The sequence below is a fragment of the Salmo trutta genome, chromosome 32 (assembly GCF_901001165.1).
Source record: "Salmo trutta chromosome 32, fSalTru1.1, whole genome shotgun sequence".
Lineage (NCBI taxonomy): Eukaryota > Metazoa > Chordata > Actinopteri > Salmoniformes > Salmonidae > Salmo > Salmo trutta.
Window position 1 is genome coordinate 17,720,080 of NC_042988.1, and position 142,330 is coordinate 17,862,409.

Sequence of the window (142,330 nt, forward strand, 5' to 3'; positions counted from 1 at the left end):
TATGGAAAACAATCATGTGCCAAAAATAGGACAGAAGTTCCTCAATAGTATTTAAAGAAAACAACCCATAAAACGCATGTAAGAGTTTATAGAATAACACTCATATTCTTGAAATATTGTGTTTTGCAATAGTGAAAGACCCGGGCGTACCAGAGAGGATCTATTATATTGACAAGATAGTCGAGTGACCACTCTAACAATGGAAATACACGTCCTCAAAGATGGAAGGCAGCGGGAGGAGGCGCGATCAGGTGGGACCATTCTAGCCAATGAGAGGGCAGATACGCGTGTGACCAAGAAGCACGGCTACATTACTTACCTTTCTGACTCTCTTCTTGGTTATTGATTCAACTGCAAACATTTGTTCGCCTATAGATGACAGTTCCATCGCTCAAAACAGGGAACGCGAAATGTTTCTCGTTTCTCGCACAACTCCAATTTAAAGTCGTTTTTTTTAGTTTACGAAATACCACTTATATCAGTGCATTCGCAACAACCTAACCATTACGAAAGTTAGATTATATCAAATAATCCTCACGTAGCAAAAAATACTCACTTCGTGGTCTGATTTTCGATGGGACAGGTTTTGGGCGAAGTAAACCCTCTCGCTTAGCCTCTTCTTCTCTGTCCATTATTGGGGGCTCGGCGCATCGTACGAGTCAGAGGGAGCGCGCTTGACTGAAGCACGCGCCAGTCAATGATGTGTCGCAGATTTTTAAAACTCAGAAAGAGAACCTAAAATACCGCTCAACTATCTAATACTTGCATGTGAGTAAGTGATAAAGACTCCGAGAATAGAAAATGGTTGTAGAGTAGGCAAAAAGCTTGTTTTAGCCGCTGCAGTGAGTTTTGGGGATTTGGGGGGGATTTGTCTTGGAAAGAACGAGAAACATTTCGCGTTCCCTGTTTTGAGCGTGCAACCAGCAGCCTAGGAGCGATGGAACTGTCATCTATAGGCGAACAAGTGTTTGCAGTTGAATCAATAACCAAGAAGAGAGTCAGAAAGGTAAGTAATGTAGCCGTGCTTCCGAATAGAAATGTAGTCTACCTACCATTGGTGTCTTATGGTTTTAACAGCCAATGTTCTACCTGTACTCTTACAGTCTATATCAGCCATTACACAAAAGTATTGCTACGCACTTTCCGTAGTTTACGCAAGATATTAATATTGTCATTCTGCTGCGTGAAAGCTGCTAATTCTAACACGCAAAAAGTTGAAAATAGATTTTTTCTGTACAGCATGTTGCCTATAGGCTACATAATTTTGAATAAAGAGATTGTGGAATCTTTTCGTTTTCCTTGGTTTGTGTATGTTGTATGTTCTGAATATATACTACTACCTCAAGTAGTAAAATGTAGAAGGGGTGTGTTTACCAACATCGGGTCTCCATCGTGGGGTATCACTGGTGGGATTGTCCGTGCGGCCAATGTGTGTGAGCTACGCAGTTTATTTGTACGTTACGCCAACAGGAGGAGAACAGAGGACGGGATGATGGATTGGGGTATCTGGGTGAAAAAAAACTGCTGCGTAATGTTACACCTCGCATGATCCATTCAATATAGTCCTATTATGTTGTTGTAGTATGCTAATCACAATGAGCCTATGTTTTTGTTTTGTATGGTATGAATCTTACTATGCATTTACTTATGCTTTAATTTGGTAAAGTTGGTTTGAAAATTGAAGATTATAATGCAGTAATGTTTCATTCTATGTATTGAGTATTCTATACACGCACGCCGTACAATTATATTTTTTCAATGGGTGGTCCAAAGCGGAGACCTTCGCTGTGCAGCACGTTGCGCAATACGAGTTGTTTACATGTAAAGTCCTACCTATTTCCATCGTTTTTTGACGTTCAAGAAAACTATTTTACATAAAACCCATCCATGTGCGATCACGTCATCACAATAGTAGAGTTCGAGACCTTTACACTGACGTCATCTCGTACAATCTCCATTTGAAAATTAAAAATTACCTCAATGATCTCGACACCGACCCTTTAAAGCGACAGTAATCTTTTTATGCTCCATGAACTACGGTACAAAGAGTACTAATTGTGTTATTTGCTCTCTTGCTCAATGTGCCTTACTCTTTTGCTTCTTAGGGTAATGTGGAATACTTATTGAAGTGGCAGGGATGGCCACCAAAGTAAGTACTCTTCTTATTAATTAGTGAATGCATTACAAATGTGTATGAGTCATGTATGTATGACTGATGTTTTATCCTCCCACTGACCTGGGTACATATAGTGCCTTCAGAAATTATTTACACCCATTGACTTTTTCCATATTTTGTTGTGTTACAGCCTGAATTTAAAATTGATTACATTTAGATTTTTTTTGTCACAATACCCCATAATGTCAAAGTAGAATTATATTTTTAGAAAAGTTTACAAATTAATTAAAAATGAAAAGCAGAAATGTCTTGTGCCAATAAGTATTCAACCCTTTTGTTATGGCAAGCCTAAATAAGTAAACATTTGCTTAACAAGTCACATAATGAGTTGGGTGGACTCACTCTGTGTGCAATAATAGTGTTGAACATAATTTTTTTTATTACTACCTCATCTTTGTACTGTAAGCATACAATTATCTGTAAGGTCCCTCAGTTGAGCAGTGAATGTCAAACACAGATTAAACCACAAAGACCAGGAAAGTTTTCCAATGCCTCGCCAAGAAGGGCACCTATTGGTAGATGGATAAAAAAAATGTAAGTGTCCTTCCTAACTCAGTTGTTGGAGAGGAAGGAAACCACTCAGGGATTTCACCATGATGCCAATGGTGTCTTTAAAACATTTTAATGGCTGTGAAAGGAGAAAACTAAGGATGGATCCACAACATTGTAGTTACTCCACAATACTAACCTAATTGACAGAGTGAAAAGAAGGAAGCCTGTACAGAATAAAAATATTCCAAAACATGCATCCTGTTTGTAACAAGGCACTAAAGTAATACTGCAAAAAATGTGGCAAAGCAATTAACTTTTTGTCCGGAATACAAAGTATTATGTTTGGGGAAAATCCAATACAACACATTAATGAGTACAACTCTCCATATTTTCAAGCATAGTAGTGGCTGCATCATGTTATGCGTATGCTTGTAATCGTTAAGGACTGGGGAGTTTTTCAGGATAAAAAAAAAAACGGAATGGAGCTAAGGACATGCAAAATCCTAGAGGAAAACCTGGTTCAGTCTGCATTCCACCAGACACTGGGAGATGAATTCACCTTTAAGCAAGACAATAACCTAAAACACAAGGCCAAATCTACACTGGAGTTGCTTACCAAGAAGACGGTGAGTGGCCAAGTTACAGTTTTGACTTAAATCTATAGCAAGATCTGAAAATGGTTGTCTAGCAATGATCAACAACCAATTTAACAGAACTTGAAGAAGAATTTTGAAAACAATAATGGGCAAATTTTGCACAATCCTGGTGTGGAAAGCTCTTAGAGACTTACCCAGAAAGAATCACAGCTCAAATCGCTGCCAAAGGTGATTCTAACATGTATTGACTCAGGGGGTTGAGTACTTATGTAAATTAGATATTTCTATATTTAATTTTCAATAAATTGGCAAAAATGTCTAAAAACATGTTTTCGCTTTGTTTGAGAAAATATATTTAATCCATTTTGAATTCAGGCTGTAACACAACAAAATGTGGAATAAGTCAAGGGGTGTGAATACTTTCCGAAGGCACTGTAATGTTCCCTCTGCTTCTGATGTCTTAGTAAAAACCTCATATCATTGGTTAAAGTGCAGCTTATATTTAACACCCCTAATTCCGATTTCCTTAATCAAGGAAGTACACTGACAGGAGAACTGGCAACCACCGTACGCCATTTGGTGCATTTTCGTAATGTGAAGAGTCCGTCCAGATCCAGCGTTAATCCGATTCCGCACGCATCTAAAACTGAAGGGTACCCTTGTTTACCAACACTTTCAATAGAAATAGAGGGGTATACTACGACGCTAGCTAGATCTACTCAGGATTTTCCAAAGCTAGCTAACTTCACTAAGCTTCACATTCCAGCTCAGGTTTCATCCATGTTACGACCATGCATTTAGATTCTTCAGCTGCCGCTATCTCCAGCCAGGTTTGTAACGGCGCTTGCATGTCGCACGTGGCTAGTCGAACGCCGAAATCTTCATTGATAAAATGCTGAAACAGGAATCCATCAGCAAGTCTGTGCCACATTTGAGGTTTTTGCTGAAATGAAAGAACTTATCCTGCAAATTCAGCAGGCTATGGTGTGAAATAGGTTATTAGAAGTGGTGTCTTTTATTACACAATTGTTAATGCTGTCTTTGTGTGCACGAGCACCTTTTTTCCCCCCACACTTATCGATAAAATTATTGTATTAAGTCATACGGAAATTGTACTGTGTGTGACGTTTCAAATTCTCACTACACATTACTAAATGTGTAATGAGATACTATTTTAATATTATTAACACAATTAAATTAAATATTTAATCAGTCGTCTTAAATGGTTTCGGAGAATGAAGGGGATGCCTCTTTGCGAGAGGGAGGGAATCTGATTTGATTGGTCCTCAACTCTCAGCTCAAGCACTTCATTTAGGATAAAGTGAAGTTAGCCTGCCCCAGAGCAGGTTAGAGCTAAAGTATTCAATGCCATATAAATTTACCTGGCTAAAAGGTGAGCCACCTTAGTGTCAACAGTTATCCAGAGTTGAGCTCAGAATTGACCAAAGTTAGCTCGCTAACTCCTCTATCCCGCTTCGCAGTATACCCCTCAGGAGTCAAGACAAGTGGGGAAAACATAACAAATTCCAGAACGACTCACTTGCGCATAGAGGTTGACATTTAAATGTGTCTGGTGATTGATTTGGTGTATTTGTAATGATATCTATTTACAATCTGCCAGGGTTTTTAAAGGTAAGGTATAACCGCTAGCAGTCTCTATACATAAATTAATTGAAAGTTCACATATGATTCTATAACAACTCCTGTCATTGTACCTCCTTGCCTTATTCAAAGGTATCGTGCCATGATGATCCTGCATAAACAGTGCTTATAGAGCGTGATTGTTTTACAGGTACAGCACCTGGGAACCAGAGGACCACATACTGGACCCACGCCTGGTGGTAGCTTATGAAGAGAAGTGAGTAGTACTGAGAAAGTGCCGTTAGTATGAATACTGCATACTACTTTTGCTCCAGCCATTGCAATTTCATATTCTCTGTGTCTTATCAGGGAGGAGAAGGACCGAGCCCTGGCCTACCGCAGGAAAGGACTCAGACCACGGAGACTCGTCTTGCGGGTACAGTGCTTACCTTTCTCCTTGTCCAGAACATCCACTTTCTTAATCAATTGTTATGTCCCTTACATTAACATAGCAATTACACAAATGACAAAACTTAACTTAATATACTATTATCTTAAGCCTGCATCACACGAAGCAATTTATGTGTCATCTCAAGCAACTTTGCTGATACATGAAGCAATTCAAACGCAATTGAAATTGCATGCAACGTCCAATCTTATCATACATCACATCATGGTTGGATAAATGATTTGATAATCCAAATGTTTACTAATTGTAACAACATCGATATACAGTGGATTCGGAAAGTATTCAGATCCCTTGACTTTTTCAACATTTTGTTACGTTACAGCCTTATTGTAAAATGGATTAAATAAAAATATTTCCTAATCAATCTACACACATACCCCATAATGACAAAGCGAAAACAGGTTTTTAGAAATGTTTGCAAATATATTAAAAATAAAAAACAGATACCTTATTTACTTAAGTATTCAGACCCTTTGCTATGAGACTAGACATTTTGCTCAGGTGCATCCTGTTTCCATTGATCATCCGTGAGATGTTTCTACAACTTGATTGGAGTCCACTTGTGGTAAATTGAATTGATTGGATATGATTTGGAAAGGCACACACCTGTCTATATAAGGTCCCACAGTTGACAGTGCATGTCAGAGTAAAAACCAAGCCTTGAGGTCAAAGGAATTGTCCATAGAGCTCTGAGACAGGATTGTGTCGAGGCACAGTTCTGGGGAAGGGTACACAAAAAAATGTCTGCAGCATTGAAGGTCCCCAAGAACACAGTGGCCTCCATCATTCTTAAATGGAAGAAGTTTGAAACCACCAAGACTCTTCCTAGAGCTGGCCACCCGGCCAAACTGAGCAATCGGGGGAGAAGGGCCTTGGTCAGGGAGGTGACCAAGAAGCCGATGGTCACTCTGACAGAGCTCCAGAGTTCCTCTGTGGAGATGGGAGAACCTTCCAGAAGGACAACCATCTCTGCAGCACTCCATCAATCAGGCCTTTATGGTAGAGTGTTAAGATGGAAGCCACTCCTCAGTAAAAGGCATGACAGCCCACTTGGAGTTTGCCAAAAGGCACCTAAAGGACTTTCAGACCATGAGAAACAAAATTCTCTGGTCTGATGAAACCAAGATTGAACTCTTTGGCCTGATTGCCAAGCGTCACGTCTGGAGGAAATCTGGTACCATCCCTAAGGTGAAGCATGGATGTGGCAGCATCATGCTATGGGGATGTTTTTCAGTGGCAGAGACTGGGAGACTAGTCAGGATTGAGGGAAAGATGAACGGAGCAAAGTACAGAGAGATCCTTGATGAAAACCTGCTCCAGAGCGCTCAGGACCTCAGACTGGGGTGAAGGTTCACCTTCCAACAGGACAACGACCCTAAGCATACCGCCAAGACAATGCAGGAGTGGCTTTGTTACAAGTCTCTGAATGTCCTTGAGTGGCCCAGCCAGAGCCCAGAGTTGAACCCGGTCAAACATCTCCGGAGAGACCTGAAAATAGCTGTGTAGCGACGCTCCCCATCCAACCTGACAGAGCTTGAGAGGATCTGCAGAGAAGAATGGGAGAAACTCCCCAAATACAAGTGTGCCAAGCTTGTAGTGTCATACCCAAGAAGACTCAAGGCTGTAATCGCTGCCAAAGCTGCTTCAACGAAGTACTGAGTAAAGGGTCTGAATACTTATGTAAATGTGATATTTCAGTTTTTGCTTTGTCCTTATGGGGTATTGTGTGTAGATTGATGAGGGGGAAAAAACGATTTAATCAATTTTCGAATAAAGCTGTAACGTAACAAAATGTGGAAAAGGTGAAGAGGTCTGAATACTTTCTGAATGCACTGTATATTTACAGCCCTCTTTTCCCCAATAAAACAAAATTTGCAACGTTGATTCAAAGTCTCTGAGGTGACCAGGACATGCGTGTGTCCTAACAGGGTGAGGAGACAAAGTAGCCAGTGGTGGATGTAGTTCTGGGGCCTGACCAGCTTGCATAATATCCTCCTGTATGACTGGCGGGGTATTGGGGCAATGGGGGGCATCAGTTTCCATTTCTACAGTTCAGTATAGGCAGTCAGTAAATGCAGCTTGCATGCCAATGAGACCCATTGACTAACTGGACATAGCACAGCTCCAGACACATATACATTTGATCCATGGTCATTGATGGACAGTTGATGGGTTGCAGAGGAAGTGGAGCTGATCAAGCATGGTGCACAAAGACCACTATCTCAGTCAATCCCCAGCCACCATAAACAATCACATACAGCAAGTTTTACTATCCTGAGGTGCCTCTTGTTTGCCATAAATTACATATTTTCTTTATAGGTATGTTGGAATTACTGCACAGTTTTCCAGACCAATGCATATGTCACCCCAGCATGAGAGCTCATTCTTTACAACGCAGCCCATTTCAGGTGTCACATGGGCTGGCCAGCCATGGTTGGTAGCTAAATAGGTATGAGGGCAATGCACGCCATCAATTTCCAGACAGCATGTTGGCTGTTGAATGGCCTCCTGACATGTGGCAGTCCAGTTCCATGGTGTCTCTGTCTCTAGTAACTGCCTGAGGAGAGGACTGATGGTGGAGTGAGCCTATCGGTGCAATTCCTATGACATGCCCACTAAGTTGATGGCATTTCTTGTCAATGAGTGTTGTGTTGGTTCATTGTAGTGAACGCATGCCTTATGCGCTTGTGACGTGTGGTTGCATCTTCCCCATACACCATAATGTCAAAAAGTCAACATATACGGCAACTCCAGGGCAGACAGCCAGGATGGTGGACATGGTTGTCTGGAAGAAGCAATGTGCCAGCTCAACCTGAACAGTATAAGAGTGCACTGGAACATCCCAATGTGCATCACAAATGCAGTGAGCCAGAGGAAGGTCATGTTTGATTCAGGCAGACGTATTGTACTAGCAATGAATCAAAGCTCACTTCTAAATGATAAGGAGGTGACTTAAGAGCCCAATCCTGGAGGTGCAAGTTATAGTACAGTGAGGGCAAGTTGTAGAACTAGGGAGAGGGTGCCAGGAGTCCAGGGTTGGATGATTCTCTTTACTTTCATTGGAGCCTCCCAGTTGCCTCATTGACACTCATAGGCTTATGGTGTTGCCATCCCAACAGTCTGCTGCCTTTTTATACAGTGCCTTCAGAAAGTATTCATATCCCTTGACTTTATTCAACATTTTGTTGTGTTACAACCTGAATTCAAAATTGATTAAATATATTATTTTTTTCTCTCACATATCTACACACACTACCCCATAATGACAATGTGAAAACATGTTTTTAGAAATTATTGCAAATATATTGAAAATAAAGTACAGAAATATCTCATTTACATAAGTATTGACAGAATCTCTTTTGGCAGTGATTACAGCTGTGAGTCTCTAAGAGCTTTGCACACCTGGATTAGCACATTATTTATTGGTTTATTCTTCAAGCTCTGTCAAGTTGGTTGTTGAATTTTGCTAGACAGCCATTTTCAAGTCTTGCTATAGACTTTCAAGCCGATTTAAGCCAAAACTGTAACTAGGCCAATGAGGAACATTCAATGTTTTCTTGGTAAGGCTTGTCCAAACTGGCATCAAATCACCTCTATTGCCTGTGGCTGGATACGCCACTCCGCAGACTGAGGCTATCCCCTCGACAATAGGTCTGCACCTAGATTCAACTGGCCTGGAATGTGCGCCGCTGACAGTGAGCGCAGGTGTGTGTGCCCACAGATGTATCCGTGATGCCACTTGGTGCATGGCCAGTGAGCGGACTCCACCCTGGTGATTGACGTACGAGATCGAGGTTGAGTTGTTGGAGTGAATCAGAACGCGATTCATTCCGACAACGAATTTTGCCTCTATCCTGGGGGCAAAATGTAATAGAGCCAGCCGTATCGCTTCCAGCTCCAAAACATTTATATGAAGATTTGTGTTCTTCCCACTGACAGTTTGTTATGCGTCCGTCGTAAACTGCCCCCCATCCCTTCAGGGAGGTGTCGATCTTTATGACAACCTGCAAGACTACTGGACCCAGCTGGACCCCAGCTGAGAGTATCCTTGGGCTTTGCCAGAAGGATAGGCTGTGGTGACATTGCCACGTAATGGTTATCATTCGATAACGGTCTCTGTTTTGATGAATGTGTTGGCTTATAAACCATTGTTGGATAGGTCTCATGCGTAATAGGCCAAGTGTTAAGACTGCTGATGCCACAACCATCAGCCCCTGTAAAACCATATCCCGGCGAGCCCTGAAAGTACGGCTCCGGTGGAGTGCGCATGCTACAGTCAGAATGTATCACTGTCTGGTGACTGTTAGACGTGAGTGCATAGAGTTCAGTTCCAAGCCTAAGAAGCTTGTCTGTTGGTGAAGAGTGAGACAACTCTTTTCACAGTTTATCAGGAAAAACAGATTGTGGATATGATTTATCACTATCCTGGTGTGTGTCTCGACCAATTCTCTCGACTTCGCTATTATAAGACAGTCACAATATCTGTATCCTGTCTGTCTGACTACTTTGAATAGACGGCGTTGTGTTAACATGTGAAAAGGTAGTTTCTGTAATGATTTGTTCAACACCCTCAAATCTAAGATCAGTATCACGCCACTGTCTTTCTTGGCACTCGAAAATATCTCTGATAATGACCCGTATTTTTGTCTGCTTCCATCACTGGACGAATAGCTCCTTTTCCTACAAGGAAGGTTATTTCCTGTTCTAGAATAGGGGCCGTTTGAGCTGAAAATGTCGTGGGTGTGACACCAGCGAACTACAACGCGTAACCCTTCCAAATTGTATTCAGTACCCAAGCGGGAGCTGCGCTTGCGTGTTTCCATACACTCAGTCTGCTGGACAGGTCTGCTCTTTCTATTAGAGAGGGCAGGGCTGTCATTTGATTTGGAACAGCTAACTGGGCTACAGGCAGAGGCTGCTGTGTAGTTTGACGATTTATATTTTTGACTGTTTAGCCAAGTCACAGGCAGGGGCTGCTGCATGACTGGAATTAAACTGTGTGTCTCGGTGAAACCTAACTGTCACAGCCTTATGTTTTACCTTGTGCTCATGGAATCTTTGTCTAAGGCCATGACGCTCATAAGAACGAGTGGCCAGGAGAATGGGTGGGAGACACAGGAGTGTGGACACTTAGTGTGCGCTGGAAGGATGTGTGGAGGTGTGTGTCTTGTGTGCACATATACCGGGCGGCCTTTGCTGGATATGGGCAATGTGTAGCTAGTCTTCTCTTTCGTGTTGCTACCAGGCGTGGAGCAGGATTCTCTGACTGTAGGATACAACACAAAGTCCCTCACAGGAAGGCTCACAGGCCCTCAGCGGTCTCTTCACTCTGTACGCCTGGGCAGCATGCTGTTGCTGAGGGCGGAAAGGGTTGCGATTCCAGCCTCTCGCACCAGCGTGGGACACCTCAGGCGTCTGAGTGGGTCTGTCCTGGGCCTGGGAAGCACTCGCAGAGCAATGGCGAGCCTCCCCTGTCTTGGTCGAGGCTGTTTGGGATGGGGCAGGGAAAGGAGCCCCGGGCCTGAGTGGCATGATAGCCTTGAAGGCTGCAGAGCCCTTCTGTTGCTGCTCAAACTTGTGTGTGATGGTCTCCACGATAGGCCTGAATAGCCCAGATACTGTGACAGGAGCATTCAGCAGCACGTTCTTCTCCCTTTCTGACATTTGGGTGAGGTTGAGCCACAAGTGACGGTGTATCACGACCAAGAATCCTATGATTCTGCCCGCGTCCTGGGCAGCACACCTCGTCATGTGTAGAGTGAAGTCTGTCGCCTTCCCGAGCTCAACATACATCTCTGGAGTAGCCTGCCGTTCCATGTCCCGGAGGAGCTGGGCCTGGTAGGCCTGGAGGATGGCCATGGTGTTCAACATGGCTGCTGACTTGGCCGGCTGCCTTGTAAGACTTCTCCGCCAGGGAAGCGGTTATACATCATACTCTGATGATAGCTTCACTGCCGCAGAGGCTGCTGAGAGGTGTGAGGCTATGGTTTCTTCGGGCAGGGGCATGGACAGATACCCCAGCTCGGGCTCTGTGTTGATCCTGGACCATGAGTTGAAGCTCTGGATGGGAGAGCGTGTCTGTTGTGGCTTCTCCCAGGATCGCCTCACCTCATACCTGAACAGGGGAGGGGTCTAGGGCGGGGCTGGCTATCTGGGCTGAGACTGGGTGACTGACGGTGGGAAGTAAGCCCCTGCCAGCATGGTTTCAGGGGCTGGTTGTGGATCTGGCCAAGACAGGCCTAGCTTAGTCACAGCCCTGCCCAGGACCTCCATGAACTCCTTGTTGTAAGGGTCCTTGTCAGAGATTGGAGGGGCAGCCGGCGTCTCCTCATTGTCCTCTTCCTCTATGTCACCCTCACCCTGAGCCCTTTCATCTGAGCAAGGATCTCCATAGGCCTCCCACTGGCTGGCATGGAAGTCTCTCAGCTCCCAGTGTGCTGCATCCTCGAAATAAGCAGCAGGTTGGAGAAGGGCAGAGGTGTGGAGACTCTGTCGAGTATTGGAGAGCTGCACCTCACCCCCTCGTCTGTAGGCTCCCGGGACCTATACGGGAGGAGCTGGGTGGTGGAGAGATAGAGACCAGCTGCACTCGATGACGGAGGGAAGGCAGAGGAACCCCGGAGCAGTGGATACAGAAGAAGGGGTCCGTAAGAGCCACCTCCGTGCTCTGGTCCAAGCCATCGGGCGCAGTCTCTGTGACGACATGTGTGCCTTGCACTTGAAGCACTATTTTATCCCGGCAGGGAACGACATCTCAGCCAGAGGAGAAAAATCATTAAAAAACAGAAAAACCTGATGGAATCTGTCTGGTACTTTCACTCAAAGCTTACGAACACTCTTTGAGTGTGATTGGGAAGGTGATTATTTAATAATGACCTCAGAATCTTTGGTCTCCTGCAAGTGCGACGCATTAGCAAGCTAGCTAGAAGGACCACTAGCAAAGAGTGGCTAGCAAGCTAGCTGACTCAGGCTACTAAACGGACCGATGTTGAAGGAATCTAAAGAAAATTTAAAATATACAGTACCAGTCAAAAGTTTGGACATACCTACATATTCAAGGGTTTTTCTTTATTTTGACTATTTTCTACATTGTAGAATAATATTGAAGATATCAAAACTATGACATAACACATATGGAATCATGTAGCAACCAAAAAACTGTTAAACAAATCAAAATATATTTTTGATTCTTCAAAGTAGCCACCCTTTGCCTTAATGAAAGCTTTGCACACTCTTGGCATTCTCTCCACCAGCTTCACCTGGAATGCTTTTCCAACAGTCTTGAAGGAGTTCCCACATATGCTGAGCACTTGTTGGCTGCTTTTCCGTCACTCTGCAGTCCAACTCATCCCAAACCATCTCAAGTGGGTTGAAGTCGGTTGATTGTGGAGGCCAGGTCATCTGATGCAGCTCTCCATCACTCTCCTTCTTGGTCAAATAGCCCTTACACAGCCTGGAGGTGTGTTGGGTCATTGTCCTGTTGAAAAACAAATCATAGTCCCACTAAGCACAAACCAGATGGGATAAGGTATCGCTGCAGAATGCTGTGGTTGCCATGCTAGTTAAGTGTGCTTTGAATTCTAAATAAATCACAGACAGTGTCACCAGCAAAGCACCATCACACCACCTCCTCCATGCTTCACGGTGGGCACCACACATGTGGAGATCATCCGTTCACCTAATCTGCGTCTCACAAAGCCCCTGCGGTTGGAACAAAAAATCTCAAATTTGTACTCATCAGGCCGAAGGACAGATTTCCACTGGTCTAATGTCCATTGCCCGTGTTTCTTGACCCAAGCAAGTCTCTTCTTCTTATTGGTGTCCTTTAGTAGTGGTTTCTTTGCAGCAATTCACCGATGAAGGCCTGATTCACGCAGTCTCTTCTGAACAGTTGATGTTGAGATGTGTCTGTTACTTGAAACATTTATTTGGGCTGCAATCTGAGGTGCAGTTAACTCTAATGAACTTATCCTCTGCAGCAGGGGTAACTTTGAGTCTTCCTTTCCTGTGGCGGTCCTCATGAGAGCCAGTTTCATCATAGCGCTTGATGGTTTTTGCAATTGCACTTGAAGAAATTTTCAAAGTTCTTGAAATTTTCCTCATTGACTGACCTTCATGTCTTAAAGCAATGATGCTTGCTTATTTGAGCTGTTCTTTACATAAAATGGACTTGGTCTTTTAGCAAATAGGTCTATCTTATGTATACCACCCCTACCTTGTCACAACGCAACTGATTGGAAAGAAATTCCATAAATGAACTTTTAACAAGGCACACCTGTTAATTGAAATGCATTCCAGGTGACTACCCCATGAAGCTGGTTGAGAGAATGCCAAGAGTGTGCAAAACTGTCATCAAGGCAAAGGGTGGCTACTTTGAAGAATCTCAAATATAAAATATATTTAAATTTGTTTAACACTTTTTTGTTTACTATATGATTCCATATGTGTTATTTCATAGTTGTGATGTCTTCACTATTATTCTACAAAAATAGTAAAAATAAAGAAAAATCCTTGAATGAGTAGGTGTGTCCAAACTTTTGACTGGTACTGTATGTTCTTCGCCGTTTGATCAGTGTTATAGGCCGTCTGAAATTGCGCAGTTTAGATGGAAAATAAGTATAGATGAATTTACAGATGATAAGAATGGTGGGTTTGATAAACAGCAATGGCTGAATAAAGCAAGAGTGACACTCTCCGGCAGGGCAGTGCACATTATACCCTCGTGGGAGGGGCCAATCACTGCCTGCCGTGGCAAAGACAGGACTACGGTGGTTTCATAGTTGAACATGATTCAGTGGTGCTGTCTTACTACTTATAGCATAGTAAGAACTCGATTTCAAGATTAAGTAAAACTCAAACTGTTTTACAGTCACCATTGGCCTCATGGTCAAATCTCTGAGCGGTTTCCTTCCTCTCTGGCAACTGAGTTAGGAAGGACTACTCTATCTTTGTGGTGACTGGGTGTGTTGATACACCACCCACAATTTTTACCCATCTACCAATAGGTGCCCTTCTTTGTGAGGCATTGGAAAACCTCAATGGTCTTTGTGGTTGAATCGTTGTTTGAAATTGGATTTGGAGTCAAATCTAGGGGGCCCCTCTAACGTAATTTCAAGAGTAGGGTCTGCACATGACAGTTTTCTGTGTCTGAGCCCACTTGCCTTAGAGCCGATATACAATAGCCACAACATCAATTAAAGTGTAACTGTATGCCTTTTTGTCAGGCATAACCATACAGTACTGAATGAGAGCAAATTTGACTTGGAAAGTTGTCAGGTTTCATTCCTCATTCATAGTTGATATTTCCGCCTATTGTATCTGTGATATTTCCTAAATGCTTTAAGATGTCCTAATGTTTTTTTTTTGTATGTAGGGCAGACAATTGACTGCTCATATTCCAAATTTTAGCAATATCAGAGCTTGCAATATTGGATTAAAAGAGTTTATGTGGCCCACCACCCCTCCAACCAGGCATTATTCTGTACTGTTTGAGTTTAGGGGGTGTGTCCCAAAATCTATACATTTAACTACTTTTGCAGTAAAATATTTTTACACAACCATCCATTTCACATACAGTGCCTTCAAAAAGTATTCAGACCCCTTGACTTTTTCCACATTTTGTTAGGTTACAATTTTATTCTAAAATTGATTAAATCGTTTTTCCCCCCTCATCAATCTACACACATTTCCCAATAATGACAAAGCAAAAATAAATGTTTAGACATTTTTGCTAATAAAATTTTTTTATTCAGACCCTTTACTCAGTACTTTGTTGAAGCACCTTTGGCAGAGATTACAGCCTCGAGTCTTCTTGGGTATGACACTACAAGCTTGGCACACCTGTATTTCTAAGTCACCAACTACTTCTCAGACAGAGTTCAGTGTGTCAAATCGGAGGGCCTGTTGTCCGGACCTCTGGCAGTCTCTATGGGGGTGCCACGGGGTTCAATTCTCGGGTCGACTCTTTTCTCTGTATACATCAATGATGTCGCTCTTGCTGCTGGTAATTCTCTGATCCACCTCTACGCAGACGACACCATTCTGTATACTTATGGCCCTTCTTTGGACACTGTGTTAACAAACCTCCAGACAAGCTTCAATGCCATACAACTCTCCTCCCGCGGCCTCCAACTGCTCTTAAATGCTAGTAAAACTAAATGCACGCTCTTCAACCGATTGCTGCCCGCACCTGCCCATCCATCTGCCATCACTACTCTGGACGGTTCTGACTTAGAATATGTGGACAATTACAAATACCTAGGTGTCTGGTTAGACTGTAAACTCTCCTTCCAGACTCATATTAAACATCTCCAATCCAAAATTAAATCTAGAATCGGCTTCCTATTTCGCAACAAAGCATCCTTCACTCATGCTGCCAAACATACCCTCGTAAAACTGACTATCCTACCGATCCTTGACTTCGGCGATGTCATTTACAAAATAGCCTCCAACACTCTACTCAGCAAATTGGATGCAGTCTATCACAGTGCCATCCGTTTTGTCACCAAAGCCCCATATACTACCCACCACGGCGACCTGTATGCTCTCGTTGACTGGCCCTCGCTTCATATTCGTCGCCAAACCCACTGGCTCCAGGTAATCGATAAGTCTTTGCTAGGTAAAGCCCCGCCTTATCTCAGCTCATTGGTCACCATAGCAGCACACACCCGTAGCACGCACTCCAACAGGTATATCTCACTGGTCACCCCCAAAGCCAACTCCTCCTTTGGCTGCCTTTTCTTCCAGTTCTCTGCTGCCAACGAGTGGAATGAATTGCGAAAATCACTGAAGCTGGAGACTCATATCCTCCTCAATATCTTTAAGCATCAGATGTCAGAGCAGCTTGCAGATCATTGCACCTGTACATAGCCCATCTGTAAATAGCCCAACTACCTCATCCCCCATATTGTTATTTATTTTTTGCTCCTTTGCACCCAGTATCTCTACTTGCACATTCATCTTCTGCACATCTATCACTCCAGTGTTTAATTGCTAAATTGTAATTATTTCGCCACTGTGGCCTATTTATTGCCTTACCTCCCTCATCTTACTTAATGTGCATACACTGTATATAGACTTCTATTGTGTTATTGACTGTACGTTTGTTTATTCCATGTATGACTCTTTGTTGTTTGTGTCGCACTGCTTTGCTTTATCTTGGCCAGGTCGCAGTTGTAAATGAGAACTTGTTCTCAACTGGCCTACCTGGTTAAATAAAAGTGAAATGAAAAAATTTATAAAAGATTTTGGGGAGTTTCTCCCATTCTTCTCTGCAGATCCTCTCAAGCTCTGTCAGGTTGGATGGGGAGCATCGCTACACAGCTATTTTCAGGTCTCTCCAGAGATGTTCGATCGGGTTCAAGTCCGGGCTCTGGCTGAGACATTGAGACTTGTCACGAAGCCAATCCTGGGTTGTCTTGGCTGTGTGTTTAAGGTCGTTGTCCTGTTGGAAGATGAACCTTCGCCCAAGTCTGAGGTCCTGACCGCTCTGATTTCGTCAAGGATATCTCTGTGCTCCATTAATCTTTCCCTTGATCCCAACTAGTCTCCCAGTCCCTGCCGCTGAAAAACATTGCCACAGCATGATTCTACCACCATGCTTCACCGTAGCATGGTGGCCATGCACCATGCTTCAAGACGTGACGCTTGGCATTCAGGCCAAAGAGTTCAATCTTGGTTTCATCAGACCAGAGAATCTTGTTTCCCATGGTCTGAGAGTCTTTAGGTTCCTTTTGGCAAACTTCAAGTGGGCTGTCATGTGCCTTTTACTGAGGATGGTTGTCCTTCCGAAAGGTTCTCCCATCTCCACAGAGGAACTCTAGAGCTCTGTCAGAGTAACCATCTGGTTCTTGGTCACCTCCCTGACCAAGGCCCTTCTCCCCCGATTGCTCAGTTTGGCCGGGCGGCAAGCTCTAGAAAGAGTCTTGGTGGTTCTAAACTTCTTCCATTTAAGAATGATGGAGGCCACTGTGTTCTTGGGGAGATTCAATTTTGGTACCCTTCCCAGATCTGTTACTCGACACAACCCTGTCTCAGAGCTCTACGGACAATTCCTTCGACCTCATGGCTTGGTTTTTGCTCTGACATGCACTGTCAACTGTGGGACCTTTATATAGACAGGTGTGTGCCTTTCCAAATCATGTCCAATCAATTGAATTTACCACAGGTGGACTCCAATGACGTTGTAGAAACATCTCATGGATGATCAATGGAAACAGGATGCACCTGAGCGTAATATCAAGTCTGATAGAAAAGGGTCTGAATACTAATGTAAATATGGTATTTGCAAAAATGAGCTAACACCTGTTTTTTCGCTTTGTCATTATTGGGTATTGTGTGTAGATTGCTGAGGATTTTTTTTCTTTAATCCATTTTAGAATAAGGCTGTAACAAAATGTGGAAGAAGTCAAGGGGTCTGAATACTTATCGAAGGCACTGTATGGGAGACCTTAGAGATATGGAAAAACATGGTTGTGCTTTATTATACCTCGGGTAGCAGTATCTCAAAGACTAAAGCCCTTTTTGAAGATTGGCCATTAGTGTACTGGGTCGGAGTTCCGAACGGAACGATATGACCACTCATGTAAACTTTTTTCTGCGCCCTGATTGGACATTGCATACAGTCAGTTGCGTGACATAGGATTGATTTCTATCTCTTGCGTTGCAACTAAGTTGCTGGCAATTTTGGGGTGACACACTGAGCATCACAGATGCCACTTTGTTGCAATCAACAGAAATTGCGTCCAGATTGCTATGTGTGACATCGGCTTTAGTCTTCTCTTCTCCTACAGAATATCTATGCCATGGACCTCCGTAGTGCACACAAAGTCCCAGATACCCCTCGTCTGCGCCTCTCCCTTACCCGCTCCATGGGCTCCGAGCTGGACCAGGGCAGTCTGCCATACAGGGCGGGGGAGGGAGGGAGCGTCTACCGCCGCCTGGCAAGACGCAAGAACAAGCAGAGGGTGTCCAAACCTGTGTCTGACAACAATTCCCTCCAACCACTGACCCGCATACAGGACCCCATGGAGCATGAATGGCAAGGCGCAGAGGAGAGACCGGAATCAGAGTTAACAACAGACACACGTGAAAACAGTCTATTCAGTTTGTTTTCTATCAAACATTTAATGAAATATTTGATCATCTATTTTTTATCTCGGTTTGAAGGTCAGGATTGGTCCTATTTGTGGTATATTGATCTCATGTCCTGTCTCTTTCTCTCTTAAGGGCATAGCCGGTCAGAGTGCAGCTCTCCCATGATGGAGCAGGAGGTGGAGGAGTCGACTGACAGAGTGGAGAGTTGTGGTTCCGCACTGGGCTCTGGAGATGAGACATTGGGGGGTGGGGCCTTGTTGAGGGTGACAGGGGCAGGGTACAGGTCAGAGGGTGGGACCTCTGAAGCTGGACAGGAACAAATGGATAGGACTGACCAATCAGAGAGCTGTGTTTCTGCACAGGGACCAAAAGACAACATTAGCAATAGGTTAGTGGACAGTGCCACAGAAGTGGAATTGGGGACAGATACCTTGATTGACAAGGTAGAAAGGTTAGGCACAGTTAATGTTATTGAGAGGGTAGAGGGGTTGGGGACAGATTATTTTATTGACAGGGTAGAGGAGATGGGGACACATATTCTGATTGACAGGGATAGCACTTCAGTGGTGGATGTTGGAGATGAAACCGTGGCTGATGGTTCTGTGGTCTGTACCGATGTTGAGGTTGCAGAGGAAGTGGTGGAGAATGACACAAAACAGCAAGGTGAAGAGGTTGTGACACAGTGTCCAGACAGTAGTGGCGCAGAAGTGAATCCTGGCAAAGTGATTGTGACCGATGTAACTATCAACTCTTTGACCGTAACTTTCAAAGAGGCCTTGGCAGCTGAAGGGTTTTTTAAGGGCTGAAGGACAGAGTTCTGAGAGAGGATTAGAGAACATGTGAGGTTATACATGAAATGCAGCCCATATGTTGAATTTACCACTTAGGAACATGTTTAGATAAACAACCACAATATAATTTGTCATTAAAGATGTTTACAAAGCCTATGAGAGTAAATTGCTACCAATTACTAGGGTTTTGGTGAGGTATTGTACCTTGGAGAATTGGGTGGTAATTTTCACATTGTTTGGTTCTGGAAAGATGATTAGTAAGAGAGGATGAGGAAAGATGGATGAGGGAGAGAGCAGTTGACTCCTGAATGTCATATTTATAACATTACTACTTCTCCAACGTCTCTTATTCCAGGAGGCTCATTTCGGTTGCTCTTTTTTCCTAACGCTTTTGTATTAAGTCGTCTGTCTTCCTCAGTATTAACAGTAAGTTCTGCATGTCCTGTATGCACACCCTTGTCCTCCATTTGATTTGTTAGTTTGATTTCTATAACAAAGAAATAGAAAGGAGAGAAGGAATGCCTGGAGGGATAGAAGTTTAGCATTTCAAGATGAAGGCTGGCTGCGTTAAGTATTGTTTTTCTTAATTTTATTTCTCAAATTAAAAGAGCCTACCTGATTCTATTTTTGTATTACCATTTGATAGTCAAACCCTCTCGCTAAGCCTTTGTGCATTTCTAAAGAGGGGATATCAGTTTACACCACTCATTCCTAAATGTGTTTTAGGTCTCATTTCATTTACTCCTTTTTCTAACGCTTTTGTATAAAGTCGACTGTCTTCCTCAGTATTTACAGTAAGTTCTGCATGTCCTGTCAATCACGCACAGCCTTGTCCTTCATTTCATTTAATATGTTTATTTCTATGACAAAAATAGAAAGGAAAGAAGGAATTCCTGAAAGGATAGAAGTTCAGCATTTCAAGATGAAGGCTGACTACGTTGAAGTATTGTTTTTACTTCCAGGTAAAAAAATAAAAGGCATTCTTGTATTACCAATTGATAGTCCACCCCTCTCACTAAGCCTTTGTGCATTTCTAAAGAGGAGATATCAGTTTACACCATTGTTGCAGTAAGAAATGTGCAAATTGAAGCAAATGTTCTCGGTTGTATTTATCGCATGTCACATGTAAAAGCTAAATTAAATGTCACGTGATGAAAAATGTATCTTTGGTCACAATGACATGTCAAATGTCTTCTCTATACCATATGCCTAGAAATATATAGTGTAAAATCTACTTGTGTTTGAGATTCATATAACAGGATGGATATTACCTCAACATTTTAGCATGGAATAAAACATGTTAGCAGTAACAGAAGTGTCCTCACTGGTCCATTTTAGTAGCCGTTTTGGAAATGCATTTGCAGCAACTTGTGCCTCCTTTTATCACCACTAGGGGGTCAGTCTCCTCAGAGAACCATGTATTTAGGTCGATCCCCCTACCCCACCAAATTAACATGCACTCTAATTTGACTAGCTACAAGAAAAAATATTCAGCACATCTTTCATTTTCATTTTATTATAAAAAACAGTATTTGAGTCCACAGTTCTTTGTACAGTAAAAAATATTAAATTAAACTCTCAAAGTTATGAGCAGAAAGATAAATTGGGGTTGGGAGGAGGGACAGCATTTATTCTGGGGCAGGAGAAGGGGACCAGTGCAATGGGCTCTTGAGCTGCTGGGGTTTAGTCCAGAGGGAAAAGTAAGGGTGAGGCAGAGAGCGACTGGTCACATCTCTCAGTTCTATGCAGCACAGTTCATTTGGATCCATTCCCTCTGTTTTACAAGAACCGTAATGTCCGATGCACTGGCGGACCCCCCCCATACCTCACGTACTCTAAACTTTACAGGCATATAGGTATGTGCCCCCCCCACCTCCAATACTAAGTGTCTTACAGGAGTGCTCACACATTCGAGGGTGAGGGAGGGCATGTGTGTTCAGTGAGAGGGATGGCCCTTCCAGTATTGATGTCCAATGGTTAGGCATTTCAAATGTAGTCTCCATTGGCCACTGAAACTTGCAGCAGGCCCTCAACCACAAACACTCATTTTATTCCAGATTGAAAGCCCAACCCAGACATCAGTGAAATGAAATAACCCCACCCCCATTTCAATAACAAAAATATATTCTATGTGAATTGTAGCAGTCTTCGGGTATATGCCAATAAACCGTCAAAAACTAAAATAAATAAAGTAAACCCAAAGTTTTAAAAGAAAGATATGCATGATGTTTGGATTTATAATAATATTAATCCAAATCACTCTGCTAAACTGATTTATGGAGAAATTACAATAAGTCCATTGCATTAAATCATTTGCTCTTACATTTAAAAAAAAAAAAACTTAAACATTTCTTAAAAAGGCAAATAGTCCCAAAACCCAAAAATATTACCTGTGTCGTATTCTCTAAGGGAGATACCATCCCCCTATTTGTACACAATTGGCAAAAAATATATTAACAGCAATAACTTACCATTCATTTATTAATCGACGTGTTGGTTTATAGTTGCATCTCCCATAGGAAGTTCACTTCAATGTATTTTTTATTGAAAACATTAAATAATATTAATAGTAAAAAAAAAAAAAAAAACGGCTAACACTGTCCCAGGTGCAGTCCCGGCGAGGCTACATGTCTAAAGTGTTATGATTAATGTTCTGCCCAAGGTCCTGGCTGTTCCCAGACAGCATGTCAGGTCCTCCAGGCCCATGGAGACCACCCATCCCACTGAGTTGAGACAGCATGGCATTCTGGTCTGACCCAAAGTGGTCCATTGAGTTCTGCTGCTGAGGCGGCTGTTGAGAGGGGACCACCATACCAGGGTGGTGCTGGGGTAGCTGGCCTGGGTGCGGGGAGCCCGTCTGGGTCTGTGGGGAGATATGGTGAGGGGAAGGCTGGGGCTGCATGCGCGGGGAGGGGCTAGAGTGTGGTGGCTGGGACTGGGGTCGAGGGGAGGGCTGGGGCGAGCGCACTTGGTTGCTGAGGGACGTAGACAGCGTCTGGCCCTGCAGGTGAGGGGACTGGGCCATCTGCTGCTGGGGGCTCATGGGGCTGCTGTGCTGGGCCGGAGAGCCCCCACCCAGGTGCTGCTGCTGTTGAAGCAGCCTCTGGTGCAGTGCCTGCTGGAGCAGAGCCTGGGAGGACTGCGGCTGGGGGGCACCTTGCGGGGGCTGGGGCTGCTGAGGGGGGCCGCCTACTCCAGTACCCGGACCCCCCTCAGCCCCCTGGTGGCCCGACATGGCATTCTGGTGTTGTTGCTGCTGCATCTGGAGTTGGTGCTGATGCTGGAGCCTCTGCTGGAGCACTGCAGCAGCCTGCTGCTGGGCCACCGTGCTGGGGTAACCCTGCTGCTGCTGCCCTGGCTGGGCTCCAGGCTGCTGCTGCTGCTGCAGTCCAGACTGGCCCTGACCAGGCTGCTGGGGGGCCATGCCCGGCTGGCCCATGTAGCCCTGCTGCTGGAACTGGGCATGGTTCCCAATCTGTTGCTGCTGCTGTTGCTGTTGTAGTTGGAGATGCCTCCTCATAAGGAGCTCTCTGAACTGGGGGTTAATGTTGGCCATGTTAGGTGCCTGCTGGCCTGGCATCCCTCCTTGCTGATGCTGTTGATGCTGCTGAAGTGCTGCCACCTGTTGCTGCTGCAAACTACTAAGCATAGGACGCTGCGGTTGTTGCTGTTGTTGTTGTAGCTGCTGTACTTGCTGTAGCTGGGTCATGGTGGGCATGTTGACTCCCTGACCCATGTGCATACCTGGCTGACCAGCCACAGCATTCACATTGACCTGTTGGCCACCCATACCTCCTGAAACTCTGCCTGGACCTGGCCCGCCAGGGGCTCCCGGGGGTCCTGGGCCCCCCTTATACTTGGAGGCTCTCTGCTTGATAAAGGCAGCCATTAGCTGAGGGTTTGAGCGGAGGATGTTGAGCACCTGTTGTTGCTGCTCGGGTGAGCTGGGGGAGCGAAGGGTACGCAGCAGTTCCTGAAGGGCAGCCTGCGGGAGGTTCCCACCCCCAGCTGCACCACCTTGCTGCACCATACCAATCAACCCACCAGGTCCCTGAGCCTGCTGCCGCTGTTGCATTTGCTGCGGTTGTTGCTGCTGAGGGGCCACCATGCCTGGATGTCCCATCATGGCTTGTCTCTGCTGGGGTGGCATTCCCTGACCAGCCCACTGTTGCTGGGGGTTCTGAAGCGGGGGACCAACCCTTTGCTGCTGCACCTGTGGAGGCAGCTGACCCTGGGGATTAGGCTGCTGGGCCTGCTGCTGCATGGGGCCAGGGCCCACCATCATACCTGGAGGACCCTGCTGCTGCTGCTGTTGCTGCTGCTGCTGCTCCATGTGAGCCCTGGCAGCAGCCTGAGCCTGGGGAGGCAGCCCCTGGGCCCCCACCATGCCCACCCCCGGATGGGCCATGCCCATCTGGCCCTGGGGCTGTTGGTGGTGAGGGTGCGGAGGCATCATGCCAGCTGCCTGCGCCGCCTGCCTCTGCAGGGACATCTTCCTTTGGGCGTCTGCCACTTGTTGAATCTTCATGGCGATCTCCACAGCCGCTGGAGGAGGCCCTGAAGGAGGTTGCTGCTGCTGCTGGGGCATAGAAGGCTGGCCAGGGTTGGGCTGCTGTTGAGGTGGTTGCTGCTGAGGTGGTGTGGCTGGTCCCAGGCCCGGTTTGCCTTGGGACTGAGGGTGCGGTGAGGAGCCTGGAGGCCTGTTGGTGTAAGGGGACAGGCTGTTGGGGTGTTGCTGGAGCTGTTGAGGGTTTGAGGCTTGGGACTGCTGCTGGACCTGAGGAACCATCTGCTGTTGCTGGGGGGAGTTCATCATCCCCCCTCCAGGCATCTGCTGAAACTGGTGGTGAAGCTGGTGGTGCTGCTGAGGCATCCCACCTTGCTGCTGCTGCAAAGTTCCTCCACCACCCATCCCTGGCTGGGGCCCAGGAGGCAGGTTGGGCTGGGTGGGTGTCTGTGGTGTTGGGGGCTGGGTGCCTCCTGATGTGGGTGTACTGGGGGCTGTGGTGCCATTGTTACCTGGTGATGGCAGCCCCCCAGGAGGTCCTCCTCCACCGCAGGCAGGCTGGCCCACCCTCTGCATGCTGGCCATCCTTCTCCGAAGCATCTGAGCCTGCTGGAGGCGGTGCTGGAGTTGCTGCTGGCGGAGCTTGTGCTTGATGTTGAGACAGAAGGGTACGGGGCACTTGTTCTCCTGGCAGTGCTTGGCGTGGTAGCAGCACAGGGCAATGAGTTGCTTGCAGATGGGGCAGCCACCATTGGTCTTGCGCTTGCATCCCTTGGTGTGCTGCACCACACGCTTCATCTTCTGGCAGGACGGCAGGGAGCAGTTGGCATTGCGGCATTGGCAGGCGTGGACCAGGGACTGGATGCAGCGCTGAATGCTGAGGCGGCGGGAGTCCCCGGGGCTCTGAGTGGCAGCGGCCGCGGCGTTGTTGCTCTCGTCATCCAGGCCCAGGCCCAGCTTCTCCATCTTGTGTTCATGGCCCTTAGTGTTATAGCAGGTGATACACAGGTCGTAGTCCTCGCAGACGGTGCAGTGGAAGCGTGTCTCCACGCTTGCCTTGCACTCGTTGCAGGTGTAGACGAAGCGGTCCTGGCTCTGATTGTGTAGCTCCACCAGCATGCACATGGAGCTCCACTTGGCTCTCCTCAGGGAGGAGAACTCCAGGTGCTTGTCCCGGGCCAGCGTCAGGAAGGCGTCACGCCCATCCATCAGGTCGCAAGCCATTAGGGGGTCCGGGTCCGTGATGGGGGGCAGGGAGTTGGCAGTGGGGCCGGCGATGAGACGGATCACAAAGAACACCTGTAGAGGGCAGAAGAAAGGATGAGCACTGGGACAGAGTATGTGTGTGTGGCTTTACTTAGAAGATGGCGACAGCATCAAATACCTCCTTGTGTTTCTCCATACAAGCGTAGAGCTTCTGGGAGAGGTCATTGGACACATTGGGCATCCCTGGTTTCTTCTTATTGGCTCGGATCAGGCTGCTGTTCTTGTTCTTGCTCGTCTTCTTACTGTTCTTCTTTTTGGCATTCTTGCTGTCACTTTTCGGGGCCTGTGTGTGGAGAACACCAGATTAAAATCGACTCCAATACATTCCATTAAAGCACTGAATCAGCCTCGAAATTGACCCAATTAGCAATGGTTCAATATCTATCCTCTAAGCAATACTTTTTATTGTAACCAACCCTATCATGTTATTATTGAAGACCAACAACCAATATCCCACACCCCTGTAACATTCACAAAAACACTCCTCTCTCCTGTTGTATTGAAGTCCTTACACTCACATCTACGCTCTCGCAGGAGGTGCTGTTCTCCTCCCTCTTCCTCTCCTCCTCCTCCTGCTCCAGCTCCTTGATGCTCTCCTCCAGCACGTTGGGCCAGAAGTCCCCCTCAAAGTATGGTAGCTCGTTGGCACTGGTGAGACGGTCCTCTGTGGCCTGCTTGAAGACATCCTGACACAGAGCATGAATAAGATGTGTCAAGAGGGGGGGGGGGACTCCATACATACAATTACCTCAAAGAAAAAAGCAGTTGGATTTCTGCCTGGCACAGCCTGTGCTATGTCTGACAAAACAAAACTTGATTGTAGTCACCTTGTAGTCATGCACAATGCGCTCAGCTACAGCCTTGTCCAGCATCTTCTTGTACCACTCCTGTAGGCGCTTGGGCTTGGGGATCTTCTGGTCCACAGGATGACAGTGGAAGATGTAGTCGTCCCCTTCACTTGGGGGACAAGCCCAGATGTGCCCTGTTGTAAACCTGCCATGGGAGAGGAAGGGTTGAAGAATCAGACCAGCAACTGGAAAGAGTGAATCTTACTAGAACAGTAAAGTAGAATGAAATCTGCAACCAACCCTTTAGACATTTAGTACATATCATTACACTATGTTTAGAGTGATGAGGTCAAGTCGTGTTCTCAGGAATCTATGCCCACTAATAGGTTGAGCTTAGTAAAAAAAAAAAAAGGGCCTTGTCTCTTACCCCAACTTCTTGACGTACTCCAGGTACCCTATGAGTATCTCATGGTAGACGCCTGTGCGGAGGTGTCGAGGTTGGAAGAAGTGCACGCTGTCCAGGTAAGAGATATACACGCGTCTCTGGTTGGGCGGAGGGCTGTCTGAACCGTACTCCTGCACATGCATGCCGAAGAAGCAGACGTCAGCCCCGTCTATGTCCTCGAACGCAAACAGCGCCTTCGTCCTGTAGGGAAAGGACTCGGACATCTCCCCGGTGTCCACAAACCTGTATCAGTTAAAAGGAGAGCGTAAGTAGACACACCCACACAAACACTGTATAGGCGCTGTCCCACGAGAACAGATTACGTTGTTAGGATAAGTCTCAACTCTCCAGTCTACAATGGGACTAATTGAAAGCCCACATGAACCTTGAGTCCATTGACGCTAGGATCAATTTGACATCTTCCTTGGTAGTCTATATTTGACTCCGTATTAAAGAAACACTACCCCTCAAAACTCTCACCTGGACTTCATGCCTGGCTTGACCTCCACCACCTTGTCGGAGACATGGACCACACGGATAGTGACGTCACCAGACTCTGGGTGGTTCTGCCGCCTGAGGTAGTCATTCACTCGCCCCTCTAGGAAGCTGCCCAACTTAGTTTGGGGGAGCCCTGTGAAAATGAAGTATGGAAAGAATGGGAGAGGGAGGGAGGGAGGGAGAAATGATGGAGGACGGAAGGAAGAGAGGAAATGGGTGATAGCGATTAGAGGAAAGGTCACATGGTTACGGTAAAAGCCAACCCAGTCTGGGGTGGTAGGTGGGTGTATGGGGGTTATGTCTGTTAAGTAGCTCAGAGCAGAGAACTTCACTAGTGACATTAAAGACCACTGGAAGAGAAGAACACACAGAAGAACCACTGGGCTCTAATCTGACAGTTAGAAAAATGTTTTTATAAAAGGGCAAGTCAGAAGCATACAAACTCAACCACTGACTGCTCCTAGTGTGTTTCAGAGTACTCTGGAGTCAGTCTAAGGCACTTGGTCAATTAATATCTAAAATGCCCTGATACCGTTGTCAATTTGGCAACTAACAATATATCTGTGACTTGGACTAATCCTCTGCTCTGAACACTCAATAAATCAGAAGAGATGACAAGGTGTAAACTGGATCTGACACCATATAAGGACATCTCCCCCTCTTCCATTCAAGACATATTTCATTGAGATCCTTGTATGAGTCTAGGCCAGTTGGTCCTTTTAATTTGCACGCCCGCTCGCCTACCTGTGGCTCCCTAAAAACTCTGCCTTCATTGAGGGTGTGGAGAATGGGATGGGGGAGGTAAGAATTTCCACACGTGGAAGGATTGTAGGCACGCAAAAACAGGACAACTGTCAAAAAGTTGGGGAAAAAAGCGTGAGTATCGATGCCATTGCAAACTGAAAAGAATTCACCCAAAATATGATGATTTCAAGTAGATTTCTGGACAGTGGACACCCACTGAGGAAAAAAAGATGAGGATGACATAAATAAGGCTCCAACAAGATTTTTTTTTTTAAAGAAAAAAAAAGTCCATGACTGCCTCGGTGACACACAAACCTTAAAAACAGCAAACTGTAAACCAGGAAACCCTAAATGACAATGTTTTGCCATGGCCTTCAGTGTGTACAGGCCTGGGATAAGAGTGAAATCGAACCAGAAAAAGCTGCAGCGGACTGGCAACTAGTGTCTGAGGACTGGCTTCTGAAATAAAAAAATAGGGTTGGTTACATATAGCATTTTCATTGGGGAGGGAGGGGGAGATACGAAAGGGTTGGGTCATGGAAAAAAGTAGAATGGAAAAAGGTAGAATGTGTGTTAACTGGAACACTCCTCCTCTCGAGTAGTGTATCAGGGTGTAGGGAATTAAACCAGACTGCCTCGGAGGAAAGAAGAAAATGATTTGGAAAACAGTCCACCAAATCATAAATTTAAACAGATTTGAAGGCGGGAAAAAGTCAATTGTGTGTTTGCTCTTCCCATGAAAGTATGGTGTTATACTTGTGGGATGTGCGTTTAGGAAATGAGTATGTGTCAGTAACAGCGCCAAAGGAGAAGAGGGATAAAGAGAACACCGAAAAGAAACAGCTGAGTGACTGGAGAGGGTAGGGGAGACAGACTGACACCCCGATGAAGATGACGGTAGATGAGCGCCCCCCGTTTGTCACTTACTCCACTTACTTCTGGCCGCGTATTTGTTCTCTTTCCGCGTCTTATTGGCCTTCTTAAGACAGCTGTCACATACAAAGCTGTGGAGATGAGAGGAAAAGGAACACGCTTTATTTCATTACTTCAAATACATCATACATGCATTTGTTATTTACCATATCTCAGTGGCCTTCAGCTTCACTTCTTTGTCCTACTGTATAAGTTGGCAGCAATGAATGATGTAAGGTATTGCTGAGGGTCATGATGGCAAACGGGCAACACAACCACGGTAAGATTGAACCTGGAACTGCACCTTGGAATAAAGTGGGCAGTTTCACAGTTCTAACAGTCGCATTAACGTAAGATGTACAGAATGTGTATGCAAGGTGACTCACCCTGCCGGCCATATGGTGTCATTATGCAGGACACAGATTTGGTGCATTTTACGCCCGCAGTCGGTACATTCCACAAGCCTACAGAAAAGAGAGAGGTGGACAGAGAGAGTCACGGGTTATTGATACCATGTGTCACACACGGAAATAGTCATTATTTTCTCAACAGGAGTTTCAACTAGCAGAACATTTCAAACACAAAAGCCATGACGATAACCTAAACAGACCCTGGAGTAACTGACTAAAACACAGTAAAGATTAAATATTACAGTTAACAAATATTTAATATTTAAATATTACAGTTAACAAATAGTTTATGCAAATGTACCACATGGAAAACATATGGTTTGACACCAAGTACAGATCAAATGTAAAGGGAAAAAAAGAGTATGGTACCATTCAGGGTCGAGCGTGTCATTCTTCTTCCTCTGAAACTGATCTTTGCTGATGGACCTGTGAAGAGGAGGGAGAGGGGCCCAGGAGTGTGGGAGGTAAGAACAGACTCAATCCAATCACTGGGCCAGAAATGCAATGTACTATATTACAGCCATAAAGAAAAGTCACAAGCAATAAGAGCAGGCTCTGGCTGTATACAGGCTAGGATTCAGCCATTTTGAAAACATCATCTAACACTTCTGGAACATTAGGAGCCCTCAGTATGTTGGGGTTTTAGCTGAAGAGAGAAGAGGCAGAAATCAAGTAAAAGGATGGAGACAGCAATTGAGGTAAACTGCTGCCTTAAGAGGTAGAGGAGAGAGAAATACTTTTTTATTTTTATTTTAAGTTGACCATTTCACTAAGGGAGAGACTGAGAAGGTATTCAGTGATGGGGAGAAAGAGAAGTCCCATTGAAGAGATTTAACATTTCTCAATCACATTGATAGAAAGCATTTATAAATCAAAGGAACCAAACAATATTTACATGTCATCAAAATGAGCAATAGAAGAACCATGTCAGTATTTAGGAGGGGTGGGGAGGCTGGTACTCACGTCTGAGGCTGAGAAGGATCATCCCCCAGGGACACGCACTCGCCCTGGATTTCGTTGAAACACTTCTCACAGAAGTGGTACCTGTCAGCAAGAAGCCCAAATTGTGGTGAACTACACCGTTCGCCAACCGCACAGCCAATCACAGAGAAGGCACGAGGAAGCAGTCACCAATCAGGGCAGGGCAGGCCAGGAGAAGAGCAGAGGGCAAGGTCGTCGCCAGGTAGCAGCCAATCATGATGCAGGGTTTTTGTGTGGGCAGGTGTTTTGATTTTGCAGTTACATTTTGGAGTGGATGATTGGTCACACCAAAGCAGGCCAATGCAGACATCACAAGCGTTAAAAAAGGAGGGAGAGAAGGGAAGAGATGGGGGAAGGGAGGGCAAAATGAATATTAAAAAAGCGTGAAATAAATCGTTACAGGTCAGACGAGGACGATGGAGGGATGAATAGGATGGGAAGAGTGAGGGACATGGAGAACATAACATCAATGAGGACAGAGATCCAATGCAAAGCACAGATTAGTGTCAGTCAGTGCGTGGACAAAAACTTAATTAAAGGGATACTCCGAGATTTTGGGAGCGAGGCCCTTTATCTACTTCCCCAGAATCTGATGAACTCGTCGATAACATTTTTATACCTCAGTGCTGGTTTAAGGACGTTAACTAGCGCAATTGCTAACTAGCGTTAGCACAATGACTGGAAGACTATGGGTATATGCTAGTTAGCATTGCCTCATGAAACAACCTCTATCTTCCTTCATACTCGACAGACATAAAATGGTATCCACAAGTTCATCTGCCAAAATCCCAAAGTATACCTTTAAGTTAACACAGTAACAAGGGAGGGGGGGGGGGCTAAAAAAAAAAACTGTGGATGAGGAAAAGCAAGTGGTAGTGCAACAGCGACCCATCATCCCTTTGCTCCATTTATAAAGAGAGTCCCTTTCTTGTGTTGGAGAGGAATTATCATACATGTAGTGAGGTTGTTAATATTATGTTGCTCTAACGTAACTACACTATAGTGATTCTGTCTTGACGGTGAAATGAATCAAGCCAATCATCTCCACAGCTTTGTTCAATGAAATGTTCTGCAAATCAAAGTGTTCACTGCAGCTGTGCAGCAATATCACCCTGAGTCTTATTTGAAGTATTGTGTCCAAAAGCAATTATCTATCCATTTGCCAATTATCAGTTTGATTCAATTACTTACCTGTAATTGATCAATACATTTCTTTATGCATTCTAAGTAGACTAGTGGAAAAGTGTAGATTTCAAAATAATCTCAAGACAGGGAACCCACTTTGTAAATGTCAAAAGTGAAAATTAAATGGGTGAAGGATGAAGATGAAAATGGTGGCAGAGTGTAACCATTTAAAGCCAAATTAAAACTTAACTCATCGGTGATTGAACAATGCTATATTGCAGAGAATATCAGCATGCACAATAACATCAAAATAAGACAATCACTCAAGTAGATTTGTGAAATGTGGATTTATATAAAATATGCAGAAAACATGACTTGAGTACGTGGGTGTGTGTGAGAGAGAGAACCCTTGAGGGTATGAATGACCCTACTCCTTTCAGTGTCTGAGTATGTGAGTTTGTTTGTGCTTCTGTCCGCCCCTTACCTGTTCTGGTAGCTAAAATAAGCAGCGTCGCGCGGGATGGTGCATAACTGTTTCCCATAGCAGCATAGAGTTTGGGGGGAAAACTCAAGCTGCAAACATAAGAGAGGACATAGTAAGAGATAGATAGTCTATGTACTGAAAAAGATTTATCCAGGAAGCCAATTATTTTGTACGATAGTATGTTTAACACGCAGTGGTAAGGAGAGAAGGTAAAAGCTGTGCTGACTTCAATGACTGATGTTACACACATCCATTTACACACACTTCCACTCACCTTCCTCCCGCAGCAGTAGCCCAGGACCTGCATGACAGGGTCGATTTCAGCTTCGAACACCTCGGCCAGCTTGGAGCAGTACTTGTAGACGCGGGACGTCTTGCGGTTGTACAGCCAGGCGTTGTTAAACATGAGCCAGATGTCATCCACGTATTGCCAGGGCTCCTGGTACTGTCCCGTGTCCAGCTTACGCTTTATCGTCGACAGGTCTATGGGGTTCTTTACAATGTCAAAGTAGTCCTGGGGGGGACCAAGTCCAAGTGTCAGCGAGGGTACGGTTCAGCCCGGAAAGGAAGGTGGGGAGAAAAGGGATTGGTGTGGTCATCGATGCAGGAGGGGGGGGGAGGTAGAGAAGACCATGGTCGTCGTCATCATCATCATCATAGTTGTTGAAGTAGCAGAAGTTGTGGTGGACATCCAGGTGGAACCAGAGCAGGGGAGAGAAGAGGGTGCAGGGGACAATGTTGATGGCTGCAGAGGTTCACGTGAAGACAGAGAGACAAGACAGCTTCTCCCCTTCACCACTCAAACTTTGCACCATTTCTACATTAATGGGGAACAGGCCAAGGAAGGACACTGGGGTGGCCAGGCTTGTCCCCTCCCATTCTGCCCAAATTAAAACTTCTCCTCAAATCAAGGCTAGATTAGTACACTAAAGGCAGACCAACTTTTACATCCAACAGTTATCAGAAATGACAGGAAAAGAACCTGCTGTGCACTGTAAATTTGTGTTTGTTTTTCAAGCAGACGGTTCCAGTGCAACCGCCTCTACAGACTCTCCTGAAGGAGAGCATTTTCAGGGCACGAGTCAGGGTGCAAAGCTGAGGTGAACAGAGCAGTAACAACAGTCAGGCAGTAACACACGCTGGTAAACTGGCAGCATGAACGTTGGCAACACGGCACAGTCAAAGCCAAGAGCACTGAGACAAAGGGGCAAAGCCAAGGATCTCTCTCCGTCTCCAGGGAAACACAAACAGGAAATGAGACCCTTCTCTTTGACAAACAGAGGACACAACAGCCTGTGATGCATGAACACATGGCACATAGTATGCTGCATTCCATTCATCTGAGCTCAATTACAACAACTATGAGTGCTGTTTCTATGAGTGTATTGGAAATTGAGGTGTGATAATCCCATTGTGGATAGATAAATCCTTGCACTCATAAAAGTGTGGTATTGCTGGTTATTTGAGCAGTTTCTGAGCCTGGTTGTGTGTCCATGTTGAATACCCAGGTGGTGTTCTGGGGTCAGGTGCATCACTGGGGCTATTGAGGGTTACTGAGGAGAGGTGTGCCAATGACCTCATAGAATGGAAAAAGTGTGCCCTAGCACTGCTTCAGGAGAGTTAAAACTATGGTGAGGACCATACAATATCAAGTCCCCCTCTCAGGCTGCATTTACAGTCAGCCTAGAGTTCTGATCTTTTTCTACTAATTGGTCTTTTGACCAATCAGATCAGCTCCTCTGCCAATAATTGGGCAAAAAGATCAGAATTGGGCTGCCTGTGTACATGCAGCCTCAATGGCGTACAAACAATTATTGTAATTAGTGCCAGACATCATTGCCTAGGTATCTCTTCACGAGTGTTCAAGAAGAGGTCTGAGATATTTGATTTGCTAGCTATTAGCATTATCGGAGACACACTACTGTTGCATACAGGCATTGGCACAACTCTTCACATAACTCACAATCAACTTCAACAATACTTATTACTGGCGAGGAACTGTCTAGAAAGCTTCTACTATGAATAGGCATATGTGGGAGAAAAAAATTAATTGCTAAATCATATCCAAATTGGAATTGTAAAAAAAATGCAATTAAAAGAAAGCAGTTTAAAGAATAAAAAAAGTAATGGGCTATGAACATTTTTGGCTAGTAAATTTCCCCTTTAGGGCATGTTACTTTAAATGCAGAACGGTGATGTGCCACTGATAAAATGGCTGCTTATTTTAGGCCTTTTGAAGTCTGATGAAAGGCAGAAACACAAGCCGCCATTAACAAGGCCCAGGGGTCTAACATTCACGGCCAGGGCCAAACCACCTCAAGTGTTGATCTTAATCAAAATTGACCAGTAGAAACCAATCCAAAAATATTTTTGTTAAATTCTAACAGAATTTAAGGTTTAAATTTGCATCTCTTAAATGTCACTGACAGACTTATTGATTTCTGTTGACTTGGTTTACAAGCAAAACAAGTAAAAAAAAAAATGTACATAGCATTGCTGTGTTTTTTTTTGTGGTGTAAGAGAATTAGAGAGAAGCAAGCATGAGCTGACACGCACACACACGCACCTACCCAAGAACCTACAGTAAAAACCAACCGACCTACGTTTGATGTATAGTATACTCTACCTGAGCAGAGATAACACTCAAATTCAGGATTGAGACAGCTTTTTCCTCACTAACACAGTATCGCTACAACTCCCCTAGCCAACAGTCACTCCCTCACCCCACTCTTGCACACATGTGGCAGTGGTAAGGAAGAAGAGAGAGATGAAAGAAAAAGGAAAATGAAAAAGGAATGTGAGAAAAATGAACGAAAAATAACAGTAAGAACGTTTTTAGAGGGAAGCAAAATGGAAGCCAGCGCAGTCCCTTACCAGGTTAGTTTTGTTACTAGTTCGAATACGTACGGGTATTCCCAGTAACTGGGGGTCCACCGGTTGGCGGAAGGGCAGAGACTCAGGGTCTTGGCGGTACAAGGCCTCCAGGGTGGGCATCAGAGCTTGACGCAGCTCCTCAGGCTTAAAGACTGGGGTAGTGGAAAGAGGAGGAGAGAGGGAGCGACAGAGGAGAGGAAGGGGGATATAGGCAGTGCAAGTAATGGAAAAGGAAGAGCAAGAAAGATGTGAAAAATTGTTTTTGATCAGGCTGTTTACCGGTGAATATACACTTAGCTTCAAAGATTCATAGCCTAGATCTATACACCATGTCTGACTTAGGTCCGAAACAAATGTTGAAGAATGCTTGCATATGAAGATAAGGACAGGTACATTACTCCTATGAAGAAGATAGGAAAGAGTAAGGGGTGGGGGTCTTACTTTTCCTCTTGTTTTGAGCGCTGGCGGGGGAGCTGTGCGTGCCCAATGCCCCCGACCTCTCCTCTTCTTCTTTGGGCTCAGTCTTCACCTCTGGCTTCCTGTCTCTGTCCTCCATCTTCGGCGTTGCTGCCGATGACGACGTGTCCATAGGCTCGCCCTTGCAGCCATCGCCTGAAGGCTTCTCCTTCTTAATCTGAGAGGGAACATCATGTTCAATATCCTATACACATTTCCAGACATCATCCTGAATGTAATAAAATATGTTAGCTGTGTGTAAAATAATCTTCACCACACCAGCTAGCTAGCACTGTCTTTTGCTTTTTGACCCCTGCCTTAGAAAAACTGGAAGACTCACCTCAGGTTTCTCCTCTGACTTGATGTCTGCCTGTCCCTTGCCCATCTTCCCAGAGGCCTTCCCCTCTCCCTGGTCCTCGGCATCCTCATCGTCCTGCTGTTTCACCTCCATCTTGGGCTCAGCTGGGGCAGGGGCGTCAGACGAGGTCAGCTGGGAGCTAGGGTCCACGCTGCTCACCGAGGCCGGAGTGGAAGCCTGGCCGTCTGCCGTCAGTGAAGACTTCTGAGACAGCTGGGAGGACAGAGAGAGAAAAGTTAATGGAAAGGAAATGAATAACAGAACCAGCCAAAAAAGATAGTGAAAAGAGTGAACAGCCAAAGACGTAGACCAACAAGGAACGGAGGGCAAGAGAATGACTACGGTGTCGGTCCAGGCAACGAGGGAAATCTCAGAGACGTGACGTATGGAGGTATAGCCAGAGATCAGGGATCAGCTTAGAAATCCAAAGAACAGCACTTCTGACAACCACGAGGAGTTGAGTTAGTGAGACTATGGGGAAACTACTCACTGGAGTTCGCGGAAGCTGGGTTGGCACATGGGCATTCTGGGTAGGCACAGACTGAGCCTGCCCCGTCTGGAGGGCTCCAGAAGCTCCACCACCGTTTGTCTGCTGCTGGAGCTGACTGGGCTTCTCCGAGTTCATTCCTTGCCCCATTGGCTGTGACGACGCTAGCTGCTGCTGCGGGAGCGGAGCGGCAACCTGGGGCGGGTTGGGTGTGTGAGGCTGGGGGGTTTGCGAGCCTGGCAGACCAGGCGGCGTATGATGAGGGGTTGGCGTGAGGCTGCGTGCCGGGGAGGGGGAGTTCTGTCGGATGGGGGGGCAGTGCGGGTGCGAGTTGGCCTGAGAGGAGTTGGGCAGTTGCAGGTTGGAAGGAGGGCCTCCACCAACACTGCCTGGCCCCATAGAGCCCTGGGAGGGCCCTGATCCTGCCACTGAGCCTGGCTGGGCTGCAGGGCTGCTGACCGGGAGCGAGGGCGGCGTGGGCATCTGGGCCTGCTGGAAAACACCACGGAGGAGACGGTTAGAGTCTATACCCAACATCAACTATAACAACTACTTTACTGTCACCCTTTACTTATAGCATTGGTTCCAGTATCCATTTACCTGTACCACGCCTCCTTGTGGCCCTGGATGGTTCATGCCGACTGGGCCAGCCCCGAGGCCAGGACTGGACCCAGGGAACTGACCAGGAGGGAGGTACTGGTTCTGGAGCTGGGCCACGTTGGGCTGCCCCATCCGCGTTGGCCCCATACCCATCTGAGTGAGACCAAACAAGATTAATTACTCAATTTTGTTCTAATGAGACCATGGTTATTTTCTATAGTTGCTGTGATTGGAATGTTGAAATATAAATAATTTCTATTAATATTGAATGCAGTTATTTTCCAACTTAATTTGGACATTTGGAATGAGAGAGGGCTACTAACCTGATTTAGAGGTCCACCAAGTGGGAGGGGAGGCGTTGACCTCTGACCTAATGACTGCATACCCATTTGTCCAAACTGATTCATCCCTGAGACAGACGAGAGAGCAAACCAGTAACACACATTAGCCACCATTATATGTCCACCCTTCAGACTGGTTTTGTTTGTGCCAAGCAGCAAACTGAGCTGAGCATATACAGTTGAAGTCATTAAAACTTGTTTTTCAACCACTCCACAAATTTCTTGTTAAACTAGTTTTGGCAAGTCGGTTAGGACATCTACTTTGTGCATTACACAAGTAATTTTTCCAACAATTGTTTACAGACAGATTATTTCACTTATAATTCACTGTATCACAATTCCAGTGGGTCAGAAGTTTACATACACTAAGTTGACTGTGCCTTTAAACAGCTTGTAAAATTCCAGAAAATGATGTCATGGCTTTAGAAGCCTCTGATAGGCTAATTGACATAATTTGAGTCAATTGGAGGTGTGTCTGTGGATGTATTTTAAGGCCTACCTTCAAACTCAGTGTCTCTTTGCTTGACATCATGTGAAAATCAAAAGAAATCAGCCAAGACCTCAGAAAAAAAATTGTAGACCTCCACAAGACTGGTTCATCCTTGGGAGCAATTTCCAAATGCCTGAAGGTACCACGTTCATCTTTACAAACAATGGTACGCAAGTATAAACACCACGGGACCACGCAGTCGTCATACCGCTCAGGAAGGAGACGCGTTCTTTCTCCTAGAGATGAACGTACTTTGGTGCGGAAAGTGCAAATCAATCCCAGAACAACAGCAAAGGACCTTGTGAAGATGTTGGAGGAAACAGGTACAAAACTTGAAAGGCTGCTCAGCAAGGAAGAAGCCACTGCTCCAAAACAGCCATAAGAAAGCCAGACTACAGTTTGCAACTGCACATGGGGACAAAGATTGTACTTTTTGGAGAAATGTCCTCTGGTCTGATGAAACAAAAAGTAATGACCATCATGTTTGGAGTAAAAAGGGGGAGGCTTGCAAGCCGAAGAACACCATGCCAACCGTGAAGGACGGGGTGGCGACATCATGTTGTGGGAGTGCTTTGCTGCATGAGGGACTGGTGCACTTCACAAAATAGATGGCATCATGAGGAAAGTCAGGAAGTTAACTTCTTGGTGACAGCGGGCAGTATTCGGAAATTCAGATGAATAATGTGCCCAAAATAAACTGCCTGCTACTCGGGCCCAGAAGGTAGGATATGCATATTATTATTTGGATAGAGAACACTCTGAAGTTTCTAAAACTGTTTGAATGATGTCTGAGTATAACAGAACTCATATGGCAGGCAAAAACCTGAGAACAAACCACTTCCTGGTTGGATTTTTAGTTTTTCAAGTGATTCTCTATCCAGTATACAGTGTCTGTGGGGTCATTTTTCACTTCCTATGGATTCCACTAGATGTCAGTCTTTAGAACGTTGTTTCATGCTTCTACTGTGACTGGGGAGAGAATAAGAGCTCCTGGAGTCAGATGACAGAGAATGACATGAGTTCAGTGGCGCACGCTCCCATGAGAGTTAGCTGTGTTCCTTTTCTTTTTTGAAGATAAAGGAATCGTCCGGTTGGAATATTACTGAAGATTTATGACACAAACATCCTAAAGATTGATGCTATACATCGTTTGACATGTTTCTACGAACGTAAATATAACTTTTTTTAAACTTTTCGTCGTGACATTTTGCGCACGCTTTCTGCATTTGGAGTAGTGGACTAAACGCACGAACAAAAAGGAGGTATTTGGACATAAATTATGGACTTTATCGAACAAAACAAACATTTATTGTGGAACTGGGATTCCTGGGAGTGCATTCTGATGAAGATCAAAGGTAAGTGAATATTTATAATGCTATTTCTGATTTTAGTTGACTCCAAAATGGCGGGTATCTGTATTGCTTGTTGTTGTTGTCTGAGTGCTGTACTCAGATTATTGCAAAGTGTGCTTTCGCTGTAAAGGTTTTTTGAAATCTGACACAGCGGTTGCATTAAGGAGAAGTGTATCTATAATTCTTTGAATAACAGTTAAATATTTTATCAACGTTTATGATGAGTATTTCTGTAAATTTATGTGCTCATTCAATGGAAGTTTTGGGAGGCAAAACATTTCTGAACATTACACGCCAATGTAAAATGGAGTTTTTGGATATAAATATGAACTTTATCGAGCAAAACATACATGTATTGTTTAACATGAAGTCCTATGAGTGCCATCTGATGAAGATCATCAAAGGTTAGTGATTAATTTTAGCTGTATTTCTGTTTTTTGTGACGCCTCTCCTTGCTTGGAAAATGGCTGTGTGGTTTTTCTTGTCTCGGCGCTGTCCTAACATAATCTAATTTTATGCTTTCGCCGTAAAGCCTTTGAAATCGGACAATGTGGTTGGATTAACGAGAAGTGCATCTTTAAAATGGGATATAATAGTTGTATGTTTGAGAAATTTGAATTATGAGATTTTTGTTGTTTTGAATTTGCCGCCCTGCTATTTCACTGGCTGTTGAAATGTTCCCAGAGAGGTTAAAGCTTGGTTGCAAATGGGTCTTCCAAGTGGACAATGACCCCAAGCATACTTCCAAAGTTGTGGCAAAATGGCTTAAGGACAACAAAGTCAAGGTATTAGTGGCCATTACAAAGCCCTGACCTCAACCCTATAGAAAACTTGTGGGCAGAACTGAAAAAGCGTGTGTGAGCAAGGACGCTTACAAACCTGACTCAGTTCCACCAGCTCTGTCAGGAGGAATGGGCCAAAATTCACCCAACTTATTGTGGGAAGCTTGTGGAAGGCTACCCGAAACATTTGACCCAAGCTAAAAAATGTAAAGGCAATGCTACCAAATACTAATTGAGTGTATGTACATTTCTGACCCACTGTGAATGTGATGAAAGAAATAAAAGCTGAAATAAATCACTGTACTATTATTCTGACATTTCACATTCTTAAAATAAAGTGGTGATCCTAACTGACCTAAGACAGGGAATTTTTACTAGGATTAAATGCCAGGAATTGTGAAAAACTGAGTTTAAATGTTCTTGGCTAAGGTGTATGTAAACTTCCAACTTCAACTGTATGACTGTAGGTAGGAACAACTTACCTGCAGGGTTCTGCATCCTGTTCACCATCTGATTGTGTCCGGTGGGTCGAACCATGGAGGGGTCAGCATGAGAACCATCTGAGAGTGAAGAGAAACCCATTCATTAGCTTTGCATCTATGGCTACAGTAACCAGGTTTCCATCCAACCATTGCATGCGGATGAATTAACTGACTGCCTGATGGAAACAGGAAATGTGTCGGTAAATTGTCCTCATTTCCAAAAACAAAATACACTAGACAAGGGTGGATAACTGATTAAGTGACAATTCTGGTAGAAATATTGATATAATAACCATCATATTGAAGTAAACTTGGAGTCACGCAATGATATGTTACATTGTAGGCCTACCACCACGATATGACATGGGAAAGCATGAAAAGTTTATATGCAGACTAAACAAGCTATGATCAACTTCACATGGTGGTTAAGTGCACGGTGATCTTGCAAATTTCCCAAAAATATTGACGGTAGGCCATTATTTGAATGTTGGTGACATGATGATTGGTGCTTGGCTGCCAATTATCAAATAAAAGGATCTCGTTCTTATTCATATCATATAACCCACCCTGTCCACTTTACCAGCACACTTGTCTAATTAACAGTTTCTGTGACAAAACCATCAGTAGAGTTGAAAATGTAATTGAAACACATTGAACTTCTGTTATTAGTTACCGTACCTGCGAATTAACCGCAAAAGTAATTTTTATATGCACTCTGTCATTACACATAGCTTTTAAGCCACATGAAATTCTATTTGTCACATTCGCTGAATACAACGGGTGTAGACTTTACAGTGAAATGATTGCTTTCAAGCCCTTCCCAATGATGCAGAGTTTTAAAAAAGTGAATACAACAACAAAAAACACAAGAGGAATAAAATAAAATATTGATGGACACACCCCTCTGCTGGGAGAATGCTCATTTTTTTTTATGCTGATTTTTGAATAGTCTTAAATCTGTTGCCCATTGGATGGAAATCTAGCTATTGAAGTAAATAGAGCCATGCAATTGGGATCAAGCAGTGCTAATCACACCTATGTTGAAAGAGAGTAGCTACAGTTGAAGTAGGAAGTTTACATACACTTAGGTTGGAGTCATTAAAACTCATTTTTCAACCACTCCACAAACTTCTTGTTAACAAACTATAGTTTTGGCAAGTCGGTTAGGACATCTACTTTGTGCATTACACAAGTAATTTTTTTCAATAATTGTTTACAGACAGATTATTTCACTGTATCACAATTCCAGTGGGTCAGAAGTTTACATACACTAAGTTGACTGTGCCTTTAAACAGCTTGTAAAATTCCAGAAAATGATGTCATGGCTTTAGAAGCCTCTGATAGGCTAATTGACATAATTTGAGTCAATTGGAGGTGTACCTGTGGATGTATTTTAAGGCCTACCTTCAAACTCAGTGCCTCTTTGCTTGACATCATGGGAAAATGAAAAGAAATCAGCCCAAAAAAACTGTAGACCTCCACAAGTCTGGTTCATCCTTGGGAGCAATTTCCAAACGCCTGAAGGTACCACGTTCATCTGTACAAACAATAGTACGCAAGTATAAACACCATGGGACCATGCAGCCATCATACCGCTCAGGAAGGAGACGCGTTCTGTCTCCTAGAGACGAACGTACTTTGGTGCAAAAAGTGCAAATCAATCCCAGAACAACAGCAAAGGACCTTGTGAAGATGCTGAAGGAAACAGGTACAAAAGTATCTATATCCACAGTAAAACGATTCCTATATCGACATAACCTGAAAGGCCGCTTTGCAAGGAAGAAGCCACTGCTCTAAAACCACCATAAAAAAGCCAGACTACAGTTTGCAACTGCACATGGGGACAAAGATTGTACTTTTTGGAGAAATGTCCTCTGTTCTGATGAAACAAAAATAGAACTGTTTGGCCATAATGACCATCGTTATGTTTGGAGGAAAAAGGGGGAGGCTTGCAAGCCAAAGAACAGCATGCCAACCGTGAAGGACGGCGGTGGCAGCATCGTGTTGTGGGGGTGCTTTGCTGCAGGAGGGACTGGTGCACTTCACAAAATAGATGGCATCATGAGGAAAGAAAATGATGTGGATATATTGAAGCAACATCTCAATACATCAGTCAGGAAGTTGAAGCTTGGTCGCAAATGGGTATTCCAAATGGACAATGACCCCATGCAAACTTCCAAAGTTGTGGCAAAATGGCTTAAGGACAACAAGTCAAGGTATTGGAGTGGCCATCACAAAGCCCTGACCTCAATCCTATAGAAAATTTGTGGGCAGAACTGAAAAAGCATGTACGAGCAAGGAGGCCTACAAAACTGACTCAGTTACACCAGCTCTGTCAGGAGGAATGGGCCAAAATTCACCCAACTTATTGTGGGAAGCTTGTGGAAGGCTACCTGAAACGTTTGACCCAAGTTAAACAATTTAAAGGCGATGCTACCAAATACTAATTGAGTGTATGGAAACTTCTGACCCACTGGGAATGTGATGAAAGAAATAAAAGCTTAAATAAATCACTCTTTACTATTATTCTGACATTTCACATTCTTAAAATAAAGTGGTGATCCTAACTGACCTAAGACAGGGAATGTTTACTAGGATTAAATGTCAGGAATTGTGAAAAACTGAGTTTAAATGCATTTGGCTAAGGTGTATGTAAACTTCTGACTTCAACTGTATGTTGTCAAATGTGTGTGTGTTTTTAAAGTGTCTACTCACTGGACGGCGGTCCGGGGGCCAGAGGCGACTGGCCCATGCTTAGGGGTGCCTGTGGCAGGCCTGAGGGGGGCATGTCGGGTTGCGTGGGCATCATGCCCTGCTTCTGTAACCGCGTCCGCCGCTTCTCCTCCAGTTCCTTCTGGATTTTATAGATCTTCTCAGCCAGGAGGTGGTAGTACTCCGCCTGGTAGCGATTTAGGAAATTCAATAAATGTATAACCCTCTAGTCCGCCATTACTTGTTGTGGTCAGTTATTGAATACGGTGATTTAAACTTTCTGGTATACTACTGTAATAGCAGTCTTCACCCACAACATTGAGGAGTTAGTTCTCACCCTGCTGTTGGCCGACTCGTACATGTCCCCCTCTACTTTACGCGCATAAGCCACCAGGTTCTCCATCCGCCGGTCCTTCAGCGCAGCCGGGTCCGGGGTGGGGAAGATGGCCTGCACACTGCTCACCCAGCAGACGGATAAAGAGATACAGAGAGATAAGCCAAAAGACACTGACAGCCTGCAATGAACCATAATTGTGTAGTGTGGGTGCAGTCCAGAGTCACATATACAGAGTACTCGTCTAATAGCAACAGCAGAAGAACACTTTTTCGTTAAAACTGCAATGGCCTACGTGTCCCCCTCTGTGACTCTGGTGCAGTCAGGGCAGACTCACAGCTTGTGGACGAGGTGGTTGCGCAGGTCCTGGGTGATGTCCTCGTGCCAGTTCTTCCTCATGCCTGCGGCTGAGGGAGGGGTCGCCATGGGCATGGTGCCCAGACTGCCCACCCCGCTGCCGTCGTTCATCAAACTGAGAGTTGAAGAGAGTGGGACAGAAACGACAGGCTGGAAGCCATAATTTTGCTCAAGGTAGTCAATGAAGTAACTTTGAACTTGTGAGTGTATTGCTGTGTAGAATAATGTTAAGTCTTTAGAGCTGGCAGGACCATAAAAATCAGTATTGAATTCCAAGGATAGTGAGTTCTTACATCGATTAATCTCCCCTGCACATTAACTCAGTACCGGTACCCCTTGTATATAGCCTCATTATTGTTATGTACATTTCTTGTGTTACTTTTTGATTGATTCGATTTCAATTTTTTTCAACTTTAGTTTATTTAGTAAATATTTTCTTAACTTAAGGTACAGGGGGCAGTATTTTCATTTTCAGATGAAAAGCATGACTAGAGTAAACTGCCTAATACTCGGGCCCAGAGTCAAATATTTGCATATTATTAGTAGATTTGGATAGAAAACACTGACGTTTCTAAAACTGTTTGAATGATGTCTGTGAGTATAACAGAACTCATATGGCAGGCAAAAACCTGAGAAAAATCCAACCAGGAAGTGGGAAATCTGAGAATTGTAGTTTTTCTTTTGAATCCCTATCGAAACTACAGCGTCTGTGGGGTCACGTTGCACTTCCTAAGGCTTCCATTGGCTGTCAACAGCCTTTAGAAACATGTTCCATCCTTCTCCTGTTACTGGGCAGAAAATAGGAGCTCAGTCAATGAGTGGACTGCCTGGAACCAGTGAGTTGTTTACTGCGCAGGCATGTTTGGCGCGCCGCTTATTCTTTTTCCTCTGTAATGAATACACTATTGTCCGGTTGGAATATTATCGACTTTTTATGTTAAAAAGACCCTAAGGATTGATTGTAAACAACGTTTGACATGTTTCTACGAACGGTAATGGAACTATTTGACTTTGTGTCTGGATTTACACTCGTATGTTATGCCTTTGGATAGTGATCTGAACGCACAAACAAAACGGAGGTATTTGGACATAAATATGGAGTGTTTCGAACAAAAATAACATTTCTTGTGGAAGTAGGAGTCCTGGGAGTGCATTCTGACGAAGATCAGCAAAGGTAAGAGAATATTTATAATACTAATTCTGAGTTTAGTTGACCCCAGAACTTGGCAGGTATCTGTATAGCTTGCTTTGATGGTTGAGCTACGTACTTAGAATATTGAAAAATGTGCTTTCTCCGTAAAGCTATTTTAAAATCTGACACAGCGGTTGCATTAAGGAGAAGTATATCTATAATTCTTTCAATAACTGTTGTAAATTTTATCAACGTTTATGATGAGTATTTATGTAAATTGATGTGCTCATTCACCGGTAGTTTTGGAGGGAATACATTTTCTGAACCTCACGTGCCAATGTAAAATGGGGTTTTTGGATATAAATATGAACTTTATCGAGCAGAACATACATGTATTGTGTAACATGAAGTCCTATGAGTGCCATCTGATGAAGATCAAAGGTTAGTGAATATTTTAGCTGTATGTTTGGTTTTTGTGATGCATGTCCTTGCTTGGAAAATGGCTGTGTGGTTTTTCTTGTGAAGTTTATGTCCTAATCTAATTTTATGCTTTCGCCATAAAGCCTTTTTGAAATCGGACAATGTGGTTAGATTAACGAGAAGTTTCTTTAAAATGGTGTAAAATAGTTGATTGTTTGAGAAAATGAAATTATGAGATTTTTGCTGTTTTGTATTTCGCGCCATGCTATTTCACTGGCTGTTGATAGTGTGTACCGTGGGTGGGACGCTAGCGCATGTGACAAATAAAATTAGATTTGATTTCAGGGGGAGGGTATGAGTGTGTTGTTGTACCTTTGCACATTCATACTGTTGTGAAGCATGGCGTCTGGTAGCAGGTTGGACTGATTGGGGGGCTGCACCCCCACCCCTCCATTCATCCCCATGGGGTTCCCTCCTACAGGGGCAGATAAAGAGAGGACAGGTTCAAAGCAGTTCCTTTCCTCAGAATCACAACCATTCACTTTAAAAATGTTCTCCTGCTCAATCAATGACTAAACTAAGAAGTCTGCTACACTGCCCCTGGTCGTTGTTCATTTTTCTAGATTGTTCAACACTGTTGTTGACGAGCCAATGCACACTCACCCATGGCGTTTAACGACCGCATGCCAGGCTGGTTGGATTGAGGCGGTTGCTGGGGCATCTGGTTTCCCTGGTAGGTGAGGCCCAGGGCGGCGTAGGCCCTCTCAATGGAGCTGGGGTCGATCTGGCTGGGCGGGGTGAGGTTAGGGGTGCTGGGCTGACCCCCTGGCACGGCCCCTAATGAGTTGCCCAGGCCAATGGCAGCACTGCTTAGTAGAGCTGTGGAGATGGAGGGAGAGGAGAGGGAAAAGAAGTGAGAGATAATCAACTTGCCATGAACAATGACGGGAACCGATGTTGAACAGGTTGCCATCTTGGTTCAAACACACGTAGTACATCACAATGCAGAGGACGGACACATAGCTCAATACAAACCACACTCACACTGCTGGTTCCTTTTGTCTCCAGCGTTTTTGAGCGGCAGGCAGACAGGACAGTCGTGCCGAGTGCAGTTCTTCCAGTGAGAGATGATCTGTCGCGACGAGGCACAATGTGCCACTGAGGGGGAAGAGAGAGAAAGTGAGACATCTGACAGCGCAACACAATGACAGTGTTCCAGTAGAGACCTAATGTCAGCAGTAAGGCGGGAAATCTAACTGTAAAAACAAGGGAAACCCCAGAGCATGATTGGCCTGATTGTTGAAAAGCAACCTACAGAAACATGAATGAAGTGAAGCTCAAACCAAGAGGAAGAATGCATCTCAATAGTCTAAAGTAGCTTCCTCTAGGAGAGAGTGGAAGCCACTTCAAAATATTAACAAACCAAAAATAACAGTATTGAAAAGGACCAACTCACCCTGGCAGGACTTGCCAGCCTGGCAGTGGGTCATGTGGTTGAGGACGTTCTTCATGGTGCGGCAGTGGGGCAGGCTGCACTGGCGCACCTCCCCGTTGGCCTGCTCCCGCCGCTGGCACTTGTGGGCGTGGAGCAGGAGCACCAGCTGCTGCTGAATCAGCTTGCGCTTCTCCGGGTCGGCAGTGGGAGGCGCTGCCCCCGGACCTGTTGCCACAGTACCAAGGCCAGCCTGGGCCCCGGCTCCAACCGCCGTTCCACCCACCGACACTGGCCCTACCGCCGAGGCCTGCTGTGAGGCCTGATGACACAGAGCGAAAAGAGAGCGAGTTAACCAGAGGGGATAGGGGGATGTAGAAGGAAGATGGCTGGGATAGAGGGGCTGTATGGAGGATTAAAGACAAGGGAGATCAAAGTTGACAAGGTGGGATGGGCCGAACTAAGAGCAGTGGGTTGTGAGTTGATTACCACTTAAGTCCAGAGGGTCTTTAATCTAGTATTTTAGTGGGACTGACGATACCAGTATCGCAATGTTTTTTCCATGGCAAAAATGAAACCACGAAGCAGACCAAACTCTTTAGTTCTTTAAAAACCTGCTATATGTAAAATAGTCTGCTATAGCTTGGAAAACAAATAAATGTGACTCTGGATGACAACATAATGACACTTGTTTCCACCACTAGGGCTGTTTTCCTAAAGAAGTTAAATCCACTTCATGTTTTGTTTCCTTGCCACGACACTAACAAGTATCACAATACTGGTATTGTCCAGGCCCTATATTTTTCACAAAAAATAAGAGGAACAGAAAAAGAGAAGACTGAAGGAGCATGCCCTCACCATCCCAGCCATGCCCTGTATAGGCGGTGTCTTCTTGTCCAGGTTGAACTGGGCCAGGCTGTTGGCCAGACCAGCCTTGTTCTGGTGCTGTGGGCCCAGCCCAGCACCACCCAGACCCTGGCCTGCTAACTGACCGTAAGGACCACCATAGGGGCCCGCATTAGCCATCATATTCATCTGAGAGAGAGACGGTGGGCAGAGGAAGAGATGGGGAGAAATTAAGGGAATGTTAGGTGAGTGAGATCGAGTTTACACTCATGTTCCTGGTTTTCTTTATTAGACAAAAATACATAATTGCCAGATTTTTTTAGAGCAGATTAAACGACACTAATGAAGCTTCATTAACTTTAAAATCACTAGCAACCTGAGATAAGTTGTTGACAGATAATATTAGAGTTCAATCTCTAGACCATCAGGCATTACACTGCTTTGAGCAGTAATCAGTCTGGTCTTATTCACAGAGGTTGTTAAGAAAGCATTAACGCTGACATACTTACAAAAACATAATTCAACAAAAAGCTTGATCTTTCCTAGCATTTTCACACAAACATCAAGCTCTGTTGAAGACAATAGTGATCTAGGGGTGACAATGATGAGAACAGCTGCTTACTAAGGGGGAGAAAGACCAAATCAGCTCTTGCGCCATCAGCTTTCATCATCTGTTAACCCTTATCCTTACAAAATATCATCAGCCTAAAGGAATGTAATCAACTACTTCCAACAAAAGACAGATACGGCCAACAGATAAATAAGCTGGTCACTGCTCAGCTGGGTCCCATCAGGATCGTTTTGGATGGAACTTTATGGCTGTAAGTCTGCACCCTTCTTACTCCCCACTGTTTTAGACACCTTATGGAAACGCATGTAGACACTGCCCAACTGACAATGAACATCTATGCTCTTAGCTGCCCAAACACTAAAAGAGAACATGCACTGATGGTTTCTGCTCTTAGCGTCAGACAGTCTACAGCTATGGAGGTGTTAAGCAAGGCAACATCAGCCTGAACATGACAGCATCCACTGCACCCAGCCCTCGTGAAAACAGCTCTGACAACTGATTGGATTGTCATATTTACAGCACCAACAAACAAGCATTTAAACTGAAAACACCGACATACTGATCCAATTATTTTCATAGCAATGTGAAGTGCGTATTTAAAATTTGCCTATGGCAACATGATAGCTGGGATACACAATAACAGGGTAAAGGTTGATGAATCTGCACTGCTGCCGTCAGACATACTTGATCAGTTCCGAAAGGGGCACTTCACAGTTCACACACTAAATACTCTTCTCGATTCTGGTCAATTAATGTTCATTCAGAGAAATCTTGAAACCATCTAATGACATATTAAACATAGCATCTCACTGTTGTCTGGTGTCAAGACAGCTAGCGTAGCCAGATGTACTGAACACCAAGACCAGCACAGAGCAAAAGTGCAATAATGTCAATATGTGTAAAAGAGGATCCTGCTCCTGTAGACATTTATGAACACAAGTCCATCTACAAAACAATTAACAGGTCTTACCTTGTTCAGTGCTCCAGGTTGCTGTGGCCTCATCCCAGCCTGACCCCCTGACCCCATTTGCTGCCCCCCCTGCTGCTGCAGGGTTTCTGCCAGCAGGTTACTGTTACTTCCCATGCCTGGGTTGACCTGGTAACCCATTCGGGGCGAGCCATTCATCACCTGACCTCCCATCATGCCCTGGGGCGTGGGCCCTTGCTGCTGTCCGTTGCCCTTCTGGGCCCCCATCATGGCCCTGTTCAGTCCACCCACCATGCCCACCTGCTGCATCATGCTAGCCTGCTGGGGTGAGGGGTGCTGCCCCTGGGGACCCATACTCTGGGGCCCAGGGGAGGCATTTATGCTGCCCAGGAGTCCCATGGAGGCACCGGGGCTGTTGGTGGCTCCCTGTTGACCCAAGGGTGGCAGCGCTCCAGCCCGGAGAAGCTCCGAGAGCTGTTTGTGTTTGGCCGCAGCGTCCTGGCCTCCTCCCATTCCTCCTCCCAGGGTGGTGTGCAGCTGGCTGAGGTCGCCTCCGTTGACCAGCCCCAGCTCCGACGAGTTGATGAGCTCATCGGGTAGGTCATGCTCCAGGTCAAAGAGTGAACCGAAATCTGGGAGGGGGTAAGAGGAGGAAAGAGAGGGCAGGGTAAGTGGGATATCCTGAGGTGTACATTGAGAGCAGTAGCAAATAAATGCACTTGTGCCCCTTGACATTGCAAGCTCACTAACAAAGCTCTAACCTCCTTCAAATGTATGTGCAGCAATAATTCATTCTGGAAAGAGAAATAACTCCATCTAAAAAGAACTAACTAAATGAATCCCTCCTCTTTCTGGACCCTAACGGCGTCTGCATACTATGTTGCGTTTGCGCCTAGCAAAACTTGGCTAGGCGAGGTGAACGTCTGTGCCTCGCATACTCCCTTAAAAGACCTTTGCTTAAAAGACCTTAGCCATTATACACTTCCTCAAAAGGGCCTGAATTAATTTAACTCAAGAAATCTGTAATTCACTTTGATGTTTTTGCTGAGGTGGTCTTAGTCATGCAATTTTACATCTAACTAAGATGTTTGTTGCAGTATTTCACAAGTGAAAAAATGTACATGAAAACAAGTCATCTCACGTTTAACGACAAACACTTTATTGAATAATCCGTACGGTTGACCAATCACCGACAAAAGGGCTAGACTTCGGTTACTGGATTTCAGCTTGCCTCATGAAAAAATGTGGTGTGCACAAACTGCCACAGAAAAACTTGCAGAACACAAAAACGTCACAAAATGTCATAATATATGCACAAACTGTTTCAGATGGGAAGCATGCAGACACCCTAAGTCAGTGCAGCGGCTGGCTGAAGCCTCCTACCAAAGAGTTTCCTCTCCTGGGCCAGTTTGTGGTTTGATGGGGTGCCAAACAGAGTGGACAGGGTAGGGTCAGAATGCGAAGCCACAGAAGTAAACACTGACTGAGCAGCAGGTGGATGTGTGTGTATAGAGGACATTTCTCTGCCCCTTCATAGGGAAAGGGAAATAGCAAGTGCACAGACATACCTGCTAAGTTGCAAGATCTACTTGGATTGCCCGTCTGAGACGCATGCATTCACTTACAGTGCATGGTGGATACCAAACAATGGCAAACCTTTGTGTCCTTTATGACTATCATCTGGATATAGAACTTCGGAAACGGGGAGGCAAGTGGTCTATTTATGACACCAGGTTGAGGATGTGCTTGGCAGAGACTTGAAACGCCTATGGCGCCAGAAGCATCTCACAGTCTCACCTCTTGCCATCTCTGGCTTAGAGCAGCAGCAGACTGCAGCCATCTTAGAGGGGGAAAAACAATCTAACATGAAACACATAAGAGCTGATCCGCTCAAATATGCAAGCATTCATCCTCAGTCAAGCTCGAGTCTCTTTTAGAGAAACAGGTGGGTGTGTTAATATTTCTACACTACCCTCCAAGTTGCAGTGACTATAGCACAGGGAACACTCAAATTGTTCTTCTGCACGGCATGGATACAACATCCGTACCTTTAGTTTAAGACAAAGGAGTTACATACAGACGTTGAACCCCGTCAGTCTCATAAACAAGAAAGAGAGCCATCTCAATTTACCTCCTATATCCCCTGACTCTTACCAAAATGAAGATCTAGGCTAATACCCCACCCCCACCACCATGACCAATGAAACACATGGTAAGTTGTGTACACTTGTGTCTGGGGGATGATGACAGAAACTACCTCTAAAGCAGTGATTTTGCAAATGCTTGGTTGTGCAAATGCTACTGTGGGCTACACCTGGTCCACAAGATTCAGTCCAGCACCGATGCCTCAGACTCCCATCACAATGGGAGGCAACAGACAGCAGAATCAACTTTACTGGACTGACATCCACCATTTTCACAGCCCAACCGATTGATCCTTCACAGGGTGAAAAGTCTTGTTTTTTTTAGGAAAGGAGGAAGGGTTGCATTTGCTTTTCCCTTCCAAACAGAATCAACTTTTCACCACAGAGTGGTTTGTTAGACCTGTACAGAGCCTTTCTTAGAATTCCAGTAATGACTCGCTTGGTACTACAGAACTTGGATGACACTTAAATCAGAGCTGTATGTTAAGTGAGGACATGCTTGTACAAGGCATATGCTTCAAGTGTAATGGCGACTTGGTTGAGCTAGTACAGTACAGATTCTGAAGCTTTGCCGAATTGTAGCCATAGTGCTCCAAAAAAGTTACATCTAGACTTCGTGTCATGTGAGAAATTGCATTGAAACGAAAGCTAAAACTCAATGGTAGGAATAACGTCCAACACCTTATTTTTATTTATTTTACCTTTATTTAACTAGGCAGGTCAGTTAAGAACAAATTCTTATTTTCAATGACGGCCGAACGGGGGCAGAACCGAACGGGGGCAGAACGACAGATTTGTACCTTGTCAGCTCGGGGATTCGAACTTGGAACCTTTCGATTACTAGTCCAACGCCACACAGTCTACAGTCCAAACAATTCAGACGTTAAAACAAAGGGTATGAATAATCTATACAAACGCATAAAATAACATCACGCTGCGACATTGTAGCGACGAAAGGCACTACAACTTTCGTCTGCTCACGAGCAACTTGACTCGCGCTAGCAAGTGTAGCCACTAGACAATGCAGCAGTGCACAACACACAGAAGCGGTGATGGCTCGGTCACAACGCTAACTAACTGCCGTAAATATAACACTTCAGATACCATGTTACAGCAAAGTTGTCTTAACAGGTTGAAATAAATGAACAACTACACCAATCCCATACTGAATAATGTGCATTGTGTCACCTCTAATAATCTAGCTATGCCACCTTACCTTGATAAGAGCTAAGGTTCAGTTAGCTAGCTACCCAAACATAAAAGCATGCATCTTTATTGCTTGCAACGCTCAAGTTAAATATCTAACGTTAACTAGCTGACTATCCATAAATGGTAGCAAGCTGCAGCTAGTTAAATAGGAGAAGTAACGCTAGCTAGCTACCTAATACATTCCAATACTGTGAGTTCACAACTTACTATACGTGATCTATCCCATTGTTTCAAGCGGGCAGATAACTTCAAACTTTCATTTCAGACCATAACACTGGGAGGGCAATTAGCCAGTCTACTTTGACCAGTTGGGTATCAAGCAAACCTTTACTACTACCACCACCACATACATAATTGTTGGCTAACGTTGGCATCACAACTTGGCTGATGATGGATGTGGCTCATTCATGTGAACTTAGTAAAACAAGCTGGTTAACTTGCTAGGTAATATAACATCCCTGAACAGCTAGGCAAGACTGGTATAGCGTTTTAAATGTTTACCGTTTCCATCACTGGCGGAGACTGAGAGAGCAGGGGATGATAGTTTAGGCCTCTTGGCTGAAGGCGGGCCGGACTCCAGAACATTATCGGCCATATTTTTTCACGAATTAAAAAATAGCTATATATCCACAAAGGATTGGCTTATTCCCTTGTTTGCGTCTGAGTTCTTTCAAACTTCCCTTCTGTAAATGTTTGATTCTTCCCCCACCGTTTAGGGACGGTAGGGGGAAAGGAGGCAATTGCGATACACTCTTCCTTTCAGGGTTCCCACTCTCGATCTATGCTTAGCCGTCGCTATCAATCCCCCTCCCCTGTCGGAGATGTTGTTCCTTTATAGATTTCTCCGAGTTTAGAAGGAGGAGGGAAGGTGGAGTCGATGAAAAAGACAAGAAAGTAGGCCTTCGACAATCTCATTTAGCCTCTTTGGCGTCGGAAAAATTGTCCCAAGACCTGTCCTCCATGGCAGCATCAGTCTTTTCCGCCATAGTCGCCGGCGAAATCGAGTGTTTAATTCTAGAGCACTCCACTGAGGGGTCGTGTCCAGGGAAGCAAAATGGGAAACGCGATAAAGAACGCAAGCAAACCGTACCCCAGTGGTAGCTAGCTACCTTTGGGGGCCTCGTCTCATGCAACAGTTATGAGGGACCCGAAAACGGATAAATCTTCCACTTTGTCTGAATTGCCATTGCAGTCAATGCAATTTGATCCCAACATTACCACAAAGTAATGAGTTGTCAAATAATACAATTATGGCGTTAGGTCCTTAGTCTAATAAAAAAAACACGAATGAATGTGTCCGACAGTGACAGAATATCAAAATAATTCCCATACGTAAATTGGGATCGTCAAGAAACAAGAACTTGATAGGCTTATCTATATTTGGGGCTATGAAACCGGGATACCCAGTCCCAATGAGTGATAGTGGTTTAAGATGCATTTAAAGCATGGGTTAAAAACCTCATTCAACACTGAAAACAATTCGCATTGTCTTTTAGATAAATACAATTGTATAGGGGTGCAATTCAGATCTGAAAAAAATAATACAGTAAAGCTGACGGATCAAGTTCCGTTCTCCAATTGACTGTACTACACCTATGGGCTCCTATTCGATAAATTAATTCCATGCATGTAATACATTTCCCTTAGCATCTACTTGTAGTCTACATCGTGTCATTAGTTTGTCAATGCAAGGCACTGAATTGGAAAAAATAACGGACACTGAATGCACATTTGGATGTTGCACCCTTTGCGCGATTATGCCAATTACATGCAATGAGGTTAAATTGAAGCAATATAATTTTGAGCAAATAGTTTGTGTTATGACAAATAATTTAGACCAAATCCTAAGATTTAATGTTGCAAAAAATCGCTTGAGTTATAGCCCAGAATGTGCCAATTAATGTCCAATCAGATTGATTCAATTAGTCCTAGTTTTATTTTGCAGAGGACGTTTGGTTTACTTGCCCAAGTGTTTGAGATTTAAAGCTTACCCAAGAAAGGTCTTCAAGGGTAATCATATAACTTAGTGCAATAAGATCACCATTGATTAGAAAGATGAAATTGGTTGATAAATATTGCAAGAAATCATCGATCACTGCGTATGCTGATTTAGGTTGCAATGCATGTGAAGAAAAAAATCCCGACCAAGAACAAGAGAATACGGCGATGAGCGAAAATCTGATAAAGCGAGGGGGTCGCTACAATATTATGGCTATTTTAGAAAAGTGTCAAGCTTCGTCCATAAAATAATGATAGCAACACCCCCAAACATATTTGTGGTCCACAAAATCCTTTGAGTCTTTGTGGTGGTAAATGCCCCCTTCACGATTATCCTAATTTATATTTTCCTTTAAACCTGCCTTTTACTCCCGTCAAATAATATACAATTATCGGTATATTTGTCTATGCGGGCATTTTTTCATCTGTGGCGATGAGTAAATTATGATTTTTATTTCATGTTCTATTTTTTCTTTCGCTCGCAGGTTTTTTTTTCTTCGTTAAATATATTGCCTTCTTCCGCCTCTCCACTCCGTAAAAACACCCCTTCCTTGGATTTTCAGAGATTTTCCTTTTTTCACTCCCTCATTCTTCTTTTGCCTTATCTTTTATTTGTACTTTCTTCCCTCTTTTCGCACCGACACGACATCGCCATTCTTTCACCGGCGGGTCTCGGAGTCGCTATTATCGGCGCTGAAGTCGCTTTCTTTCTCGGTATCTCCTGCCTCTCTCGGTCTGTCCGCACAAACAAAATGGCGGCTTGTTGTTTCTACTCCTCTGATACGGGGGAGGGTTGAGGTACAGCAACATTAGGCGTGAAGGGGGTTGGTACTCGGGTTTTCCCGGAAAATCCTTTCGTATTTTTCCGGAGCGGCAATACTAGTGCTATCATCTGTAGGGGGCAGTCGTGTTCCACCAACATATCAGAATATATTTAAGAGGGCGCTTCGCTTCTATCGATACAAATAAGATTATCATTGCGGCAAACGATGCTCATATAGGCTATATCAGGTGTCTCATTTAGGTAGATTTATGACCAACTGTTACAAATAATAGAACTGAATATTCTGTTATAACAGCATTTTCAATTAGACATGACTAAGTATAAAAACTAACACACACACAAATATACATTTTGTCTTCATCAATAAACTCATATCTCAATATTCCTAATAAATGAGACAATTCTTGCACAATAGAGCCACCATCTAATGCTCTCCTGTCCTGCAATGAACCTGTGAAATGTATTAGTTTGTGAGAACAGACATTTTCTATTTTTATAATAGAAAAGACAATGAAAACATTACCACATTCAGCTCCATGAGGAATAATCAAGCAGTCCTCCAGAAACCCATAGAAATAATTGGGAAAACAAGTGATGCTAGTGAATACATGGTAGTGGATGTACCACAGGCTGTAGTAAATGTTTGCTGCCAGTCAAAAGATACCCTGTGTTAAAAAGGTGGATTTTGTGGTGTTCATTGCCAGTTATAAACTGGACATTATTGTGGCTGCAGCAGAAACGTTTTTGGGACTTAAGGATTTTATACTGAACAAAAAATATAAACGCAACATGCAACAATTGCAAAGATTTCACTGAGTTACAGTTCATAGAATGAAATCAGTCAATTGAAATAAATTCATTAGGCCCTAATCTATGGATTTCACATGACCCGGCAAGGGCACAGCTATGGGTGGGCATAAGCCCACTGGAGAGCCAGGCCAGCCAATCAGAATGAGTTTTCCCTCACAAAAGGGCTTTATTACAGACAGAAATACAACCTCCCCCTTCTCAAACAATCCCCCGGCGAGAAGAAGCCAGATGTCGATGTCCTGGTCTGGCATTGTTAAACGTGGTCTGTGGTTGTGAGGCCGGTCAGATGTGCTGTCAAATTCTCTAGAACGATGTCGGAGGCGGCTTATGGTAGAGAAATTAACAGTACATTTTCTGGCAACAGCTGTTTGGACATTCCTGCAGTCAGCATGCCAATTGCACGCTCCCTCAAAACTTGAGACATCTGTGGCATTGTGTTGTGTGACAAAACTGCACATTTTAGAGTGGCCTTTTATTGTTCTCAGCACAAAGTGCACCAGTTTAATGATCAAGCTGTTTAATCAGCTTCTTGATATGCCACACCTGTCAGGTGGATTGATTATCTTTGCAAAGGAGAAACGCTCACTAACAGAGACGTAAACACATTTGTGCACAAAATTTGAGAGCAATAAGCTTTGTGTCTATGGAACATTTCAGGGATCTTTTATTTCAGCTCATGAAACATGGGACCAACACTTTACATGTTGCGTTTATATTTTTGTTTAGTATACATCTGAAGCACTTGGAAGACAGCCCGCCCTCCCAGGTTCCCCCTGAGCATGTGTAGGGATCGGATTAGTTTATTTTTTAACAGTGAAGTTGTTTGATATATTTTATTTTTGGTAGTTTGTTAGTAGTTCCGTTTTTTGGGGAAACTCTGTTTCCATCCCGCACAGTAGGATGGCGGGATGCACATTAAATTGTGCAATCGCCAATATACCGAAGAAGAACCCACTGAAATGTGACCCGTCACTCTTGAGAGGGATGAACACTCACTCTTGCTCACACTCAGCATTTTGAGGAGTGTATACGGTCACACTCCAGTTGGGAGCAAGGTATATACCCTCCCCATGTCTAGTCTCTCTCAGCCCTAACTCTGTGCACAGGCTCTTTCAACATCAGCAATGGTTTTGGGTGTGTCAGAGGACAGGATCAAGGGGTTTATCTCGTCTTGAATCACAACGTCGTCCTCTATTCTCACCCCAAGTCCACGGAATCGCTCTGGAACCTCGTCATCGTCCTCACATATGTACAGCCCTGAAAGAGAGAGATGGACTGGAGTGTAGTCACTTGATGCATTCATGCACACACATGCATTAAACACTGGAACAGTAGTGCTTCAGTGTTTGTATAGGAATCTCTGGCTGTTTCACTGGGAAGGCTGGGTTTACAGTACACAAAACATTCTCCTTAGCAAAACATAAATGATGCTTGTGTAAAGTTACAAATTCTACCATGTAAACTATGTGGAGCCCACCGTGCGTGCGGTGAGTGGTGCAGTAATAAAGTGTTGTCTCTAAGGCAGAATACCCCTAGTGGAGTGTTAATCCAGCCTAAAAAGTGCACCGTTTTTCAAAGTTTGTCAATCAGTTGAATATGCCTAATATGAAGAACTGAACTGTGTGAGAGAGAGATTGTACCCAGGCTCATGGATACAGTACCTGGCTCTATTGTGATTGCCATTCCAGGCTGGAGGGGCTGAGAGCGGGAAAGCTCAGGGGTATCGTGCACATCCATGCCCAGGTAGTGACCAACATGGTGGGGGCAGTAGCGCCGCGCCGCCTGGAAGCAGCAATACAGGTCACCGAATCAACAAAGTACACTGCATGCTCAAGCTCTGAACTCAATGTTCCAATATCTCACGTAAAACTCCTCATTCTATGTGGTGATAAAGTTACCTTCCATTACAAATCTAAGTTAATCTATGGTCAAGTTTCAGTTTAAGAAATTTAAGTTAATTTATTACTGCTGGCATTAATCTACTTTTATCTATCAATGACATCTAATATTTGCATTTCAGGAGGGAAGGACGAGTGTTGGTCCGATAAGTGCAAATAAAAATGTATCTACCATAATTACCACAGCTAGACTATTGCTTTCTTATTAAACCCCTACAACCATTAAACCCCTACAACTCATCCAGAACGCCGCAGCCCGTCTGGTGTTCAACCTTCCCAAGTTCTCTCCCGTCACCCCGCTCCTCCGCACACTCCACTGGCTTCCAGTTGAAGCTCGCATCTGCTACAAGACCATGGTGCTTGCCTACGGAGCTGTGAGGGGAACGGCACCTCCGCACCTTCAGGCTCTGATCAGGCCCTACACCCAAACAAGGGCACTGCGTTCATCCACCTCTGGCCTGCTGGCCCCCCTACCTCTGCGGAAGCACAGTTCCCGCTCAGCCCAGTCAAAACTGTTCGCTGCTCTGGCACCCCAATGGTGGAACAAGCTCCCTCACGACGCCAGGACAGCGGAGTCAATCACCACCTTCCGTAGACACCTGAAACCTCACCTCTTTAAGGAATACCTGGGATAGGATATAGTAAATCCTTCTAACCCCCCCCCCCCAAAAAAAAAGATATAGATGTACTATTGTAAAGTGGTTGTTCCACTGGATATCATAAGGTGAATGAACCAATTTGTAAGTCGCTCTGGATAAGAGCGTCTGCTAAATGACGTAAATGTAAATGTTATTCAATGAGCATATCTGCTAAATAAACCTGCTCAACTGGACAACATTTGGATTGGAGTTCACTATTAATCTTCATATTGAGGCATTTTCTAGTCAGGATTGTTAGAAAATATTTCAGTAATTGATTACACTCCAATAAACAATCCAAAACTTTTGAAAGAGCAAAGCTGCTCAATCAAATGTATATTAAACTTTGGTTTGGCTTGATTTCTTTCCTTTTCCCTGAGTTGAATTGCTACAGGAAAGTGATGCCTCGATTATAGGTAGTACACAGGGATATTGTGCTTTACGAAGGGTGTAATTAGGTCACTAATTTACAGTTTAAATTGGCCAGAAGACATTATGGTGATTTCCTGACCACAGACCATTGGAGAGAGCAAAGTAAACACAAAATATCCAAAGTGCCAGGATTCTTTGCCCAGAAAATATTTTAACTGTGACTGTTTGATAGGGTCCCTTCTTTCAGTTCTGTGTCTGCCTTTTATTTTCACATATTTGTCACATACACCGGATAGGTGCAGTGAAATGTGTTGTTTTACAGGGTCAGCCATAGTAGTACAGCACCCCAGGAGTAAATTAGGGTTAAGAGCCTTGCACAAGAGCACAGTCTCAGGTATCTGAAATAGCGACCTTTCAGTTACTGGACTAACGATCTGATCGCTAGGCTAACTGCCATCATGGTAGGCCTAACACTTTATAATAACAGCCAGTAATAAACAATTTATAAAGCATTTACAAACAGTTCAACATTTATTAATCATTACTCCAATATTAGTACATCACACTACTACAACAGTGTGATTGTTTTGGAATAAAATGTTCCAATAGATTTCCTTAAACATCCTGTGTTGTGTTCTTATTCTTTTAACATTGACATGTTCTAGGCCAGATTTTCCCAAACTAGGGGTCACGACCCCATGTGTGGTCACCTGATTTGTAGTGGGGTCGTGAGAGAATTTTAATTTAGTTAATAAAACCGGGGTTACATCAGTAACCACCGGTAGCCACTAAATGCAGTTGTAATGAACAGAGCGGTTTCTGTTTTCTTCCTACAACCGAGTGGACAAGATTAGGCACTAAATCAGACTTGGGGTGATGTTCTTTTCTACACAGAAGGTCATTCAACATTATTGCCTGATAATCTTCAGACTTTCCTAATACCTTTCTGATGCATTTCAGTCATTTCAAACCATACCGATTGAAATACTGTCAGACTGATTTGTAATAGACTGTCATAGCCCAAATCAAAAAAGTTTACATTGGCCGTTGATTACATCATATTTATTTTGTTTTTACATGGTGGGGTCACTATTTATTTATTTTTTATCAAAATGGGGTCGCAGGCCAAAAAAGTTTGAGAACCCCTATTCTAGGCCTGGTACTGCTAGAATGCCTAACATGGCAATGGCATGTCCATCTTTTGGTGAGAAATTACACTGGTCACTCTAAACATTTATAAAGAACTATAAATTGAGAAAGCAAACCGATATCAATCACTCCGGTGCCATTGCTGAAAGCTCCTCCACCACGCACCAGTCTTGCTGAATGCCTTCTCTCCTACCAGCCTCCCAACACAAGCGTTACCCAAGCAGGTGTGATACCTAGGCTACTCCTGTGGCGTGCTGCAATCCTTGGCCCCCACCTTTTGGTCTTCTCCCGACTACCACCCAGGCCTGATTATTGTGCAACCTCATAGGCCTAATATTTGAAATCGGAGTCTTAGAAAACGTATGGCTATTTCTCACGTTGATCGTTAGGCTACAAATGAACATGTTGCTATTGTCTACCCTAGACTTACACTGAGGATGATGAATTTAGGGCCCGATGCCCCATAAACACAGAGATTTTAGTGTTTTTACCATGTTGCATCCTGGGAGAAACGATACGCTTGCCCGGGTATTGCACTAGAGAACTCTGCGTGTTTTTCACATTCGACACGGAAAAAACTGCACGCTTGCGTTTACATGTCTAGATTGTTCTGTCGGTAATTAACCATGTCTCTGGAACGTATGCACCTTTTGAAATCAGTGGTGTTAAAGACTGATTCTAGTACCGTCTGAATCAAAATGTAAAATCCTATCTAGACTTGCCATTATTTTTGCTGCTTTTAAAAATGTTTATTTAACCTTTATTTAACTAGGCAAGTCAGTTAAGAACAAATTCTTATTTAAAATGACGGCCTACACCAGCCAAACCCTAACCCAGACGACGCTGGGCAAATTGTGCGCCACCCTATGGGACTCCCAATCACGGCCAGTTGTGATACAGCCGGAAATCAAACCAGGGTCTGTAGTGACACCTCTTGCACTGAGATTCAGTGACTTAGACCGCTGCGCCACTCAGGAGCCCATTTACTGTCAGGAAATGTGCAATCAAACTCAGGTCCTGACATTTCTTACCCATCTGAATTAAAAAGGTCAATGGTCTGAAGTTTCAGCACATAAATGTAAGAATTAAGGATTATAAAGGACCTATATGATTTATTACTGAACGTTATTAATATTAAAGTGTTTGTTATATAATAGGGTTTTTGATAAACAGCATTAACCTCTAATACCCTTTCCTAGCCATTGAGTCTACGTGGTTAAGTCCCCTTAAGCCACAAAATATAACCTATTACTTTCAATTAAATATTACTATTAAAACATTTGAGTTAACTTCAGTTATCTATGCATGCATTTGATACCATTATCAGTTAACCTGGACATGGAGTTATTTTCTTCAACCATGGAACTACTTTGAGCAGAAGGACACAGCGACACTGAGCATACCTTAAGTGCATCAGCATCACTGGTGGAGCAGTTCACGATGCCCAGCTGTCTGAGTTGGCGTCCCAGCAGAGCCAACATGGTGCTGTAGATGTGGTCCAGACTGACCCCTGGGGAGCACAGAGACAGACAGGCCTTCTGCACCTCCAACACCGCCTCATACAACTCTGCCTGGGCAGGGCTGAACCTGGGCTCACCATGCAAGAGAGGGGTAGAAAAGGAGACTTCATTAAAAGGAGGGCGAGAAGGAGCGAACATCCAAAATGGTATCTCTGTTGATGCAACTTACTTTCCGTTCACCGGCCAGGTGCGAGTAATATCACTGACATAACAAAAGTATTCACACCCTCCATCAAGTAGCACCATCTCCCCATTCTGAGAGAAAGAAAAGACAAGGAATTGGGCAAAGTCTTGTTTGTCTGGACACAGAGAGTTACTGGTATAGATGTAGTACTGACCATCGTGGCAAAGCTGGGGTGTTAATAATTCTAAAACTTCTGACCTCAGAATTGTGGGCCCACATTCAGCAGCAACATTACATATGTCCCTTCACCTTGACAATCTGGTTGTTGTTTATGTAATGAAGTGTATTGGCTCGGTTTCCACCAGCAACCACAGGAGGATAGGCCAAGAAATTGGCTCCATGGGCACGGCACTCAAAATCAAACTGGGATTGAGAAAGAGATTCACATTAACATTTCATCATTATCGTTGCTACCATAGGTGTTAAACCATATTTTCAATGACAACACACCATAATTATATAGTGTCTAAAGACCTGTAACTCACCTTAGCATACAGTAGAGCTTCATCAATGTCCCCTTGAGACATACCCATAGTCTTCTTGAATGCCTGAAAGAGGGGATGACGAGGGTTTACATGAACAGTTGAGAGAGCTTCACTCATGGCGTGTGTGAGGTGACTCACCTGTGCTGTGATGCGACCAGCCTCCTTCATGAGAGCCACCTCGGCTGGGCTCTTGAGGGCCCTGAGGGAGTGTGTAAGGGGTCTGAGAGAGCGCACCATGGGCCCCCCTTCCAACAGGGGCCGAACATGGGTCTGGTGGAGCCCAGGGTGGCAGGGCTTGGAGCCATCATACCACACAGTGCTACCTGAGAGAGAACAATCAAAGTAAAATTCTTAGTGATATAGTTTGTCTAATTTCTTTACATCACTTTGAAATGGTTCAAACAGTTGCATTTGTTCAGAATGAAAATTTGATCCACAATTTGGAACTACGTTCCTCAGGCTTCTAATCCCTAATCTTTCATCCCAAGAGTAACATTTACTCTAAAATGTGTATGTTCAAATGACTTTCCCCTAGTTACCCCCTACCTTTAAGGCTTTTGAGTACAAGTCCCAACTCTTCTGTGCAGTGGACCCTCTCCACCCCCGTCAAAGCTGCCGCCCCGTCCTTCCCTGACCTGGGCCCGTCCCACAGCTCCCTGGCCGGGTCCCTGCGCGGTACAAAGAGGATGGCTTGGTCCGGGCGGCCGGTACCACACAGAACCAGGGCGCTGTCTGGCTCAAGGATGCCTGTGAGGTAGAGGAAGTCCTGGTTCTGGTGGAAGGGGTAGGGGATGTCATTGGTCATGTAGCGGATTGGGTGGGAGAGTACAATGACGAGGTGTTTGTTGGACGAAGCAGTGGGTCCTAGCCGATCTGCCTGAACCTCGATGAGAGAGGCCAGTCTTTGCCGACGGAGATCAAACTCTGTTTGGGTTAAGCCAGGGGTCACCTCACCTGTGACAGAGAGCAGGAAGGGGAAGAAGTTATAAACCCACCATTCAAAACTCCCTGAAGCGACTGCACTGTACTACACAACAGTATTCATACCCATAGTTTGTGGTTGTGAATAAGATAACAATGAGCTTTGATTTCGGGTAAATGCTGTAGAGTAACCGATTGGCAGAAATGGAACATAGCTGTATGCCCATGAGTACATAAACCATTTTTTATGAAGTGTGGATGAGTGAAGGGGCTTAGCTGGCCGAGGTATCTTGGTGGAACCTTCCGCGGTTTCCACCCTCCTGGTTTAACGGAGACATTCCGGCATGGGCACCACAGATGACCTGCAGAGAGGTTACCAGTGAGGGAAACGTTTGCTAATAAATTCACAGTTCTTTTTCACCTAGGTCTTAAAGAATCTTCCACAATCTGCTGGCCATACAAATGTACATTATTTAAGACTTATACATGACATTATAAGTTGATCCTATAATAAAAGTATGACATATCATTGGGGAATAACATGCATTATGCCCTCTATCTTGCTGAGGCAAGCATTTGTGTTATACAAACATACAATGTGAAATTAGCTTGCATAAATCATGGGGAAGATCTCAATTGCATACTCCACGCGTCCTCTCTTAAAACCCATTGGATGAGAAAGCAAGAGGTCCCTCCCCTCGGACCTTCTCCCTCAATAGGATTTGAGAAAAGGACGCCAGGAGTACACAATTGTGATCTTGACCCTGACTACAGTAGTTAAATAAGCTAATTTGTCTGGACAGTGGCAAGATATAAAAATGACCTTCTACCATTGTAATAAATTAAATACATATAACCAAATATTTCACCACTCACCTTGACTCCAAAACTTTGAGAGTGACACCAATTGGGTAGCGGATCTGGTCAAAATGTTAGGTGAGGGCAACATTGTTGCAAGTCGGTCAGACTATCAGCGACAGTTAACTCCCATTATAATGATGTCCACAAGTAATGGCGCTAAATTGTATTGAGGTATACACAATTACATCAAATATAAATAATTTAGCAGACAAAAAAATCCAACATAAACTATATAAAACGACTACCTCTTCATAAGACAGCCAACATGTTGGAATTTGTGACTATATCATGTCGATTAATGCGTCTGTCCGTCTGCCGTGCTTGTGAGGTGACAAGTTTCAGCCTCCCCTGTAAGACAATCGTTACCATTGGTGGAAGTACAATATCAGGTTTTTTGATTGGATCGCAATTATATGACCTCTTTTGTTTGCGACTTGATCCATTCACGCAGGACCTCATCGCTTGTTTTGTTTGTCATATGTTTCTATCTAATTAATGCCTGCGTTAAAAAAATCTACGGAACAACATACACCATCGACTAGTATTTTAAAGCGATTGTTGTGGAGGCTTGGTTGCACCCCTCTATTCGAAGCTACCCGTCGTTGAAGAGCTGTCTGGTCATACAGGTAGCTAATCTAACTCTCATATACTGTGTTTTATTGGAAATAATTGGCCTTTCTGGTTTGTTTTCTCTGATTTTAATCATGCATTCAAATAATCCCCACGGCATGACTAACTCGACAGAATTCCAGAATATTCTATCCTCACAATCCATGCTACATTTCTGCACGTGCCCTGGGACAAACTATGTTTTCTGAGATAAAGGAGTTAGCTAGTTTACTAATAATACTAAATGAGGCTGTGCAGCACATGTGTATGCTATCAATGCTCATATTTTACTAGATACCTAGCTAGCAGTTTCCTTTTTACTTCCTCGCAATTTGTTGTTGTGTAGCGTGTGCTGGACCTGTGAAGTGAGAATGGACCCGCGGAAAGTGCATGAGTTGAAGGCCTTCGTGAAGTTGTGCGACGAAAATCCCTCCATATTGCACCTTCCCGAGCTCGGATTCCTCCGGGCCTGGTTGCAAGGGTCAGTTGATAATCCTTCTGTTTATCGCATAGCGTCAAGCGTGCACTTTCTCATAATCGTCAAAAGTAGCGGGCCACTATCTGTTAGGACTCGGATCAACCCATGTCAATACCCGGTTTATTCCCCGTATATCAAGAGTATTAGAGTTAAATGAATGAAGTCATTGTTAATGCATTTTCGTGTGATTTTTGTTGTTGCCAATTCTCCAACTACCCTGAACGGGAATGCCGCAGTCACACCCACTCGCTGCTGCTAAGTGTCAGGCATATTTCTCTCTGTCTGATATAAATCAGTACAACGTACTTTATTAATTGAATAAAAAAATATATAAATTCCTACTGTACTAAGTAATACACCAACGTACTGGCAGCAGTTGGCAAAATTGAAAGGCTCATATAGGAGAGAATGAAAATTTAAATTAGATTCTTTTTTTCAGAATGGGAGCTACAATTCCACAAGCCCCCCAAAATGACTCTTCGTGCAAGGTATAAGTATGACTTGTTTCATATATCCATCCAGTTGCTATATTTGACAGCCTACCAGTACAGTTCAGCCAATAAAACTAATGAATTTCAGGGTGGGTGTCCATGTGCTGGAGCTCCTCCCCCTGCCTCTGCTCCTGAGCCCCATGCCCCCTCTGAGAGTGAGGAGAGTGAACTAGGTAAGTCCATGGCAGCTTTCTGACACCTGGCCCACACATTTTCCCACAGTCACCCATTGAGTTCGTAAAGAAAATGGGTACACAGGCCAAAGGGTTATTGTCCTCTGAAAAGGAAATGATAGACTCGCACACCATACCAATAAATCATCACCCAGACACTTACAGTTCCATCTAATACATTCAGTGAAGACTGCAGATCAACAAACAATACGTTGCATGACCAGACAGTTTGTAACGCTGCCTTATAAACTGATTGCCAAGCTCTTGAGCAGTGCTTATACAACCAGTGGCGATTATAGCATGGAAATCTTGGTGGGGCAAATGTTTTTATTTTGCACCACTAAACGATACATGAATTGCACTATAATGGTGCCAAACAGTGCCCCCAAACTGTTAGGGCCTACATAAAGCTGTCCCAACAGCAGTCCCAACACCTAACCACTGCTACACCTGGCTATCAGCAGAGCCTTGTCTGGCAGCGAAACAGTTCATCCAGCCTCATTTACTGCCTTTAAAAAAACAGCTGATATGACTGACTTGCTTAAGCAAATGTGGTTTCTACTGACAATTGAGATGTACAAACTATGGCATAAGGGGATGACAAGCGGATAAGAGGTAATTGGTAAATTCGATTAAGACATTAATGAGCGAACCGGGACGGATGTAGTCAATATAACTATTTGTTCTGCACTTTTGAAATGTACAGCGACAGAATTCAGAACATGGGCCGTTCTTAGTGTTTTCCCTGTACACCAAATCAGAACCGTAGGATAAATAAAAGGGGCATATAAGCACACAATGAAAGCTCTTACAATATTCGATGACATTTCTCAAAAACCGGTTATAGGCTACATGTGCACCACCGAGTCAGAACAGTAACTTTAGGTGAAAATAGACCAAATTATTAGGGTGAGGCACATGGGCTACTGACAGCTTACTACACAACATATACTTAGTATTACTTTCTTAGCTACAGAATACTTATCTCCCTGGCATTTACATCATTTATGCAGCAGCATATAAGACATTTTTGGTCTCACCTTGTTGTGATGTGCTCACTTGAAAAGGAAGGTGGTGTGGCGGTCTTTCGCAGGCAAATTTTGTCATCAAAGAAAGACAAAGGCCGGATTTACAATTCCGATTTGGATGACCGTTCAAAACTTATTTTCCCAGTCTGAGCTTGTTTATTCCCGACTTCCCAGTTGCAATGCTTGCAGTTAGCCGCTGTCACAAATTCCTTCCAAACCACTCAATGTTGAATTTGCGATTTCCAACTTGTGTAATGTTTATGGCCGATGAGCACCGATACGTTTTATCTATTAAATAAAGGTTCAATAAAAAAAAATACATTTAACTGTAATTTCTCCATTATTTATTTTCATATGACAAGGATTAAAAAGGATTTGCCAGTAGATTGTTGAATTGATGAATGCTAGCTAAGATTTTTAAAGTAAGATGTTGACATGATCAGTCCAATCAAAGCTACTGTACATAATGTGATTTGACGTCATTTTATCTGTGGCCAATGACCTTGAGCCTTCTTGGAAGGGCACTACTAATGTAATTCTATGGCAGGAGCCAAAGGGCTTGAATTTTCAATGTCTACCCTTACTACTTGGTTGTGACGTAGTGTCCCCGTGAGTGGCTCAGTGTTCTGTCAATCACGGCGCAACGCTCCTATTTTCTGCAGGCTTGCCCCACCGCCACAGAAAGCACTGAACTAGGCTGAAATACCATATTTGTATGCGGATTTATTAACTCAATGATATATCTTTATTTTACATTGTTTGCAAACTGATATGTGACTTGTATTAATGCCAAAATAACATTTAAAACAGGCAAGCCCACAAAAAAATGTGGGGCTCAAAACAGGTGGGGCTCTGTCCTGAATGACAGGTTGCCACCATATACAACATACAATAATGGAATTAGAGGCGCAAGCTTTCAGTGTCTCTCATATCTGCTAAAATTCTGAAGTCCTTGATGGGTCCCCTTGCTTCTTCAGAGATCGACCAAGATGGGGTGATTGAGCCAGACACAGACGAACCTCAGGAGATGGGAGACTTTGAAAATCTGGAGGTGAGAATATTTACTCTACTGAAGACAAACCCGTTATTAATAAAACTTAAGGATGGGAGAGTGCATGCAGTGCTTTTCATTTGGGGAGTTTCTGCAGATGAGAACTAATGACAAATGCATCTAGTGAGCATGCAAGCCCTGAAGAAGACTGCTTGAAATTTCCCAGCCAAAGCAGAAGACCACATGTCATCTCATATGTCTTGCAGATAAATAGTGTGTTCTTGTTCCTTTAGGTGACAGAGGAAATGATGGACCAGGCCAACGAGAAGAAGATGGAAGCTATTGAAGCGTTAGGAGAAGGTGGGTTGGTTGTTCTAAGGTTCTTGCATTGACATTGCACTGACCTTGTAGTAAATCGGGAAGACATTTTAATGGCCGGTGGTTATAATTATCACTTTTTGGTGCTGTCAAATACAGGTGACTTGCAGAAAGCCCTGGACCTCTTCACTGAAGCCATCAAACTCAATCCACGGGTAGCTATCATGTATGCCAAGAGGGCTAGGTGAGTCCCACGGCTAGACTTAACAATGCCATACCACATGATGTGCTCTAGTACATGATCACGTAGTATTCATACAGACTGCGTATGTTCTTTGCCAGCGTCTACATCCGGATGCAGAAACCCAATGCAGCTAAGCGGGACTGCGACAGAGCCATTGACATCAACCCAGATTCTGCACAGCCCTACAAGTGGAGGGGGAAAGCTCACAAGTATGCTGCTAGATAGGCTGCATATTCAATCTCATCAGACACAATGCAGTTGTATATGATTTATAAGTAATACAATATAGGGGGGTGCCGAGTAGTCGGACAAAATGAGTATCGTAAGGGATATTGGCAATTTTCTGGATACGATTGTGATCAGAGTATTTTTATTATCCGTGATTGGGAAAAATACATTTGAGTGTCAGCACACATCTTTCTCAAGTTAGTCAGTCGTGCAAGGTTCTACATGGTCTAAATAACTCAACTGGCTGTCTGTCTAAAGAAAAGGCCTGGCTGTACGTTGATCATGCTGCTCTGATTGGATAGAGTGAAGCTGTAATTCTCTGTCCACTCACGTCATAATTTCACCAGATCAGTTTTTCTTGCATATTTTTCAGTCTGATCATTTAGATTGCTGCTGCCTGCTACTATGATAAATCACATGTCGAGGACGTTTGCTATCAAGATATGTGCATAATATCTAACACGCGAGGCATGGGTAGGGGGGAAAAATATGAAACGATGATGGGCATTCTGACTGTCAGCAAACTTGGCAGCCCACTGCAAGTTGAGGACACAGACACACACCTCTGCGCGCTGCTCCTAATCTGCAGCTTTGTTTTGAAGTGAATGTGCAGGGAGGTATTTTGCCAACATCTAAAAGTCCATAGTTAAATAAAGGTTAAATAAAATATTAAAACACTTCTGTTTTTTCCGGTCACGAGTATCATCCGATCCGACTATCAACTGTCAATGTACAGATACGATTATGAGTATGGCCATTTTGGCACACCCCTAATACAATACTTTGAGTCTCTTTCCTCTTTGTGTGTCAGGTTGCTGGGGCACTGGGAGGAGGCAGCGAAGGACCTGGCCACTGCCTGCAAACTGGACTACGACGAGGACGCCAGCGCTATGCTGAAAGAGGTCCAGCCCAAGGTACCCAGCCACTATCTGTCTTTTTGAAACCAGAGCAGTTCCAAGGTTGTCTGGTCAATCAGTGTCTTCTGGATGGACTTTCACTTCATGCTCTTTCTCTCCTCAGGCTAACAAAATCATTGAGCACCGGCGCAAGTATGAGCGTAAGAGGGAGGAGCGAGAGATCAAGGACAGGAAGGAGAGGGTAAAGAAAGCGAGGGAAGAGCATGAGAAAGCTCAGAGGGTGAGTGTTTGGTGCAAGAACAGAGTGGAGAATAAGAATTTCAAAATAGTGTCTCAACGTAAACATTTTTTAAAAACTCTGCACAGGAGGAAGAGGCTAGACAAGCAGCAGGAGGAGGTGGCTTCCCAGGTTTCCCAGGTAAGAGAGGGAATATGGGTTCATGAAATGTCTTGACGATAAGTTCATTAGCTCAATCAGGTTTGTTAGTGCACGGCTTGAACAAAGGCCTGTAATCCCTGGCCCTGTAATTCTCCAGTACCTGGGCTGGTGACCACTGCTCTACATTATCTGACCATCACCCAAGGGTCCATTGGAGCCCTGTAATCGCATTAATCCTGGGTTCCTTGTCTCATGCTGTAGGTGCTGGCGGTTTCCCAGGGGGTGCTGGCGGTTTCCCAGGGGGTGCTGGCGGCTTCCCAGGGGGTGCTGGCGGCTTCCCAGGGGGTGCTGGCGGCTTCCCAGGGGGGGCTGGCGGTTTCCCAGGGGGGGCTGGAGGCTCTCCTTTCGGCATGCCTGGTCTAGGAGAGCTCTTTAACGACCCAGAGGTGCTCAACGCCATGAAGGTACGACGCTCCTTAAATTGAAGTGTTTGCAGACTTACAGTTAGCCCTTGGATTCCATGTCAGTATCCACATCTAATCCCATCTCTCCTGTGTTTTTTCTCCAGGACCCTGAGGTGATGGCAGCTTTCCAGGATGTGGCTCAGAACCCAGCTAACATCGCCAAGTACCAGGGTAACCCCAAGGTCATGGCCCTCATCACCAAGCTGAGCGCCAAGTTCGGGAGCCCTTCGCCCTAGAGGAGAGGAGGTGAAGGAAAAAAGAGGGGCGATTTAAAAAGAGGGAAGCGGGAAGAAGAATGAGTGGTGGGAGAGTAGCAAATGGATGTAGTCAGGTGTTGGGAGAGCTAAAAAGCTTATTTGAGATTAGTCCACTGTGTATGGATCAAATGGGTAATGTTGATGGGCAGATGGGTAAAGAGGAGACTAGAGGCATGCAGCAAGTTTTACACTAGACAAGGGTTTGGAGGGGGGGTCAACAGTAACTCTTATACTGTATGTTCTTAAATGGAGCCCACCTATTTGGGGCTGTTAGCTCTTAGTGGTTACTCAAGCCAACTTATGGACACTGATGGGAACACTACTGGTTAATAATGGGGAATCAAAACAGCCTGTCAGAGCCTTCTCATTCAGAATTCCCATTGACTCCTCTTCCCACCCACCCCATCCATTGTTGTTTTTTACCTGAATCTGGAATAGTCAAACAGGACTCAGACATTAGACACCAGGTCAGAGGAACATTTTAGAGACATTATTATATGGAGTTGTCATCTTCTGTGTTCTCTACTGAGCCAACCAAATCAATGGCTATTTGTTTTCTATCAGGACTGGATGTGGTAAAGCGATTCCCCTCAGGTTTTCTGTTTTACTCACTTTCACTGTAACGTACATTTTTTAAATGTCTGACTCCTTCCAAATGCAAAAAAACAAGTAATATTACTCTTTTGTTTGATTTTGAAATCGTAAGGGAAATATCAATTCGAATCAATAAATATTTGGTTGCAAAATATTTTGTCATGGTTGTTTTAATCAGATGAGTTGGTCATTAAAATGTAAGTTCCCATTATTCCCCATGGTGAACACCGATCATGGCATTAGGAAAACGTTGCTTCATTTCACCCGTTCTGAATGCCCTTGGTGCATTTGTCAATTAATTCCCATCAATTAATCATTCAACTACTTGTCAAGAGGCACAAGGCATGTACAATTTTGGCTACAATCAGAATGCCTCATATCACATTTATTTGTATATATCCACCAGTGGAGGCTGGTGAGTGGAGGATGGCCATAGTAGTAGCTGGAATGGAGTAGATGAAATGTAATGTGTGGATGAAGTGTTTCATTCCATCAGTTCCATTCCATCCATTACTATGAACTGTCCTCCATTCACCAGCCTCCACTGATATCCACTGTATGAATGGCGTAGGTTCCTATTTCAGTCATGCATTTGTTCACGTGGGTCAAACAAACACCCTAACATATTGGTTGACAGTAGAGCCTCCCACAATGCAGGAGATGGTTGCAGAATGAAGTTGTTGAAGAGCAACTACAGAAACTTGCAGGGATACTGTATATAATGATGAGATGACAAACATGTAGGCAGGTGCAAGTCAGACAATTATCTCCATAATGCTTCGAAAGGCAGTGGCCATCACTGGGCACGTTCGTCATTGCAGACGATTCTAAAAGCAAGGCGTGACTGACTAATTTACAAATCACCTTGCATCATAAATAACTGACTTATCTACAAATAATATTAAATAGTCGGTCACAATTTACCCATGATAGAAAACAGTTTTGATGCTATAGAACACGTTTCCATCCACAGTTTTATGTAAAATAAAAATGAAAAGACAGCTCTGGTGGAAACAGGAGGTTTCGGTATAATTGTAAAAATGCTACTGATAATTTGTTAGTATGACATGGTGGATCTTGTTGTGAAAATGGCAATTGAATTGCCTTTATGCGCAAATATTGATATAAAAACCATCAAAGTAAACTTGGAAACCCGATGATATGGTGTGCGTGGTCCTCCCACTACGACCCCAGAAACCGTGCAGTTTATTAGGCTAAAATGAAATAATTTATGAACTTCACAGGGTGGTGAAAGTGCACGGTGATCTTGATGCTCCTTTCCAATAAATATTGAGGTTCTGATTCTGGTGAGATGATAGATGCTTGAAAATAGTATCGCTCTTATCCAGAAAAATTGGGCCTTGTGGCCTCCAGCCTGTACCACAGGTGATCTCACTGCTGTGGCCGGGATTTTCCCTGGCTATTTGTCTTCCTGCTGGGGATTACCATCTGTTCGTAGTACTGTCGGCTGTTTGTGCACACACTTTTTTGTTTGTTGAGGCAAATCGAAGTTCGGTAGCTGAAATCTACCTGCTTCCTCGGTGATTGGTCAACAGTACTACTCCGAGTAGGAGTACGAACGCAATCACTTTTCACCCGGTTTAAACTACTCCTACTTTCCCGGTTTAAACTACTCCGAGTAGGAACGGGTTTGCCTCCTGGGCGTGAGCCAGGTGCCCACTCTGGCTGACAGCAAAATCGGCTCAAAATAAAAGTGACATAATCACATGGAGTGATGAGTAGGATTCTGTGATTTTACTTTTTTTTTAAACCCGCTTAATCTGCCATCAAAATGAAAAGTAGTTTGAAAATTCAAAATGTATTTTATGTAAAAGAGATGTTTCTGGAAGATGCACCATGCTGCCTTGTTGACATTATGACCGAGCAGGCGCAGATTACTGTTTGATTTAAAAAGTGCCTCCTCCCTCCCTGTTTCCGCCCCAATGAGGTGTCAGGCCATTGCCCGGTTCAACCTGGGCCAGAGTAATATAACTCCCTCAGTGGGAAATATGTACAGGATTCGTTAATGAAGTGTTTGTTGTCATAAATTCAATGAGAATACTAATATTATAGTTTTCCATTTGAGAAATACTACACCAAACATCTTAGTTAAATGTAAAATTTTGCGTCAAAGACCTCGTCGGCAAAAACATCTAAACGAATTACAGATTTCTTGATTTAGTTTAGATTAACTATTTTGAAGAAGTCATGTCATCGCAAGAGGAACACAGTAATATTGCCACTTAAATGTTTTTTTTAAAAGGACTGCCTTTTAAAAAGCAATGAATCCCTTTGAAAACGGCCTATGTTGCATCGAGTTGAGTCAGAAACAGTTATTCTAATGTCAAAATTGACTACAGCGTGTAAATAAAATAATTTTGGTAATAATAATAAACATCTCTGCGTCACAAGGGATAAATTAAGGTTGGGTTTTGATTTGAAGATGTCCATTTGGCCACTAACATGGCGTGAACAGTTGCAGTGATTGCTATCTATCCAATAGTATAGACCAGGGTTTCCCACTCTGTCCCCGAGACTCCAAGGGCGGCACGTTTTGTTTTTTGCCCTAGCACTACACAGCTGAAGGGAGTATACGAGGCACAGACGTTGTCTTCGCCTAGCCGAGTTCTACTAAACTCAGCAAAAAAAGAAACGTCCTGTCACTGTCAACTGCGTTTATTTTCAGCAAACTTAACATACGTTCATACAAATATTTACATAAGATTCAAAAACTGAGACATAAACTGAACAAGTTCCACAGACATGTGACTAACAGTAATGGAATAATGTGTCCCTGAACAAAGAGGGGGGGTCGAAATCAAAAGTAAGACAGTATCTGGTGTGGCCACCAGCTGCATTAAGTACTGCAGTGCATCTCCTCCTCATGGACTGCACCATATTTGGCAGTTCTTGCTGTGAGATGTTACCGCACTCTTCCACCAAGGCACCTGCAAGTTCCCAGACATTTCTGGGGGGAATGGCCCTAGCCCTCACCCTCCAATCCAACAGGTCCCAGACGTGCTCAATGGGATTGAGATTTGGGCTCTTTGCTGGCCATGGCAGAACACTGACATTCCTGTCTTGCAGGAAATCATGCACAGAACGAGCAGTATGGCTGGTCAATCAATCAAATGTATTTATAAAGCCCTTCTTACATCAGCTGATATCTCAAAGTGCTGTACAGAAACCCAGCCTAAAACCCCAAACAGCAAGCAATGCCGATGTAGAAGCACGGTGGCTAGGAAAAACTCCATAGAAAGAGCAGAACCTAGGAAGAAACCTACAGAGGAACCAGGCAATGAGGGGTGGTCAGTCCTCTTCTGGCTGTGCCGGGTGGAGATTATAACAGAACATGGCCAAGATGTTCAAATGTTCATAGATGACCAGCAGGGTCAGTCCTGTCTGGTCAAGCGATGGTGGGTTTGTGCCCATAGGCGACGTTGTTGCCGGTGATGTCTGGTGAGGACCTGCCTTACAACAGGCCTACAAGCCCTCAGTCCAGCCTCTCTCAGCCTATTGCAGACAGTCTGAGCACTGATGGAGGGATTGTGCATTCCTGGTGTAACTGGGGCAGTTGTTGTTGCCATCCTGTACCTGTCCTGCAGGTGTGATGTGTGGATGTACCGATCCTGTGCAGGTGTTACACGTGGTCTGCTGTCCGTCCTGTCTCCCTGTAGCGCTGTCTTAGGCGTCTCACAGTACGGACATTGCAATTTATTGCCCTGGCCACATCTGAAGTACTCATGCCTCCTTGTAGCATGCCTAAGGCACGTTCACGCAGAAAGGCAGGGACCCTGTGCATCTTTCTTTTGGTGTTTTTCAGTCAGTAGAAAGGCCTCTTTAGTGTCCTAAGTTTACATAACTGTGACCTTAATTGCCTACCGTCTGTAAACTGTTAGTGTCTTAACGACCATTCCACAGGTGCATGTTCATTAATTGTTTATGGTTCATTGAACAAGCATGGGAAACAGTGTTTAAACCCTTTACAATGAAGATCTGTGAAGTTATTTTGATTTTACAAATTATCTTAGAAAGACAGGGTCCTGAAAAGGGGACGTTTCTTTTTTTGCTGAGTTTAGGAGCAAACCGAACCTAGTATGCAGGGCAACTTTAGTATTCCCCACTGGTCTCACAAGACCGAGGTAACGTTGGTTTTATATTCACACATTCGGACAATCAACACACATTCGCCAAAAGCCATTTAAAATGTAAAAATCAATAACTATTCACCGTTTGTCACAGAATCATAAAACTATGTATGATTTATTCTATAAATGTCTAGCATACTTTCACAACCTTGGTTGTGGAAAATTTCCAGTTTTGATTTGATAGAGGGCATGTAGTCCGTCGAGAGGGCGTGTGGTCAAAGTTCTAACGAGTCTGTTATACCCTATTAGAAGGGGTCTGGCATAAAATTCTGCATCTTCAGTCATATTCAATTAGATTACAGGACAAAAGTACAGGATGAAGGGTTCAGGCCTGACTAACAAAGAAGACAGGTGGATGGACCAAGATAACCAAGAGGATCAACATGGACATTCCACAGTGGAAATAAGGAAAACTAAGAATGAACCATAACATACGTACAGTTGAAGTCGGAAGTTTACATACACTTAGGTTGGAGTCATTAAAACTCGTTTTTCAACCACTCCACAAATTTCCTGTTAACAAACTATAGTTTTGACAAGTCGGTTAGGACATATACTTTGTGCATTACACAAGTAATTTTTCCAATAATTGTTTACAGACAGATTATTTCACTTATAATTCACTGTATCACAATTGCAGTGGGTCAGAAGTTTACATACACTAAGTTGACTGTGCTTTTAAACAGCTTGGAAAATTCCAGAAAATGATGTCATGGCTTTAGAAGCTTCTGATAGGCTAATTTGAGTCAATTGGAGGTGTACCTGTGGATGTATTTCAAGGCCTACCTTCAAACTCAGTGACTCTTTGCTTGACATCATGGGAAAATCAAAAGAAATCAGCCAAGACCTCAGAAAAAAAATTGTAGACCTCCACATGTCTGGTTCATCCTTGGGAGCAATTTCCAAACGCCTGAACGTACCACGTTCATCTGCACAAACAATAGTACGCAAGTATAAACACCATGGGACCACGTAGCCATCATACCCTCAGGAAGGAAACGCGTTCTGTCTCCTAGAGATGAACGTACTTTGGTGCGAAAAGTGCAAATCAATCCCAGAACAACAGCAAAGGACCTTGTGAAGATGCTGGAGGAAACAGCTACAAAAGTAGCTATATCCACAGTAAAACGAGGCCTTTGTCGATATAACCTGAAAGGCCGCTCAGCAAGGAAGAAGCCACTGCTCCAAAACCGCCATAAAAAAGCCAGACTACGGTTTGCAACTGCACATTGGGACAAAGATCGTACTTTTTGGAGAAATGTCCTCTGGTCTGATGAAACAAAAATAGAACTGTTTTGCCATAATGACCATCGTTATGTTTGGAGGAAAAATGGGGAGGCTTGCAAGCCGAAGAACACCATCCCAACCGTGAGGCACGGGGGTGGCAGCATCATGTTGTGGGGGTGCTTTGCTGCAGGAGGGACTGGTGCACTTCACAAAATAGATGGCATCATGAGGAAAGAAAATGATGTGGATATATTGAAGCAACATCTCAAGACATCAGTCAGGAAGTTAAAGCTTGGTCGCAAATGGGTCTTCCAAATGGACAATGACCCCAAGCATACTTCCAAAGTTGTGGCAAAATGGCTTAAGGACAACAAAGTCAAGGTATTGGAGTGGACATCACAAAGCCCTGACCTCAATCCCATCGAAAAATTTGGGGCAGAACTGAAAAAGTGTGTGCGAGCAAGGAAGCCTACAAACCTGACTCAGTTACACCAGCTCTGTCAGGAGGAATGGGCCAAAATTCACCCAACTTATTGTGGGAAGCCTGTGTCAGGGTACCTGAAACGTTTGACCCAAGTTAAACAATTTTAAAGGCAATACTACCAAATACTAATTGAGTGTATGTAAACTTCTGACCCACTGGGAATCTGATGAAAGAAATAAAAGCTGAAATAAATCATTCTCTTTACTATTATTCTGACATTTCACATTCTTAAAATAAAGTGGTGATCCTAACTGACCTAAGACAGGGAATTTTTACTAGGATTAAATGTCAGGAATTGTGAAAAACTGAGTTGAAATGTATTTGGCTAAGGTGTATGTAAACTTCCGACTTCAACTGTATATACAGTATGTATATATATATATATATATATATATTAGCATGGGTATTGAAAGATACCAGAGGGTGGATAACAAAAAAACACAAATATAAGAAGTAGATGGTAAATGTTTGGTTTTTGGGCTGAATGTATACATTATGATTTGCTTTTGAACTGTATGTGGACCCCTCTGCAATCTACTGGCACTAACCATTAAAACCTAGGACTTCAACCAAGCTGTCCATATGCTATTTGCTCTCTTAAACTGACAGCAAAAAGCCTACGTGAAAATGTGGTTTTTCACAAAAGTTCATGATTATTATTATTTTTTTAAATGGCCCAAATCAGCTCTACATAATTCAGCAGGGAGGTGTGCAATTACCACACATTTTACCAGTGTAGAAACTACGTCACCTAGATAGATATTACCAAATCCCTTTCAATTCACATTCCTTGCAGAAAGAACTATTTGCAAACCTTTTAAAACACCCAGAAAGACAGTGGTCTTAGAAGGGTATTTATACTTTAAAATACATTTTATGTCAATGGATGTTGATGAAAGAATTCTGCCAGTGTTTTAATGTCCTAGTTTAATATTTCTTTCTTTACCTCCAACTCTATATATCCAAGTGAGCCTATGAAGACCTTGGGGATCAGATTTACCATTATACCTATTGATCTAACATATAACAGACAGACACTGCTCAAAAGGAGTTTCTTTGTGATATCTACACTGTTGCCACTTTATTAGGTTCACCACCCTATTCACGAAAATAAATTGCTCCTACACACACCAAGTCTAGTGGTCTTGGCTTGCTAGACAATAAAGCATGCAGAGAAGTATTCAGGTATTCTGTTACTGTTAGTTTGAACTTTAGAATGTGCAAAATGACAGCAGTCTGTGATGGTCTTTTGTAACTCAGAAAAGTTCCAAAACTGTATTTTAAATACTTCCAACACTACAGTAGCTTACAACAAGGTTGACTAGGTGTTTTTGAGGTAAACTCCTGGCTCCAATGGGTCATGTAAAGCAGAAAAACAATCTTTGGGGAACCCTTTGCTACAGGGTGTGGGAAGGGGGCAAAGCAGACAGTGAGAGAACAATGTAGTATGTAACTGTGAGGGACATTGTTGTCTTTGAAGCACAACCTTTAGAACTATGGGTTCCAGAAAGCGTCTTTAAATGTGTCAACAATGCATAAAAATGTGGTCCTCCTTTTTTTTTTGTCTTCAATGCGAAGGAAGACTGCAAAGCACACATTGAGCATCATCCAGATAAAAATGATGATCATCTGACCAACTGGGTTTGTCATGGTGTGATATAATAGTAGGCTATGAAAGCTCATGTAGTTTCATCCTTCAAGACATTTAGAAGTATGAAACTTTGTCTTGAAACTTTTTATCAGGGTTGCACATTTTGGGGAATATTCAGAGGTGGAAACTTTCCGTGGGAATATATGGGAATTAATGGAAATATATGAAAATTAATATTAATACCATTTAAATGTAAATGTCTTTTGCATTGGATATATTTACCATATCATATGGAGACAGAAACATAAACATTTTACCTTATCATAAATAAACATAATAGCAAATGATTAAATCCTTCCAATAGAAATAAAAAAAACAATTTAGTTACGAATTGAAGTTTAATTAAATGAGTTGACATGGGATGATTTCACTGAACAACAAAAGAAAAGGAATATTGAATGATCCCCAATGATCCATTGCATCTCCCAAAAACATTTTCAACATAAATCTGTAAAATGATAGTCTAGAAACTAAAGCTTTTGTTATCTTCCTCTCAGGCTTCCATGTCTTCTCCCTGGACCTCCTCAATGTCCACCTCTTGAACATCAGACTCTGAGGCCTCATCTTTACTGTCACTTTCCAACCATGTTGAGGATGGCCCATTGTCAGGCTCAAAAAACCTCATTTGCCCGGATTGCAACCAATTTTTCAACCCTTGTATTGGTCAGCCTGTTGTGTGCTTTGGTGTGTGTGTTCCCAAACAAGGACCAGTTGCACTCCGAGGCGGCTGATGTTGGTGGGATTTGGAGGATGATGGAGGAAACAGGGGAAATAGCCTCAGATCCACAAAGTCCCTTCCACCAAATGGCTGATGAGATATGTTGGCACAACTGCCATATTGCATCTCCATCCCAAAGCCCTTGCTTGGAAGTGTACTTCGTCAGACTGCCAAGAACCTTGCCCTCATCCAGACCAAGGTGGCGAGACACGGCAGTGATGACACCATAGGCCTTGTTGATCTCTGCACCAGACAGGATGTTCTTGCCAGCATACTTGGGGTCCAACGTGTACGCTGCGGCGTATATGGGCTTCTGGCAGAAGTCTTCACGCTTTTTGATGCATTTCAGAACTGCAGTTCCCTCTGCTTGGAGCAACAGTAAAGTGGGCAGGGCAGTACGGATTTCTTCTCTTACATCTGCAAGCAGAGTCTGAACATCAGACAGGATGGCATTGTCTCCCTCAATCCGTGCAATGGCTACTGCTATAGGTTTCAGGAGTTTCAAGCTGCTTACCACTCTTTCCCAAAATACATCATCCAGGAGGATCCTCTTGATGGGGCTGTCCATATCAGCAGAATGTGATATGGCCATTTCTTGGAGACTCCTTCCCCTCCAGGAGACTGTCAAACATGATGACAACACCACCCCTACGGGTGTTGCTGGGAAGCTTCAATGTGGTGCTCTTATTCTTCTCACTTTGCTTGGTGAGGTAGATTGCTGCTATAACTTGATGACCCTTCACATACCTAACCATTTCATTGGCTCTCTTGTAGAGTGTATCCATTGTTTTCAGTGCCATGATGTCCTTGAGGAGCAGATTCAATGCATGAGCAGCACAGCCAATGGGTGTGATGTGAGGGTAAGACTCCTCCACTTTAGACCAAGCAGCCTTCATTTTCGCAGCATTGTCTGCCACCAGTGCAAATACCTTCTGTGGTCCAAGATCATTGATGACTGTCTTCAGCTCATCTGCAATGTAGAGACCGGTGTGTTTGTTGTCCCTTGTGTCTGTGCTCTTGTAGTATACTGGTTAAGGGGTGGAGATTGTAGTTAATTATTCCTTGCCCACGAACATTCAACCACCCATCAGAGATGATTGCAATACAGTCTGCTTTCTCTATGATTTGCTTGACCTTCACTTGAACTCTGTTGAACTCTGCATCTAGCAAATGAGTAGATAAAGCATGTCTGGTTGGAGGGGTGTATGCTGGGCGAAGAACATTCAGAAATCTCTTCCAATACACATTGCCTGTGAGCATCAGAGGTGAACCAGTTGCATACACAGCTCGAGCAAGACATCCATCAGCATTTCTCTGACTACGTTCCTCCATTGAGTCAAAACAACTTCTGATTCCAGGAGGACCATGAGCTGTTGCTATCGATAAGGTATCTGATTCATCATTTTCACCTTGAATAGAAGTAGAAGGACTTTTGTCAGAGGTTGCTTGTTGTGAGCGCTGAGGGAACTTTATGCACTTGGCCAGATGATTCTGCATCTTTGTTGCATTCTTCACATATGATTTGGCACAGTATTTGCAAATGTACACAGCTTTTCCTTCTACATTAGCTGCAGTGAAATGTCTCCACACATCAGATATTGCCCGTGGCATTTTCCTGTAAAGATCAGAAAAAAAGGACTAAATAAAAACAAATACAATTCCATGTACAGATAAATAGTTAAGCAGTTAGATTAAACAACTCCTTCGTAAGATAAATGTTTTTAAACAAAACATGTATGGAAACAGGTGAATTAACACTCCTCAGTTAGCAGGCTCAAGCAAGCTAAACCCAACATGGTAGGAAAAACTAACTAGCAGAAATTGTTAAGAAGTAAGAAATGATTTAAACACACTTTGCTGTAGACTACTATTTACTAGTTAACAAAAAATGATGTATGTCATAAAATATATTCACCCCACCCAGTATTGTAATCAAAACTTACCAGAAAGCAAGTAGTCCTTGGCTCAGATAGTGTAGTAGTGTCGGCTCAATAGCATGTCATTAGTGTGCAAGATCTTGAGAATCAGCTGTACATGTGATGGAAGAATACACTGTGCATGCAGAGGTTTGCAATTCCATTAAATTGGGGATGGTTTAACCAAAATATGCCACAAGACCTAGCATTGCCTTGTGTATCCCACAAAAAAGGTTCACTGTTATAAGCTAACATTTATATTGCCGGAATACTCAACGATGATTAACACTACAGTTGTGTGTGCTTCTGTCAGGGTTGTGCTCAAATGCATGTCATTTAAAGTCAATTTGGCAATTGAACAAAAATCCAATTCAATTTGAAAATGTTCCTCATTGTAAAAGCATGTAACAGAATTTGGGTATTCCAGATCTGTAATTTACATGTAAATAAACATAACCCTGTTTTATGTTTTGAATACTTCAGATAGAATGCTCTGTGTGTCAGAGATGGTACCATTCAGCTTGTCTGGGGATGACAAAGGACTTCAACAAAGCCAGAATAGAAAACGACTGGAAGGAGCTTCTTTGCTGTTAAATTAGAGACGTATAAATAAATGACTGTTGTGCCTTGTAACTACTTTAAAATGTGGAACTGTCGCTCTAAAATAGCGAACATTGATTTGGCATACAATTTAAGATTGTAAACAATGTTTACATAAAGTTGTACTATGTCTAACTTCATATAGAACAAATTGCACTTGAAATTAACATTTCTTTAAAGTTATTGCAAATAAATGAATATTTTCACTTTTTCTGAGACAATCACTGAATTAGATTTCTTCATCTTTAAATGCAATATGAGATTTTATGTATTTCTATCAAATCAAAACCGGAATTTCTACTCAAAGCAAAGTTTGTTTAAGTATGCTAGACATTTATAGAATATAGACTAAATCATATCTAGCTTGATGATTCTGTGACAAACGGTGGATTAGTTATTGATATTTACATTCTTAAATGGCTTTTGGCGAATGTCTGTTGAGCCAAAGTATAACCAATGTAGCATTATGACTGTCATTCATACTAGAGAATCATAGCAAATAGAAAATGGGACTGCAAGTTAGTGCTGGATGTGGTAATTTGTGTTAAAGTGGCAATATGTAACTTTTTGGGAGGCCTGACCAAATTCAAAGAAATGTGAGTTATAGATGTTTTATTCTACTTGAAAGCAAGTCTAAGCTGTAGATATGTTCCATGTGTGCTATTTCTATGCTTCCCGTTCTTAAGTTGTGTGTCTTACTTTCGATTTTGTACACTAGCTTCACACAGCTAAAACAATTTTTGCTTATGGAAAATATTTCACAGCGATTTAGTAGGTACAATATTTATCTACACTATACTAACTTGTTTTTCCACTAACTGAAATTAGGCAAACTATTAGTTTTAGCAGCAAGGAAATAACGGAGCAATTTCTGCATAGTGCATCTTTAAGTTATGAACCAGTTCAACTTACAAATATGTTTAGTCAATTTGGTCTTTCAGCCAATGATCTGTAACTTCCAACACGAAAAAAATACAATTTCTAAATAATATTAGAAAAATACCTTAATTTAACCTATTTAACTAGGCAAGTCAGATTCAAATTCTTATTTACAATGATGGCCTACATGGTATTTCTAAAATTGTATTTCCATGTCCAGTCCTCAATTCCAAATCGAGGCAGTTACACAGAACATTGTTTATTTATAATTTACAACATTGCAAATTCAACTAAAAAACATTGCTTTCCAGCGAGCCTAAAACAATGAGATGTGGGGGTGGATGTCCTCAGTATTTGCAATGTACTCAAAGTGGAGTCTATCATACGAAGAAAGAGAAAGCAACAGAAAGCATGGAACTTGCAGAAGCCCAAGTAATGGTCCAGAGTCTTGCACCTAGTGTCCATATCTGTAAGAGAGGGAAAGGGAGTGTTAGTTATTAACTGTTTGACATACACAACTCATCTACAATGAAGCGGTGGAATAATGCATTAGCACCAGTAACACGGACGCATGGCTGTTGTTTTTTTCAGCCATCTACTTCCCCAGAAGGCAAGAATACTGCAGCTCTGATTGACTGCAGTTTAGCTAGGACCATGGAGTAATGTTTTGAGTAAGTGTTATGAATAAAATTATGACACTCACTTCTGAAACTCCCACTCCCTGTTGTCTAGGGGGCACACCTGCCTGGTCTTCAACCAACGGGAGATACAGTGGAAATGGAATGCATGCTGGGAGAAAAGATATTATTGACATAACAACAAGCCAATAGCTGTGTTTGAATACACATACTGTATACTACATACTTAATGAGTATATACACTATTAGTTCATTTTAGTACACTGTAAACAAACGGTATTCTTTCAGTTGAGCGTACTAGCGCTTCGCCTGTCTACCCGGAAGTTAATGCTGTTGCTATGCAACCTCTCGCTAGCTTGTTAGCATAGCAAATGACTAGCTTGACATTTTACAATTTTGTGTGTGTTCGTAAATTCAATCTGGAGTGCCAGAGTGCGGTCTGGGTGTTTGTAAATCCAGAGCGTTGTCAAATTGTCCGTTCATAAATTCAGAGCGTTTCGCCCTCGGAGCGCGTCACTGAACGCTCTGGCCGAGGAATAGTGTTGATCCGAGCATTCTGACCTCACAACAGCAGCCAAGCTGACTGGCAAATGCTGGCTAGCTTGCAAGCCATTTCCAGACACAAATGAGAGAACACCTCACTGACCATTTTACTCGCCATAGCAGAGCTGGTTAGGCTGTTCACGTTATCCAGAGCGTTGGTGACTAAACGTGCTGCCGGCAACAATTTATTTACGCTTTTTTCCCCTGATGTTTACTGACACCGGCCATCCAGGTGTTGAGCATTCGTAAATTCATCAGTTATTCTGCGCTCTAGCACACTCAAGAGTGCTCTGAAATCAGAGTAGATAGCCAGAATTAACAATCTCCATTGAGAACGCACACGACTATAACACTTAGCTAAGAATTACATGAATAATCTAGTCAATAAACATTGTGTAGTTCGTTAGAGTATAGTTAATATACTGCCTGGCAAGATCGACGTATTAGTAGCCAACTAACGTTAGGTAACTAGCCAACATACCAGTACATACTGCTGTAATGCTATGCTGTTCCTAAGGATAGTGTAGCTAACAAATTGTCAGCCAACATAACATGTAATGTAACTTATTTGAAAAGTCATGACTTTATTACATTGCTCAACATTTGTCATAATTCGTTAAAGCAAGGAATTTGTATATACACTCTCGGACTTCGGCTGCATATTTTCCCGGCATTTTCTTCAAATCTGAAAACGCTGTGAAGCCACGCTCATCTTCTGAAGAATTGCCTTATGGGCCAAAAAAAGCACAGAAAGAGTGTCCACTGCTTGTATACTTTGTATTTTGGCATATTTAGTACATCCAGGAACAATATCCATACTATGACCAATAAGCATACTACATATTCAATTTACGTCACAAGTAGTATGGTTAGAGGGTTAGAATGAGTATTCAAACACAGCTCAAACCATACATTCAAGAATTCTATACTTTTAGGGTAGTTTAGATCACACTGCTGTTATTTCAATACTCTCACACTGAACTTTACAATCTAACTGATCAGGATGTATGCAAAATATACAAATGCAAAGAACTCTGACTCACATTGCAGACTCCCCAGGCTACGGTGCACTCCTCTGATGTGGCAGAGGCCTGGTTAGCCTGGCACTCTATGCCTATGGAGGACAAGAGAAATGTGTAACACACACACCTTTATTAGCCCAGTAGTCAAATAATGTTAATGGCATACTCACAGAGATCCATAATGTGATTCCTACAGATGGCACAGTTGTCCACTACAATGTCCCAGGCCCAAAGTGCCACTGCATTCCACTGTAAAGAAGAAGTCACATGAAATTATGATCATATCACTGGCAGTTAGTGTTTGTTTGATATTGCTGTTGTTTCAAATAGGTATTAAAAAAGGAGCATATTGTTATTCACCATTTATTCATGTTAATTTGATGTCAGGAGACATTTAGTTATTCAAATCACTATTGCATTTGGCATTTCATCAGACAAGTTAGGCCTATTTCACTATCCACATTGATCACAAACAAGGCCAGGGTGAAAATGTTAGTGTTTGATACATCATTTTTCACTCATTCAGCGTCAATAAATAGACAACCTCACGTGCAACTGGGCCTGTCATTTTAGCAAGATAACTAGGAAGCTGACAGTTGAGCAAATTAGCTAGTCATTGATTTCGTATGTCAATGCATCTAAAGCTGAACCTAGTAGTCGTTGGCTAGTTTCTATTACCACAAACAGTGAGATTAGTTAACAAATTAGGTAGCGATCAGCCCTAAAAGTGAAACGCAAACTCACTCCCCAAAATTAGATACAGCCAAACAGGGACTCCGTCTAGTTTCAGCTAGCTAGCGAGCTAGCAATTTATGCTAACTAATCGCGCGTAGATTGTACCCAAACCCGTATTAAGCCTATAATAATATCGAACCTTACAGTATGTCTAAAATGTAGCTATGATATATATATATTTATAAAATACCTTCTTCACTTCAAAACGTTTCTTGCTTGCTCCACTATTCGTGGCGCTTGGGGTATCAACATCCATCGCTGCCGCCATGTTGACTATCGAACTTTCGTGTGAACAGAGATATTAGAGAAAGGAGGAGATAGACATCCCATTGGGATATGAATGGATTGACGTAACGCCCCACCCAGCGGAATGTCGACCAATCGTGCTGACGTTGTCATACTGCGTCACACAGTTGCTAAATTAATCGTCGCGCAATCCCTTCTCAAAGTCGGGGTACAATGTTAAATTCAGAACTCGGAAAAAAACGAGCTCGACTTGAAAAATCGATTTGAACGGTCATCCAACTCGGGAACCTTTCTAGAGCTACGACTTTCCGACCTGAAGATCCCTGGCGTCATGATTTGGCTTCATATTTTTCCAAATTCCAGTTTTTTTTAACACAGCATGGGAACACGGAAAAATACGAGGTCAGAGCATGACTTCAGTGATCATCAGGTCTGAAAGTTGGCGCTCTAGAAAGAGGCCCGAGTGGAATTCTGAGTTTGATTACCATTGAAATAGATTTTTCCCAGTCGGAGTTTGTTTTTTCAGAGTTCCCAATTGTTTTAAATGCACTGAATTCTGAGATTACCGAGTTCCAATTGTTTTGAACGCGGCAAGAAGCCCGAGTTCCAGAGAGTTGGAATGCCTCCCTCATTCAAAACAACTGTGAACCGGAAACATCCGACTTGCGACTTCAGTGCGTTCAAGACAACTGGGTACTCGGAAAAAACAAACTCCAACTATGGAAAATCGTTCTGAACGGTCATCCAACTCGGGATTCCAAGTCCCTTTGCAAGATGGCGCTGACAGAGATGGTCGCCTTGCTTCAGGGCCTTAGAAACTGCAGTTATTTGTTTTTTGATGTACTATTTCTTACATTGTTAGCCCAGAAAATCTCAGGTGTTATTACATACAGCCGGAAATAACTATTGGATATAAAAGCGATGTCAACTTACCATCATTACGACCAGGAATACGTCTTTCCCGAAGCGGATCCTTGGTTCGGACCTCCACCCTGGACATGCGATCTTATCCCAGAGGCCGACCCAAAACAACGTAGTCGCCGCAGGAGAGGCAGACGGAGCGGCCTACTGGTCAGACTCAGAAGGCCTACTGGTCAGACTCGCCAATGTCCAATCTCTAGATAACAAGGTGGATGAAATTAGGGCACCAGTTGCCTTCCAGAGAGACGTCAGAGATTGTAACATTCTCTGTTTCACGGAAACATGGCTCACTCGGGATACGTTGTCAGAGTCGGTACAGCCACCCAATTTCTTCACACATCGCACCGACAGAAACAAACATCTCTCTGGTAAGAAGAAGGGCGGGGTGTATGCCTTATGATTAACGACTCATGGTGTAATCAATCATACCCTCCAAACTTGTCATTAAGCTCGAGACCCTGGGTCTCGACCCCACCCTGTGCAACTGGGTCCTGGACTTTCTAGCGGGCCGCCCCCAGGTGGTGAAGGTAGCAGAGGTGGGACTAAGTCATTGTTTTACAAGTCACAAGTAAGTCTCAAGTCTTAGCACTCAAGTCCCAAGTCAAGACAGGCAAGTCCAAGTCAAGTCTTAAGTCAAGACCGTCAAGTATCAAGTCAAATCTCAAGTCCTAAACTTTGAGTTTAAAGTCCTAAACAAGTCATAATGTGCTCTTCACCAAATGTAATACCATTTCATTTTTTTAACAAGAGTAATAGTTAGTATATTCCATTTACGCAAATCATGAATGCTTTTAAAAATATCTATATATTTATTACTTTCCAAATAAATTGTTGCCCCTCCGTCTGTAATTTTCTTTCCGCATGTTTTGCCAGTTACAATCCGTTTTTTGTTGATACAGCGTCGTCTTTATATCTGAAAATAATCATTTTGACTATCATCTTTCCAAGGGCTCCATCTGAATTCACCTGCCGACGTTCCTCTGCACTGCCATTCACAACTTTTTCTCAGCTGGCACAATTTGATTGGCTGCTGTCCGATTCAAACTGTAATCCGTTAAATGAAGAGTTGATGCGCTGCACACTTTTTAAAATAGGATCATTTTAAATATTTGGGCTTGGGGAGGGTATCAAGTCAGGTCGAGTCATAAGGCTCGAGTCTGACTCGAGTCCAAGTCATGTGACTCGAGTCCACACCTCTGGAAGGTAGGAAACAACTTCTCCACCCCGCTGATCCTCAACACTGGAGCCCCACAAGGGTGCGTTCTCAGCCCTCTCCTGTACTCCCTGTTCACCCATGACTGCGTGGCCATGCACGCTTCCAACTCAATCATCAAGTTTGCAGACGACACTACAGTGGTAGGCCTGATTACCAACAACGACGAGACGGCTTACAGGGAGGAGTTGAGGGCCCTCGGAGTGTGGTGTCAGGAAAATAACCTCTCACTCAACGTCAACAAAACAAAGGAGATGATCGTGGACTACAGGAAACAGCAGAGGGAGCACCCCCCTATCCACATCGACGGGACATTAGTGGAGAAGGTGGAAAGTTTTAAGTTCCTCGGCGACACATCACGGACAAACTGCAATGGTCCACCCACACAGACAGTGTGGTGAAGAAGGCGCAACAGCGCCTCTTCAACCTCAGGAGGCTGAAGAAATTTGGCTTGTCATCTAAAACACTCACAAACTTTTAGAGATGCACAATCGAGAGCATCCTGTCGGCTGTATCACCACCTGGTACGACAATTGCACCACCCTCAACCGCAAGGCTCTTTAGAGGGTTGTGCGGTCTGCACATCGCACCACCGGGGGCAAACTACCTGCCCTCCAGGACACCTACAGCACCTGATGTCACAGGAAGGCCAAAAAGATCATCAAGGACAACAACCACCCGAGCCACTGCCTGTTTACCCCGCTATCATCCAGAAGGCGAGGTCAGTACAGGTGCATCAAAGCTGGGACCGAGAGACTGAAAAACAGCTTCTATCTCAAGGCCATAGAGAGGCTGCTGCCAACATACAGACTTAAATCTCTGGCCACTTAAATAAATGGACTTAATAAAGGTATCACTAGTCACTTTAAATAACGGCACTTTAATAATGTTTACATATCCTACATTACTAATCTCACATGTATATACTATATCCTATACCATCTACTGCATCTTGCCTATGCCGCACGGCCATCGCTCATCCATATATTTATATGTACATATTCTTATTCATCCCTTTACATTTGTGTGTATAAGGTAGTTGTGAATTTGTTAGATTACTTGTTAGATATTACTGCATAGTCGGTACTAGAAGCACAAGCATTTCGCTACTCGCATTAACGTCTGCTAACAATGTGTATGTGACCAATAAAAATTTGATTTCATTTGAGGAAACTCAGGCATCTTTCTAGAGCTCCGACTGTACGATCTGGAAATCACTGATGTCATGATTTGACCAAGGTTTTTTCCCAGAGTTTCCAGTTGTCTTAAAATCACCAAGAGTTGAGAAACCTACTTATTTTCCTAGAAAGTACATAATGTGACGATTCCAAAGCTATATGATATTACAGAGAACAAATTAATTATCTCACATCTCAGAAAATATTTGTAATGTTGTACTTGTTGTTGACGAAATTCATGCTAATGTTTTTTTTTAGCTATCGCCCAATTAGAGTCTATTCACTTCTTGAAGGAGAGCTCTCCTTATCCCAGAATGCACCATGCAACCCAGTGACGACATTTCCACTAGATAGTACAGCCACAATGTCATAATTGACTATATTGTAAAAAGTCATGAAAACAAAGAAATGTTTTTTGGTCTCAATTCAAGATTAGGCATAATATTAGCAGTGTGGATGATGGCCAAATTTTGGGTGATGACCAAATTATGAGTAAAATGCAGATCTGTAATTCTAATTTGAAAGCAAGTCTAAGAAGCGGTAGATCATCAGATAGAGCAATGAGCCAGATATTTCACCGGATGTACAAATGTGAAGCAACCGGTTGGCATTTCCACTCACTAGCAAATATGATGATGAGAGGAAGCCTAGTGGCCGGCATTGGGAGAAGATGGTGCGAGGTGGATTTTGGCCGACATTCTTATAATTTTCTCATAGATTAACATTTGACAGTTTTGTTTACAAAACTAGAATATGTTACAAACAGAGTGGACTAAGTTTTGTAGACTTTACCCTTTGCCAAAGTAAAAAAAAACAAAGTGTTCTTCAGAAGGAGTGCAGGGGCAAATTGAGTAATTGCAAACACGCTATCGGAAATATCCAAATACATGCTAAAATATGCTAATAAGATCTCACTAGCTCATTCTTGGCTTTGCCCATCATGTTGCTTGTTCTGCCCTCTATGATTAATTTGCTCCCATTGGAAACGACAAACTGTGGTCTATCTTAGAGTAGATCTGTTCTATGTGTGTTATTTCTATGCTTCCCGTTCTTAAGTTTTGTTTTTGCATCTTTTACTTTTGTACACCAGCTTCAAACAGCTGAAAATACAATATTTGAATTTTAGGAACCAAGAAATTGCGGGGCGATTTCTTTCTTATTGCACCTTTAAGAAGATACATTTTAGAAATAGGTGGGGTTTAAAATCAAATCAAATGTTATTTGTCACATGCGCTGAATACAACAGTGAAATGCTTACTTACAAGCCCTTAACCAACAATGTTTTAAGAGGTTAAGAAAAAAAGGTGTTAAGTAAAAACAGAAAGTAAAAAATAGAAAATAAAAGTAACAAATAATTAAACAGCAGCAGTAAAATAACAATAGCGAGGCTATATACAGGGGGTACCGGTACAGAGTCAATGTGCAGGGGCCCCGGTTTTTGAGGTAATTGAGGTAATATGTACATGTAGGTAGAGTTAAAGTGACTATGCATAGATAATAAACAGAGAAGCAGCAGCGTAAAAGAGGGGTCTGGGTAGCCCTTTGACTAGCTGTTCAGGAGTATTATGGCTGTTAAGAAGTCTTTTGGACCTAGACTTGGAGCTCCGGTACCGCTTGCCGTGCGTTAGCAGAGAGAATAGTCCATGACTACGGTGGCTGGAGTCTTTGACAATTTTTAGGGCTTCCTCTGACACCGCCTGGTATAGAGATCCTGGATGGCATGAAGCTTGGCCACGGTGATGTACTGGGCCGTACGCACTACCCTCTGCAGTTGCCATACCAGGCAGTGATGCAACCAGTCAGGATGCTCTCGATGGTGCGGTTGTAGAACCTTTTGAGGATCTGAGGACCCATACCAAATATTTTCAGGCTCCTGAGGGGGAATAGGCTTTGTCGTGCACTCTTCACGACTGTCTTAGTGTGTTTGTACAATGATAGTTTGTTGGTGACGTGGACACCAAGGAACTTGTAGCTCTCAACCTGCTACACTGCAGCCTTGTCGATTGAGAACTGGGGCATGCTCGGTCCTCCTTTTCCTGTAGTCCACCATCATCTCCTTCGTCTTGATCACTTGAGGGAGACGTTGTTGTCCTTGCACCACACGGCCAGGTCTCTGACCTCCTCCCTATAGGAGGACTTTGTGGCTGTGGTAACTACTGACGACACATTGGCATTAATAGTGGTGCTTTCAAGACAACTATGAACTCAGAAAAAAACTAGGTAAAATCATGACAGTGATTTTCAGGTAAGAAAGTCAGTTATTTTTGATAATGTTTTATTTATTTAACCTTTATTTAACTAGGCAAGTCAGTTAAGAACAAATTCTTATTTACAATGACATCCTACTCCAGCCAAGCCCGGACGACGCTGGGCCAATTGTGCGCCGCCCTATGGGATGTGATACAGCCTGGTTCTAGAAAGATGCCGACTTGGAATTCCAAATTGGATGACCGTTCAAAACGATTTTTCCAGTTGGATCTCGTTTTTCTCCCAAGTTCCCAGTTGTCTTAAATGCACTTAAGTCGGAAGTAGGAGATTTCCGAGTTCCCAGTTGTTTTGAACGCAGCATACTATTCCAATGACGTTTCCCATCTTGTCAAAAGTATCTCTTAACAGTGGCCAGGGTTCTGTCCATGCAGGCCCACTCTCTGAGAAGATTAGTATCAGCAAAAGAGCAGAGAAGGTAAAAAGTCAGGTTCTACCAAGATTTGATTCAGATCGCTGGATTCAGAGTGCTGGAGTCCAGAGTGCTAACCCTTACACCATAGGCCTGTTCTGGCACCTGGTGGCAGTCGATGGGCTCTGCAAACAGAGATAGTGCCAGTGCAAATAGAGATAGTGGCAGATTATATTTTACTAAATGTAAAACGCAACAAACTGCAACAGCCATAGACTGTAAAAATGGACAAAGATGCAACTGCACACAAGATACCAAGAACTAATGAGATTGCACCTGGGATGTGATGATACCTTTACCACAAAACAGTACCACTGACTGGCACATACATGTATTGCATGGAGCCACATTACATACAATACTTTGATGGCGTACTTACCCAGAATTGTTATGTAGAGGATCAGATAAAGCACGCAATGGACCAGTCCTTGCACACTTCTGTCAGGAACATGAAAATCAAACAAAACTGTTAGACACTGATTTAGTGTTGTAGGAGATTTAATGAGCAAGAAGCCAATGTGCATTGATTTACATGCATCTAAGGGTTATGTAACAGCTGAAAATGCAGCAACCTTATGTTACATATATTCAGCCTTGTTCTTCATTTGCACAAAGGATATATATGAAATATGTATGAAACATAACATTGTATGTGTAATAGAAAAGTTGGTTGAACTAGAGCAGAAAAATCTAAATGCATCATGTGACACTTGGTGGAAATATATGGTACTGCAAATAAGGCTTTGGGTCTCTTGCATCCCGGCATCCAGGTTCTAAAATAGACTGAAAATCAGAAAATGAACTTCCAGACTCACAAATACAATTTTAAAAACACATTTCTGCATGCTCAAATTACATTCAGTGAGGTGAGATGAAATAGCACTTGTCTGTTTGGTGCATATAGAGTTCTGTCCAAGTAGTAGACATACAGCCATTTACATCACTGATTTCCTACTTTTTATTACAGTCTTCTTGCTTTTTTGGATGCTGGTGCCTTAGGGTTCTTCAGAGGCTTGGCTTTGGGCTTGGTTAGCACGGGTTTAGCCTTTCCTGGCTTGGCTTTTGCCATGGTCACCTTGAGGAGAGTGGGTTTGGGTTCGATTGATTTTGTGTCCTTGAATCCTTTGAGGGTCCTGCCCCTCCTGCTCCGTGGCTTGACGACTCATTGCGAGCTCACAGAACAGGGCTCCGGGCAGCCGAGCGGAAATGGAGGAAAACTAGCCTCCCTGCGGACCTGGCATCTTTTCACTCCCTCCTCTCCACATTTTCTTCCTCTGTTTCTGCTGCTAAAGCCACTTTCTACCTCTCTAAATTCCAAGCATCTGCCTCTAACCCTATCTATGACCTTTTCAGTGCATTCAACTGAGTTAATGTCCAACAAACAGTGTATTCATTCAAAAGCACATCCCAGGCCTAATCTCTTTCCCAGATTAAGTGACAGGTCCCCATACAAGTGGATCAAGTACAGTGGTCTGCTGCTTCCTTGAATAGTTGGCTTGCTCTATGCATTTTAGCCTCAACACATTCTCCCTTATCTGAGAATATTTCCAGTAAAAATTAAGGTCGAACAGAAGGCGTTGTGTGCACCTTGCTCAGTATTAGCCACAGGAGCATTATACACTGAACAAAATTATAAACGCAACATATAAAGTGTTGGTCCCATGTTTCATGAGCTGTAATACAATATCCCAGAAATGTTCCATACTCACAAAAAGTGTATTTCTCTCAAATTTTGTGCACAAATGTGTTTACATCCCTGTTAGTGGTTATTTTATCCTTTGTCAAGATAATCAATCCACTTGACAAGTGTGGTAGCTCAAGAAGCTGATTAAACAGCATGATCATTACACAATGACAAAATACCACTCTAAAAGTGCAGTTTTGTCACACAACACAATGCCACAGATGTCTCAAGTTCTGAGGGAGCGTGCAATTGGCATGCTGACTGTAGGAATGTCCACCAGAGCTGTTGCCAGAGAATTTAATGTTAATTTCTCTAACATAAGCCACATCCAACATAATTTTTGAAAATTTGGCAGTATGTCCAACCGGCCTCCCAACCACAGACAACCACGCCAGCCCAGGACCTCCATATCCGACTTCTTCACCTGTGGGATCGTCAGAAAGGGCGGGGGTGCTGAGGAGTATTTCTGTCTGTAATAAAGCCCTATTGTGCATAAAAACAAATTCTGATTGGCAGGACCTGGCTCCCAAGTGGGTGTGCCTATGCCCTCCCTGGCCCACCCATGGCTGCACCCCTGCCCAGTCATGTGAAATCCATAGATTAAGGCCTAATGAATTTATTTCAATTTACTGACTTCCTTATAAGAACTGTAACTAAGAAAAACCTATTTGGGAGGAGAAAGAACCTACATCCGGATCAATAGTTTCTTCCCACTGTAAAAAGTAAATATGGTTGGACTAGATCCTTATTCAGGGTAGTGCTTGCTAAATTGTGAAATTGAAATGTTCCCAAACCATTCACTATACAGAGACACCCAAAATGTGTCTGTTTAATAGCTGCAACACTAAAGAAATCAACACATTTATTCAGTTCTTCCCTTCTGATTCAAATCAAAATCACATTTCCACAGCAGCCCATATCACACATTTATATTTTATATCCATTTAACCCTTTTTATTTTAATATAAAACCATTACTTATTGGGTAAATATGGAGAGAGAACCTGTGTTGAAGATCACATTTCAGTCCTTTCACTGTGGGTGAGGCAGGATACACCATTCATCTCCCAAATGTTTGTGTGTGTAATATTTCAAAATCGGTCCATCCATAAAATAATGTACGTCCATAAGATGATGGGCAAGGCTCCAGCTGTGAGTCTTCTGAGTTGGCGAAATAGAGTGCAGTGCAACAGTTAAGTCCTTGTTGTGTGCGCTAAGGGCCCCCTTATGTCTGGGGGGGGGAATTGTTCTGTTCATAAGTCCGTGAGAGTGTCTGGTCTGTGTGGTCCGGTGTGACTCAGTTCTCAGGCCTGACCTGCTCCAGCGTGGACTTGAGGATGTTCCTGGCGCTGCTGCACGACTCCAGGGCCTGGACGTGTCTGAAAGTCACAAATATACAGTTACACAATGACGGACAGTTTCACCTTTCATCTTTACTGTTTTTAGACACAGCAGCCTAACAACATAGGAACATGGGTACATTGTGCAATTTTGAGCATGTTGGCAATATCCTTGGGGAACTTTGTGCCAATGTGGTGTGTTAATCTGCAGTCGGAGAGGGTACCTGAGAGCTACGCTGCCGCCCATCACTCATGCCCTTACCTGGACATGAAGGCCTCCAGTACGGCGATGTGGTCCTGGGGGAAGTAGTCCTGGCGCACAACGTACTCCAGGGCCTGCAAATGACCAGGCACCACACGTACCGGCTTCACCTTGTCCTCACTCTGAATGAGACAGAGAGGGGGAGACATGAGGGCTATAATAATACAAGGCAGAAGAAAACCAGGAGTTTTTCTAAAAATTCATTGAACATGTACCTTGAGGAGTCCCAGCATTACTAACAGCGATGATACAAAGTTGTAACCTTGGAAGGAGGGGCTTGCGAAGGCTTTCCTGAGAATTGCATCTGCATAACAAAGAGGACATATACTTAACATGCGGTCATACAGATGAACGGAAACAGTCGCATATCCATGGACTCAGTCATCTGGCCCCATGTCTTCAGTAAGTACTCAGTAAGTACTCAGAAATAAGATAAGTGGCCCTTACCAATACTGTCTAGGACAGCACTCTTAACGTCTTCATCTTCCTCATTGTACACAGAGGAGATTTTCAGGAAAGCCTCCGCTGTCTTACCAGCATCAGCCACATCTACCTGGAAAGAGAAGAACAAGGACAAAAGGTTAAACACGTCACCATCAACCTGTTTCAGCCTACAGACACACACTGTATGTCACCTCAGGTTTCCACTAAGTAGTTTGCTGTATAAGGTACTCATGACAGGGTGTGTTAACCTGCTGTTCAAAGAGCAGGGCCCTCTTGGTGCCCAGTTTGAGCAGCTTATCAGGGGAGGGGAAGCAGAGGAAGGAGGCGGCATCTGGGGGTCGGGGCACTGACGGAGGGGAGGAAACCTGATTCACACCGCTGTCCTCTTCTTCCTCCACATCATCTTCCTCCTCATAGTCATCCTCCTCATCGTCATCCTCCTCATCGTCGTCGTCATCATCCTCCTCATCGTCATCCTCCTCTGGCTCCCCTTCATCGTCACTGCAGGTAGAGACAAAGATTACACAAAAAGATTATCTCATGGCAGCTTGTGATAAGACAGGATGGTTGAGGTCCAGTGTGGGTAAGTCTAAAAGTATAAACTCATTTAATATTTCAATCCAGTACCTGAGTGATCCCAGCAGGTCTCCCATGTTCAGGCCATCCATTACCTCTCTGAGATCATCACAGCCCTCCTCCCCCAGGCAGTTACCTGACAGTACCAACACACAACACAAAAGTCACACATGAACTCCACAGATCCTACGAAAACATTACTAGCCGATGCAACATTTTCAATCCAGTTTTCATGTGTTGTAAGTCAAGTGTGTATCCATCATGTACCATTTAAGTCCAGTTTTTCCAGTGTGGCTTTGCCCTCGACTGATTGTGCCACTAGCAGTGCAGCTTCTCCTGTGATCTCCCCAAATGACAGATTCAGCTCCTGACAAACAGGTAAAACAAATATGGGTATGAGTCAGGTGTATGAACACACATTAATTAACAATCAAGTGCAGTAGATGTTCCTGCAGCCAAGGGTGGGACCAGTGCTACCCTGTACCTTGAGGATGGGAAGCCCCTCAGTGACTGCCTCTGCGATGGCTATAGCCCCCTCGGAACGCACCAGACAGTCTCCAAAGTTTATCACCTGGACTCTGCGCAAATGTTTCAGAGCCTAAAGGGGGCACAAAACACACAGTGTCAGTCATAGTATGGCAAGTACATTTGAGCATACATCAACTTCATGAGTTTCATTGCCATACGGCCTTCGTGCACAAGGCAAACCACTACTGTACCTGTGCCATGGCGATAGCTCCTTTCTTGGTGAAGGTGTTGTCGTTGAGGTTGAGGACCCGGAGCTGGGGGTTGTGTTGCATGGCAGTGGCCAGAGCAGTCACCCCTGGGTGGTTGATCCCATTCTGGGGCACGTGCACCTCCTCCAGACTACCCATCAGCTGAGGTCATACAGTAGCATCAGACAGAGATAGCTATATAGACAGTATATGGCTTGTCAGTACAGTTTAATCATAGACTCAGTGGCATTACGTTGGAGTGTTCGAGGAGCTTTTATCCATGCTGCTGCCAGTACTAATGCTAGAGAGCTCCATGTGAACGACTGTGGTGATTAACTGCATATACTCTACAAGTCCAGACTGTCAGAAATTCTGATATGTTCAGCTCAGGAGCCAGTGTCTGTACCTGGAAGGCCTGGGCAAGGGCAGTGGCCCCATCGTTCTCCAGACGGTTTCTGCCTGCGATGAACACCTTCAGCCCGAGGGGGGTGCCCTGTGCACTGGACTGCTTATAGCACTCCGTCAACGCTGCAGCTAAGATCTGAGGAGACCACACATACAGAGCACAGTGAAAAAACTACTTTGGAAAAAGTTGATTGTCATGATAGATTTTAAATCATGATATCACTTCTCAAATGATAGCACTATTCAACCTTAACACAAGCTATACATTTCATATGAGAAGTTAAATTAGCTTTAGATCTTCTCTTAAATTATACTGACTACATTACAACTAGCAGGGGGCAACTTCATGTTGTTGAGTCTGCTCAATAACGCAATGCAGCTCCTATCAAACTGGAGACATTCTGCCCACCTTGCCTCCACCAATGCCCATGCCGCAGTTGTTGAGCCTCAGTTCCTGCAGTGTGTGACAGGCAGTGCTCTTGAGCAACTTCTCGATGCCCTTCACCCCGTCTGGTCCAAAGGCGTTGTCACTGAGGTCCAGCACGGTCAGTCTGGCGCCTGCTGTCATCAGGGCCGCACCCAGGGCGTTCTGAATAGGGGAGATGAAGGCTGAGTTTACAATCCCAGACCATCTTTCATCTATCAAAGTGAGCAAGTATTAAAAAAATTTTTTTTTTAAAAAGTCTCACCAGGGCTGGAGGGATCTCAGAACGCAGTCGCCCAGTAAACATGTCACTCCAGTAACAGTACTGAGGGAGAGAGGGTTATATAAAGGGTCAGCTAAAGTATTGTCTCACTAGATAGATAAATAGATAGATATGAAAGCAAGATAGAACAGAACCAACAGCGGGTATCTCATCAAAACCAACATATGAGATCATCCATCTTTCTCCGTGTGGCAGTCAGTGGAATACCTGTCCTCTGTACCATAAACAATGCAATCAAAACACACCTCATCTCATAATCACTGTGACTGGTACCTTAAATTCACTCTTTGTCTCCAGGGCTTTAGCGATGGCCTGTGCTGCCTCCACCCCATAAGTGTTCCCCTCCAGCCTGAGCGCTTGCAACCCCTTGAACTCCTGGATCTCTTTCACCATCTCTTCCACTGGAAAGATGAGAGAGGGAAAGATTGAAGACCATGACTGTTTGAAGAACAATACATGGGGCTCCCGAGTGGCGCAGCAGTCTAAGGCACTGCATCTCAGTGCAAGAGGAGTCCCTACAGTCCCTGGTTAGAATCCAGGCTGTATCACATCCGAACGTGATTGGGAGTCCCACAGGGCGGCGCACAATCGGCCCAGCGTCGTCCGGGTTTGGCCGTCATTGTAAACAAGATTTTTTTCTAAACTGACTTGCCTAGTTAAATAAAGATTACATTTTTCTTTTTAAATACCAAAATACTACAACAAAAACTTTTGGCATTGGACACCACCTTGTACTTGAACAACCTATTGGATAACAATTGGAGGAGCATAAGCATAATGAGTCAATGGTTGGAATTCTTACCAGATTGTGCATTGTCGAATTTGCGTCCTTGGCCTTTATAACTCAACTCTCCCTCAGTCACCTGAGTTTTTGCCAGAGAGTCGGCCAACTGTGCAACAGCATCCGTCGCCATCAGGACACCTGGGGAACATACTAACTTATGAACAAGAATATGCACTACTTACTTAAGCAACACATAATATATTATCAATTACCACCTAGTAGAGTACCTGCCAAAGACCTAGCGTTACCAAGCACACATGCAGTTTGAAGTGACGTTATAAACATTCAGTTAGCTAGCAAGTTAACTTTAGCTAATATACACAGGTGGTGGAAAGTTGCTCTGTCTGTAAATGTTGCTAGCTTGCTATCATTGTGCTACCCTCTTGAAGAAGTGGAAAGCCTTGTTAACTAATGTTAGCCAAGTAGCAAGATATGTTTATAGTGTCGTAACTATCTGGCAACGAGTTATAAACACTTGGCACACACCATCTCTTGCCAGGATACTTTAGGCTAACCAGCTGGCTAACTAGCTAGGTGGAAAAAGCTGAATATGGTTGATCATTTCCAATGGTGTGATAAAGCTGGAAATGTTCCACAAGAATACAGCCATCAAAGCAAGTTACTTAACGTTGTTCTGACTTAACAAAGTCATAACATACTAGCTATAGTTAGTTAGCTAGTTTAGCAAGCTAACAAGAGCAGGGCATGCCCTGGTACGGCCATCGACCAATTCAATCTGATAAATATGGCACCTCCCCTCACGTGTAACCTTACTAACGTTTCCCTGAATACATTTGCAAGCGAAAATATCTCCGAAGTAGTATGAAACGTGTATCAATGCTTACAAAATCGAAATTTCTGCGTATAACTAGTTGTTTCCAGAACAGCGCTGTCTGTCCCGCAAGGTGTCTCCCGCTCGGTTCTGACGTTTAAACACTTCGATGACCATGACTGACGCGAGACACACGGGACTTGTAGTTCCAGGCAGTTTCGTTGGCTCATCTTCTTCTATTACATCATGGCGGTCCACAAACAAACGTTTAAGTGCATGCCGCCACCTACTGTGCTGGAATGTACGATCAATCATGATCTGCCAAATTCTGTACTACCATGAAAAAATAACACAAAAAACAATAAAAAATAAATCCCTACTAACTTCTACCACCCCCTCCCCCCAAAAAACTCCCCAACCCCCTACCCCATTAAACTTGATTTATATCATGCTGAAACACTCCACCCTTAGGATTGTTCAGCATGCCAACAACCATTTCAACAGTAACATCTGTTACACCCAATATCTCTTTTGCCGTCTCCACAATGACCTTCAACCTTGCATTTCTGCTTTCCACAACCTGAGTAGCATTGCTAACCTTACCAATACAAGCTATGAAGTCTACTTTATTCATTGTCAAAGTGTCTTTTGACGCCGCACATTCATGCCAGGACCAGCAGAAACCCCACCCCCGACATTAGGTCCAGCCATGGAAGCTCCATCATTCCACACTGTAGTTCCACCAGTCTGTCTTACAGATTCTGCATACGATACATCATGACTACTTCTATATATCTGAGCCTCTCTAGCCTCTCTCTGCACCTGGTATCCACCAAATGCTGCGCTATGTCCCCCCACACACACACAATTATAACACTTAACTTTCACATTGCTCCCACCTTCCCTGTAATCATGTTCCCCTCCACACTTGGCACATATTTTCCTTCCTTTACATTGTACAGCTACATGTCCCATTCTTTGGCATTTGAAACACCGCAATGGGGATGGGACAAATAACTCTGACATTTAAACTAAGGAATCCTATCTGTAGTTTTCCAGACAAAACCTTATCAAACCTCAGCAGCACTGAAAAGCTTTCACTTCTGATCAACCTTTAGTCCTCAATCACTCCTTTCACATTTTCTTTAATATAATCTATGGACATAGATATTGGGACCCCAGTGATGACTCCCCATAACCTAGCATAAGCACCTGGGACACGGCTTTGAATTTTATTCTCATTAAGCTTTTCTATTTTCAGAATCTTCTCTTGCTGAGCCTGGCTACCACAAAATATGAACAATCTACCATTTCCAATTAACCAAGGTAATTTGATTTTTTCTCTAATTTGACTTCTTTTAGTCAGATAGGGTGTAAATGAGGCCCTGTGGACTCCTCAAACACCATCACAACTTTCCACTCCAACACAAAGTTACTCTTGCTTCCTACCTTTATGCTTTCTTTGTTAGATGCTCCACTGCTTTCTGTATCATGATCTCTCTTCTTCCTATATCTTTCCACTACCGACCATTCCGGCCCTCTTCCTCCTGCTCCATACCATCAGAACGGTCATCCATATTGTTCGCATTCCAGCACAGCTGTTGCGTCACCAACCTTCTCTCCATTTCGTCCGCACTACTCGCTGCCATCGCTCTCAACAATCAAAATAGCCTATTGGGCTAATCTCATCTGAAGCTTTATTTTATGTCAAAAAGCAAACACACTTAAAAAAAAAACAGTGATACTGAACAGTGTAGCTATATTTACAGCTTTATTTGATCAGTTCTCTGAGTTATCAGTGCTTGGGAGAACTCCAGGAGCCCAAAGGCTGACAGATGGCGATATTCAAGTCATAAACCACATTTCCATCCAGTTTTTATGTGAGTAAAGTCATACATAAAAAATAAAATCTCAAAAGCTACGATGAAAACAGGAAGTTTCGGTACAATTTTATAAATGCCAACAAATTATTTGTTCAATCGACATGGTGGGATCCTTTTGTGTTGGTAAAATTAATAATGCGAGAAATGGTGGTGGAAACCAGTGGAGGCTGGTAGGAGGAGCTATAGGAGGACAGGCTGATTGTAATGGGTGGAATGGAAAAAATGGAACAGAGTCAAACGTGTGGTTTCCATATGTTTGATGTGTTTGATACCGTTCGATGAAATCCATTCCAGCCATTACAATGAGCCTGTCCTCCTATAGCTCATACCACCAGCGTCCTCTGGTGGAAACTCATTTATTGGCAAATATTGATATTGATATATACCTCTTTTATGTCCCGCCTACCATGTGGGGTGACTGGCAATAGTGTTGGCCAATCACCAGTCAGCACCACATTCATGTTCTGTGTAACTTTCATTTTGGGGCAGTTGTCTTGATGTATGGCTACAGCATAAAACCCAGATTGTTCTGTGCTAAAGTTAGTCAGTCCTTAAATGCATTTGTTGTTTGTGTATAATAAACATCAGGGAAAGAAGAAGGTTTGTTAGGTTCTTTCCACCTATGTCCTCCACATTACCTGTATAGTAAATGATTAGCTAGTTAGATTCACAGTGCTAGCCAGGTTAGCTAGTGTACTGAGGTGATTGAGCATTAGCTAACATTAGCTCACAATCAGTAAAGATCTCAAACCACAACACTGGTGTCAGAAGTTATTTTTGTTGAAATTTGTGTTCTTTTTGTGAGCCATCCAATCTTTTCTGTGGACTTTCAGACATTTTTGTGTGTTTTTGGGTGTTCTCACTGATCGTGACATTGCTAGCTAGCTTGTTAGCTAGCTAGATTCAGTTGCTGGATTCAGGTCTCCCCTCCCTCTCGGTGTTCTGCAAGCCAAATATTTTTATAATCGTTATATCTGTGTGCAAGCCCTGAACTTGTTGCTATGGCAACCCAAAGGCAGCTAGAACTGTGAAAATAAGACCCTGCGCTGCAGAGGCACAGCCAGGCCTATTTTTGTTTTTTCCTCTTCTGGATTTTTAGTTTTTCATTTTATTTTCAATAAAATGGTATCTGAAGTTGAGCGCGTCCCTGCTTGGCTTCCAGCATACCTGGGGAAAAGATTGAGAGGATATGGGATCTGATGGAGAGGAGTTTGGACCAGTAAGAGAGGAGAGAGGTGCAGCAGCTACCCAGTCCTAACAGCAACGCAGCTACCCAGGAGAGGGGGAGAAGAGAAGTGCCAGTGCTGCCCCCGGCAATGTTGTACCCAGGGATGGTGAGCCCTCCAGTGACGGTGACCAGCCCAGCGACAGTGACACCAGCGATGGGCATCCCAGCGGCAGTGACTCAGTGATGGTGACCTCAGCGACGTTGACCAGACCAAGGATGGTGACCCCAGCGGCGGTGATCCCAGCAGCGGTGATCCCAGCGGCGGTGACCCCAGCGATGGTGACCTCAGCAGCAGTGACCAGACCAACTATGATGACCCCAGCAGCGGTGATCCCAGCGGCGGTGACCCCAGCGATGGTAACCTCAGCAGCGGTGACCCCAGCGATGGTGACCTCAGCAGCGGTGACCAGACCAACTATGATGACCCTAGTGGCGGTGATCCCAGCAGCGGTAGCTCCAGCATCCTGCAGCCCACTCTGAGGTCACTGCCCTCAACACCGGGCAATTCCCACATCATGCCTCGAATTTCCCGGCGGCATCGACGGCCATAGGCATTGCAGCCCTTGTGTGGCTGTAATGCCCCCTAAAAAAATCCATTCCTTTTGGCCATTGTGCCCTTGGGCTTGAAATAATATTTATAATTCCCTTCTTCCGGCTACCAATTGCCCTGCTCCAAAGCACCTCTCACTTACATGGCTTTCTCAGATATCTCAATTCTGACATTAACTCCAGAAGTGCTGACCTCTTGCACCCTCTACAACCACTGTGATTATTATTTGACCCTGCTGGTCTTCTATGAATGTTTGAACTTGAAGAACGATCTGGCCTTAATGGCCATGTACTCTTATAGTCTCCAACTGGCATAGCCAGAAGAGGACTGGCCACCCCTCAGAGCCTGGTTTCTCTCTAGGTTTCTTCCTAGGTTCATGCTTTTCTAGGAAGTTTTTCCTAGCCTCCGTGCCTCTACATCTGCATTGCTTGCTCTATGGGGTTTTAGGCTCTGTTTCTGTATAAGCACTTTGTGATAACTGCTGTTGTAAAAAGGGCTCTATAAATACATTTTATTGATTGATTATTAGCCAATGCCCGCTTTCTCGCAGGCATCACAGCTCCGAAGTACACTACTAGTGAAGACAGACCAGAGGTGTGGACTCATCACAAATTTGATGACTTGAGTCTCAACTTGGAATAAAATAAAATAACATGAGACCTGGCTTTGACGTGGAGCCTCAAGACTCGGGACTCGACTTTGATTTAAGACTGGTAACTTGAAATTATCTATAATGTTTTGTCACTCATTTTCAGTGGCAATTTTAGCATGTAAATCTTGGTGTGGGAAACTCAACATTTTTTTTAGAGGCAGGCCAGCAAAGCCACTACACAGCACAACGCAACACTAAACAATACATTAATTGCACTATAACAGTGACAAACATTGCCCACAAACTTAGGGCCTACAAAAGTTGTCCCAACAGCAGAGTCCCAACAGCAGTCCCAACACCGATACGTTTTAGCTATAATTCCTCTTCATTATTTGTCTTCATATGACAAATATTGAAAAGGATATGCAAGTAGATTGTCGACTTGATTCATGAAGATGAAATTCTACACAGGGACACTCAATGTCAATCTTAAATGAATCATCCTCAAACTTAGATGCATAAAGTACCAGTCTGAAGTGAGCTCCACTGAGGCAGTCCCGTTAGTTCTCTTATATACTGCTTACACAGACAAGTTATATTTGCATGATTCAGCTTATTCCTTATTCATAATTCATTCTTCATTAAGGTTTGGTTCATGCATGTAACAGACCAATACTGGTTCATGCATGTGACAGACCAATACCTCACAAGGCTTCTTCTCTCCAAGCTGAGACCTTGAAACTGAGATATCCTTTCATTCTCAAAACAAGGTTCTGGGATTACTGCCAAATTGCAAATGCTGATAGTGAGGATTCGTTCAATCAGTCACTTACATGAAGACAGAAATTGGTTATTAGAGAAGCAAAAACATAAAATGTTCCATCACACATGATCAGTCCAATCAAAGCTACGGTAGATATAACGTCATTTGATGTCATTTTATCTGTGGCCAATGACCTTGAGCCTTCTTGGATGGGCACTTCTAATGTAACTCTATGGTAGCACCCAAGGGGCTTGAATTTCAGCTCTCCCCGTAGATTTTGCGGTGACGTAGTGTCCCCATGAGTGACAGAACACTGAGCCAATCACGGCGCAACTAGAGAACATTACCAACCCCTACAATCCAGTATTATCTGCTGGCTGCCCCCAACCCCACAGAAAGCACTGAGCTATGCTGAAATACCTGCATTTTGAAGCTGCCTTATTCAAGAAAGCAAAAAAGAAATAATGTTTGTATGCTGCTTAATTAACAAACTTTTATTTTTATTTTTTATAAACGTTTGCAAACTGATATGTGACACGTATTAATGGCAAAATAACATGCAAAACAGGCACACCCCCCCAAAAAAATGTATTTTATTAAACTTGTGTTTTCCAAACCTTTCCCTTGAGACATCAAAAATAGAGGGGAAGGAAGTTGTGTTGGGGACAGAGTTGAGTTATTGACTAGACTGGTGGGGGTCGGGCGTGCAGGTGGCTCGGGCTGGCTGGGTGGACTGGCTGAAATTTGATAGAGGATGTCTTAATAAAGTCAATCAAAAGTGAAATCTTTGTACTTTATTTGTAAGAGTTGTTCATTAGTTAGGCTATTGGTTAAAGCTGCAACACAATATTGATTATTGAATTATCATTGATCTAGTTCAGTCTTAACTTAAACCAACTATCAATAATTTAAACATATTTAATAATGATCTCTTACCTAGCTTGATGACTGTGAGCATTTTTGCTTACCTTTTGTTTTTCTAAATCAGGCGTCACCAACCCGTCGATCGTGGTCGACAAGTCAATCTTGGAAGCATTCCAAGTCGATCACGAGGAGTTTTCAAAATCAGAGAAAAAAAAATCAGAAATGTCTAAATGTTTTCATTTATTTATTATTATTTATTAATTTAATTTCAAATGCGCCATGTGTGAGCCCTGTGTGTAGTGATGGGGGTCGAGGGGCGGGGAGGGGTATATCTGGCCAATCAAATACAGTTTCTAGGTTTAACGTCTGACAAATTACGTCCCTGACTCCCGCCTTAACTGGCTCAGGCACTTGTTGTAACGCTCACAAGCTATCGATACGCACGTTAACGAAATGATGGCGTAGGCACAACGGAAAAAGCAAAAAACGTATAATTTTCATTTAGAATGGGAACATGATTTTCTGTTCACCGTAGTTAAGGACAAAAGGATTTGCCTGACTTGTCACCAGGCTGTAGAGCTTTCAAAAACGGGTAATGTGGAGCGGTACCACAACAACATCCACCCTAAGTTCAAAGAAACCTACCCGCTAAAGAGCACGCTTTGTTCAAAGAAAGTTGATGAGCTCAAGTCTGTATTGAAAGCACAGCAGTCGCTTTTTACCAAACCGACAGCTAATAGTAAGGCTGCAACAGAGGCATCCTTCCATGTCAGCCATCCATTGGCTAAACATGAGAAATCGTTCACCGGTGGAGAGCTATACAAGGAGGCAATGGCCGTTGTCACCCAGACGTTATTCAAATAATTCAAAAACAAAGAGGACATTAAAAATGCTATCAGAAGTGTGCCACTTGGCCAAGCCACTGTAACAAGAAGGGTAGAGTCGTTATCGGAGGACGTGAATCAACAAGTGCTCAAGGATTTTTCACTTTGTGAGTGCTTTTCGCTGCAGTTTGACGAATCCCAGGATATGACAGACACTGCACAGCTGATGATGTTTGTTCTCATGGCTTTTAAGGATTCAACTACTAAGGAGTATTTTTTCACCCTTTTACCATTAAAAGGGATAACAAGAGGTTAAGACATTTACAACGAGTTTAAACGTTATGTACATGATAACAGCATTCCCATTCATAAGCTGGTAGCGATCACTACAGACAGGGCACCGGCAATCCGTGGGGTGTATTCGGGCTTCATTGCACTGTGCCGTCGTGATCTCGATTTCCCAGCGTTTTTGAACTATCACTGTGTAATCCATCAGCAAGGACTAGCTAGTAAAGTAGTGGACTTGTCTCATGTCATGACACTTGTCGTTATGATTGTTAATTCGATTCGCACAAAAGGACTTCAGCACCGCTTGTTTAAATCTTTATTAGATGAGCTTGATGCCGCATACAGTGACTTGATTCTCCACGCTTGCGTAAGGTGGTTGAGTCGTGGGAAAGTACTGCAGCGATTTGTTGACTTGCTGCTCGAGATCAAATCATTTCTGGAGTCACAAAATGAGGAGCATGAGGAACTGTCTGATGATGCATGGCTGCTAGACTAAGGTTTCCTCACGGACATAACAGCCAAACTGAACCAGTTCAACTATGAGCTTCAGGGAAAAGACAAAGACGTGGCACACATGATCAGTGCTGTCAATGCCTTTAAGGCCAAGGTGGGTATGTGGGTCTCTCAGCTGAGGAATAGAAGGCTGGTGCATTTCCCACACCTGGAGAAAATGTCACAAAAAAACATCAGAAACAAAGATGCTTTTCTCCCGCAAGAATTCTGTGCCCACCTGGGGAAACTGGCATCTGAATTCAACAGGCGTTTTCAGGAGTTAAATGACACAGGGGAGGTTGTTGAAATTATCTCAAACCCTTTCCTCCCCATTAAGATGGAGGAAGTGTCCACCAAATTCCAGCTAGTATTTGCTTTACCAATTGGAGTTGACATGGAGATAATTGAATTGCATAATGACATCGAGTTGAACGCAAGATCAAGAGACAGTAACTTTTGGGGTCTTGTAACACTGAAAAGTCTCCCCTCCTTTCATCCTGCACACTTATGGTGAAGGCCTACTTTGGATCAACATATCTCTGTGAGATGGCCTTTTACAGGTGAAAATAATCAAGTCAAAGAACAGGTCTTGTCTAACTAATAGACACCTCACAGACAGTGTCAGACTTGCTGTGTCAAACTATGAGCCAGACTACAGAGCACTTGCTGATGGTGTGCCATCACATTGAATGTGTGTGTGTGGGGAGGGGATCTCATCCACAGCCATCAGAGTGAGTGAGCATTGCCAGTTTGAAATCTGTTGTAGGCCATATTGTTTACAAAAGGATATGATCTGTTTTGCATGTTGTTCAAAAATGGAAAGTGAAACAGTACTGTACATGATTGACTTAGGCCTGTAATTGACTGATTATTGAGGTAATGAATGGTAATAGGGCTGTGATTTGTGTGAAAATATTTTTTAACAATTGAATGATGTGACTGTTATCATAATATTTTGAATGCTAGTTGCACTTACTTGAGTATTGTCATTTTGAAGTGTCTTGAAAATGATGTTTAAAATGGGAAAGTGAAACAGTACTGTACATGATTGGCTTAGGCCTGTAATTGACTGATTATTGAGGTTATATATGAATGGTGAATGAGCCTGTGGAAGTTTTGAAAAATTGAATATGACTGTTATAAAATGTTGAATGATAGTTGCACTTACTTCTGATTATACTATTTCTATAATTTAATGAATTATTTGCTTGTGGCTGACAGGTAACAAAATAAAGAATGTCAAAGTGGAACTACAATGTGGCCTTGTTTTTTTGTCATTTTTTGCAAGTGGTAGACCTTGGTTTACATTTGGACTTGGGATTGTCATGCCCTGATCTGTTTCACATGTCTTTGTGATTGTCTCCAACCACCTACAGGTGTCACCCGTTTCCCCATTAGTCCCTGGGTAGTTATTCTGGTGTTCCCTGTTTGTCTGTTGCCAGTTCGTATTGTCTTGTCAAGTCAACCAGCGTGGTTTTAAGTGCGCCAACTTTTTCTTATCGCTCTTTTGCTCGTTCTCCCGAGCCTGCTTTGACTCTGAACCCACCTGCCTGACCATACTGTCTGCCCTGACCTTGAAACTGCCTGCCAATCTGTTACTCCTGGACTCTGACCTTGTTTATGATCTTTTGCCTGTCCACGACCATTCTCTTGCCTGCCCCTAAATATCAGAGACCCTAACCATCTGCCTCTCGTTTCTGCATCTGGGTCTCGCCCTGTGCCCTTATAGAATTAACTGGCCATGACAGACCCAGCAGACTTGGACCAGCTCCACCACGCTGTCGCCCTGCAGGGAGCCACCACTGGGAGGCATGAGGAGCTAGCACTGGACCTTTTGGAAGGGCTTCGTTCCCTGACGGAATGCCACGACCAAGGGTTCAAGGCTGTTATGGAGCAAATCAGGGAGTTAGCTCATAGGCAGCCCGCCACCTCTGAGACCCCCCAACCACACAGTAACCTTTTTACTATTAGTGGTGGGTGTGTACAGCCTACCCCGGCTCCCCGAGAACCCTGCTTACCTCCTCCAGAGTGATATTCTGGGGCTCCTGGAACCTGCCAGGGTTTTCTTTCTCAGTGCTCCCTCATTTTTGAGCTGCAGCCATCTTCGTTCCCTTCAGATTGGTAGCGTATATTATTACGCTAATGTCGGGAAGGGTGCTCTCCTGGGTTACGGCAGTTTGGGAGCAACAATCCGCTATTTGTCGTGATCTGGAAGACTTCATGGCAGAGGTGAGGAAGGTTTTCAATTCTCCGGTATCCGGGAGAGAGAGGTGGCCCAAAAACTTGAATTAAATCAAGACTCCCATAGTGTGGCAGACTACGCTGTAGACTTTTGCACGTTGGCCCCCGAGAGTGCCTGGAATCCGGAGTCCTTATTTGATACCTTCCTTCACGGATTATCAGAGGTGCTAAAAGATGAGTTAGCTGCTCGGGAGTTACCGGTGGACCTCGATTCCCTCATTGCCCTCACCATTAGGATTGATGGACATCTACGGGAATGCAGGAGTGAGAGGAGGTCTGGCTTAGATCACACTCGTCCATCCGCTGCTGCTCGCTCACCTCCGAAGGAATCCGTTAGTCCCCAAAGGCTGTTTTTCCGAGAGGATCCGAGGCTACCCAAGCTCCCTCAAGAATCATCGACGACGGGTGAGTCAGATACACCGTAACCTATTCAACTGGGAAGAGCTAGATTATCACCTAGGATACGTTCACGCAGGCTAAGCTCCAATAGTTGTCTGTATTGTGGTGCTGTAGGGCATTACATAGCAACTTGCCCAGTGAAGAGACCTTAATCCTTAGTAGATACAACTACACTGGTGAGCCTGACAGGGAACCCTCTAATTCCCATTACCTAAACTCCTTTTTAAGTGATCTTGCTATGGGGAGACCAGTCTAAGTCTCTCCGGGTGCTCTTTGACCCTGGGGCAGATGAGTTTCATGGATGCTACCCTGGTATCGGAACTAAGTATCCCCATTAATATGCAGGTATCTGGAAACCACAGTGAGTCAATACAGCTTCTCATTGAGTCTCCCCACATCCCTATTGTTTTGGGATTTTCTTGGCTCCAGAAGCACAACCCCGATATTAACTGGACCACGGGTTCAATCCTGGGTTGGACCCCGTTCTGCCATTCACATTGCCTGAAGGCGGCGTAGCCTTCCCCGGAACGTCTGCCTCCAGGGTTGAGTACAGCCTCGGATCTCTCTGCCATTCCCGCAGAGTACCATGACCTCCTGGAGGTTTTCAGCAAGGCTTGTGCTTCCTCCACATCGTCCTTACGATTGTGCTATTGACCTCCTCCCGGGCACCACACAGGCTCAAGGCCAGCTATATTCCCTGTCTGGTCTTGAGACCAAGGCCACGGAGGAGTACATTGAGGACTCACTTGCTGCTGGGAGTGTTTCTCCTTCTGCAGGCTATATACAGTAGCGAGGCTATAAAAGTAGTGAGGCTACATACAGACACCGGTTAGTCAGGCTGATTGAAGTAGTATGTACATGTGGATATGGTTAAAGTGACTATTAATATATGAACAGAGAGTAGCAGTAGCGTAAAAAGAGGGGTTGGGGGGCACACAATGCAAATAGTCTGGGTAGCCATTTGATTACCTGTTCAGGAGTCTTATGGCTTGCGGGTAAAAACTGTTGAGAAGCCTTTTTGTCCTAGACTTGGCACTCCGGTACCGCTTGCCATGCGGTAGTAGAGAGAACAGTCTATGACTGGGGTGGCTGGGGTCTTTGACCATTTTTAGGGCCTTCCTCTGACACCACTTGGTGTAGAGGTCCTGGATGGCAGGCAGCTTTGCCCCAGTGATGTACTGGGTCGTACGTACTACCCTCTGTAGTGCCTTGCGGTCTTTTTAATTTCCTGAGGGGGAATAGGCTTTGTCGTGCCCTCTTCACGACTGTCTTGCTGTGTTTGGACCATTCTAGTTTGTTGTTGATGTGGAAACCAAGGAACTTGAAGCTCTCAACCTGCTCCACTACAGCACCGTCGATGAGAATGGGGGCGTGCTCGGCCCTCCTTTTCCTGTAGTCCACAATCATCTTACGTTGAGGGATAGGTTGTTATTCCGGCACCACCTGGCCAGGTCTCTGACCTCCTCCCTATAGGCTGTCTCGTCGTTGATCAGGCCTACCACTGTTGTGTCGTCTGTAAACTTAATGATGGTGTTGGAGTCGTACCTGGCCATGCAATCGTGGGTGAACAGGGAGTACAGGAGGGGACCGAGCACACACCCCTGGGGAGCTCCAGTGTTGAGGATCAGCGTGGCAGATGTGTTGCTACCTACCCTCACCACCTGGGGGTGGCCCGTCAGGAAGTCCAGGATCCAGTTGCAGAGGGAGGTGTTTAGTCCCAGGATCCTTAGCTTAGTGATGAGCTTTGAGGGTACTATAGTGTTGAACGCTGAGCTTAGTCAATGAATAGCATTCTCAAATAAGTGCTCCTTTTGTCCAGGTGGGAAAGGGCAGTGGAGTGCAATGGAGATTGCATCATCTGTGGATCTGTTTGGGCGGTATGCAAATTGGAGTGGGTCTAGGGTTTCTGGGATAATAGTGTTGATGTGAGTCATTACCAACCTTTCAAAGCACTTCATGGCTATGGACGTGTGTGCTACGGGTCTGTAGTCCTTTAGGCAGGTTGCCTTTGTGTTCTTGGGCACAGGGACTACGGTGGTCTGCTTGAAACATGTTGGTATTACAGACTCAATCAGGGACATGTTGAAAATGTCAGTGAAGACACCTGCCAGTTGGTCAGCGCCTTCCCGGAGCACACGTCCTGGTAATCCGTCTGGCCCCGCAGCCTTGTGTATGTTAACCTGTTAAAAGGTCTTACTCACGTCGGCTATGGAGAGCATGATCACACAGTCGTCTGGAACAGCTGATGCTCTCATGCATGCCTCAGTGTTGCTTGCCTTGAAGCAAGCATAGAAGTGATTTAGCGCGTCTGGTAGGCTCGTGTCACTGGGCAGCTCGCGGCTGTGCTTCCCTTTGTAGTCTGTAATAGTTTGCAAGCCCTGCCACATAAGACGAGCGTCGGAGCCGGTGTAGTATGATTCAATCTTAGCCCTGTATTGACGATTTGCCTGTTTGATGGTGGGCATAGCGGGATTTCTTGAAAGCTTCCGGGTTAGAGTCCCACACCTTGAAAGCGGAAGCTCTACCCTTTAGCTCAGTGCAAATGTTGCATATAATCCATGGCTTCTGGCTGGGGTATGTGCGTACAGTCACTGTGGGGATGACGTCCTCGACGCACTTATTGATAAAGCCAGTGACTGATTTGGTGTACTGCTCAGTGCCATTGGAAGAATCCCGGAACATGTTCCAGTCCACCCGACTTGTCAGTTTGTGGTTGAGGTTGACGCTTCCGACGTGGGAGTAGGGGCCGTCCTTTCCCAGCGATCCGTCCAGTACCAAAAGCTTCATCCCTGTGCCTTCATGTCCCATCGTCTCAACCTTGCGGAGAGGAACTATGACGTTGGGAACCGGGAACTCCTAGTGGTTAAGATGGCTCTGGAGGAGTAGAGGCACTGGCTGGAAGGGGCGGAACATCCATTTTTGGTATGGCCGGACCCTAAGAATTTAGAATACCTCTGCACTGCCAAGCACCTCAACCCAAGGCAAGCTCGTTGGGTCCTGTTATTTACCAGGTTCAATTTCACCATCTCCGACTGCCCAGGGTCCAAAATATGTGAAGCCGGACGCTCTCTCCCATCTGTACAGTTCCACTGCCACTCCCTCTGAATCTGAGACCATCCTCCCTGCCTCATGTTTGGCGGCTTTTGTTGTTTGGGTTGAGGCTCTGGTCCGCAAGGCACAACGTTCCCAGTCGGACCCTGGGGGGGGCCGGCTTACCGGATGTTCGTTCCTGATTCGGCCCGGCCTCAGGTCCTGGCATGGGCTTACTCCTCCAGGCTTACCTGTCATCCTGGGGCTCGACGTACCATTCTGACGGTGGTGGATAGGTTTTCCAAAGCCGCCCATTTCATCCCTCTTTCCAAGTTATCTTCAGCCAAGGAGACAGCCCAGCTCACGGTGCAGCACGTCCATGGACTCCCGGTCGACATGGTCTCTGATCGGGGTCCTCAGTTCTCGTCCCAATTCTGGAAGGCGTTCTGCATCCTTATCGGGTCATTGGCAAGTCTGTCCTTTGGGTTTCATCTCCAATCCAACGACCAGTTGGCGCGAGCCAACCAAGACATGGAGACGACACTTCGGTGTCTCATTGCTAGTAACCCCACCACCTGGAGCCAACAACTGGTCTGGGTGGAATATGCTAGGAACACTCTTCCATGCTCGGTTACTGGACTCTTCCCCCTTCGAATACGCCATGGGGTATCAGCCTCTGCTCTTCCCAGAGCAAGAAGTTGAGGTCAACATAGCCTCAGCCCAGATGTTCGTCCGCTGCAATCGGCGTACCTGGAAAAGGGCTCGGGCGGCTCTTCTCAAGACCACCTCTAGGTATCGTCAACAAGCGGGCCGCCACAGGACTCTGGCTCCCCACTATCGGGTCTGGCAGAGGGTATGGTTGTCCACACGGGACCTGCCCCTCCGGGTGGAATCCTGCAAACTTTCCCCCATTTCATTGGTCCTTTCCCCATTTCCAGTCCTTAGTCCCACTGCTGTTCGCCTGCTGTTACCCCATACCCTCCGTGTGTGCCCAAGATTAAGACCTTGTCTCACAGTCCTTTGTCTTCTATTTCTAGGCCCATCCCTCCCCCCCGTGCCATTGATTGTTAGTCAGCGTACACGGTGAGACGCCTCCTGAGGATTCGACCACGGGGCAGGGGTACTTGGTTGACTGGGAGGGTTATGGCCCAGAGGAGAGGTGCTGGGTTCCCGATAAAGATATCCTGGACCCGGCCCTTATCACCGACTTTCACCGCCGGCACCCCGGTCAACCAGGTATGCGCCCAGGTAGGATGCCAGGTGGCGCCCCTAGGGGGGGAGGGGGGGGCTCTGATATTGTTCGTCCATATATTTTTAATTGCATTCCTTTACTTAGATATGTGTATTAGATATTTGTGAAATTGTTAGATATTACTGCACTGTCGGAACTAGAAGCACAAGCATTTTGCTACACCTGCAATAACATCTGCTAAACACGTGTAATTAACATTTGATTGTCTCATTGGTCTTCAAGTAACCCCTGTGGATAGGCCAAGTACCTCCAGTGGTGTTAGTACCACTGGTTGGGAACCACTGGTCTAGGTTAGTCTAGCCAGCAATAATGGCACGCAAGCAAATAAACACTGTCAAATCTTAAAGGATGATTTGTAATTCATATATACAGAAATAGTTTATAAAAAAGTTTCCTTCTTCTGCACTGATCTGATAAACACAGGATAGGTGTAGTATTTCATCAAATGAGACTTAATTTCAACCAGAAGATAATGTGAAACGCTTTATTGAAATAAGTTCATTATCCAAGTGTTATAAATACACGCATTATAAATACAATTGTAATATTATAAATACAAGTTCAATCTTTACTTCAATGCACATCTGTTGTGCATTATAAAGAAAGAGGTGGCGAGAGAGGTGTAAAAGACAAAAAGGGTAAGTGTTACACGGAGTGGAACAGGGGAACCCAAGAGCAGACTCAGACGAGGAGACTGGGATGAAGTAACCAAGGTATTTATTGAAACACGGGGGGAGATGGAGTGCAGGTCAGGGGAAGCTCGTGCGGGTTGCTGGAAACCAGGTTCGGAGGCTGAGGCTGGAGTAAGAGGGGTTGGGACAGGGTAAGCAGGTCCGGAAGGGAATCCAAGGGAGTAGTAGAGTGGGGAATCCAGGACAGAGTAGCAGGATGACGAGACGTGGGACTGGAGACAGGGACCAGAGTCAGAGCGGGCAGAACTGTAGCGGAGAGGAAAACGGCTTCAGGCAAGGAAAATAAGATCTGAATAGTAACAAATGGCTAGAGACGTAGACTGACTGAGCAGAGATTACGATCTGGCAGCGTGGAAGTGGCAGGGCTGAGTATTTGTAGAGGTCTTGATTATGGAACAGGCTGCAGCCGGTGGGGGATCTGCTCTAACTTCAGCACACCTGTCTCCGCCCACACACACAGAGAGAGGGAGAGAGTACTGGGGGAGTGGCGGCAGGTCAAGGAGACACAGGATGAGCAGTAGAAAGCATTGCAGGAGCAGATGTGACAGTAAGGACATAGGAGCAGGGAAGGCAGCATGTGATTAATGAATCACAGTGCTACCCTAATATTCTCTCAGTTCATCACAATTACATAAGTGTCTCTAGTGGCGTCTCCTAATCAGCCTTGGGCTCCCAGTCGGCCTGAAGGTTATCTTAAGAGCGGGTGAGGTGGCGATGATGGGACTGGGGGTTGGCATCCTCTCACATCAAAACATACCTGAAAACAAGAGACACATAGCGAGCGAGAGAGCATATTTAAGCCTTGTTTGTTTTTTTAAATTCTAACACTGTCAGTCATCAAACATCAGGAGTTGAAATGCAAAACTGACCTTCGATCATTAACTCTGGGACTACTGCATCTCTGTATTTCAATGTAAAGCATCTTTTTAATAATACTTCCTGTTGACCTGACCAAGTGACCTCTCACCTCTGATCATGCTGTGCCCTCTATGTAGCCAGTTCAGATGCAGGAGGGGGTTCACCGACAGCTGATATGATTTAGGGAGAAGGGGAGAGAGGGATGAAGTGAAGGAGAGAGGATGTTAGAGAAAATAAGGTAGTTAAAGAGTGTTCAACACGAATCTGTGTGTGACCTCACCTGGTGTCTACACTCAGTGGCTGCAGAGTATATGCTGAAAAACATGAACGGATATACGAGGACAAACAATATAGTGTAATGATAGAAATAAGTTTTACTATTCTCCATAGTTGGCCCACTTGCCAATTCTTTGAAGATGGAAGAAGCCACAGTTATACACCAGAGCCTGTTTACTGCACACCACAATCCATCAATCAGAGTGACACACGAGTGTGTAGGTCAGGGTTGGATATTTTGGGGAATATTCAGAGGTGGAAACTTTCCGTTGGAATTAACAGGAATATATGGGAATTAACGGAAATATATTCAAATTATTAGTAATACCATTTAAACGTAGATGTTTTTTGCATTGGATATATTTACCATATCATATGGAGACAAACAAACCTTTTACCTTATCATAAGTAGACAATTGCAAATGATTAAATCCTTCCAATAGAAGAAAAAAAAATTGTTACGAATTGAACTTAAGAGTTGACTCTTCACATGGGATGATTTCACTGAACAACAAAAGTAAGGGAATATTGAGTGATCCCCAACGAGCCATCGCATCTCCCAAAAACGTTTTCAACATTGATAGTCTAGAAACAAAAGCTTTGGTTGTCTTCCTCTCAGGCGTCCATGTCCTTTCCATGGACATCCTCAATGTCCACATCTTGAACATCAGACTCTGAGGCCTCATCTTCACTGTCACTTTCCAACCATGTTGAGGATGGCTGGTTGTCAGGCTCAAAAAGCCTCAAATTTGCCCGGATTGCCACCAATTTTTCAACCCTTGTATTGGTCAGCCTGTTGCGTGCTTTGTGTGTGTTCCCCAAACAAGGACCGGTTGCACTCCGAGGCGGCTGATGTTGGTGGGATTTGGAGGATGATCGAGGCAACAGAGGAAAGAGCCTCAGATCCACAAAGTCCCTTCCACCAGGTGGCTGATGAGATATGTTGGCACGACTGCCATATTACATCTCCATCCCAAAGCCATTGCTTGGAAGTGTACTTCGCCAGACTGCCAATAACCTTGCCCTCATCCAGGCCAAGGTGGCGAGACACGGTAGTGATGACACCATAGGCCTTGTTGATCTTTGCACCAGACAGGATGCTCTTGCCAGCATGTACGCTGCAGCGTGTATGGGCTTCTGGCAGAAGTCTTCACGCTTTTTGATGTATTTCAGAACTGCAGTTTCCTCTGCTTGGAGAAACAGTGAAGTGGGCAGGGAGGTACAGATTTCTTCTCTTACATCTGCAAGCAGAGTCTGAACATCAGACAGGATGGCATTGTCTCCCTCAATCCGTGCAATGGCTACTGCTATAGGTTTCAGGAGTTTCAGGCTGCTTACCACTCTCTCCCAAAATATCGGCAGACTGTGAAATTGCCATTTCTTGGAGAGACTCCATCCCCTCCAGGAGCCTGTCAAACATGATGACAACACCACCCAATGGATGTTGCTGGGCAATGTGGTGCTCTTATTCTTCTCACTTTGCTTGGTGAGGTAGATTGCTGCTATAACTTGATGACCCTTCACATACCTAACCATTTTCTTGGCTCTCTTGTAGAGTGTATCCATTGTTTTCAGTGCCATGATGTCCTTGAGGATGTCACGGCTGTTTGAAGGATCGGACCAAAATGCAGCGTGTTTGTAGTTCCAGATCTTTATTTATTCGTGAAACGTAATGCAATACACTAAATACTTGAACTAACAAAAACAACAAACCATGACGCAGAGAGAAAACACACTACTCAAAATATAATCACCCACAAAAACAGGTGGGACAAACATCAACTTAAATTTAACATCCAATTAGAGACAACGACGACCAGCTGCCTCTAATTGGAGATCATACCAAACAAAACCAACATAGAAATACAAAACTAGAAACTGAACATAGAAATACAAAACATAGACAAACACCCCCTGTCACGCCCTGACCTACTCTACCATAGAAAATAACCACTTACTATGGTCAGAACGTGACAGAGGAGCAGATTCAATGCATGAGCAGCACAGCCATGGGTGTGCTGTGTGGGTAGGACTCATCCACTTTAGAACAAGCAGCCTTCATGTTCGCATCATTGTATGTCACCAGTGCAAATACCTTCTGTGGTCTAAGGTCATTGATGACTGCCTTCAGCTCATCTGCAATGTAGAGACAGGTGTGTCTGTTGTCCCTTGTGTCTCTGCTCTTGTAGAATACTGGTTGAGGGGTGGAGATGATGTTGTTAATTATTCCTTGCCCACGAACATTCGACCACACATCAGAGATGTTTGCAATACAGTCTGCTTTCTCTATGATTTGCTTGACCTTCACTTGAACTCTGTTGAACTCTGCATCTAGCAAATGAGTAGATAAAGCATGTCTGGTTGGAGAGGTGTATGCTGGGCGAAGAACATTCAGAAATCTCTTCCAATACACATTGCCTGTGAGCATCAGAGGTGAACCAGTTGCATACCCAGCTTGAGCAAGACATTCATCAGCATTTCTCTGACTACGTTCCTCCATTGAGTCAAAAAAACTTCAGATTCCAGGAGGACCATGAGCTGTTGCTATCAATAAGGTGTCTGATTCATCATTTTCACCTCGAATAGAAGTACAGTGAGTTTTGTCAGAGGTTGTGAGTGCTGAGGAAACTTTATGCACTTGGCCAGATGATTCTGCATCTTTGCTGGATTCGTCACATATGATTTCAAATCTAATTTCATTGGTCACATACACATGGTTAGCAGATGTTAATGCGAGTGTAGCGAAATGCTTGTGCTTCTAGTTCCGACAATGCAGTAATATCTAACAAGTAATCTAACAAATTCCCAACAACTACCTTATACACACAAATGTAAAGGGATGAATATGTACATATAAATATATGGATGAGCGATGGCCGTGCGGCATAGGCAAGATGCAGTAGATGGTATAGAATACAGTAAATACATATGAGATGAGTAATATAATCTGTAAACATTATTAAAGTGGCGTTATTTAAAGTGACTAGTGATACATTTTATTAAAGTGGCCAGAGATTTGAGTCTGTATGTTGGCAGCAGCATCTCTATGTTAGTGATGGCTGTTTAACAGTGTGATGGCCTTGAGATGGAAGCTGTTTTTCGGTATCTCGGTCCCAGCTTTGATGCACCTGTACTGACCTCGCCTTCTGGATGATAACGGGGTGACTCGGGTGGTTGTTGTCCTTGATGATCTTTTTGGCCTTCCTGTGACATCGGGTGCTGTAGGTGTCCTGGAGGGCAGGTAGTTTTCCCCCGGTGATGCGTTGTGCAGACCGCACTACCCTCTGGAGAGCCTTGCGGTTGAGGGTGGTGCAGTTGCCGTACCAGGTGGTGATACAGCCCGACAGGATGCTCCCGATTGTGCATCTGTAAAAGTTTGAGTGTTTTAGGTAACAAGCCAAATTTCTTCAGCCTCCTGAGGTTGAAGAAGTGCTGTTGCGCCTTCTTCACCACACTGTCTGTGTGGGTGGTCCATTTCAGTTTGTCCGTGATGTGTCCGCCGAGGAACTTAAAACTTTCCACCTTCTCCACTACTGTCCCATCGATGGGGGGTGCTCCCTCTGCTGTTTCCTGCAGTCCACGATCATCTCTTTTGTTTTGTTGACGTTGAGTGAGAGGTTATTTTCCTGACACCACACTCCGAGGGCCCTCACCTCCTCCCTATAGGCCGCCTCGTCATTGTTGGTAATCAAGCATACCGCTGTAGTGTCGTCTGCAAACTTGATGATTGAGTTGGTAGCGTGAATGGCCATGCAGTCATGGGTGAACAGGGAGTACATGAGAGGGCTGAGAACGCACCCTTGTGGGGTCCCAGTTTTGAGGATCAGCGGGGTGGAGATGTTTCCTACCTTCACCACCTGGGTGCGGCCCGTCCGAAAGTCCAGGACCCAGTTGCACAGGGTGGGGTCGAGACCCAGGATCTCAAGCTTAATGACGAGTTTGGAGGGTACTATGATGTTAAATACTGAGCTGTAGTCAATTAACAGCATTCTTACATAGGTATTCCTCTTGTCCAGATGGGATAGGGCAGTGTGATGGCGATTGCATCGTCGTGGACCTATTGGGGCGGTAAGCAAATTGGAGTGGGTCTAGGGTATCAGGTAGGGTGGAGGTGAAATAATCCTTAACTAGTCTCTCAAAGCACTTCATGATGACATAAGTGAGTCCAACGGGGCGATAGTCATTTAGTTCAGTCACTTTAGCTTTCTTGAGAACAGGAACAATGGTGGCCATCTTGAAGCATGTGGGTACAGCAGACTGGGATAGGGATTGATTGAATATGTCAAACACACCAGCCAGCTGGTCTGCGCATGCTCTGAGGACGCGGCTAGGGAACTTTATGCACTTGGCCAGATGATTCTGCATCTTTGTTGCATTCTTCACATATGATTTGGCACAGTATTTGCAAATGTACACAGGTTTTCCTTCTACATTAGCTGCAGTGAAATGTCTCCACACATCAGATAGTGCCCGTGGCATTTTCCTGTAAAAATCTGAAAAAAAGGAGTAAAAAATCACCAAATACAATTCCATGTACAGATAAATATATTCACCCCACCCAGTATTGTAATCAATTTAATATATATATATTTCACCTTTATTTAACGATGTAGGCCAGTTGAGAACAAGTTCTCATTTACAACTGCCACCTGGCCAAGATAAAGCAAAGCAGTGCAACAAAAAAACAACACGGAGTTACACATGGGATAAACAAACGTACAGTCAATAACACAATAAAAAAATCTATGTACAGTGTGTGCAAATGTAGAAGAGTAGCGAGGTAAGACAATAAATAGGCCATAGAGGCGAAATAATTACAATTTAGCATTAACACTGGAGTGATAGATGTGCAGATTATGATGTGCAACTAAAGAAACTGGGGTGCAAAAGAGAAAGAGGATAAATAACAATATGGGGATGAGGTAGTTGGGTGTGCTATTTTCAGATTGGCTGTGTTAAGATAGTGATCAGTAAGCTGCTCTGACAGCTGATGCTTAAATTTAGAGAGGGAGATATAAGACTCCAGCGTCAGTGATTTTATTTATTTTTTAAATAAAATAAAAAAAATTGGAGCAGAGAACTGGAAGGAAAGGCGGCCAAAGGAAGTGATGGCTTTGGGGATGACCATTGAAATATACCTGCTGGAGCGTGTGCTATGGGTGGGTGTTGGCCCAGAAGGCATCCCTAGCCGCGTCCTCAGAGCATGCAAAGACCTGCTGGCTGGTGTGTTTATGGACATATTCAATCAATCCCTATCCCAGTCTGCTGTGCCCACATGCTTCAAGATGGCCACCATTGTTCCTGTTCCCAAGAAAGATAAGGTAACTGAACTAAATGACTATCGCCCCATTGCACCCACTTCTGTCATCATGAAGTGCTTTGAGAGACAAGTCAAGGATCATATCACCTCCACCCTACCTGATACCCTAGACCCACTCCAATTTGCTTACCGCCCCAATAGGTCCACAGACGACACAATCGCCATCACACTGCACACTGCCCCATCCCATCTGGACAAGAGGAATACCTATGTAAGAATGCTGTTCATTGACTACAGCTCAGCATTTAACACCATAGTACCCTCCAAACTTGCCATTATGCTTGAGATCCTGGGTCTCGACCCCGCCCTGTGCAACTGGGTCCTGGACTTTGTGACGGGCCGCCCCCAGGTGGTGAGGGTAGGAAACAACATCTCCACCACGCTGATCCTCAACACTGGGGCCCCACAAGGATGCGTTCTCAGCCCTCTCCTGTACTCCCTGTTCATCCATGACTGCGTGGCCATGCACGCCTCCAACTCAATCATCAAGTTTGCAGACGACACTACAGCGGTAGGCCTGATTACCAACAATGACGAGGCGGCCTACAGGGAGGAGGTGAGGGCCCTCGGAGTGTGGTGTCAGGAAAATAACCTCTCACTCAATGTCAACAAAACAAAGGAGATGATTGTGGACTTCAGGAAACAGCAGAGCGAGCATCCCCCCCATCCACATCGATGGGACAGTAGTGGAGAAGGTGGAAAGTTTTAAGTTCCTCGGCGGACACATCACGGACAAACTGAAATGGTCCACCCACACAGACAGCGTGGCGAAGAAGGCACAACAGCGCCTCTTCAACCTCAGGAGGCTGAAGAAATTTGGCTTGTCACCTAAAACACTCAAACTTTTACAGATGCACAATTGAGAGCATCCTGTCGGACTGTATCACCACCTGGTACTGCAACTGCTCCGACTCACAACCACAAGGCTCTCCAGAGGGTAGTGCGGTCTTCACAACGCATCACCGGGGGCAAACTACCTGCCCTCCAGGACACCTACAGCACCCGATGTCACAGGAAGGCCAAAAAGATCATCAAGGACATCAACCACCCGAGCTACTGCCTGTTCACCCCGTTATCATCCAGAAGGCGAGGTCAGTACAGGTGCATCAAAGCTGGGACCGAGAGACCGAAAAACAGCTTCCATCTCAAGGCCATCAGACTGTTAAACAGCCATCACTAACATAGAGATGCTGCTGCCAACATACATACTCAAATCTCTGGCCACTTTAATAAATGGATTTAATAAAGGTATCAGTAGTAACTTTAAATAACGGCACTTTAATAATGTCTACATAACCTACATTACTCATCTCATATGTATATACTGTATTCTATACCATCAACTGCATCTCGCCTATCCCGCAAGGCCATCGGTCATCCACATATTTATATTGTAATGAACAGGCAGGGAGCAGGTCTCGAACCCTCGACCTTCAAGCCCGAAGTCCGGCGCGCTATCGACTGTGCCGCAAAAGCATGCTCAAGCGGTAGAGCCGATTTCCGCGCTTATAAACCCATGGTCGTTACACTACTCCCTCCTTTCAAAGAGCGCGTCCTCGCGCTAGCTTGCGACTCAACGCCTTACAGGAACGCGCTCACCGGCCAAGCACACGCACTGTCGTGGATGCAAGGTCCGATCACTTCTGACACCAATGTAATGAACAGGCAGGGAGCAGGTCTCGAACCCTCGACCTTCAAGCCCGAAGTCCGGCGCGCTATCGACTGTGCCGCAAAAGCATGCTCGAGCGGCAGAGTCGATTTCCGCGCTTATAAACCCAGGGTCGTTACAATATGTACATATTCTTATTCATCCCTTTACATTTATGTGTATAAGGTAGTCGTTGTGAATTTGTTAGATTACTTGTTAGATATTACTGCACTGTCAGAACTAGAAGCACAAGCATTTCGCTACACTTGCATTAACATCTGCTAACCATGTGTATGTGACCAATAAAATTTGATTTGATCTTTGCTGGTATTGCGCTAGAAATAATATAATGTATTGCTTCAAGTGGTAAAATTAGATTAAACTACTCAATTTCGCCATCTGCTGGCCTTTGCGCCAGAACTACAAAGAGAATCAACACAAAAAAAGTGAAAGCTATCCTAGCTAGATGAATTTTTCAAATAAAATACAAATGCAAACTTTTTAATTTCGCGTATAATTGATTACTTCCTTATGACATGTCTAAACATAAAACATTGTATTCACAGCACACCTCACCCTACCCTTGTAATAATCTCACTAGGACCTTGTGGCAGCCATGCAACTCAAAAACAATCCAGGGAGGGAGTTCACTGTTCAGCTGAGGAATTGGACGTGAAACTCACATGCAACTGTCCATGCAAAAATACCCTTGCACTGGATGGCTGGTAGCTGTATAGCTTTAAATTCTTTGTGCCGAGATTTTCCTCTGTCCATAGCAGTAAACGTCGATTTATGTGTTTTATCACCAGGTGGGTTGTAACTTCCTCGAATCGTGCCCAGCTAACGTTAGCTAGCTAGCATGAACATTTGAGGCATGGTTAACTATTTATCTAGCTAACGTTAGCTAAACAAAACAAATATTTGGATAAACTGGCCAAGTATTATTTTCTCGTTGCTGTATACTTCACACGAGCTCTTGAACCTAGTTTATTTATTCTGGCTAGGTAACGTTAATTCGATAGTAGACATCAAAACTATGTTGATATGGGCCTTTCTCTTTTTACAGTGTGCAGAGATGGACTTGGACCGTCAAAAGCGCCAGGAGGGCATACAGAACGCCCTGGGATTCATACAGTGAGAAAGAAACATTTTCCCTGCAATTCCCACAAGTTGTCAACTAAATTGTAGCAAGTTGCTCATTCATCCTATACCCACAAACGACCATACGGCACTAGTTCACTTGTATTGATAGGTTATCTTTTCCTCTGTCCTAGGTCTTCTTTGCCTTATCCAAAGCCTGAAGGCTATAAGGTAGGGATTAATGAATGCGATGACTGTCTTCTCTCTTGACCTTAGTCTAGGCATGTCTACACCCCCCCTATACTGTTCCAAAGAACATGTTGTGTGCTCACAGTCATGCAGCTTGCCCTTTGCAGCGATTTTCACATTTGGTCCATGGGAAAAATGTACCAAAACCAGCCATAATACTGATTAGACAAGTCCATGTCCTTTTTGGCTTTTCCTGTGTGCTGTCTTTATCTCACTCCCATGCCATATTCCTCTCCTCTTCCCTGATTGTCCCTCCAGGGGTTTCTGACCCAGTTGGTGTGTAACCTGCTGGATGAGGGAAATGCAATGTTCAGGGAGGGTGAGTGGCAGCAGGCCATAAAGGACTTCAGTGAGGGTGTTAACGTGGCCCACTATGCCCAGGCTGAGTCTCTAGAAATCCCCTCAGCCCTGCTGGAGAGTCTGTATTTCAACAGGGCAGCAGCCTACCACAGCATGGTGAGTCAGTGGTGTGTCACCAGGATTATGCATCTTTGATCCACAGTATTGATGATTGAATGAGGTTCACGATTCTGTATACAAAAGGTATGAAGTCATCTCTTAAATCTAATATTTAATAGCAATTGTGTTGTAAGCAAATGTGCTGTAGTGGGCAAATATTGAACCAATGGTGAATACCCATTGCACTCTCTCTATTTCAGTATTTTGTGTTGTTGCATCACATTGTTTCATTGCATCATGTGCAACATGTGTTTCAGCCTCATTGAACTTTTGCCATCATGCCACACTTCCTCAACATCCCCTTGAAGTTACAGAGCCTGTATCATCTATCATTACCCCATTCTCATTAGCCTGTATTAACCACTGTATGGCCTTAGTCTTTCACTTTGTGGCAGAACCCACACGTTACCTGTCATCTCTTTCTCTCCATCTCTCTCAGGGGGAGTATGAGCAGGGTGTGCAGGACTGTGACAGTGCGCTGGCGCTGTGCAAAGACAGTTGCACGGCACTCTACAGGAAGGCTCTGTGCCTGCGGGAGCTGGGCCGTTTCAGAGAGGCCTACAACTGCAGCACGGGCTGCCTGCTCACTACGCCTAACGTGAGTAACATTATGAATTACCCCTTCACATCAGAGGCTGTTTTCTTGGACTAGAAAAGCATGCACACCTTTAAAAGGTTAAGTAGCATATTGTTTTTATCTATAAAATGTCTAGCACAACTAGCAACATTTCTTTTTACCACTTGACATATGTAATTTGGGATTCCTCATGATGATCCGCTAGTGGAGAAGGAGAGTTTAATTTCATACAAGCGGATTTGTTTCCACATTTCCTTCTCCTCTCCTTCGATTACCTTTTGATGTTTTTCAAAAGAATGTAAGAAGATGCGGCGAGGGGGGAGAGGGGGGAGACCTCACACTGTACTTTTGAAGTATCATGTAGCTCAGAATAAGTGTTTGTGAAATTAATTTAATAAAAAGCGTATTTAAATGTCTTTTTCATTTTTTTTTATTGTCTTGTACTCTTCATAGGACAAACATGTGTATGAGTTGGCACAGGAGCTAGCTAACAAACTGGGCCTGAAGATACGCAAAGCCTACGTTAGCACACAGGTGAGAATCCGTTTCCAAAGCAGAAGGTCTAGATTCAAGCAGCATGGCAACTTACCTTCCATGATAAGTGGCTTGGATTCAATTGTTCTCAATCTGCCATTCTCTGATCAAATCTGCCATGAGCTGTTTATGCCCTGGTTTAAATCTCAATTTGGATTCATAACAATTGAAGTCATTAAATTTGACATTTTTCTTTAGGTTGCCTCTTTATGAAGTTAATATTTTTTTCCTTTGCAGGAGTTGGCCACATCTGAACAAAGTAACGGGAACACAGTTCCTTTTGCAGGAGAGGCAAGTACAACAACTTTCACCATTACACTTTTAAGGTTGCACTATGCAGAAATCGCTCTGCCATTTCCTGGTTGCTAAAACGAATAGTTTGCGTAATTATAAGCTAGTATAGTTTAGAGAATCATTGTACCATCTAAACCGCTCTGAAATATATTTTCCATAACCAAAAATGTTTTTTTCAGCTGTTTGAAGCTGGTGTACAAAACCGAAAGTAAAAGACGCAAAAACAAAATAGAAGTATAGGAAGCAGAAAAATAGAGCACATAGAAAAGAAAGCAAGACTAAAAAGCGATAGATCAAGTAGAATGATAGATCTATAACCACATTTCTATGTGAATTTAGTCGGGCTGCCCAAAAACGTACATATTGCCACTTAAACTGGTTGAGATTTGGAATGTACTTTGGTTTACCTGTTGATTTATTGTCACTTAAACAGAAGCTGTTGTCTTTCTCTTTTCACCTCAAGATGTATGGCAATGGTCTGGATTCCTTAAGTGACATCTCATCAGGTAGTAATTCTCCTGACCAGAAATTTTGAATTACCTATCACATTGTAATGTAAAGACTATCAAAGAAGATTTCTTCTAGAAAATGAAACTCACCTGTTCCCTCACCCTGTCTTTCAGTTGGTTTCTCCTGCAAGCCTCTATCTGCCGCTATCCCAGTTAGTGATGAATCCTCTCCCTCTGGTCCTCTGGTCTACTCCAAACTTCTGGGTAGCCCTGTCCAAGGCCCTCGGGGGTTGCCCTTCTCTGTGCCTGAGTCAGAACACCTGGGTGACAGTGAGCTGATGGGAGATGATCTAGACAGCCTGCTGGACTGTGTGAGTTTGTGAGTTTGTCTACTGGTTGACGTAGTATTCAGATATAGCTTCCCTGAATCTGTCAATGCAACTTCTCATTCTCTCTCCCTCATTCAGATTCCCCCTCAATGTGCCTTTCCCATCATCCTCCCCAGCTCAGCTTGTGTCCCCATCCAGCTCCCGTTTCCCTCAGGCCTGCCCGCCCCCTCGCCCCGGCTCCCCCCAGCCTTCTTCAACTCAGCCATCAGCCAGCTCAACTCTCTGGACACCTTCCCAGGCATGGGTGGAGGGGATGCTCTGGGTGCGCTGAACTCTTTAGATGGCCTTGATGCACTAGACTCTCTAGATACTTTAAACAACCTGGACACCCTTTCAGGCCTTGGTGGTGGGGATGCCCCGGCTCCCACAACAGCACTCTATTCACTTGATGCCCTGGACAGTTTCTACCCACTTGGGGGTGCAATAGCAGCCAAACCAGTGGTGGTGGGGGGAGGGGGGCTGGACTCCCTTTCTGAGTTCAACCTGCCTGGTGAGTCGATTGAGGGTGGTAATGTCTTGTTAGCTTATAGCAATGTATACATGGTTAATTTTTCTTTTAATGTTTAACACCAAGAAAGTTATGAACCTAATGTAGATGTTATAATTGATTGTTTTTTGTTCTCACGCTATCTTAAGGTGCAAGAATCTCCCACAATGTTCTCTCTGCAACACGTTCGCCCAAGAAGTCCAACCACACAGTAAGCCATTTATTTCTGTCAACAGAATTTGTTCTACTCCCTCCCGTACATTGTGTACATTTAAATTAAAACATTTATTATGCAACGTTTAGGTCACATTCAACTTTGTAGTTGGAGTTCACCTTTTACAGCGTCATGCTAGTTTTGCCTTGACATATTAACCTAAATGAATTTCTATTACCATGGCGATATAGGTGGTAAAGAATGGCCAGGTCTCCTCCAAGCTCTCTCAGCTGATCAAGAACCCCCTAGCAGCCACCCATGACTTCATGCAGGCCTGTGCCACGTGCTACAGGTGGATAGGTACAGTAGTGGACATGATTAACTTGCTCTCAGACAGTGTCCCTCCCCCAGTTTACTACTTAATGTAATTTATTTATTCGTTTTTTTGTGTACTTTTTCTCCCCAATTGGTAGTTAGTCTTGTCCCATCGCTGCAACTCCCATACGGACTCGAGAGGTAAAGGTCGAGAGCCATGCGTCCTCCCAAACACGACCCCGCCAAGCCACGCTGCTTTTTGACACACTGTTCGCTTAACCCGGAAGCCAGCCGCACCAATGTGTCGGAGAAAACACTGTACAGCTGGCAACCGAAGTCAGTGTGCTTGCGCCCGGCCCGCCACAAGGAGTCGCTAGAGCGCAATGGGACAAGGACATCCTGGCCGGTCAAACCCTCTCCTAACCCAGACGATGCTGGGCCAATTATGCGCTGCCTCATGGGTCTCCCGGTTGCGGCCGGCTGCAACACAGCCTGGGATCGAACCCAGGTCCGTAGTGAAGCCTCTAGCACTGCAATGCAGTGCCTTAGACCGCTGCGTCACTCGGGAGGCCCCCTACTTCTAACTAATAAGACTGACATTTAAGGCCATCATAGCACTGTGGTTCACCTCTCTATTGTTATCATTCTATGTCCCCCCCCTTAACTCACCTTTCTCTGTCTTTCTCTCCCCCTCTTTACCCCTTTACCCGTATATCCCTCTTTCCTCCCTCCCTCTCTCTGTCACTCTCAGGTCCAGGGGTCCTGGACTACCAGCACCAGGCAGAATTGGCCCACCGTTGTAAGCGGGACATTCTTCTGTGCAGGATCAGGGCTTCAGAACACCCTGTCTGGAACAGGGTGCGACCCCGCCCCACGCACAATTTTACTGGGGCGTTTATGCTCTGCAAGGGTATGGAAAACAACAGTCACTGGTGTGGGAAAGAGGCTCTGTTTAGATGAAGATAATGTGTGTGTCATAGGTCAAATTACCCAGTTTTAATCTGTGGAAAAAAGGTCCTAAAGTTTAGCGATGGTCTCAGTTTGTATATGTAGTAATCTAAGTTCCTTCCCTATGTGCAGAGGTGCTGGAGACTCAGAAGTGTAAGTACAGGGAGGGCTGTACGTTTGCCTACTGCCGGGAGGAGGTAGATGTGTGGACCCTGGAGAGGAAGGGAGCCTTGAACAGAGAGCTGCTGTTTGACTCGCAGAGCCCCAACAATGACAGGCCCACACTCAGCATCAAATGCCTGCTGCAGCTCCACAACGGCATGTTCATGTACCTCTGTGAGGTAGGACACACACACACACACTTTTGCCCTTACACAGACCCACCTCCGTATGTCCAAGCTTGACCAGTGAAACATGGTAGAGGGCTGCGAGTCCCAGCAGAGATCGTTGCAGACCAGACGTAATTTTTCATGCTGCGGGCGGGAGCGTGCAGTCAGACAGACGACTTTGGGATGAAAATATTTTTTGTTGTCCCGCAGATTATTTGGAAACGGTCGTCTTTCTGCTTTGTATGCTTAAAAACACATTTCACATTATTCACGCTCTGCTTCAACTTCAGTAGCCTATCTCTCCTCTCCTAGTTGGGAGTGAGAGTTCAAGTGTGCCTAGTATGTGTGGTCTCATTGATATAGAGTAGGCTGCCCACATGGGCGGAGAATCACGTGGCAGTTAACTTAAATATGATTAGACTGTAGCTTACTACATTGTGTATAAATACATATTGAAAATGGAAAGAAGTGTAGGGCACTCAACCAACGTGAGATGAGGTGCAATAAAAATGGGATGGGGGAAAAAATCAGTCCCGCGCAGCCCTCTAAAACATGCCGTTCAACCTTAGTCATTTACATTTACGTAATTTTGCAGACGCTCTTATCCAGAGCGACTTACCGTAGTGAATGCATACATTTCATACTTTTTGTTCTTTTTTTTTCGTACTGGTCCCACATGGGAATCGAACCCACAACCCTGGCGTTGCAAACATCATGCTCCCCCCACTTCTTGTCTCTGTTTACCTCAACTTTCCCCCCTCATTCTCTCCCCCCCTTTCTCTCTACTCAGGAGTGCTATGACAGTAAGCCCAGGATCATCAGTAAGGAGGTGCCGTCCACCTGCTCCAACCCCTGCGCCCGACACCCATTCGACAAAAACAAGTGAGTCATGTTTGGTCCCCACACACACACACACACACACACACACACACACACACACACACACAAACCCTCACTCTCCCCCCCGTGCCCTGCAGGTGCCTGGTGCATGCGGTGAGGTCCAGCAGCGTGCACTACACTAAGATCCGCCCGCTGTACACCCAGTGCCAGTTGGACTTGTGCCGCCATGCCCAGCGCTACGGCTGCCAGCGAGAGGACAGCTGCTCCTTTGCCCACTCAGTCATAGAGCTCAAGTGCTGGAGGCTTCAGCAAGACTCTGGTACAGTCAGATTGATGCACACACACTCATGAACATTGTACTTGGTCTCAGACACAGAGAGACATATTTATTCCTGTCTAATAAATGTGAAAACATTTTTAAATGTAGAGGCCGATCTACAATAAAACATCTTTATTTGTAAATGTTAGTTTCTATACTAAAAGTCAGGAAAATTTCAACAAAGTCCAGTAGGTGTCAGTAGACACTGCCGTTCAGTCTTGTCACAGTTGATAAACACTGTTTGTAAATACTGTCTGTAAAAACTTTTCTGTGTATGTGCCTGTTTTATAGGCATCACTCATGAAGAAATTGTTCAGGAATCCAAGCGACACTGGCATAAACAGGAGCAGAACACACACAAACCCAAGGTAGCATAGCAGGGATATTATACATCTCATAATATGGTGAGGCAACTGCTCTTGTGTACTTTGTCGGATTCTCTCTACCTTTTGCCTCTCTGTTTTTGTCCCTGTGACTCGTTGACTATAGCCGGTGTACATGCCACCACCATCTTCATCCTCAAGTGGTGGAGGTGGGGGAGGAGGCTATAGCTTGAACCTGAAGAGGAAGTTTGTTTGTGGTCAGTGCTGGAGGGACGGGCTGGTCAGCGAGCCGGACAAAGCGCTTAAGTATTGTACAGCCAAGGCCAGGCACAGGTGAGGCTGCACCCTACCTAGCATCCCTAGCCAGATGAAGGCCAGTGCTTCACTGTAGTATGCAACAATTCTATATGACTGACCACTGTTATTCACTATTGTCTATCAAATGGCCAATGTATGTTAGATGTGTAGTCTGAGGTATCTGTTCGGTTTATTGAATAACAATAGAGAATGTTCATCTCGGGGACACAAACCAAGTTGTATGGAGCGTTTACAGCGAAGCCCTATGTAATTTAGGATAGTATCTTTCTGGAAAGTCCCCCATAACTCTAGCATCTCTCCCTGTAGTTGGACGAAGGAGCGTCGGGTGCTGCTGGTGAAGTTCTTTGAGGGAAAGAAGTGGGTGATGGTGCGGACATTGCCTTTTGCCAAGACCTATCCCCAGCAGTATGACGTGTGTGCTGCCCCCTGCTACTCCTCATGCACGATCTGCTAGAAATGATTTTTGATAGATTCAACCAAGCATATTATCATTGTGTCTATTTAACTTATAATGAACTATTATGTTAGTGTTATCATGGGTAACGGTATATATTGGTCAGTTGAATTTAATACTTAATCATTGACACTGTGCAAACTTGTTTCCACAATCATCCTCGCAGTCTGTGTGTAACAGCATAACGTGTCCCCCTCAGATATGTGCCCATGTGGTGAAGCAGAAGAAGTGCCACTACATTGGGAACTGTGACTTTGCCCACAGTGAAGAGGAGAAGCAAGTATGGACTTATATGAAGAACAATGGTTGTAAGTTTACACTATATTTTCGTTATCCGTTAAACCTTTTGTTCCACATTATCGCCTTTGTTTAGGTTGATCTATGAGTAGGATTGGTTCAGATGTCTATTATCCCCACCAGTACACATTAAATCAAATTGTATTCGTCACATACACATGGTTAGCAGATGTTAATGCGAGTGTAGCGAAATGCTTGTGCTTCTAGTTCCGACTATGCAGTAATATCTAACAAGTAATCTAACAAATTCACAACGACTACCTTATACACACAAATGTAAAGGGATGAATAAGAATATGTACATATGGATGAGTGATGGCCGTGCGGCATAGGCAAGATGCAGTAGATGGTATAGAATACAGTAAATACATATGAGATGAGTAATATAATCTGTAAACATTATTAAAGTGGCGTTATTTAAAGTGACTAGTGATACATTTTATTAAATCCATTTATTAAAGTGGCCATAGATTTGAGTCTGTTGGCAGCAGCATCTCTATGTTAGTGATGGCTGTTTAACAGTCTGATGGCCTTCAGATAGAAGCTGTTTTTCAGTCTCTCGGTCCCAGCTTCGATGCACCTGTACTGACCTCGCCTTCTGGATGATAACGGGGTGAACAAGCAGTGGCTCGGGTGGTTGTTGACCTTGATCTTTTTTGGCCTTCCTGTGACATCGGGTGCTGTAGGTGTCCTGGAGGGCAGGTAGTTTTCCCCCGGTGATGCGTTGTGCAGACCGCACAACCCTCTGGAGAGCCTTGTGGTTGTGAGTCGGAGCAGTTGTCGTACCAGGTGGTGATACAGCCTGACAGGATGCTCCCGATTGTGCATCTGTAAAAGTTTGAGTGTTTTAGGTAACAAGCCACATTTCTTCAGCCTCCTGAGGTTGAAGAGGCGCTGTTGTGCCTTCTTCACCACGCTGTCTGTGTGGGTGGACCATTTCAGTTTGTCCGTGATGTGTACGCCGAGGAACTTAAAACTTTCCACCTTCTCTACTACTGTCCCATCGATAAGGGGTGCTCCCTCTGCTGTTTCCTGAAGTCCACAATCATCTCCTTTGTTTTGTTGACGTTGAGTGGTTATTTTCCTGACACCACACTCCGAGGGCCCTCACCTCCTCCCTGTAAGCCGTCTCGTCATTGTTGGTAATCAAGCATACCGCTGTAGTGTTGTCTGCAAACTTGATGATTGAGTTGGATATGTGAATGGCCACGCAGTCATGGGTGAACAGGGAGTACAGGAAAGGGCTGAGAACGCACCCTTGTGGGGTCCCAGTTTTGAGGATCAGCGGGGTGGAGATGTTGTTTCCTACCTTCACCACCTGGGGGGCGGCCCGTCAGAAAGTCCAGGACAGTTGCACAGGGTGGGGTCGATACCCAGGATCTCAAGCTTAATGACGAGTTTGGAGGGTAATATGATGTTAAATGCTGTGCTGTAGTCAATGAACAGCATTCTTTCATAGGTATTCCTCTTGTCCAGATGGGATGGGGCAGTGTGCAGTGTGATGGCGATTGTGTCGTCTGTGGACCTATTGGGGCGGTAAGCAAATTGGAGTGGGTCTAGGGTATCAGGTAGGGTGGTGGTATGATCCTTGACTAGTCTCTCAAAGGACTTCATGATGACAGAGGTGAGTCCAATGGGGCGATAGTCATTTAGTTCAGTTACTTTAGCTTTCTTGGGAACAGGAACAATGGTGGCCATCTTGAAGCATGTGGGGACAGCAGACTGGGATATGGATTGATTGAATATGTCCGTAAACACACCAGCCTCCTAGTCTGCGCATGCTCTGAGGGATGCCGTCTGGGCCGGCAGCCTTGCAAGGGTTAACACGTTTAAAATGTTTTACTCACGTTGGCCACGGAAAAGGAGAGCCCACAGGCTTTGGTAGCGGGCCGTGTCAGTGGCACTGTATTGTCCTCAAAGCGACCAAAGAAGTTGTTTAATTTGTCTGGGAGCAAGACGCCGATGTTCGCGACGAGGCTGGTTTTCTTTTTTAATCCGTGATTGACTGTAGACCCTGCCACATGCGCAGACCAGGAGGCTGGTGTGTTTACAGACATATTCAATCAATCCATATCCCAGTCTGCTGTCCCCACATGGTTCGTGATTTCAGTTTTGTGCGAATGCTGCCATCAGTCCACGGTTTCTGATTAGAAAAGGTTTTAAGTCACAGTGGGTACGACATCTCCGATGCACTCGCTAATAAACTCGCTCACCAAGTCAGCGAACATCAATGTATACGCATTAGTATTGTTACTTATGTTCCTCTTTGAACCTGTTCCTGAAGTGAAGGATATGCAGCAGATGTACGACATGTGGCTTACAATGACGAATCAAAACCGTCCGCCGGATGACACCCTGATCACCCAACACATAGAGGAGAAGCAAATTGTCATGCCAACCGACTATGCCGAACCAATGGTGAGTGAAGGCACTTACTCACAAAACCTGTTTGTTGGATGTAGAACACAAACAATCCATTCACCTTTCTCATTTGTAAAAGCTATCAAGAAGGACTACATTTTGATAGTGTGTGCGTGCATCTTCATGCAATGTCTGTCAGTGTGTATGAATGCGTAACGTACTATGAGAACAGTTTTACTGTGCGTGTGTATTCTAGAGCGGCTTCCACTGTCGTCTGTGTGGGAAGCATAGTAACAGTGAGCGCCAGTGGCAGCAGCACATCTCCTCAGAGAAACACAAGGACCGTGTATTCAGCTGCGAGGGAGAGGACGAGAGCCTCACCTGGACATACCGCTTCCCCGGACTCCGCCTCGCCCTTTGTCCCAGGTAACACTCGCCCAGAGTCACAGTACTGGGTCTCAATACTGTAGTTCCTTTCTCATTACCCATCAAGAGATCCTTTGTATATGCACACAGAAAAAACTGGGATATGGCAGGGTTCACTTACCACACCCTTGTCCTATTAAATTTTATGGGTGCACAGTGATTGACATATGTATAATATAGATCAATGTGATTGACAGGCTGGAGAGTGGCTGTCCCGAGGGGGTGAGCTGTGACTACGCCCACAGTGTTGAGGAGCTGGTGGAATGGCAGGAGAGGCGGGAATTCCTGCGGCGGAAGCTGGCCAAGGCCCGTGAAGACATGCTCATCATGCCAGACGAGTTTGACTTTGGGAAGTACAACTTTCTCCTGCAGGACTGAAGCCCCTGTCCCCTATGTGAGACACTTGTACCTGTAAACAGACAGCAGTCGTCTGTTTTGTTGAACACCCTGGGGGGTATTTTCTTCATTAGTTCGATATTAGTTAACAGTTAATACAGTTTATACCTGTTTGAGCTGGTTAGGACTGCAAGTGCCTTATTTGTCCAATATTTTCAAAAGGGCTTAACAAATGAGATCTTGGTGCCGAATTTGAGTGGGGGAAAAAGTAATTTAGCACTGCCATTTAACAAAACCGTACCGATCAAATATCTCCATTAATAGTCTGTTTACTCTATGTATGTCTTATTGAGGGATATTAAGAATTCACTTATGCTTGCGTTCTGATGGGACTCTTTATACAACCCTCAAACTTTCACAAATGTTCCATCAAATGAAAACCGATTTGCTGGAAGGCCAAAGTTATTCACTTTCACTTTGTTAATGTGTCTTAAAGCTGCCAATTAAAGCTGCAATGTGTAACTTTCGGTGACCTGAGCAAATTCACATAGAAATGTTAGTTCTAGAGCTGTCATTCTCATAGAACAGATCATTCAATGTGCCCTATTTCTATGCTTAATGTTCTTAAGTTTTGTACACCAGCTTCAAACAGCTGAAAATACTATATTTTTGGTTATTGGAAAGATATTTCACAATTTAGATGATACAATGATTCTCTACATTGCTTGTTTTGTCACAAGTATTTTAATTTTAGCAACCAGGAAATTGTGAATGATTTCTGTATATTGCATCTTTAAAGAATTTGCTGCTGCCATTGTAGACAGACAAACATTACAGAATATGATCACAGTAATACAGGGGTACTGCAGGGTGTTCATGGAAATATATATTTTTTATTTTATTTCAGTGTTTTTATCAATATTGCTAGCAACAAGATACAATTAATCGTTGCCACCACTCCAAAAAATATGATTAAACATTTTCGGGCTGGTAAAACGTTTTCTGTGTAAACATAAACAACTAAACTAGATATAAAGTATGTAGAAAAGACATAATGGAGCTATATATTTTAAATAAGATCATTTAAGAACAACCACCAAAATAACTAGATAGTAAGGGAAAATCTAAAATTTAAAACATTTCATGGAATTAAATTTGAAGTCACTCCAATGGCTGTAGTAGTAGTTCCTATCTAGCGTATAGACTCACTCATGGAATGCTGAAGACAAGATTATTTTCTGCCCAGTAAATTTGAAGATGTGAATAATGTATCTCCACATATGTAGTCCTGCACATTAATACATATCAATGTTGGCAAACAATAAGTAATAACATGGTAGTTAAACCTAGTAAAATAAACTTATTGATTTCTATACCTTAGTTCTTTGTTACCAAATCATACTTTGTATTGTTGGGTTCAAAGTATGCTTCGGGGTGTGTCATTCCTGTTTTGCAAGGGTGGTGGCCTAAAAACTAAGACTGTCATTCTAAATAAGGAGAGGGAGAATACATCATTCAGAGTTGTGCAGATGAGAGCATTTAGCCTGTAACCCTAGAAGCTGAAAGAGGCAGTGAAGCATACCGAGTCTCAGCATTTTGTGTTATTCTGTATGTCAATCCGAGACACTTTTTTTTTTCTATTTTTTTTTTCTAATAGATGTTTAAAAATATATATTTATAGATAGCAATCTATATCTATCTATTTAACCTTTTATTTAACTAGGCAAGTCAGTTAAGAACAAATTCTTATTTTCAATGACTGCCTAGGAACAGTGGGTTAACTGCCTTGTTCAGGAGCAGAACGACAGATTTTTACCTTGTCAGTTCGGGGATTCGATCTTGCAACCTTTTGGTTACTAGTCCAACGCTCTAACCACTAGGCGATCTGCCGCCCCAGTATGATATGACATATTATGATATGTTAAGTTTCGTATGGTATGTGTTAATTTGTGGATTTCCATCACCCGTACAATATGTTCCTAATTAGCAAAATGTATGGTAAGTTACAAATTCAAGCTAGGTGTCTAATGTTAGCTAAGCTAGGGGTTAGAGTTTAGGAGGTAGGCTAACATGCTAAGTAGCTAAAAAGTAGTAAGTAGTTCAGAAGTTGCTGAAGTTGTCCATGATGAGATTTAAACTAGCGACATTCATGTTATACGCCCACCCATCAACCTTACTTTTTGTCTTAAGTAACCATACCAAACTTAACATACTAATTTGAGTGTCCCGGATTATAGATTTACTATGTTACCCAGCCTGGTCTCAGACTAGATGTAAGGGAGGGGGTAACATGTTCTGTATACATCACTGGTAAGTGTTAGTTCATAAGCTTTGCATACTGGAAGTGTGTTGAATACCAGCTTTAGCCAGTATAGAGAGGTAATGGATACTCTCGGAATGAACCAAATAGAAGGTTTAAGTGTGTTACTAAATACTATTTCTATTTCAATGACAATTATTATGGCTATAATGATTTTGATTTACAACATTCTAAAATAATCTATAGAGTGGGAAGTGGTATGTTTCCTACTATACAAACAAAGTCAGTGAGCTGGATCCTGTTGATTTGCCATAGGTCAGCGTTTTCCAAACTCTGAACGTTTTGGACTCACTCTGAACGTTTTGGTTTTTGCCCTGACACTACACAGCGGACTCAAATTACCAAAACTGGATGATTTGTTTATTATTTGAATCAGTTGTGTGGTGTTAGGGCAAAAACCAAAACGTGCACCCCTTGGGGTCCCAAGGACCAAGTTTGGGAAACTGTTACATAGGTTTTGTCCTGGATTAAATAATTCTAATCGAGTGTGAATCACATTGACCTTTATCACATCCATCTATGTCATTGAACTGACTGCACCACAATATATCTACCTATGTTATTCGTTAAGGACTTTTTTTCAGTCTGTTTAATCCTAGCTGGCTGGAAACAGTTCTTGAAACTGAAGTGCCCCCTCTAAAAGCCATTAAAATGACCCCTTTATGAAAGTGCACCCTTGTGCAACACTATTCACACTGCTCTCGTGACCACGCACTATTTTATTGTAACTGCCGTACTGATTGAACAAATGGTTAGAGACTGCAGTGTTTGTGCATTTAATTTCCAATGTCATGGGTGGGTAAGAATGAGTTGTATACTAGACCTAAGAAAACAAAAATTACTTTTATTTAGTTAGAGCTATTGACCAAATCTGACATGTTAAATAAAACTGTTTTTGAGAGGGAATAGATCCTTTTTTTACTGTTATTGACAATTAGTTTGTTATAGTTGTGTAATAAATTACAATAAGTAACACTACTACTGACCAAGGTCTGTTTATCTTAAAGGACATTTTTTTCTATATATTGTGTAAAAATCTGTTGTGTTCTAGTTAGTGTGGCTCAAGCAGAGGGTTACTGATTTCCACCTTCAGATCTTGTTCATGATGTGCTGTTTAGTGTCCCGATTGCTTGCGAGTGCGTGGTGAGATGGGTGGTTTCGTACCTTTTGTGGTCAAATACACAAACCTGCTCCCAACTTATAATTGGCTGATGGGTATGATTGACAGCCTACACAGCAAACCGAAACTCTGGATAAATTGAACGATTAGTATCATTGGTCTTTCACAGAGCATGTTGTATATTCATAATGCTAGTAGGCGTGGCTACTGAACTCAACAACTTGACCGCATATTGCATCCTCGTGACATGATTAGAAGTTCTTGCAAAGTGTATATCAGACAAAGCAACTGAAGTTTTGTTCCTGAAGTCTTCAAAGCGCTGATGAGTTGACAACGGTAATAGAAATCGGTGTGAATTTGTTATACCCTTGCTATTATTTTCAACACATTTGTGACGGATAGAGACACATTTATCCCGACAGAGGGTAACTTCATGCCAGTGACGTTAGCTACATTCATACAGTAATGTTTTAACAGTCAAATTTCATTAGCGTCCTGCAACTTCCTTGTATTGCTAACTAAATGGACTGATGCAATGTCATTGAAATATAAACTTTGCAGCATGTGCACTCTTCAATTGCTTAGACTTTAGTTACTGGCAGCCTGGGTTTATCAACCTTGTCAATGTACTATTTCACAAAACAAACATTACATTTTCATGTCTTGACAAACTGCATTGGATGATTTGATACTGTAACACACATGCTGCCAGCAAATATCACTTTGCATATTATGAGGTGATAGAGGTTTCTTGTGAGACAGTGTAGTCAGTGTCACTACATATTTTGTTACATTCGTTAATAAAGTAGAAATGTCTTACCTCGTTGTTTTCTTAAGTTTAGGAATATTTGGCTATGTCCATTTAACTGAACTGCCTTGTGGTTCCATTAAAAGACCACCCATGGTTAAATGCTGCACGGTCGGAAACTAGAAGCACAAGCATTTCGCTACACCTGCAAAACACGTATGTGACCAATACAATTTGATTTGATAACAGGAACTGGGATGAGAAACATGTTGGCCAACTAAGGCGTCACAAGGATCGTAGGCATCCCTTCCACTTCCAACATTATGCTGTTATTTTTGGCACCTCTGTGCTTAAGGGTGGCACAAATGTGTAGCCTAACAAACCAGTTTATTTTACTTTTTTTATTTCACCTTTATTCAACCAGGTAGGCTAGTTGAGAACAAGTTCTCATTTACAACTGCGACCTGGCCAAGATAAAGCAAAGCAGTGCGACACAAACAACAGAGTTACACATGGAATAAACAAGTGTACAGTCAACACAATAGGAAAAAAATTAAGTCTATATACAGTGTGTTCAAATGGCGTGAGGTGGTAAGGCAATAAATAGGCCATAGTAGCGAAGTAATTACAATTTAGCAAATTAACACTGGAGTGACAGATGTGCAGATGATGATGTGCAAGAAGAAATACTGGTGAGCAGAAAATTAAATAAAAACAATATAGGGATGAGGTAGGCAGATGGGCTACGTACAGCTGCAGAGATCGGTTAGCTGCTCAGATAGCTGATGTTTAAAGTTAGTGAGGGAAATATGTCTCCAGCTTCAGCGATTTTTGCAATTCGTTCCAGTCATTGGCAGCAGAGAACTGGAAGGAAAGGCGGCCAAATGAGGTGTTGGCTTTGGGGGTGACCAGTGAGAGATACCTGCTAGAACGTGTGCTACGGGTGGGTGTTGTTATCGTGACCAGTGAGCTGAGATAAGGCGGAGCTTTACCTAGCAAAGACTTATAGATGACCTGGAGCCAGTGGGTCTGGCGACGAATAAGTAGCGAGAGCCAGCCGACGAGAGCATACAGGTCACAGTGGCGGGTGGTATATGGGGCTTTGGTGACAAAACGGATTGCACGGTGACAAAACGGATTGCACTGTGATAGACTGCATCCAGTTTGCTGAGTAGAGTGTTGGAGGCTATTTTGTAAATGACATCGTCGAGGATCGGTAGGATGGTACATTTTTCGAGGGTATGTTTGGCGGAGTGAAGGAGGCTTTGTTGCGAAATAGAAAGCCGATTGGAGATGCTTAATATGAGTCTGGAAGGAGAGTTTACAGTCTAGCCAGACACCTAGGTATTTGTAGTTGTCCACATATTCTAAGTCAGAACCGTCCAGAGTAGTGATGCTAGTCGGGCGGGTGGGTGCGGGCAATGAACGGTTGAAAAGCATGCATTTAAGAGCAGTTGGAGGCCACGGAAGGAGTGTTGTATGGCATTGAAGCTCGTTTGGAGGTTTAACACAGTGTCCAAAGAAGGGCCAGATGTATACAGAATGGTGTCGTCTGCGTAGAGGTGGATCAGGAAATCACCCGCAGCAAGAGCGACATTGTTGATATATACAGAGAAAAGAGTCGGCCCAAGAATTGAACCCTGTGGTACCCCCATAGACTGCCATAGGTCCGGACAACAGGCCCTCCGATTTGACACACTGACCTCTGTCTGGGAAGTAGTTGGTGAACCAGGCAAGGCAGTCATTTGAGAAACCAAGGCTGTTGAGTCTGTCAATAAGAATACGGTGATTGACAGAGTCGAAAGCCTTGGCCAGGTCGATGAAGACGGCTGCACAGTACTGTCTTTTATCAATGGTGGTTATGATATCGTTTAGTACCTTAAGCATGGCTGAGGTGCACCTGTGACCAACTCGGAAACCGGATTGCACAGCGGAGAAGGTACGGTGGGATTCGAAATGGTCAGTGATCTGTTTTAACTTGGCTTTCGAAGACTTTAGAAAGGCAGGGCAGGATAGATATAGGTCTGTAACAGTTTGGGTCTAGAGTGTCACCCCCTTTGAAGAGGATGACTGCGGCAGCTTTCCAATCTTTAGGGATCTTGGACGATACGAAAGAGAGGTTGAACAGACTGGTAATAGGGGTTGCAACAATGGCGGCGGATAATTTTAGAAAGAGAGGGTCCAGATTGTCTAGCCCAGCTGATTTGTCAGGGTCCAGGTTTTGCAGCTCTTTCAGAACATCTGCTATCTGGATTTGGGTGAAGGAGAAGCTGGGGAGGCTTGGGCAAGTAGCTGCGGGGGGTGCGGAGCTATTGGTTGGGGTAGCCAGGAAAGCATGGCCAGCCGTAGAGAAATGCTTATTGAAATTCTCAATTATTGTGGATTTATCAGTGGTGACAGTGTTACCTAGCCTCAGTGCAGTGGGCAGCTGGGAGAAGTTGCTCTTATTCTCCATGGACTTTACAGTGTCCCAAAACATTTTGGAGTTAGAGCTACAGGGAGCAAATTTCTGTTTGAAAAAGCTAGTCTTTGCTTTCCTGACTGACTGCATGTATTGGTTCCTGACTTCCCTGAAAAGTTTCATATCGCGGGGACTATTCGATACTAGTGCAGTCCGCCATAGGATGTTTTTGTGCTGGTCGAGGGCAGTCAGGTCTGGAGTGAACCAAGGACTATATCTGTTCTTAGTTCTACATTTTTTGATAGGGGCATGCTTATTTAAGGTGGTGAGGAAATTACTTTTAAAGAACGACCAGGCATCCTCTACTGACGGGAGGAGGTCAATATCCTTCCAGGATACCCGGGCCAGGTCGATTAGAAAGGCCTGCTCGCAGAAGTGTTTTAGGGAGCTTTTGACAGTGATGAGGGGCGGTCGTTTGACCGCGGACCCATAGTGGATGCAGGCAATGAGGCAGTGATTGCTGAGATCCTAATTGAAAACAGCAGAGGTGTATTTGGAGAGCAAGTTGGTCAGGATAATATCTATGAGGGTGCCCATGTTTACGGATTTAGGGTTGTATCTGGTGGGTTCCTTGATAATTTGTGTGAGATTGAGGGCATCTAGCTTAGATTGTGGGTCTGCCGGGGTGTTAAGCATATCCCAGTTTAGGTCACCTAACAGAACGAACTCTGAAGATAGATGGGGGGCAATCAATTCACATATGGTGTCCAGGGCACAGCTGGGAGCTGAGGGGGGTCTATAACAGGCAGCAACAGTGAGAGATTTGTTTCTGGAGAGATTAATTTTTAAATTTAGAAGTTCGAACTGTTTGGGCTAGTCAGCTAAGACAACAACAACAGGTAAAATAGTGATGAATGGGCAGAGAGGGTCAGTTAACTACACCCAGGGCCTGAGTTCAAGGCTGGGGCCGACAGATAAACAAAAAATAAACAAAATGGAGTACCATGATTAATGAACAGTCCAGCAGGCATCAGCTATGTAGCCAAGTGATCATATGGTCCAGTAAACAGCAATAGATGGAGCAGGGAAGCCGCGGTGTAGTCGTTACTACGCTAGCAAGCGGGAGACACTGCGTTCAAAGTTAGCAGGCCGGGGCTAGCAGAAGCGTCTGCTCCGACATCCGGAAAAGGCCGGTTGAGGGCACAACGGATGGAGTTACGTCGGCAGACCAGTTGTGGTGGAACGGCGGGGCTCCGTGTCGACAAAGGTTCTAGGCCAGTTAGCGAAAGAGGTATTGTAGCTGTAGTAATTGCGGCTAACTGGTGCTAGCTTCGGGACAGGGGAGTTAGCCACTCGGTAGCAGCTAGCTAGCAGTGATGATCCGATGACAAGTTAGTCAGTGTAAATCACATGAAAGATTCCCATTACATAGGCCTACTCTTAATAGTACATAACTAACCCCTCTGCTAACAGGCCTTGTATATTCCGAATATTGCGTAGGTCGTAGGGCACTTATGCACCCAGCGTGCCCTCATTATGCATAGAGGTATCCTCACAACTTGATGTAGTCCTAGTGTATGTTCACACACTCTTCATCATACCCTTGTTTTTAATTTAGATCCCAAATCCAGTGCCTTTGCTTTTCTGTCTGACATGTTTTACTGAATTGTGATGGACACAGGCCATAGCCATTCAAATAAGTTTGACACGTGCACATGTT

The 142,330-nt window shown here is 44.0% G+C and overlaps 7 protein-coding genes across 24 annotated transcripts; 3 read left to right on the top strand and 4 right to left on the bottom strand.

The window, feature by feature from the left end:
* Positions 1–640: 640 nt before the first annotated feature.
* Positions 641–20,512, top strand: LOC115171284 (M-phase phosphoprotein 8). 3 transcript variants are annotated; one of them, XM_029727959.1, is made up of 6 exons: positions 641–1,006; positions 2,106–2,149; positions 5,057–5,122; positions 5,215–5,281; positions 18,088–18,400; positions 18,542–20,512. In XM_029727959.1, the coding sequence occupies exons 1-6, from the start codon at positions 938–940 to the stop codon at positions 19,213–19,215; spliced, it is 1,233 nt and encodes a 410-aa protein (XP_029583819.1). In that variant the 5' UTR covers positions 641–937; the 3' UTR covers positions 19,216–20,512. The 3 variants fall into 3 exon arrangements, with proteins under 3 accessions (XP_029583819.1, XP_029583820.1, XP_029583821.1); XM_029727960.1 differs by having other exon boundaries at positions 18,106–18,400; XM_029727961.1 differs by lacking the exon at positions 641–1,006 and adding an exon at positions 1,449–1,510.
* Positions 20,513–20,698: 186 nt separating this feature from the next.
* Positions 20,699–55,670, bottom strand: LOC115171283 (histone acetyltransferase p300). Of its 12 annotated transcripts, none has more exons than XM_029727952.1 (29): positions 52,169–55,670; positions 48,357–48,946; positions 46,828–47,004; positions 45,994–46,291; positions 45,582–45,695; positions 45,201–45,416; positions 44,910–45,012; positions 42,966–43,100; positions 42,632–42,749; positions 42,298–42,481; positions 39,583–39,660; positions 36,459–36,544; positions 36,136–36,288; positions 35,539–36,024; positions 35,031–35,261; positions 34,676–34,868; positions 34,235–34,386; positions 31,635–31,874; positions 31,361–31,449; positions 29,734–29,844; positions 29,140–29,196; positions 28,747–28,824; positions 28,376–28,452; positions 26,687–26,837; positions 26,189–26,449; positions 25,801–25,966; positions 25,486–25,659; positions 25,092–25,256; positions 20,699–25,006 (listed from the first exon to the last, which is right to left on the bottom strand). In XM_029727952.1, exons 1-29 carry the CDS (start codon positions 52,260–52,262, stop codon positions 21,824–21,826), a joined length of 8,160 nt encoding a protein of 2,719 aa, XP_029583812.1. In that variant the 5' UTR covers positions 52,263–55,670; the 3' UTR covers positions 20,699–21,823. The 12 variants fall into 12 exon arrangements, with proteins under 12 accessions (XP_029583812.1, XP_029583810.1, XP_029583808.1 ...); XM_029727950.1 differs by having other exon boundaries at positions 35,539–36,027; XM_029727948.1 differs by having other exon boundaries at positions 42,632–42,758.
* A 227-nt stretch (positions 55,671–55,897) lies between these two features.
* Positions 55,898–63,681, bottom strand: LOC115171285 (xaa-Pro aminopeptidase 3). 3 transcript variants are annotated; one of them, XM_029727963.1, is made up of 11 exons: positions 63,533–63,681; positions 63,303–63,443; positions 62,666–62,788; positions 62,052–62,459; positions 61,644–61,828; positions 61,506–61,568; positions 61,270–61,383; positions 61,006–61,091; positions 60,720–60,903; positions 56,921–57,041; positions 55,898–56,516 (listed from the first exon to the last, which is right to left on the bottom strand). In XM_029727963.1, the coding sequence occupies exons 2-11, from the start codon at positions 63,373–63,375 to the stop codon at positions 56,350–56,352; spliced, it is 1,524 nt and encodes a 507-aa protein (XP_029583823.1). In that variant the 5' UTR covers positions 63,376–63,443; positions 63,533–63,681; the 3' UTR covers positions 55,898–56,349. The 3 variants fall into 3 exon arrangements, with proteins under 3 accessions (XP_029583823.1, XP_029583824.1, XP_029583822.1); XM_029727964.1 differs by having other exon boundaries at positions 62,704–62,788; positions 63,303–63,681; XM_029727962.1 differs by having other exon boundaries at positions 63,303–63,681.
* A 91-nt stretch (positions 63,682–63,772) lies between these two features.
* Positions 63,773–70,550, top strand: LOC115171286 (hsc70-interacting protein). 2 transcript variants are annotated; one of them, XM_029727965.1, is made up of 13 exons: positions 63,773–63,913; positions 64,243–64,377; positions 64,814–64,862; positions 64,954–65,038; positions 67,044–67,117; positions 67,351–67,417; positions 67,535–67,619; positions 67,718–67,828; positions 68,659–68,761; positions 68,868–68,984; positions 69,071–69,122; positions 69,345–69,547; positions 69,652–70,550. In XM_029727965.1, the coding sequence occupies exons 2-13, from the start codon at positions 64,268–64,270 to the stop codon at positions 69,781–69,783; spliced, it is 1,188 nt and encodes a 395-aa protein (XP_029583825.1). In that variant the 5' UTR covers positions 63,773–63,913; positions 64,243–64,267; the 3' UTR covers positions 69,784–70,550. The 2 variants fall into 2 exon arrangements, with proteins under 2 accessions (XP_029583825.1, XP_029583826.1); XM_029727966.1 differs by lacking the exon at positions 64,243–64,377 and having other exon boundaries at positions 63,789–63,913.
* An 11,701-nt stretch (positions 70,551–82,251) lies between these two features.
* On the bottom strand, positions 82,252–85,276 carry LOC115171287 (RING-box protein 1). Its single transcript, XM_029727967.1, has 5 exons — positions 85,150–85,276; positions 84,395–84,473; positions 84,246–84,316; positions 82,725–82,810; positions 82,252–82,488 (listed from the first exon to the last, which is right to left on the bottom strand). Exons 1-5 carry the CDS (start codon positions 85,225–85,227, stop codon positions 82,476–82,478), a joined length of 327 nt encoding a protein of 108 aa, XP_029583827.1. The 5' UTR covers positions 85,228–85,276; the 3' UTR covers positions 82,252–82,475.
* Positions 85,277–93,674: 8,398 nt separating this feature from the next.
* LOC115171288 (ran GTPase-activating protein 1) lies at positions 93,675–99,065 on the bottom strand. The gene is made up of 15 exons (XM_029727969.1): positions 98,957–99,065; positions 98,130–98,249; positions 97,601–97,728; positions 97,310–97,369; positions 97,030–97,209; positions 96,622–96,756; positions 96,219–96,377; positions 95,984–96,097; positions 95,767–95,866; positions 95,551–95,635; positions 95,172–95,424; positions 94,927–95,032; positions 94,695–94,783; positions 94,480–94,601; positions 93,675–94,256 (listed from the first exon to the last, which is right to left on the bottom strand). Exons 2-15 carry the CDS (start codon positions 98,239–98,241, stop codon positions 94,175–94,177), a joined length of 1,725 nt encoding a protein of 574 aa, XP_029583829.1. The 5' UTR covers positions 98,242–98,249; positions 98,957–99,065; the 3' UTR covers positions 93,675–94,174.
* Positions 99,066–122,681: 23,616 nt separating this feature from the next.
* Positions 122,682–135,394, top strand: LOC115171289 (zinc finger CCCH domain-containing protein 7B). Of its 2 annotated transcripts, none has more exons than XM_029727971.1 (23): positions 122,682–122,892; positions 123,150–123,217; positions 123,358–123,394; positions 123,671–123,868; positions 124,311–124,469; positions 124,902–124,982; positions 125,220–125,273; positions 125,740–125,782; positions 125,900–126,096; positions 126,193–126,604; positions 126,751–126,812; positions 127,007–127,115; positions 127,822–127,980; positions 128,151–128,359; positions 129,138–129,229; positions 129,325–129,506; positions 129,798–129,874; positions 129,996–130,162; positions 130,454–130,514; positions 130,801–130,909; positions 133,183–133,316; positions 133,516–133,685; positions 133,883–135,394. In XM_029727971.1, exons 2-23 carry the CDS (start codon positions 123,159–123,161, stop codon positions 134,061–134,063), a joined length of 2,952 nt encoding a protein of 983 aa, XP_029583831.1. In that variant the 5' UTR covers positions 122,682–122,892; positions 123,150–123,158; the 3' UTR covers positions 134,064–135,394. The 2 variants fall into 2 exon arrangements, with proteins under 2 accessions (XP_029583831.1, XP_029583830.1); XM_029727970.1 differs by having other exon boundaries at positions 122,683–122,892; positions 130,454–130,559.
* The last annotated feature ends 6,936 nt before the right edge of the window (positions 135,395–142,330 follow it).

Excerpts from the sequence above, each read along its gene's own strand:
- LOC115171284 (XM_029727959.1), top strand. The coding sequence starts at position 938 with ATGGAACTGTCATCTATAGGCGAACAAGTGTTTGCAGTTGAATCAATA. Across the intron at positions 2,150-5,056 it reads TGGCAGGGATGGCCACCAAA|GTACAGCACCTGGGAACCAG; the intron begins GTAAGTACTCTT and ends ATTGTTTTACAG. Across the intron at positions 5,123-5,214 it reads GTGGTAGCTTATGAAGAGAA|GGAGGAGAAGGACCGAGCCC; the intron begins GTGAGTAGTACT and ends GTGTCTTATCAG.
- LOC115171283 (XM_029727947.1), bottom strand. The coding sequence starts at position 52,262 with ATGGCCGATAATGTTCTGGAGTCCGGCCCGCCTTCAGCCAAGAGGCCT. Across the intron at positions 47,005-48,356 it reads AACCTGGAGCACTGAACAAG|ATGAATATGATGGCTAATGC; the intron begins GTAAGACCTGTT and ends TCTCTCTCTCAG. Across the intron at positions 31,450-31,634 it reads GCTACTGCTGCGGGAGGAAG|CTTGAGTTTTCCCCCCAAAC; the intron begins GTGAGTGGAAGT and ends TTATGTTTGCAG.
- LOC115171285 (XM_029727963.1), bottom strand. The coding sequence starts at position 63,375 with ATGTTGCCCTCACCTAACATTTTGACCAGATCCGCTACCCAATTGGTG. Across the intron at positions 61,569-61,643 it reads CTGGTCGCATCACAGCACAG|GCATTCAAGAAGACTATGGG; the intron begins GTGAGTCACCTC and ends CCCCTCTTTCAG. Across the intron at positions 56,517-56,920 it reads GGCAATCACAATAGAGCCAG|GGCTGTACATATGTGAGGAC; the intron begins GTACTGTATCCA and ends TCTCTCTTTCAG.
- LOC115171286 (XM_029727965.1), top strand. The coding sequence starts at position 64,268 with ATGGACCCGCGGAAAGTGCATGAGTTGAAGGCCTTCGTGAAGTTGTGC. Across the intron at positions 67,829-68,658 it reads TGGAGGGGGAAAGCTCACAA|GTTGCTGGGGCACTGGGAGG; the intron begins GTATGCTGCTAG and ends TTTGTGTGTCAG. Across the intron at positions 69,123-69,344 it reads TGGCTTCCCAGGTTTCCCAG|GTGCTGGCGGTTTCCCAGGG; the intron begins GTAAGAGAGGGA and ends CTCATGCTGTAG.
- LOC115171287 (XM_029727967.1), bottom strand. The coding sequence starts at position 85,227 with ATGGCGGCAGCGATGGATGTTGATACCCCAAGCGCCACGAATAGTGGA. Across the intron at positions 84,474-85,149 it reads AACGTTTTGAAGTGAAGAAG|TGGAATGCAGTGGCACTTTG; the intron begins GTATTTTATAAA and ends TCTTCTTTACAG. Across the intron at positions 84,317-84,394 it reads GAATCACATTATGGATCTCT|GCATAGAGTGCCAGGCTAAC; the intron begins GTGAGTATGCCA and ends TGTCCTCCATAG.
- LOC115171288 (XM_029727969.1), bottom strand. The coding sequence starts at position 98,241 with ATGGCGACGGATGCTGTTGCACAGTTGGCCGACTCTCTGGCAAAAACT. Across the intron at positions 97,729-98,129 it reads ATTCGACAATGCACAATCTG|TGGAAGAGATGGTGAAAGAG; the intron begins GTAAGAATTCCA and ends TCATCTTTCCAG. Across the intron at positions 95,033-95,171 it reads CCCTGCTCTTTGAACAGCAG|GTAGATGTGGCTGATGCTGG; the intron begins GTTAACACACCC and ends TTCTCTTTCCAG.
- LOC115171289 (XM_029727970.1), top strand. The coding sequence starts at position 123,159 with ATGGACTTGGACCGTCAAAAGCGCCAGGAGGGCATACAGAACGCCCTG. Across the intron at positions 123,218-123,357 it reads AACGCCCTGGGATTCATACA|GTCTTCTTTGCCTTATCCAA; the intron begins GTGAGAAAGAAA and ends CCTCTGTCCTAG. Across the intron at positions 129,875-129,995 it reads AGAACACACACAAACCCAAG|CCGGTGTACATGCCACCACC; the intron begins GTAGCATAGCAG and ends CGTTGACTATAG.